This window comes from Pimephales promelas, chromosome 23 (genome assembly GCF_988280905.1).
Source record: "Pimephales promelas chromosome 23, fPimPro1.hap1.1, whole genome shotgun sequence".
Taxonomy (NCBI): domain Eukaryota; kingdom Metazoa; phylum Chordata; class Actinopteri; order Cypriniformes; family Leuciscidae; genus Pimephales; species Pimephales promelas.
The window spans coordinates 22,832,055-22,976,233 of record NC_142791.1 but is presented as its reverse complement, the minus strand read 5'-3'; the positions used below and the strand labels follow the sequence as shown (position 1 = coordinate 22,976,233).

The following is a 144,179-nucleotide window of genomic DNA, read 5'->3' as shown; positions in this document are numbered from 1 at the left end:
ATCATTTTAGAAGAAAATTTAAAATGGCACTTAGAGGCTTTTGCATCTGAACTCTTCATATAGCCAATTGCAACTTAATGCCAACTTAAGTGCGGGGCGTGTGCTTGCAAAAGATTCAGCGAGAGTGAGGGCGCGGCCTTGATATCGTGGCTTTACTACCTGCTCACGACTGCGCATGACTGGTCCCGAAAACGCAAAGTGCGCAGACTCAGGTCCCAAGATGTCAGCGTCATATCGAAACATTGGTTCAGTTCTCTCTGAAGGAAAAGAATGGGAAAAGAGCGGAGGAGCGTCGTCCATCTTTTTTTACAGTCTATGGGAAGAAAAGAGGCTGAGATTCTTTCGGGCATACGTCAGCAGGGTTCGTGCATAGAGCGTATTGAACTGCATTGTGATTCAACTGGTTGGTTTGGTTGATGGCTTAGTGCTTTAACCAAGACTTGTTTAAAATCCCTATGGGATTTTAAAATACTTCTGAAACCAGCACTGCTCATAAAAAGTGGTCTATATGAGTTAGCAGCCACATGACACTTACATTTTGGCCAGGTATTGTAGATGATATATGTATGTAATTCTACACATTTTGAAATGTAAAAAAAATGAAAAGAAAAGTGGTTTAGAATCACAAAACAGCTAAATAAATACAAACAAAGCTAACTGCAGACATTTGTCACTTTCATGCATGTCAAACATGTTGCCTTTGGTCTGAGTTCGACGAAAGTTCCCATTAAACACAAGTCAAACAATTACTTTACTGATGATTGAGGACTGCAACCTGCAGATTTCTTAAAGGTCTGATTTGTCTTCATCAAGAGTGTGAATCATGGGTGAGGGCAGCTGGTGGATTTAACGTAAGAGCGGGTGATAATCTTCTTCGGCAATCTCTGATTTGATGCATCAAACAGTAGTGCAGATGTCATTCTCAACCCTGTTGTCCTCTAACTGCATTTGACCTGCTCTCTGCTGCAATAATCTCCTGGAGATGTTTATGTTTTCTGGAAAACGGCTCTGCATGATTGAAATACAGAAGGTGTTAAAGAAGCCGTAAGAGATTTAAACCATTTTGCAATCGCAACCACATGCCCACACTCTTCAGACGTCAGCAAAACCAACTTTTTTTTGTTGTTGTTTACAGTCTACTGCAGTGCTATTTAAGTATCATTCAGATACAAGTATAGTTTTTCTTAATATTTTGAATTATTTTAGTTAAAGGCAACCCTTTTTAAGCACAATTTTTGATTTTTTTTTTGTGGCATTTTCCATGCAAAATCACAGTATTTTTAAGGCTAATAAATTGTCTAAGCACTGGCTGACTGTATATTATCCAATACACAACTTGCTCCCTTTCAACAACAATAAATTGAGACATGAATTTTTACATATGAACCAGATGCCTTGAACCTGCTACCCACACTGCTGATCTCAGCGCTTACACACATTACAAACAAACAAGCAGCAGAAAGTGAAAGCTGTTGTTCCTCTTTTGCAGCAGGAGTAATCGAGAGTACATCTTGTACACTGACGAGCGGCGGGCAGGTGTTACGTGCTCAGAGAGCATGCGGGATGGGGGGAGGAGGGTTCGACCTCACACCTGTGTGAACAACACGAAGCAGAAGAGGTTCATTTCAGGGCGAAAAAACAAACCGGCTTCAACCAGATACCCTATCTGCGAGCATCAGCTCTTTTCTCACATCACAAAGAATCTGTGTATGCTCCTCTCAAGTCATTTTTTTATATAAAAAAAAATGTTGGTTTTGATGGTATAATTTGTAACACTTAAGTCTTTTGCAATCACATGCATCATGTGTAAAACACCTGATGTTAACTCAAGTTAGTCCGTCCTGGGATGACCTTTTTGTACCAGTTACTGAGTGCCTCTGAACTGTTTGTCTAAACTCATCCAAATCAGCCTTACTTCTTCCTTAATCACACATTAATAACCCTCTGATAAGCATCCAGATGAATCCAAAACATTTTGACCTAAGTGTACAGAAGTTACTACAATAGAGTGAACATGAATTCGTATTCACAACCCCATTTGTGAACAAGTAAAAATGTAGGACTTTCTGCTATTGCCTGGATCTTTAAAAATGGGTGTCACAAACCATAGCAAAACAAATTGGGCATTTAATATGAAGAAGGTCATGTAAACATGTAGAAGGAACAGAATCAAAGTTTAAAGTCATCCTTCACCTCATCATCTTCCTGCGGAACACAAAAGAAAAGATGTTGCAAAATGTCCAGCTTTTCTGCAACTCTCGGTTTATTAAAGGGGTGATAAACTGAGAAATCAAATTATCCTTGAGCTTTTGACATCTAAGAGGTCATCATATAATAAGAATATCCTGTAAGTTTCAGAACTGAAAACGTCTTCGTTAGTCCAATAAAAGCTTTTATTGACACCAGGCTCAGCAAACGACTCGTTTTTCAAAGTGGGGAACTATGACGTCAAAGAGGATAAAACACCACCCCCGCAGAAGAAGATCAACGCCAACATGGCCGGTTTAGCCCCGCCCACCGATTCGCGCATTACACGCATAGCTAATTAACATAGATGCCTACCTCATGATGACAAACCGGATTGAGCTACCGAGCAATACAAAATATTGTGCAGTGCCTGGTTGTGGTGGAAGAAGATTATCTGGATTCCAATAGGACTGCATGGATAAACTTTATTTTTAATGACGTTCCAGCTGATGAGGTAAAACATCGTCCGTCTGTTCGCTTCATTTCACTGAGGATTGTTTTGTAAACAAGACTGAATTTGCAGACCGATTAAGAGTAAAGAACGGTGCTGTGCCGTCTATATTGGATCTGACAGGAATTGTGCAACACACGGACTCTGGGTCGAACATGTATGAGCGAATCATTCCAGTTGCCATTTTACAACATTGGACGTTTTCAAAACAATTGTGCATCGACGGGTGAGTTGAAACTCATTATAATATGCAAAACTGTTATCCACTCACAGCAGTGGGCGTTTATTTCCAAGTCTTCAGTCCCACGCTTATAAAAACCTAGCGTTTTTCAGCTAGGCTCAAAACTAGGGTACAAAATAGCAATTACTTATTCATTTTTATGTTTTTGAATGCAAAAACCAACTAAACGTCATAAGTTGACAACAATATAATAAAAGTTAAAAAGCCAGTTCATGACCCCTTTAAAACTGCATATTTAGCCTGGATTTGAATCCTGGAACATTACAAGTAATTACGTGGATTACAAAATCTGATTACTTTTTTGAAGTAACGCATTACAAGTTATGTGCACTGTGTAATCAGATTACTTTTTTGATGTAACAAGTAACACATTACAAATGTGTATTACGTAATCTGATTAATTTCTGTATGTAACGAGTAACACATAACAAGTAATGTGTGTTATGTAACCAGAATACTTTTTAGCCGTAACAAGTATGTGCATTACGTAATGAGATTACACTTTGATGTAACGACCAAAGTAACTTCATAAATTATTACTTTATTACTTTTTAAAAAGGATATACTTTTCATTTGAATTACTTTGCTCAACCTTTTTTTTAACGACTGATCTCTCTTCTCAATAACGTCGTCACACTCATTTTAAATTCACAGCGCTGAATTTTTCACCCAATTTCTCCTTCTCTGACCAGGGCCCTTAGAATCGACCTAATCTCCTTACTCTCTGTGGACCTGAATGCAGTTTTAACTTTACATCATGCATCATATCATCGCAGACAGACGATAGGTCAGCCGGCCCCAGAATAACTGGTCTGCTTTTCTTGGCTTTGGAAGAGATTGGCTGGATCCCAGGATCTCCTGTGGTGGCATGATTTGGAATTGTGTATACACAACATCTGCCTTTCCTTCTTTCTCAGCGAGAGAAAGCAAGCGAGAAGCCACATGAGCGCATGTGGTCTTTAACCTTCTGCCACAAGAAATAACATCTCCACATGATTATCACTGCAACAGCCCTGCAGAGTCACGCGTCCATCTGATGTCTAGATAAATATGGCTACTGAAGGGCTTTTATGCGACCTCACATATTAAAAATGTTTTGTGAGGGTTTTAACTTGGCTATGAGACAGCAATTACCTCATGGTGAGGCAGGTAATAGTGACGCACCATCACCTGCTGCATCACAAATTGTTTACGTCGTCCAATGAGAATGCAGAAACAATGAGGGGGCATGTCTAGAACATCACGCCACCACTAAGCTAAAGGGACTGGAATATGGGGAGGAGCTCAGGGAGTGGTAAGGACAATAAGATGTACTGTACTTACTGTAACTCATTGTTTTCCCACAATTCAATTATTCTAATGATGCTAGTAATTGATGAGATCTTTTTCACAATGTTCATGACATCTGCATCTCTTTATCACTTATAACAGTCAATATAACAAATGCAAAAATGAACAAAACATTGTCTGGAGGGAAAATGATGTTCAACTTAAGTGCTTGACACACCTATAAATTACATATTATAACAATATCATACATGTTGGAATTAAAAAACAAGCATGACCTATAATTTACAGTGGATTTATCATAAAAGTAAACTCAATTATGAGCTATATACATATATATGACAAAGTATCTTTGGTTTAAAGCATCTTCCAAATTATTACATTTTAATGTAAATATAACTATAAATAGTTTAATATAAGAACTATTGTGTGTGTGTGTGTGTGTGTGTGTCTGTCTATCTATCTATGATAACTATAAATATTCATATTGTATATGATACCTTTGGTTAAAAGCTTCTTCCGAATGATTCTATTTTTATATTAATATAATCATTATTTTATTCTCTTTGAATCCAATAACAAACATCTTTAATCTGTATATACACACTTTTATAATCTTTAAAAAGCAGTCAGAGTTTTTGACTTCCTCCATCTCAGTACTATAATTACCTCTTACAATAGTAAATGTGAAACCTCTGAAGACTGTCTTGTCTTCCCTAAATTAATCACACAGACGACAATAAAAAAAAGAAAGAAAAAAAAAAGAAGAAGCAGCCTTCAGTGTGTAAGCCAGCAGCACCCAGCTACCGGTCTGAACTAGATCTCTCCAGCCTCAACAGCATCACAGTAGTTCCTCATCTGCTTTTGTTCAACATGAGCCAGTCATAGCTACTCAAACCTCCCCCACAGATGACAAACAACATCACACTATAAAACAGGGTTAAGCTGAGTAAACCATAACAGTGAGCTTAAAATGATAGGTAATTGTGTGTTAAATTAATTTATATTCAGAAGATATTTGAAAATGATTATCTAGTTATTTTATTTAATACACTACATCACAACAGCCAAGCAAACAAAACAAAAACAAGTTCAGATGGTCCAGACATTTGAGGGTCCAATAAGACACTGCGCCCTGTCACAAGTAGGCTAATGAAATGAATGGACAGTCACGTGACCAGCTCCGTCCAATAGGCACAGACTTGCTTCATGAGATCCACAAGCTCTGTTCTTCAAAACTCATAGCCAGTGATCTGTACTATTATCACAGACTTTATGTAAGCATGTTTCTTGTATTGGTGTGCATTCAGAGATCAGCTTATATGGAAATTGTACAAAAGCAGAATGGCCAGCAACAGCACACACCTCATATGAGTAATGTGACACCTATCAAATGGCAGCATTTGCCAAGAGATAATCTTTGTTGTCACGGTAACAGACTTTTCTGGTTCTCAGTGCTGTAAATCAAGTTCAGTCAAAACATGAAAACATGCAGACAGCACAGCCATTCCATGTTAAAGGCCCACTGAAGTGCCTTGAAACGCGCAGCGTTATTCAATGCGTTGTCGTGATTTATACTGAAACAGGAAGACAGGGCAGGGCATATCGATCAGCTCCTCCCCTTTTTTTAAAATAACCAATAGCGGTTAGTTTATGTCACAGCTCGCGTTGAGCTCGGTAGAGCCGCAGTTTCTTTCTGATCTATAAAACCGTTTCATAAAATCTGTAAAAAAATCTAATCTGTAAAACCGTTTCTCCTAATCTCCTCCATATCGCTTTAAAATATAGCATTCTGTGTAGAATTAAAATGCGCCCAATGCATTTTTTGTGGTTCACGTGACACTGATGTGAAACTAGACTTCATTCACCTATTTAGACTGTCTGGATCGTTCCCTATCCCCTATTTAATGCACTATATGCCATTTACCATGTAGCAAATAGTAGTTGTGTGAACAAGTGACCACTTTTAGCAGCAGCTTCAACATCTATTTATAGTGCAGGGGGCGGGACACTTTAGATTCTAGAGAGCATTTGATTGGACAGAAAATCTGACGAGAAGCTGAAGTGCAGAGTGATGTCATTATAATAATTTTGCTTCATATTGGCTGAAGTGAGAATCTGAAAGTTTTGAATGCAAAAATCTTCTTAAGCCAAGTTCACACTGCAGGATTTTAAGCCCGATTTGCAAATCGTTGAGCTCGCCGACAAGTCAGGGTGTTATCGCGTGCAAATCGCGGGGGATTAGCAGACGATGAACGCTAGTCAATCTGTTAGTATGAAAGAGCCAACAACGCATCAAAGGCGCTAGCAGACGTGTCGCCGAGCCCAGAAAAATATCTAGCATGCTAGATATCCAGAGCTGTCGCGCGACTCAGCCTCAGTGATGTCATGAGCTCCAGCCAATCAGAGCATGGCATGGGTTGAGGTCACCGAGTAAATCTTATTTCTTCTTTTTTTGCATTTTTTTTCTCAGAGCAAATCATCGCACAAACATTTTGAAGCACTAGTCTGACGTCCATATTTGTTGTGTTCTTCTCTTCTTCACTTCGCTGTTTTGCGTCATTTCCGGTTCGTCTTATCGCGTGATTTATCGTGACAAAACGTGGTCTACAAGATAGAATCGTTGGGTGACAGAGTTGTTGCCAGCTCGTGTAGTGCGTTACCTCATGTTGTGGATCAATCACATTGTGTTGTGTGGTGCGAACAGCTCAACAACTTGAACACTCCTGATTTCACTGAGAGCAAGTCATGCAAGTCAAGTTCAGCCCAACGTTTTAAAATCATGTAGTGTGAACAAGGCATTAATCTGAATTAAGTCATTGATTTAGAGTACACTAGCTTACAGATTACAGCAAATTTAACAGTAATGTTAACATATTCACACTAAAAGCCAAAAAAATAATTCAGTTTTGATTTAATGGGGACTTTAATGATAAAATGTTGTGCTAGGTATTTATTTTTTTATTTTTTTGCACAGGCACTAATACAAGTAAACCTGGCTAAATTGGTGCATTTGTTTTTCCTGAAAAAGAAAAAAAAAAGAAAAAAGTATGTAGTCATTATGCAAGTTTACACTACTTTACCCTTATTTTTTTAACATTGATCAGCACACCAGATGCACCACACAGGATTTATCGGTTTACTTTTCTCCAGGACTGAGCCTAGGGTGTGCTTTCGTGACCTTAAGACCTTTCAAGTTTGGAACCACAACAGCCTCATGAGACCAGAGGAACATTTTGTGCTCATCAGAGGAAGTGGTTTTGGAGCCACCCTTTTAACTTCCCTGAACGTGCTGTAAAGATATTGCGACCGATCTTGATTTTACAACAAGAGAATATTATTATTCTATGATATTAAATTAACTACCAAAAACATTTTTTTTTTGCAGAGTCTTAAAAGAGTTTCTTGTATTTCCTGTTGCACTTTAGCTGAATTTAGAAATGATACATGTCAGTGTTGTCATGGTGTAGGGCGTCCTCTATTGGTGGTCGACTGCAATTACTAAATTGAGGAATAAAAACTTATTTTAATGTTAAACAAATTGTTGTTAAATGTTATCAATAATAATAATGTTTATGAACAGAAACAGAAAAAAAATGAAACAAAAGGCACTCTTATACGTCACCAGAATTTTAGTATCGGATTAAGTCACCCAAAAAGATTTACTCACCTTCAAGTTCTTCCAAACCTGTATAAATTTCGTTCTTCTGCTTTCGTTCTTCCCCTCCATACTATGAATTAACTGTTTGGTTAACCACATTCTTCAAAATATTTTCGTTTCTGTTTATCAAAAGAAAGAAATTCATACTGTACTTTGGAACAATTTGAGGATGAGTAAACTATGACAGAATTTTTGGGTGAACTATCCTTTTAAATATTTCAACAATTCATATTTATTGACATTTATACATTAATTATTTTCATAAAAATACAATAATAATATTAACAGCAACAATTATATATAATATTTCATTAAATATACTAGTTTATGAACCACGTTACTTAATTTTAATCAGTATTGCTTATATTATAACAAATGGGTTTGGCAACAACAGTACAGTTCTGTATCTAACCTATTACAATTAACTTGTATTATATTACATCATGTCAGATATATGAATACACGTTAATTAGTATAGATTCGTTAAACACAATCTAATAATCAAAATGTGTCCAATATTACTTAACTTACCACACATTTTTCATGAACGCGCCGCCGTCAGGACCGCCATCATTAAGACCGCCCATACCAGTCCCAGTCCGCCAATCAAACAGGCTCAAACGCAAATCGTTTCAGAAACAACCAATCACAAGTATCGTCATCCTGACGCTCAGACAGCAGCAGCCAATCGGAAACGTTTCCTTGTAAATCAACTAGCAACGCGCTGTGCTTGGCGTCTGTGTTCGGGATTAGCAGGATCGTTGAAGCCGAACAATAATCTTGTTGGACGGATTTGTGTTTCAATATCAGCGAATTTATTGCTAAACTGCAAAAATGAGTCTGTCTCTGAGGTAATTATGAGTTGTTTAGTCACTAGCTGTTGGTTTAGAGACCAGCTTCTAGTGTGTTGAGGATTGCTAGCCGGAGCATGCGAATCGCTGACACATTGTTTTATAGTAATAATGGTGATTCATAATAATAATAATAATAATAATAATAATAAAATGGTTATACGTATTAAACAAAAGCAACATCACACATATCCTTCATTTTATTGCAATATGAATCACATATTCATACAGACAATCAAATCCTGTTCTGGACATTATCATAACGTATGTTCAATCAATGATATCTCAAAATACTGTCTAGTGAGTTAAGGCTGTATTTGATTGAATGGTATCTAAAATAATGGAAGATCAGAATGAATTGTTTTCCATACTTGTGCTTTTAGGACTGAACTAACTGCTGATAAGAGCAAAAAGAAGAAAAGGAGAGAACTTACAGAGGAGCAGAAGGATGAGATCAAGGAGGCGTTCGAGCTCTTTGACACAGACAAGGATAAAGAAATAGATTATCATGAGTTAAAGGTAAAGATCTCGGATATGCATTATATTCGGAATTGTCATCTATTTAAAATCTTCATGTTGAGAAATACTAACTAGTCTTAACTGATCACCCTTGACAAATGGAAGTGTTCTTTTTTTAACAGTCAACAGTAATACAACACAATTTACATATAATAAAAAAAATCTATTAAAATAATGTTTTGTGAGTAACAAATATGTTAATTCTTATCAATATTTTGATTAACTCGCACATGTAAATTCTTACTTTTTTGTATGAAAACAAAGTTTCAGATCCATTACTAGATCCCACTTTTTTATAGCAATTTTACAATTATTTATATATAAACATAAGACCAATTAAAGAGGATGATACATTTTGAATAACAATTTCACTAAAACATTAATATTAATTTGCGCACATAGCACTGGTTTGTAGTGGCCCTGGTATTTTGGTAAACTGCAAGGTCTTATATTATTTTTGGTCAGCAAACACGTACAGGTGGGGAATTTGATTTTCTTTTTTGACAATTTTTTTTTCAAAATCACTTGAAATCCTACTCTTAACCCACTTACAGCCACTGAGTTAAATGAAAATTAAGCAATTTAATCATCTGTGGAACGGGCAGGACTCGAAAAACTCCAGCCAATCATTTCCATGACCACCTAGAATCATTGGACAGAAAGTGCGTCAATCAAACGTTCGTACCATACTTTTTTCCCCTCCAGTGGTTAAAAAACAAAACTGCATGTATTGCGCATTGTATTTTACATTGTTTTGGTTGTGCTTTGGCTCTGACGGTGCGGACGAATATGGTTATCATACTGCTCATAAAACATTAACTACTAGGCTTTACCTGTTTAGTGTTGAAAGGGTCTCAAGCCATAATGAAATGACCCTTCACAATACATACATATGGTGATATATCTGTTCAATAAAGTCCCTTACTTGCCTGTTGAGTAATACAAACGCAATCTCCACGTCGCTTTTACAACATTACAAATCCCTCAGTTCTCACTATCTCTGAAAAGCCAAGCCAATGTTGATTCTTGTTTTATTACGAGCTCTGTCGCACTCTGTTTTTTCCAGCAGACTCTCGTCTGTTCGGTATTTAAAAAAAAAAAAAATGGTGAGATTTAGTTGCTCCATGTCAAACTTTCTCCCTCAATGTGACAACTAACTTATGGCTCTCCCACACCATACATGTGTCGGATATTTCGAGATACACACGGACGAGTGACGTAAGGACGCACACAATTTCATGCGGAAAAACATCCTGCTCAATCTAAAATAGAAACGCTTCCAACGGCCTTATCAATGTGAATCAGGGTAAGACAAAAACACGTTTTGGAAGAAGGATTGATGTTGTATTGACTCATGTTGATTTTGAACAAAAAGTTACATAGTGTACCTTTAAACATCAACACCAGTAGCTCAAAAATTGCTGATATTTAAAATTTGTGTTCCAGGTAGCGATGAGAGCTCTGGGTTTTGAGGTGAAGAAAGTAGATGTGTTAAAGATCTTAAAAGACTATGACAGAGAAGGAACTGGGAAAATAACTTTCGAAGATTTCAAAGAAGTGGGTAAGTTCAATAGGCCTAGACTGCAAAATGCTTTGCAGGAATAATGCTGCTGAAATCTGGAGCAGATAAATGTAACATTTATGTAAATCTACTTGCTTTGTGTGAATGCTTCACTAGCAATTTATACTTCAAAGTAATGTCATTTTCTTTAAGTGACGGACATGATATTGGAGCGAGACCCAAAAGAAGAAATAATGAAGGCGTTTAAACTGTTCGATGATGATGAAACTGGAAAGATAAGCCTGAGAAACCTACGGCGAGTCGCTCGTGAACTGGGCGAAGACATGAGTGACGAAGATCTGCGAGCCATGATTGATGAATTTGACACCGATGGGGACGGAGAGAGTAAGTTGCTGGATTTTTTTATCTAGGGAGAAGGAAAAAGTGCTATTTTTATTGCCTCTGATGAATGGAAGTAATTACTGTGCTTTTCCCTGTTGGCCCAAAGTGCTTTTCTCAATTAAGACCCAGCAAATGAATGTGTTGCAGCCAACAAAAATGGGAACAGTGGAAATGGAGGCTGAGTTGAAAGCTGTTTGTGTGTCCTTTGGCGTTGTGAAGAGTTATGATATGTAATTTAATCAGCAAAATATTAATTCTCTGTGCTGTGAATAAGTAGGTTAAAAGCAAAGTGAATTTAAGTGATCACATTTGTTCTTGTACTGTCTTTCAGTTAATCAAGAGGAGTTCATCTCCATCATGACCGGAGACTCGTGAGGAGCGGGACTCAAGGAAACCGATCGCTGAAGATTTGCCTGCACGTGTTCTGCAAAGATCCAATCCATCAGACAAACTTGATCTTATGAACAGTATACCACTTTTCAAATGTATGGAACGGTAGGTCCGATTGGTGCTAAAATTTTGGACAGAAGCTTGAACTGAACTGGCCATGATGGACGAACAACATTTCAGGTCTTGAATGTGTTGGTTTGATTTCTATAGGGATACTTTGTATTTTATCATTGCAGATGTGTCTTTAATATTAATAGTTTGTATTGTAGTTGTTCATTTTGCATTTGATAACATTCCAAAGTACTATTTATTGTAAATACACAGTAAAAACATTATTTTTCGCTTGTCTTTTTGACTAAAGGGCACAATCACATTGATAATCATATTATCCTATGATAGCATATTTGAAGAGTTCAGATGCAAAAGCCTCTAAATGCCATTTGAAATTTTCTTCTAAAATGACCACTTTTATCACGCTTGTATATTTAAGTTCAGTAATTTCACTTAAATGACAATTAATAAGTAATCTTCATTGCCATTTAAGTGAACTTACTGAACTTAAATATACAAGCTTGATAAAAATGATCATTTTAGAAGAAAATTTCAAATGACACTTTGGCTTTTGCATCTGAACTCTTCATTTATTTTGCAATCCTGTCTTTACATTGTTGATCCAATTTTAAACTGATTCCAGGCAATCCAGCTCAATTTTTCTGAAACCGAATAGGTTTCCCATTCTTTTCCACCTTTTTAACTTGTTGCAAGATTATATTTAATATAATTAATATTAAATATCAATAATATAATGTAATAAAAGCATTAAATAGAAATATTTCTCATAAAACCCAAATCATATAATCATATCATCCTGATCTTTTGTATAGTTAATTTAAAATTCTGATTATGAATGTATTTAATCCATAATTGGCTGATTGTGACTTTTTTTTTTTTTGCCCTTTCGTCTCCCTATTGTTATTTTGTTGATTTAGATAGAAGGTTTAAAAGGGGATTATTCAGTCTTGGCCAATAGAGGGAGACATTATTCATAGAAAAGCGGTTTTGCTGTTTTATTTATTGGGTTTTTAAAAGGAGAGATTTTTGTTCAAAAAGACCATAATTTTTAATTATATTCCATCAGAATCCATGCAAAGTCAATGAAACCTATGAATACAACACAAAATCGAATATCAAATTGCATACTAGTTCACATCTGTGGCAGAATTTGTGTGTGAAGGAAACTCTTAGCTTCTCGGGTTCATTGGAAAAAGTTTGACATCCACAAAAGTTTTGTTCCTTGGCCAGATGTCTGCCTATGTGGGATCGATGCAGCTGTCAAAACGACGTGACGGTGGGATGACAGGAAAGCTTTAAATGGCTGAATGTGTTGAGCATCACCTCTAACAACACTATCCAAAATTAAACATGTGACCGCAGCTCTACAGAGGCTGACAGCGATGACTCCATGTGTTTTTTGTGCTGCTTTGAGGATAATTTGGCCAGTGTGTCTCGGTCTGGAAGTGTGAGGTAAGGGCAGTGCTACACACAACATCAGCACGGAAACCGTTGTCATGGAAACGGGCCAGCAGACCAAAGATGGAAATAAGCCATGTGTTGGTTTTGTCTGCTACATCTAAACAACAAATCAGGCCAAAGAAATTAGCAAGATTATTTGATGAATGCCTGTCGAAATTGTTCAACCCCTCCACCACCCCCCCCCTCCCCTAACGACAGTATTATTTATAAGTATACATTTTAATTTTTTTTTTACATTTGGTAATTGTTATTTACTTTCCCTTTTATCTGTGCTATTCTGTTTTTTATTTATTTTATATTTACTGTTATTATTATTATTTAATTTAATTATTATTGTTGTTTTTTTTTTCCTGGGAGGGGGGTTGCATTAAAGGGATAAAGGGGTGAAAAAAAAGGAACTAAAATGTCATTCTTAACACTGATGTTCACTGATGCTTTTGACTGATGTCCATGTTCAATAAACAGCGAACTAAAAAAAGAAGAAAAAAAAAGAATGAGCTTAAAATTAATAATGTGCATCCTTATTCTAGTTAAGAGACCATGGAGACACTTTAGAAATGAAAGGAGTAGTTCACTCTGAAACATGTATGACTTTCTTCTATGTAACTAGGAGCATTATAAGTCTTGAAATATTTAAGATTTAAAATTTCTTTTTTAAATTTTCAACAATCTTCACAATTATTTATGAGAAGCAAAATCGCAGTGAAAACCTGGAATATTACCAATTACACAATATGTTTGGCCAATTTTGAGATTAATAATTTTATTATCATTATATGGAATTATAATAAAATAATTAATATTATGTGTGTGTGTATAAATTGCTTTCAAATCGATTAATCGCATCTATACATACAATTTATATGATATTTGTGTGTACATACACACATTTATATTTCTATGCAGATGTAGATATACAGTGTGTACTGTATATATATATATGTGTGTGTGTGTCATGTATATATATACACACACACACACATATATATATATATATATATATATATAGACACACATATATATATATATGTATCATGTATGTATACATGTATATATTGTATTGTATTTTTTTTTTACTTTTTTCACGTTAGTCACTGCTTCTTGAAATTATACATAGGAAAAACACAGACAATTCTGAGCTTTCGAGATATTTTTAGAGAAGAGTTTATAAATAGAACTGAAAACAGCTACAATTTCATCTACTGAAATCATCTGATGGCGAAATGTGGTTAAATGTCGTAATGCGATATTCTGAAAATCACTGGCGTGCTTTAGATGAGGGAAATTGAGGTTAAAGGTCACCCTGTCATTAACATCAGGCTGTAGTGGCAGTAATGGCTTCCTTCTCAGTTGTCAAAAGAGTCTCCAGGGACAGCATCCTCCGTCAGATGAATGTTTCGCCTTAGAAACCAACCAAAAACCTTGAACGGACCGCAGACGGACATCAAAGCTCTGTTGTGTCGAAACTCCCGGTTGATCCTAGAGTAGGTGCCATCACGAACCCATCATCTGAATCACAGCACAATGCGCTCAGATGGTTGAGATCAGATGGATTAGTTTGCTTTGCTAATTATACAGAGCAGCCATTCAATAAAGAAGTCAATAGTACCGCCTGGGCGTTCGCCCTTTAATTTTGGCTTTGAGGGTCTCGTAACGACTGTAATTTGGAGCATATTTAACTTTGGTGTATCTTAAGTCTTAGCCACACGATCATGGCCTACCCGTACAAATTCCCAAACCTTCTAAGACATTTCCCTCACACACGGTAATTTAAACTTGGAGGGAACCATTTGTTAAAAAAACTGGCGTATCCATCCATTTTAAGTTTATTTTTAGTGTATACGATCCAATTACTATCGCTCAAACACAAGCTCATCCGTTTTAGAAACGCTTATATGAACTGTACCGAGCCACAAATTTCTCCAGGGGGAAAAAAAATGCATTTTTGAGGGCGACATGTTGGCCTGGTGATGTCCGTCTTCCTCATTACACGTTGTTGAAGAACAGTTTTTATGTGTTCTGCTGAGTAAGTAAATATGGACCCCGGGAGAGGTTTTCCATGACCTCCAGCATGGGATTTCTTTTGCTCGGATTGGTCCACAGAGGGTCAGCTGACTCCTGGAAGCAGCTCATCATGTCTAACTGACTGTAGGTCAGGATAAGTGATGTCTTCTGTCCCAGAGCTCTATGGGAAGTGATGCCGGGATCTGTCATCTCAGCGGTTCCCACGAACCAGGGCTTGCCCACGGGGGCTTTTTGGGGGAATTTGTGAGACTGTCACAGCTATATCTTCATATTTGTAGTTTAGTCAGCAAGAACATTTCAGTTTAGATGTTTGGTCTTTTAGTTATCAATAGTCATAATACTATAAATACTTTATACATCCTTGATGATACTACTATTAATGTGGATTTTTTTCACTTTACAGTGCTTGTTTGTATTTGGTGGCCCACTGTCTTCTATAATAAGGACATTGAATGTGTGTTTCAACTCCAGTGAACCAGAGAGCCGCCCACTTATACTTAATCTCTCTCTCTCTCTCTCTCTCTTCCCTGCCCGGCCTCGCACCCATCCACTAATGTGTCTGGTCGATTCTAAACCTGCTCAAGGTCAGATCCAATGTTGATTGTAAAACACTGCATCTGATGATTACAGGGGGATTAAACGCAGGAGAAAATAGGCAGATGACGAGCGTTGCGATTGAGACTGGTGTAAAGCGAAGCGGGTGGGCAGCGCACAAGTTATATGCCTTTGGAGCTGGCACATGCTCAGCTGTTGGAGACTGAACTGGTTTTGCAGCCAACTTGTGAGTCATTCGGTAGAGATGCACCAGAAATAAACAGCCGCCCTGTTCTTCCTGGTTACAGGCCGGTCCTGCTCCCTCAAGTGGTTTCTCTTCGGGGTGCTGGTGGTCTGAAGGGGGAAGTCTTGATGCGAAAAACAGGAGACATTTTGGGGTTTGAAAGAAGTCATATTTAGGCAGGGCAGCTGACCCATTTTAATATCATGCGTTTGGACTGGTGAATTAAAAAGTGTTTGCTGCCATTTGGAGGCCAAGAAATGTGTATTAAAGCCAAAAATAGTGCACGCCAGAGAACCCTAAAAGTCAACATGAAACTGACATTGACCTTGTTTACTGTCTTTACACACTCCTGGTCTCGTTGTATACGATTATGCATGTTTTTCCAAAGAAAAAAGTTTGTCTTCATTATCTTTCACTTGCTCCCCCTCTAAAAACGACTTTCCCTGTTGGCTGACTCCATTTTGGTACGCCCATTTTTGACAGTCCAATTAATTACCAATCCTAGCCCACACTGAATAAAGATCTGTGAAATTTACGGTAAAAAAGGCAGATGTGGTTGCCAGAACTTTATCATACTATAGAAAGTATGGTTGCAACTTTTAAGTTTTACAGATTTACCTTAAAGCTACACTGTGTGACTCTTTTAGTTTATTCTTAGCTAAAAACACTTAGTTCTTTCAAAAATGTATGTGCTCATTAATGTATATTTACTTTGTTCAAGTAATAAAGTATTCTCGTGAGTGTATACTATGCCATTGAAAATACATACGGGTAAGGGGTTCTAATGTCGGTCGCCATGTTGTCCCTCCATCTTGAAAGTACATTAGCCAAAGAGGGACATACCCGTTAATTCAAGCTTCGCCTTTCGCGTTTATGTTTGGGTTAACACTCATGGATGAAGTCGAACTGGCAGCCATGTTAATCTTGGACTACATTGGCCACCATAGGAGTTAAAACGAAATCGGAATTGAGAGGAACAGAAACTAATATTCACTGGATGGTCATATACCTTTTCACGGCTAGATGGGGGTAAAAATCACACAGTGTAGCTTTAAATTTACTGTTGAAAACTATATTAACTGAAATAATGTTAATCTACCAAATTATTCAAATTTATTACACACGAACAACCACTTTAAAACCACGGATGGTAAAGAGAAAACCCAATTTTTCCACAAGCTGAAGTAAATACTGAAATAAAGGTGGACGGTGTCATACAAACACAAAACCAGCAACACAATGAATGTTTTTTAGACATAAGATTTGTTACTTTTAGAGAGAGAATGGCCTCTGATTAACATGCTATTTGATTATATGCAAAGCTAACTAAGGCCTTGTCCACAGCTAACACAGGCACGGTTAACTGGTATATACAGGGGTTAAAGGGCACCTCAGATAAATTAATAAATTAATAGACTAATCTTAAATTAATAGACTAATCTCAATGTATCTTGCTTGTCCGGATTTGGGCTGACCGGCCAACCTCCCCGCTAAACGCGAGCGATTACAAATGCGTGAAATGCCAGACTGATCTCATGAAGTAGCGTGTGTATGACACGCCAATTCGTATTTCCATTTTTGGCGTGCTATCAAGACGCATAATTGCCTTTCAGCGTGTTTATGAACGCCGTTGACTTAAAGGAGCTAAACGCAAGTCTCTGAGTTTTTGCAGAACTACGCCCCCTCTGGCGACAAACGAAACTGCAACCAGAGCTGTGCGCGTTCATGGAGGAACACACACACACACATACGCACGTTTGCACGAGCTGTTCATAACTAAGGAGCATCAGCCGCACACTGTGCGGCACACATCTTTTGTTACAGTCATAATGAGGTAATACAGTAATAAATCTGCAAGTCATTTAAAATATATGAAAGGAAAGGCATTCGAGTAAATTACACACTTGTGTGAGAGGGGGAAACGGGGGTAGTAGAAAACTTCGGTTTTTGTTTCCATCTATCTCCCTGTGCTTACTGTATCCACTTATGATTGAATTATTATGGAAACACGTTCAGTTATCACTTTGTATAGGCTATGACCCGTTTGAGCCCTAGAGACGACCGGAGATCTCTCCGTTTGTTGAAAGCTTCCCGATGTTGACTCTCGTCTTATTCCGACGCCTGGCACTGGACAGACAGAAGTTTTATTTTCTGTCTCACGTGGAGTTTGCGTTGGGGTTTGTAATGAGCTACAAGCCGGTCTCTTTCCGCGCCATATACAGATTTAATGAAGTGCACGTCACCGAAAGCAACAGATATGAGCTGGATTTTATTAATCATCGGCTAATTTCAAAATCAGCAAAGACAGCAATAAGAGAGATCGGCAACAGAACTGGTAAGATCATTTCATTTCTTTACTTTTAATGAAGATGGTAGTGTTAAGCGTCTGCGACTTACTTTCACTAATTCACTTTGATTTGCGATAGATTGCGGCGCTTGATGAAGGGGCTCAGCTCAGCTGCTCAGGTGATGCGCGTCGTCATATATGACTAAAATATCATGACATATAGCTTGGTTTCAACAACCAGATGCATTTACACTTGTCCAGTTTCGTCTGGAATACGGCACAGACCACGTCCTCAAGTGGTTTGAGCGATCGAATTCAAATCCGTCTCGAATGCGTTTCGGAGGGCATTTACACCCTGGTCTTTTCACGATCGAATAGCTATCCGATCACAGAAGACACATGAAGTGACCAGGTGTAAACAGCCCCTTTGAATCCATCGTCTACTTTTGTGGAAAGCTGACTAGAGTTGTGTCGCTCGAGTTGTCTTCTCTGATACGGAGAACGGCGGCGAATAGCTACACGAACCTGCCAGACATAGCCAGGCGAGCGTGAACGCGCATGACGTCACGCCCAGTCTCAGATTCGAGCCCGAATCCCTCTTATATATTTCACTGTACAGGGTTATAGAGGCGATCGCAGTGATCAAAGAAGGGCTCATTCAGCCCATCAGGCGATTGTTTAAGCATGTATGGGTTAGAAAACGGCTATTTTTAACATGAAAAGTTGCGCAATGCACCTTTAACGTTATATAAATATATGACTTTACCTCAACCCCGTCCCTAAACCTAACCGTCACTGGGGTTAATGGCATTTATGACTGGAGATTTGACTGCGTGTACAGACACGCGGAATGACGCGGACGTTAATGGCGAAGACATACACGCATACACGCGGATAGCACAAAATGCGTAGAGATAACACGCCACCTGACTCGAAAGTGGCGTATATGTTTACGCAAAAGTCATGATGTCATGTTGGCGAAATGCACGCACGGTGGTTGAGCACGCTAAAGTTAGTTTTGGGCCCCGTTTACACTAGAACGATTCCGGGTGAAAACGTAGAAAAATATTTTATCGGATGTGCCTTTCGTTTACACGGCGACGGCGTTTTTGAGGCTTAAAAACGCAAAAAAGTGAAACCACCCTCCAGAGTGGAAATCTTAAAAACGCTCCACCGCCAGGTTCCCATGTAAACGGTAAAAACGCAAAGTCTGCTTGACAGTGAAGGTTGTACGCAGGGTCATGGACTTGGTGTTGTTGTAGTATGCACTCCTAGCCGCCTGGAGTGCATACTACATTGAATTTCACACACTTTTGCACGCGGATTTCCCACACAAAACGCTCGTCTAAACGCAGAATAAAAAGGGATGACGCAACGCCACTTTTGCATTTTCTCTTCAGAATCCTTTCCGTGTAAACATAGCCTCAGGTTTGATATTTCGCCTGACATTTGTTTTCCCTAACCACTGTACTATAGGTTCTTAAGATATCAATTGCAGGATTAGTTTAACATGCAACCATTGTACATCAACATTAAATATTAGTTCAAAATCATCTACCTGCATTAATGCTGCATATTTATACCTGAGAATGCTTTGACGCGTTTCCACAGCGCATGATGCCTAAGGGAACGTCTGCTAATTCCACCAACTGCGTTAAACGTATAGCCTATAATTTGTATTATTTAAAATGACTAAATTCAAATTCCAACGCTTGTAGAACTATTGGAATTAAGATAATGATTCATAAAACATATCATTATCAGTAAAGCCTATGTTTACTTCACTGACACAGAAAATGAAAAAAAACTATCAAAGTTCAGCTTTAGGAGGGGAATAAATGGGGCAGGATAAGGAGACTAAGAGAAAAATAAGATGTGGATGAGGAGAAAGCAGGTATTGACAAAATAATCTAATGCCCACTGACATGGTTTGGAAGCTATTTATAATCCCCCCTTTTTGGCATTCAAAAGTCTTAAATTGCATATATATTGGTCAGAAAAAATAAAAATGTTCTCGAGGGAGCATGCCCCCGAACCCCCTAAACACTGAACATTTTAATGCATTTAATGCATTAAATGCATTACAATGCATTAAAAAATATTTTAATGCATTTAGTGCTGTGCATTTTGTCCCAGTATTAAGCAATTTTTACATAGTGGGCCTATCGTCATCATGTCAGTGTAGATGGGGCAAAATAAAACCATTCAAATATCACGTAAATAAGTGATACTTGGTGCCACAGTGACACTCTTGTCCCAAAAAGTATTGCTGTACCACGAGATACTCAATATGTTGTCCTGCGGTGAGTCATTTTTCCCTGTTGCACCTATACAAAATTTGAGGGGTCACCCACCTGCCAAATCCCAATTTAACCAATGGAAAGAGTACTGAAAAAACATACTCAAGTAAAAGTACCATTACATTCCAAAAAATGTAGTGTGAGTACTGAGTAGAGTAAAAAGTACTTGTCCAAAAAACTACTTGAGTAAGAGTAAAAAAGTAGCTTATTTAAAAGTACTCAAGAGTAGTGAGTAGTGAGTACTGAGGTGCGGATTCTAACCCTTATAATAAACACTGTGCACTACAATTTATAAATTAAAAAAAATGCACATACTGGAATTTACATTATATTTTGTTCTTTGTAAGAAAGATTGAAGGATATCTATCATCCATCTTTTTAAAATGCATCAAATCAGTACACTCATCACCATTTAAATCATATTATTTGGGGGGAAAAGCATTTAAAATTAGGCGAAAAGCCACTGGGCCTGAGCATGCTATTGTTGCACATAAAATATCAATTATTCATAACTGTGCAAAGAATTCAAAAACCTTTAGAAACTCATATGATAGTTCAGCATCACACACACCAAGAGATGGGTTAAATGAAATAAAAAAAATACCCATTTCTCTCCAAAACGGTACCAATGTTAGTGTTTTGATAAATGAGAATCACTAATATTACCATATTACCTCAACTAATGCACTGAAAAAGGCTAAGATAGTGAGCTAACACTAATTACACACTTTTATTCCATGCTATTAAATATGTTACAATTTAAACGTAAATGCATTGTTCTAGAAGGGTGGCATCATCCCTTACATTTAACACGGCTACATTTACACACATTGTAATGCTGATAATGTAAGGAAAATTGTGCATTAAATAGGCTAGGGAAGTTATATCCAGGAAACTTTTACAAAAGAAACAAACACACTTTGTCTCTGAAGTCTCAGCGAAGCTAAACAGCAGCACACACAAAAAAAGTTCAACATGAAAAATGTTTTTGCGCAAGTGCACTTGCCAAATGAAGACGGGTCATATAATGGATCAATCAAAAAACGCTGTTTATTAACGAGCTGTGCTAATTTCTTATTAAGTAATGCAGTTCAAGTTAACGGCATGTGCACTGATTCTGAATCTGTCGGCATGGCGAGCGCGAGAAGCTGCAGTGCATAGAGGTTGACGCGCGTCTCTCTATAATGTGATTGTGAAGGAAATGGCAGCGGGAATTCACCGCATTATGAACTCGTCTCGCAATTCCCCCAACCATATGTTAGGCCATGTAGACAGGCCAGCCTTTATAAATATCATATTAAGCAGAAATGTGAAATTTACCTTAGCATATTAGAGGAAGACGCTGTCGCTGATATCTGGATTGAATTGGTGCGTGATAAATGCACTTCCACAGCAGTCACGAGTAACAACAGGAATAGGCGGTTAAAGTTTTCTATGCTTAATTTGAAATGATGACATGACAGTCACGAGACCGATTACTCGATCCAATCACGTTGATGGATAAAAATAAAATTAAAACAAGTAACGAGTAACGACCACAAACAGAAGGAAAATAGCGGAGAAAAAGTACCGATACATCACTTAAAATGTACTCAAGTAAAATTACACAATTTTAAACTTACTCAAAAAAGTACAATTTCTGAAAAAAACTACTTAATTACAGTAACGTGAGTATTTGTAATTCGTTACTTTACACCCCATAATATTCTTTATATTATCTGATCAGATTTTTGAAAAAATTGGACAAACTATAGGAGTAGCAGCAAAAAAAAAAAAAAAAATCATTTACTTCAATATGGAGTTTTTTATTTTTATTTTACATAAATAGATTGTAAAACCCGGATATAGTTTTATCATAAATATTCTTGACATGAAAATGTCCACAGAAGACCCAGGCATGGTGAAAAAATAAAAATAAAAAGTTTAATACGGCGGAAAGACATATTGATGGAAAATGACAAATGAGATGTCGTCGGAATCGGCATAAACCAAGAATCATAGTGACAGAGAAATCAACTTTTGGACAGTTTTGCTAATTGTTTTTTTTTTTTTTTAGCAAAAAACCTTTATCTGGAACACGTGGCACTGTGTTCAATCTTGTCATGGATATGCAGCACATGCTGTCAATGAACCCAACCAAATTTTGGGATGATATGTCATATTTATTTATTGCAATTTATGACAAATTTCAAAATGGTGGCAGAATGACTGGCGGTTGGTCCAATCCTGGCAAAATCGGTATATCCACAGATTCGGTTTAACCTAAGGAGGCCAAAGACACCAAGATCATAATTCTGACAAACTGTTCAAAAGATATAAGTAAAAATCTCAAAAAGGTTGGTCACCTCTACAAGTGTGCCAATTTTCATCATTTTTCTATATTCCGTTCATAGGGCTGCCCGAGACTCCCATAAGTAGGAAGAATAATAAGAAAACAACAGGGTGTAATTATTTTATTTATAACATCTAATTATAAGATGACTTGTTCTTTTTGACTTCCAAAATCTGTATATTTAACAACATTTGATTGTAAAATTACATTACAAACCAAACCAAACCAATTGACAGGTTTTTACCATAGGACCTTTAATCTTTTATAATTATTTCTAGAAATCCATTCCAATAATGTGCTCTGAACATTTCATGTTGACTTTAAGAGACTGACCATTCATGTACAAAAGATTCTCAACTTTTTCGTTTCCGTCACTTTTGAGGAACCAATTGTCCGCCTTGAAATGTCACGTTAAGAAAGAAGAAATGATTTTGTTCTAGATAATTGCTCAGGTTCACCATCCACACACCCGTGGGCGCTGTTCTCGAGCGGCACAAGCGTGGAAGCCGTCCACGAGATTGTGGCGCCACTGCGTGACTGTGGTTAGACAGCCTGACCGCTCTGATTTCTCAGAGCCAGGATAACAATATTTCATATGTATACTTACCATCGCGGTGGCACCCTTTAAAAAGCCGTATTGTCTTGAGAACAATCGCCGCCCATTATAGACTGCTGTGAGGAACCAAAGCAGCGGGCACCGTTTCACAAACTTTTCAGCTGCAGAAACGGCAGCCGTCCCGTCGGCTGAATAACAGCTCTCCCACTGGGGCTTTTAGAGGGCATTAACTCATACAAACCCTGCCATGCTATTGTCTGCCAATTTAAAATGGCCCACGTGGAATCTGTTCCACGATATCTGCGTTTTTTGATGATGGAAATTTGTCTACTCCCAAATGGGTGTTTTACAATAGGTCAGAACTATTTTGTTTTGCAATATAAGACTAGATGACCTGGTGAATTAAATGTGCACTCAGTGACCCCTAAAGTATTTAGACAAGTACACTATTGTTACAGATTTGAAAAATGTTCTCTTCTCCTCACCAAGGGTGCACTTTAGAGGAACTTATTGACCTGTTGCTCAAAAATGGTAGAAGTAAAGTTCTAGTTATACACCATTTTACAAGATGTAAACAAAACTGGTCCAGAAACACTTCCTGTTTCAGTTTGTAACTGTTTTCTTTATTTCACATGTAAAGAAAACATCTTAAAGATGTTTGTTTAACTTTTTGATTCAGTTTTATATGTTCTGTTGGTTGTATTTTATCCCAACTTTTATGTAGTGTTAAAAAACTGAAACAGGAAGTGCTTCTGGACCAGTGTTGTTTACATCTTGCAAAATGGTCTATAGAAAAGCTTTGCTTTGCAGATGGATTTGATTTGATATTTCTAAGGCAATGACATTTTATATATTTTGTGGCTTAAAGGGTTAGTTCACCCAAAAATGAAAATTAAGTCATTAATTACTCACCCCCATGCTGTACCAACCCCGTAAGACCTTCGTTCATCTTCGGAACACAAATAAAGATATTTTTGATTGAATCTGAGAGCTAGATCAGTCCTACATAGACTGCCTAAGGGACTGGCTCTTGACGGCCCATAAAGTCATTAAAGAAAAGGTTTAAATATCCCATGTGCCTACAGCGGCTCAATTATAAGTTTATCAAGCGACGAGACTACTTTTTGTGCGAAAAAAAAACATAAATGACGACTTTATTCCACTATTCCATTACTTCCTTATGGGCGCATGCGCGAGAGCTGAGACGAGGACGTTCTCATTCGTCTACTTCTTGTTACCGACTGCTCACCGCTTAGGAGTTTTACCGCCCCCTACCGTATAAGATGATGTGCTGATATAACTGGAAGCGCAAAACTTTCTATTTACAAGCAGAGGAAGATGCGCTCTGTACATACGCTTTTCAATTTGCGTATTTTCCGCACTATAAGGTGCACTTAAAAGCCTTTAATCTTCTCAAAAAACGACAGTGTTCCTTATAATCCGGAGCGCCTTATATATGGATCATCATTTTATACGGTAGGGGGCGGTAAAACTCCTAAGCGGTGAGCAGCCGGTAACAAGAAGTAGACGAATGAGAACGTCCTCGTCTCAGTTCTCGCGCATGCGCCCATAAGGAAGTAATGGAATAGTGGAATAAAGTCGTTATTTATGTTTTTTTCGCACAAAAAGTAGTCTCGTCGCTTGATAAACTTATAATTGAGCCGCTGTAGGCACATGGAATATTTAAACCTTTTCTTTAATGACTTTATGGGCCGTCAAGAGCCAGTCCCTTAGCTCTTAGATTCAATCAAAAATATTTTATTTGTGTTCCGAAGATGAACGAAGGTCTTACGGGGTTGGAACAGCATGGGGGTGAGTAATTAATGACTTAATTTTCATTTTTGGGTGAACTAACCCTTTAAGTGTCCGGATACTTCATTGGGTCTCTCTCTGTGTATATCACTCCAGTTGTGACCTTTGACCTTACATTGTTGGGTGATGTCAGTCATGTAGTCCGCTGTCTTTCAGTAGAGGTCACCCTTCATTCAGATCGTTCCTTTGCTTATGGTCATGTGACTTGCATTCACGATGTGAAGCTTTTACACATATGTGCCATACAGACCCTGGGTTGTGGTTTACGGCTAAGTAAAGATTTACAGATAAGACTAGGAATGCAAAGATCAACTCACTGACGCAACACTGGGGGGAAAAATCACCATTGCCCCAGGCTGTACATAAATTTTGCATTTGCTACACTGTTCTCACAACACTAGTCACATTCAGTTATAAACAAAGGAGTAACTAACTTGCCCCATAAAATGGGTCATAATTCTCTTCACACTCATATGGCTGAACTGGTCATCTAGGGAGCAACTAAGCATTAAGTGCTCTCTGTTTCAAACTAAATGAACTTTAAAAGGTCACAGACAGATTAAAAAGAGGCATAAAGACCCAGTAGTTGCTTAGTTGGTGTATAATCTCAATTTTATGGATTCAACGTAAGAATCACATTTGTTTAGAGTGATTACAAATAGCACTTGTGAATATGTTGTAGGCGGTTGTTATTTTTGAATTTTTATATATAATTTTGACATTTTATTGATGTGTACTTTTGGATTTATATATATATATATATATATACATACATACACAGGTTATGTGTGTGTGTGTGTGTGTGTGTACGTGTGTGTAGATATATATGTATGTATGTATATATATATATGTGTGTGTGTGTGTGTACTATATGTGCGTGTATATGTATATATATGTGTTTGTGTGTGTATACGTGTGTGTAGATACATATATATATATATATATATATATATATACACACACATGTGTATATATATATATATATAGATATATATATTAAACCTTTAATAATTTTATATATACAATTGTTTATATACAATCCATAGATTTTATGTGGTTATTTCTTTTCTAAATATGTTTTTATAATTTTATTATAATTTTATGACATTGATGTGTACTACTTTTGTGTTTTTGTGTGTATATATATATATATATATATATATATATATACTAAAAATATAGAATATGAAAAAATATTCATATGTAAAATGCATTTTATATGTACATTTTGTTGTAATTGTAATAAATTATACATTCACAGATTAAATAAAAAATATATAACTTTACACATATTGACATGTATCAATACAATCTTTTGTTTGATTACAAAAATTACAGCCATCATTCCATCTTCATCTATATGCCATTTGATATCTTAAAAGACAAATACATTAATAAATATAAAATATATAAATAAATGTAACTTCTCTCAGTTGGATGATATCCCTCATTAAATTGTGCTCTCGGAGGGAACAAGACCTCTTCCCAAATTAACCAGCGCAGTCTGGAGCTGATGGGAAAACCCATTATGCGACACAAACGGCATATAAAATGGCAAGTTTCAATGTTCTTTGTAGCTCGGTAAAAAACATTACATTCCAAGAAATAATTATGCGAAATAGCTCAATTTAGAGGATAATTACTTCTTCTTTGACTTCCAATTTTAGAGCGGAACATGCAAAACAAAAGAAAATACTGTATATCAGGCTAAATGAAAATGTTCCATCTCAAATGAAAGCCTCACTATGTCCTTCTCCCTTCGTTTACGTGTACTATTTGAATTATTCAAATCTTGCCCTTACCATGACAGAGATTTAAATAGTTGACAGTTAAATAGAAAACAAATATTACATGCTTGCTGATGACAAAAACGAATTCAGGCCAAGCTGATGACGATACAAGCTGATTATCAAATGGTCATGCTTGGATCTCGAACCAAACAAAGCTGTTCCTACAGCCGCGCATTCAAAACGTCCCTGCGTTTGCACCGAATCTCTGTCGAGCTTATCTGTATGAAGCAGTCTATTTGTTAACAATCTCAAGATGTGTCCAGGCTTTCTGTCAGAACACTTTGAGCGTCTGATGGCTGTCACTGAAGGCTTTCCCCCAAACCTTATCTATCATAAACACTCAGTAGATAAAGTCCATTGTAAGCTGTCTGCTTCAAATCTGTGCGCTAACTTTCTCACACTGTCAGATCCGTGAAGGATTTCCCACAGGTTTGTTAGCTTTTACTACAATTGAGATGATGCGTCTCAGATAACAACACTGTAAAACAACAGAAAAGCTGACCTAACTTTAAAAAAGGCGACATTTTACAGTCAATTTGTTAAGTTAACTCAACTAATGACTGAAATATTATTATCAAGGCAAATATGATTTTATATTAAACCTCAACAGCAATCTCAAACACAGTGAATCAACAAATGTAAACTCAGTAATGTGAACTTTGAAACACGAGCAATGATCATTTTTAAATAATAGTTACCACATAAATATTTCAAGCTGCAAACTTGCGGTTTAACTCTTTAAACAGTCCCATAGTGCCGTCCTGTACGTTTGTGGTTTGTACACTTTAAAAAATGATTTTCTTTGTAATTTGTAAATGTAAAATTAGCCATTTCTGAGTGAAAAGTGAGCCAAAGTAAATCCTAGACCAAACATTTTTTCAGTGTACAAGATGTTTTCTTTAGTTTGTATAATTGCAGACTTTCTAATTGTGTCATTTAAATCTGCAAGTTCTTTGGAATGAAGAAAAACCTGTTTATATTGTGGTTGAGATATCAAATGTGAACAGAGGAGTAAGTAGGCCATTGTGCAACATTAATGGCCTAATGGTATGTTTCCAGGTTTCGGGATGCGTGTTTACAGAGCGCTGGTCCGTGCTTGTGTTGTCCTGGAGGCAGGGTCACTTTAATGCCCTCGCTGAGGCCTGTCAGCCATTAGTTCAACTATGTGACCATATGTGAACACTTGGCCCTTTGACATGCCAATGGCTGTCGTCTGCTCTCCAAAGATGTCCGGAGCGGTTTCCACTCTCAAGTTCCAGATTTTAAAGAAGCCAAACCATATCTGTGGAACTGTATCAGGTGCAATTGTTTGGAAACAATGGTTTGCTAATATTTATGTCACTATTGTTATTGCTCTTACTTAGGAATTTTTCAAAACCTTTGACCCCACATATTTTATGTCGTATTATAAACCAGGCCAACAACATGGTGTTGAGCAAAGGAGACTTTTTAGTTAGAAAATGTTTTTTTTACTTATTATATAAAATGCATTACTTTAAATAAAATTAATGTTAACTAATATTAAAAATAAAAAAGTAAAAATTCGTCATTTATATTAGCTAGTTGGAATGTTTCTCATTTTCATTTAGTTTAATGAAATCATAAACCGGGTACCGGTTATAATGATCGTCCTTTAATATTTAAAAGTCCTGATGGAACATTAACTGTCAAATTTGTTATATTTCAACATGACATCATGACTTTTGCGTAAACATACACGCCACTTTCGAGTCAAGTGGTGTGTTATCTCTACGCATTTTGTGCTATCCGCGTGTATCCGCGTATGTCTACGCAATTAACGTTCGCGTCATTCCGCGTGTCTGTACACGCCGTCAAATGTCCAGTCATAAATGCCATTAACCCCAGTGACGGTTAAGTTTAGGGATGGAGTTGAGGTAAGTCATAGATTTATATAACGTTAAGTCAACGGCGTTCATAAACACGCTGAAAAGCGATTATGCGTCTTGATAGCACGCCAAAAATGGAAATACGAATTGGCGTGTCATACACACGCTACTTCATGAGATCAGTCTGTATATTTAGCTTGATGTGAGATATAAAATAAGTTCCAATCATTTACTCACCCTCATGTCGTTCCAAACCTGTACGACTGACTTCCGTCTGGACAGATATTTTGAAGATCGTTGAGGTCTAAACACTTTCATTCTGTGGACACAAAACAACAAAAAACGAACAGATATTTAAAAAATATTAATATTGAAAACTAAAATAACAATGAATAACTATACATACAATTAAAATTAAAAAGCTTTCGCTTTTAAGTAAGGTTTCATTTGATAACATTAGTACACCAACATGACATCATGACTTTTGCGTAAACATACCAGACTGATCTCATGAAGTAGCGTGTGTATGACACGCCAATTCGTATTTCCATTTTTGGCGTGCTATCAAGACGCATAATCGCTTTTCAGCGTGTTTATGAACGCCATTGACTTATCGTTATTATTGTATATATAAATATATGACTTACCTCAACCCCGTCCCTAAACCTAACCGTCACTGGGGTTAATGGCATTTATGACTGTTCCTTTACCATCCTAGGAAAAAAAAGATCGCTCCCCAGATGTAGATCTACATTTTGCTTCGTTTCGTGTGGACATTTGACGACGTGTACAGACACGCGGAATCACTCGGACGTTAATGGCGTAGACATACACGCACACACGTGGATAGCTCAAAATGCGTAGAGATAACACGCCACTTGACTCGAAAGTGGCGTGTATGTTTACGCAAAAGTCATGATGTCATGTTGAACATACACACCACTTTCAAGTCAAGTGCCGTGTTATCTATGCACATTTTGAGCTATCCACGTGTATGTGTGTATTACACCGTTAAATGTCCGAGCGAAACGAAGCAAAATGTAGATCTACATCTGGGGAGCAATATTTTTTTTCTAGGATGGTAGGGGAAGACTCTTAAATGCTATTAACCCCAGTGACGGGTAGGTTTAGGGATGGGGTTGAGGTAAGTCATATATTTATGTATACACTAATGTAACGTTAAGCCAACGGCGTTCATAAACACACTGAAAAGCGATTATGTGTATTGATAGCACGCCAAAAATGGAAATACGAATTGGCGTGTCATACACACGCTACTTCATGAGATCAGTCTGAGTATACACTGACCAGACAAAAAAAAAAAAAAAAGAAAAGAAAAATTCAATTGGATTTCAATAGGCAAATACTTAAGAGTCAATGACCGGATCATTATTTCAGTGATTAATGATTTCATGTTATATGTTTGGAAACAGTTCTTCTAACCCTAATTGATGGAGTGTGTAGCTTTTCATTTCTTAAATAACCATGTATGAGACACATCATGGCCATATTCCAGGGTGATAATGTCATCAGGCTCAGATTGTGAGGATCATGAAGAATCATTTTCACACATGAATCATCTCTCAGTCCAGTCCTTAAATTCATTGAGAGTCTTTGGGATGTGCTGGAGGAGACTTTACAGAGTGCTGGACTCTTGCATTGACAATACAAGATCTTGAGCAAACATGGATGCACCTCTTGATGGAAATACATGTCGTAATTTATTCCAATCCAATCATTGACTCTTAAGCATCTGCCTATTGAAATCCAAATTGAGGCTTTCTATTTGAAATGCATATTCTAATTTTGTTTGCTGTATCTCTTAGCATTAGTTAATGCATATGAACAAACAATGAAAAATTGCTCTGTTTACATTAACAAAGATGAATAAATGCTGCAGAATATCTGGCAGATTAACATGCTTTTTCTTTAGAAAATGTAAAAATCTGGTTTTAACTTTTCAACTTTGATCAACAGGACGAAAGTTATCGATCCAGGTCTTGAGCGTAAACATTTCTTGCGGCCACCGTGACCGGACCACCTGTTCCTGAGGTTTGTTACTTCAGTACCTGTTGTTTATGTTGACCCAGCCTTACTCTTCAAAGTCCCGCTACGCATTGCTGACATGCTAGCCTGCACTTCCAAGCATTCTTACATGAATGCATAGCGGACAGCTGAGGCCAGTATAAACTTCACAATGGATTGGGGTTGACATTAGCAAGTCTTACTGTGAATGAAGTTTGACAAATGCTAGCTAACATAATACAACGGAAAATGTCTGTCATGTGTTATTCTTTATTACATGGCACTCTGGAATGCTTGATCGTGATTGGTCAATCGCAGGATCGTTTATTCAGAAAATGTTGCATAATGACAGCTAAACTCTCATATCAATCTCCACGCTTTTTCTTCTCACATAATAAAATAATTTAAATTCAGATTTATATTTTATATCTGTTTGTATTACGTTCTTTTGAATAACGCTAAATATTAAAAATATTTTTTATGCTCTTATGCTCACCAAAAGCTGCATTTATGTTATCAATAGTACAATACAAAACAGTAATATTTAGAAATATTTTCTATTTTTATATATTTTAAAATGTAATTCATTCCTGTGTTCAAAGCTGAATTTTCAGCTGATCATTGTCACATGATCCTTCATAAATCATTCTAATATGATGATCAAGAAATATTTCTTATTATATTCAATGATGAAAACAGTTGTGCTGACTAATATTTTTGTTGAAACTTTGAGAATTTTTTTCAGTTTTCTTTTTATGAAGTTCAAAAGAACAACATATATATTAAAAAATAAAAATACTTTGTAATATTATACAATATCTTTATCGTCACTTTAAATCAATTTAATGCCTCTTTGCTGAATAAATATATATTTTTAAAAAAATGTCTGACCCCAAACTTTTAATTTACCTGTATTATTTGAATCTGATAAACATAACTAGCACAGTATGTATATTCTGCCCCACCACTATCGCATCAATATGTATCCTTAACGATATTGATTGCTATTTTTCCCATTAGGATAAATCTAGCACGGGCCCATATCTCACGAAACGTTTGTGCTGAGAACTAAACTGGCGCGCACAGAGCCGTTGAGGAAGCCATCTGTTCTCTGTAAGAGGAAATCAAGCCGTCTGATGATAAACAGTTGGAGCGTGTCGGGAGGCTTGTTCATCTATACTATCAGAGAACGAGATGGGACAAAAAACCAGCACCTGTCACTCATTCTGATAGCGTCTATCTCACTGGAGAAGTGTCTGGAGCCCTGTGTGGTCTTCCTAATGGACCCCTGCTCCTGTGTGACACTAACCAGTCTTTTCTATGGCTCCGTCTCTTTGCCATCAGTTGATCTGAACTGGAAGCAGAGGTTTGGTGGAAGCACCAAATGACAACTTTTTCTTGGATGTTCTGAGAAAGCACAACTTTCTGTGAATTGTAGATGCGTGATGTTAGTTTTAGTTTTTGTGTACTCAGTAGTGTTATTGATACTAAAATATGAATTATAATACTACATTATGAGTTAAAAGTAGGCATGCACAACATATCAGAAGCCTATAACATCGGTTGTCAGATTTTGTAATTCATATCAGTAACCTATTGGTCGATATTAGATACTTTATTGTGACTTTATTTCTGCCATTTTTATTTTTAGATTAACTTTACGTGTGTGTTAAATGGTGACAAAGGTAATCTTTCTTTACACTGTTAAATTTATTCTCAAAAAAAAAAAAAATCCATGCATTTAAACAATGTTTTTTTTTTTTTTTTTTTTAGGTATTTTAAATGTATTTAAAAAAATTGCATATGTTTTAACATTGACTATTTATCAGCTTGAAAATAATTATCAACTTATCGGTACTGGACAGAATTTTAATATCGAGACCATAGTAATCCATTATATTTCATATAATATTTTAGTATATTATATATATCTACACTCAATATATATATATATATATATATATATATATATATATATATATCTACAGTGTATATATATATATATATATATATATATATATATATATATATACAGTGTGTATATATAGCCTAGACCATTTCACAAGATGTAAACAACACTGGTCCAGAAGCACTTCCTGTTCCAGTTTTTTAACACTACATAAAAGCTGGGATAAAATACAACCAACAGAACATTTAAAACTGAATCAAAAAGTTAAACAAACATCTTTAAGATTTTTTTCTTCTTTAACTGAAACAGGAAGTGTTTCTGGACCAGTGTTGTTTACATCTTGTGAAATGGTCTATATATATATACAGTATATATATATATATATATATATATATATATATATATATATATATATATATATATATATTGATTTTATTATTTAATATTATATTTATATTATTTATATTATATTTATAGTATTTATATTATATTTATATTTTTTATTTATTTATATTACAGTATTTATATTATATATATATATATATATATATATATATATATATATATATATATATATATACCAGTAACAATAATTTTAATTATTGCAAAATAATTGTTCAAAAAGGTTTGCGGAACACTTTCCATGTTTATTTTTATATGTGTTAATATTTAATATTAATAATATAAATTAATCATCTTTTATTAAAGTGTTCTAAAACAGATGAAAATGAAAAATGTCATCATTTACTAATTTATCATTGTTTTTTTGTTTTGTTTTCTTTGTTCATACAGTGAAAGTTATCAAAATATCATCTTTTAAGTCCCACAGAAGAAAAGTCACAGGTTTGGATCAACATGAAGTGAGTACTAATTGAGTGAGGAAACTGTCCCTTTAATACACCCTATTATTTTTGATTACTGAAAGTTTGCTATCAAGACAGCACTATAGCCCTCTCTGTGGATAGTAGAATAGGAAATGTTCTGCTCAGGCTTTGTCACCATTAGATTGCGTCAGTCACACAGTAGGAAAATTCTGTCACCGTTCCCCGAGAAGTGTGAGTCGTTTTCATGTGCTCGACTGTCACATGACAGTCATGATGGGGATAAATAAGGCAAACTGTAATCTTAGAATCTGTGGGAAAGGCACTGTGCATTTGTTATATTGCGACCTGTCCAGAGCCCAGGCGTTTAAATGTGAAAGTAGGGCATATTGTGATGCAGCGGGGGCCGCTCGGAGTGGTCTGTGGTGGGAGCCCTTCATTAGAGAGTCTCAGATGCTGCAAATATCCACGTCCATGACTGTGGCTGCGTGGTTTCTGAGTTTTGGATGATTCCAGTCTCAGGTGACACAGATCAGGCACTATTAAAGGATTCTTCCGACCACAGTTTTCTTTGGCAGAGGCCCTGACGTGAAGCATGAGGCTGGACATGCGTCTTTTCCACACCGTGGCACGGCTCCATTCGTTTGTGTGCCGTTTCTTTGGATTGTGGTGGAAAAAATCCTTCCTCTTTTGAAACTGAGACTCATACACAGCCAGACTTACCTTATGTGATGTGCTCCACTATATAATGGGGGTTCTGAAGGAAATGTAGACTTTACAAAAACGTTCCATTTGTTAAAATTATATTAGTTAACATGATGAACAATACTTCTACTGCTTTTATTAATATTAATTTCAGATGAAGTTAATACATGAACAAACAATGAACAATTGTATTTCTACTTGACCACGATGTGCTAAAAACAGAAACGTTTTTCCTTTGAGTTTTTCGCGTACGGACGACAACTTTGGCAAATCGATCACAGTTTGGATGGATCTGAGAAAATGATTAAAAACGCTGTATTCTGCTGCCAGGCCAGTAGATGGCGATGTCACTTTGTAAAGAAACACTACACGTCTATACAAAGTTCCCACAGGCGAATTAATGTCATGTGACCTCCCCGGAGACGCCATCTTTGAGGGTATAAGCGGCTGTGTTTACGTACGCAAATCATGAAGAGACAAAGTGAAACAGATTATAAAGACACTCTATTAAAACAAGACAGAGAGAGGTACAATGCGAAAATTTCATTCATAAATGGTGTCGATCCGTATGCAGTAATGAAGGAAGCACCGATTATGCAGCTTTGCCTCGGCTCAGATACAGTATTTTCATGTGTAGGCCAACCTTTATCTGGTATTGGCTAGGAGTTTTTACACAAGTGAGCAATTCCGAGCCTGGAAATCACTGGAGGTGTACAATCATATTGCCGAGGGCTGGTTTGGTGACGTTTGCTCAAGTGCAATCAATGGAAAAGTAACTTAAAAATAAGCGAAGTAGCTTTGATGCTAGACTCTCTTTCTATTAAAGGGTACATATCATGCTTTTAAATCATTCATTTTTACATATAAATCATACCGTTGTGGTCCTTATAAAACATAACTGCAATGCTTGGGTCTGAATTCCTCATTATTATAGCTCCGCAGGCCCCTTTTCTGATGTGCCTCTTTGAGCGACCCGTTTCAAAGCGGGCCCTTTAAATAAAACAACGCATTCTCACCCCAAGGCGTCACCTTTGACCATGCCACGCGATCATACGGCGTCATCTAACTGACGCTAAAGGAAAGCGTCAGTTAGAGGACGCGGTTAGGTTTAGGTGTGGGGTGGGGGTAGGGTACACGCGATCCTAGGGCGTCATCTAACTGACGCTAAAGGGCGCCTAAAGCGTCAGATATTGAAGCATGTCCAAATGCTTCCCAAGGCGTCAGTTAAGTGACGCCTTGGGGGTGAGAATGGGCTGAATAAAAAGGAGATGTGTCATACCCCGCCCGCTCACCAGGTCGATGAGTTCATGGTCAGTTCAACTCCCCACGTTCGCCCATTATTGTAGTTTGATTAGAGATATACGATTATATACGATACCTTCAAAGAACATTTTTATTCACACTTTAATAAAATGTCAACAACGGAAGATTTGTCCATCAAGCCTTATATATTCGAGCCAGAGCGAGCGAGTTGATAAAGACGACGGCGAACCTGCAGAACAACCTCTTCTTCATATGGATATATTGGTATGTGAGTTAAGTGTTTTGTGTTATTAGTGAAAGTCGACTATTTCTCTTGTTAAAACAAGCACACTGACAAGATAAATGACTACGGTCTAATCTTACCACAAAAAAATCTGTATTGACTAAATGACCATTGATGAAACTCAAGAACAATAATACTGCAGACGTGTAACGTTACTTCAAAACAAAAACAAAGAAAGACAAAGGTACTGCTAAACCATGGCCACCATGTATTTTAATAAAGTAAAGTACTTTATTTTTATTAACGATATTTACATCTTATCGAAATGCTCTGTTCGTCGTCTCCGAAGATAGAAGGAATTTACCCCTCATTCAGACGAAGTCAATCGGCAAACCCTTCTTTATACTGGCGGAGGTTGTTGAAGTGGGAATCCTTGAAGTGCTTCAGGTCACTAACGTACATCCAACAACCGAACATTTTGACTTGCCCTCTCGTAACTTCTGCATCATTGAGCTCGGACTACAAAATCGGAGCGAGAAATAATAATGGCGGATTGCTCGAAGTGTTGGACCGGTAGTCAATGTCCTTATTTGGCAGTTCCGCTGCAAATACGGTGACGCACTTGCTCAAAAAACGTCATAGACAACAGAAAAATCTGAACAGGTTGAAAAATATGACCAAAACAGAATATAAAGATATAAACGAAGCACCTGGAGAGAATAATTTCATCTTTTCTGTACTTATAAACACTCCAAATATACAACAAAATGCATTTAAGGGCTAAAAAAGTGGATTTTGCATGATATGTCCCCTTTAAAGGTGCCATCTAACATCATAAATCAAATCCTACTCCATATTCCATAACAGATGGGGGCAGTATACCTCCAAAAAATGACTTGTGCTCCTACCATCAAGCATGTTATTCAAATCATTTGACATGATAGTAAAAGGTTGGAAGACCGCAGTTTCACGTGGAACATTTGGAGATTTTTAGAGATCAATGAACTAAACACTAGAGTGAACTAAACTAAACACTATGAATCTCAACACTAAATGATGAAGACCGCCTCATAGATCTCAAAAACAAGCTGGTGCATTTCGACGGTATGGGAAAATAAAAGCTTGGGCAATTATTTGAAGTTTATGGTATTCGTTTTGTTCATATTACACTTTTATTGTTAGTGAATTAATTTGACAGACAGCATTCGCTGATGTTGATCAAGCTAGCGCCGTGAATTCACCGTGAGACACACGCAATTGACACTTAGCAAGCAGGTTAGTTAAGCTCTCAGATTCTGTCAATTATATTACGCAATTCAAAGAATAACATGCTTGTACATGTTACACTACAGATCCCTAGCGCACGTGAACCGATCGTCTCTACTAGCTGGAAAAAAAAACACGAACACTGTTGAAAGATACAGTATGCTACAACTTACCAAAATGTATTCCTCATGCATAATGTCGACCAATCATTTTTTGAACTCTTCCCTGAACTGAAATGTAGTAATTGGCTGTATTTCCACACGACTGACATCAGGTTCAAGTACACACAAGCCGGCGCGAACGCGACTCACTCGTCTATTGCAGTTTGGCTGGTGCTAACGTTGCCCGTCCGCATACCGCCTCCCATGGCCGGAACTGGTATTACGATACCTGCCGGGCCGGGGCTAGTAATTTAGCATGCTAATTCAGGTTAATATCTCGGCAGCACTATAACTTGTCAGTTTTTTAATGACATCTTTGCACTTATTTCTTCTCATTCTTTTGATGCGTGTAGCTCATTTTTCGTATATTGTTACCTCAATTATTACATATGCCACCTTTAAAAAGCCATAGCCTGCTTTCTGTAATATGCATGTACTTATTTGTACATTGAAGAATAGGGGTGGAACGGTACATGAATTCGTGTTGAAACGAAACGGTGCGGGCGTCATGGTTCGATGCATGAGTATAAAAATAAATAACTTGCATGCAAATTAATTAATGTAATGCGGAACTACTATACGCGGGTTCGTAAGGGACATAATCTGAGATTGCAATGCTGGAATGTGTGTGTGTGTGTGTGAGAGAACGAGTTAGTGAGAGAGAGAGATGGGGGCGCGATTGAACAGTGGAAACAATGTTGTTTTGTATGTTTTTAATACTTCAAAGTGTTAGAAAACTGCAAAGTGTTAACTAATATTTGTGTACACTCGCAATATAACACAACATTGTGCTTTTGTTAAACAAATTCTCGCGTGATTTGAGTGAGTTTATTTCCTGTTTATCCTCGCCAGCCACAATCTCCGTTGTTGTTCTGACAATAGCTTAGTCTTTCCACATGCATGGAGTCTAATGACTGGTATACTGTAAAATCCTAATTAAACTGAACCTTCGGCACGATTTGAACATTCATTGATTCAATGACCATTTTCACTTTAAAGCACGAAACTCATTTCACTTCGTTTAACTCGTATTGCTTCTTCTAATGTTCTGCCCAATGATGCCGGCTCGGCAAATGCCCGTCTGTTGTGACTTCATGTGGGAATTTTGTATAGAGCGAACACGTGATACGCATGCACATCACGTCACTATTTTCACAAATTTGTGTTTTCGTAGTTTACATGGAGACGATAACGGTGTCGTTTTCAAAAACTAGCATTTCGAAATATTTTTTCAATAGGCCCAAAACGCTGTTGTCGTGTAAATGAACAGTCAAAATGCATTTAAACAGAGACATGCCACTTCCTCAATCCTTAATACAAATGCATAGGGAAAACCATAAAGGCTAGATGTGTTACGGCGGAGTTTTCATCGTCATCACCGGCGGCCATCTTGTCACAGACAAGCTGATGTAAGATGAGTGGTCAGCACGAACACAAATACTCTTATCTCGTTGAAATCTTGACGGATTTACAAACGGTTTGGTTTCTTACAAACGTTATTAACGTGGCTATAAAGTATAAATTTATACACTTTTTATTCATAAGTATGCAGTGTCATAACTACATCTCTGACGTTTATAACAAAACAAACCGTTTGAAAATCGGTAGAAAATTGAGCAAGTTATGGTCATTTAAATAGTACATCTACCATTAACACAATGTTACGAGTGAGCGAGCTGCCTGTGACAAGATGGCCGCCAGGTGCAGACGTCGACCTCCATTGGCCAGCAGCGTGGACGACATATCTAGCCTTCATATACATAGCTATGGGGAAAACCCGTAACACCAAAGATGGCGGTTGTATGCACATGTCCCGCCCCTCCCGCCGGACAGCCAATCGTCTGCTTTTAACAGTCAAGCCGGGAAATATTTAAGCCTATCGACTGGTTCCACCGACGCATGCGCACAGTTGAGGTTTGCGACAGCGGAAAATACATTACTGTTTTAAAAAAAAGTTGCCAAGATGGCGGCCGAGTGGCATGACTTACCTAAAAGGACTTTGATTTAAAGTTTACAATTTTTAGTTGAGAGTGGGGTCGTGTAAACGACCTTAATTAATCCAGATAGATTTGCAAAAAGCGTTTTCGTTTCAAACCTGTGTCCATCCAGCATTTTCCAAAAGTTTCTCATCCACACGTGCTTAAATCATCTTCCTGCTTTCGCATTAAATTTAACAAAAGCTTACTGAGATGATACTGACAGACCAGGCATAATTAAAATCCATACTTTTTTTCTGGCACGATCATTTTATTAGCAAAATATCTCACCAGTCACCACTCACTGGTGCGTCCAAGTCACTCTTAATAGGCATTTTAAGCTCAAAAGTGCAATAGCCCTCATGTTTTGCTAATGGACAGCAATTGAGAGTACATTTTCTGTCTTTTTTCAAGAAATTTAATATGAAGATTTTACAAAGTAACAGCGTTTTCAATTTACCTAAGGACAAAATCGCCATCTCAGTGACAAAAGACCAAAATCTAGAGGAAAAAGATGCGTTGGTTGCACTTTAGTTTACAGTATGTGCACTTGCGTGAACCTCCTGGTTAATATAAGGTAACACGGGTTAAGGTTAGGAGGGGTAGGTACAGGATTAGTAGTCATTACCCAGTTACTGTAATTACTATAACAAGTATGTATATGTGGAACAGGGCTGTAAAATAAAGTGCTACCAATGCGTTTTCAAATGTATCTGGATTAGTGTACAAGTATTAACAAATGCTTTGAAAATGAATTGCTCTTTGTTAGCGAATGCATTAACTAATGAGACCATATTGTAAAGTTACCAAATCAACAGATGTTGTGAAAACGTTGTATACATTTCAAGCTTAAACAGATCATTTGGACTGGATTTGTGGCGTTATTCTTTTTACAATGCAATTTTTGGATGTGTATTTCATCGCATATCTACGATATGTAGTAAACTTTGTTGGATAGAGGCCGAATGTTGTCTGGGAAATGCTGGCGAGCCGTGGTAAAGTCTCCAGGGCATCTTAGCGCAGCAGGTGAAGCCCCTCACACCAGATAAGGAATCTCAGAAACATGCGACGGACTCCAGGCATGCGCGGCAGCTCCACAGCAGGAGATTACTTTACACTCCATCATGCCTTTCACAGTAACTCAATCCATTGAGCAGCACAGACAAGCTCCTAAGTGCACAGATATGAGTGCCTGCCAGTTCCCATCATGCACCGTTATCACCGATTCTGTGCAGAGCTACAAGTTGGGAATTAGCACTCGTTGTAATTGTTGCTTGTGACAATCAAACAAAAGATTCTAAAAGATAAAACTAGTTTTTAACTTAAAAAAGCTGCTTGATCCGGGCGGGATCTCAGTAACCCTCCTGATACTTTTGGTTGGTGAATACATCGATATTTAAATTGATGATAAATTCTCATATGAATAAATGTATAAATGTTTAAACCTGTTAATTGGTCAATGGTCAGTTCTCTTTATATGCTGAAAAACTGCAGTAGATTTTATGGGGCGTTCAATTTGACAGTTTACTGTTAAATGTATGGCAGTGATAAAGAACAAGTCATCTTATAATTTACAGTGAGAAACTGTAAAATTGATATTCCCAGAATTTCCTGTCTGACAGCTCACATCTGATGTTTTTTCCTTTTGATTTCATTGAAATTATGTACATTAAGGTTTATACATCTTATGTTGGTTTTCTCTGTACCACTTGTGTTTTTAAGGTGGTTGTCAGTTAATTAACATAAAGTAAAAAAAAAAAAAAAACGTTTTAAAATTCGGTATACTAACATTATTTCATTGGATACCACTTTAAGTTAAGTGGCTTTAAGTACCATGTACTTGCATTGAAATTAATAGTTTGATATAAATGAATTATTGTGTACACACATGTTTTTACATTGTACTTATATTTAAAAAATACCAGCATGTAATTACAGCCGTAATTAATTTATGTAATTACATCTGTAATTACACAGCTGACCCATCCCTTACACTTAAACCTACCCTTAAACCTACCCATACCACCACACCTGTCCCTAACCTTACCCGTATCCCACCTCAATAGCACCAAAAGTGATTTACAATACAACATGAGCCAACGCATTCTCATCCTTTAACGTCATATAGAACGCTATATGCAAAAACGGCGCTATACTACGCACACGGCACCCGTTATCGTTAATATAACACGTGCTGTGAGGGCTAAGTTTAGGTGTGGGGTAGGGTGTGCGTGTCATATTCACGCTAAAGGATTTCTAACGTCTTGGGTTCGCGTGTTATATTAACGATAAAGGGCGCCATGTGCGTAGTATAGCGCCGTTTTTGCATATAGCGTTCTATATAACGTTAAAGGATGAGAACGGGCTATTTTTGAGATGTAAGTACATAGTACTTAAAGCCACTTAATATAAAGTGGGACCTTTCATTGAATATGAAATATATTTGTTTTTTTTTTTGTTTTGTTTTTACATAAATATTGCATGCATGTTTTTTTCCAGAAAAGTTCCGGTGACCACAGCTGCCTTTTTTTTTTTTTTTTAAATACTGTTTTAGATATTTCTAAAATGCGTTTTGTTGCTGCATTCATGTGAAACATCAACTAAAAATGACTTTTGTGGAAAACACAAGTACGGGGCCCCATAGGGACATGGTGGTGGAAACAAGTAAAAGTAAAAGTCCTTATTTTATGATTAATTTTCACTTTGTTAATAAACTGAATTTGCATTAGTTTGGTTAATTTGTTTGGTCAATCTGATTTATTTATTAACGTATGACTATTTATAATTTTTTTTGATTATGTTTTTTTTTAATAATGTTTCATAACTCTCTATTTTCCCAATTTTTATGATTAAATTTGTTCTTTGAATCAGATTTTTGAAGGTTTGCAAGAATAAAAACTATTTTATTTTTGTTTTAAAAGAATGCTTTTTACTGAAAATTGTTTCTTTCTTTTTTCATTGAAACAGTGAACAGTGAAGTTCTGAAGAAAATCCTGGCTGTGCATCTCTGTAAGTATGGATCATGCACTTTTAGGATACTTTTATGGTTCTTTATGACATTTCGAGTATGTTCACACTTTTGTTCAATTAAAACAACCACTGGTGAGATTGCTCTGTTAGTGTGGTTCATACACTCTAAACAATGTTGGTTACACAAAATTGGGTAAAATACTGTATGGACAAACCCAAATGTTGTCTTAAAAATGTAATATGAGATTTTAACCCAACTTCACCTTTTACTTTCAATTGTACATTTTTTAAATTAAATTTTTAAACCAACATTTGGGTTTGTCCATATTTGACCCAAATTTGGGTTGAAATAACCCAACATTTTTTAGAGTGTATGAATGATCGCTGCCACCCGAACCCTGGTGCGCTACAAACAAGATGGGTCTCGATCCGCTTCCAAACGAACTCTGGTGGGGTTTGACTGAAATACAAAAACACCACGGACCAAGACATGAAAATGACAAAAACAGGACATGATGTCACAAGATGAGACCCTAAAACTGAAACTAAATGACTGAATGCTCAAGCATAGCTAGTTTTTTCTTGTCAAAAGACGTTTTTATTTGTTTTAGGTTCGGTGTTAAAAATGACAGTGTGAATACTAAGCGAACCAGGACTATGTGTAATTTTCTATTCTGGTTCTGACTAAAAAAAACAAGCAAGGCGAACTTTTCATTTACAGCAATTTCCATGAAAATAAAGAAGTCACCACACATTTTTTTGTTCTACGGTAGAAAGTGATGACAGAATTTTTCTTTACCATGGCTCTGTTCCTTTTACGCTTTTAGTCAGCGGTTCATTTCTTCCCGTCAGATAGGCTGGAGATAAGGACTCTAATCAGAGCCACATTAGCTAGTACTTCCTGCTGTCATGTGTCCTCATGGATGGAGTCCTGCCCATCATCCAAGGGTCATCAGGGGCCACGACCCCTAGCTGGGATCCCCCAGGCCCTAAATAATGGCTCCACTGCAGGATCTCACTCCAGACATCATGTAGTGTCCCACACCCCCCCAAAATTGCTCAGTGCAACGTCAATCCACACTGATTTCCCAAATTTTCCCTGTATTATATGTTAAAAACAATCAAAAAATGTGTAAATTTGTTTGAAAGTAATTTTTTTCCTTCATTTCAAGATTTTCCACTCAAGATAAGGGTCTGTTTGTTAAAGAAAATGCCATATTTGCTTTGATTAACTGGTGGGTTCTCTCATGGACTTGCTTGAGGCCAGTTTACTCGGCGTGGAAGAAAGAATTGTGTGTGTTCCATATGATGTACACTGTCCAGATGTTTAAGATCCTGTCAAAACCACTTGGTGGAAAAGTGACGGGAAAGAGCACGTGTTTACTTTGCACTTTCTGGAGGATGCCATTAGAAAAATTTAATTCGAATCAAATTACGATCTGGCACGTATATTCTTTCAGCACGGTTGTATTTAGCATATTAGTAGAGAGCCGCTTTTATAAATGACACAGTAAATGTACCGTGAAAAACCCATGAAATCCAGGACTTGTGATGCAATCGGAATACTCACAAAGTACCCCGGGAACGCACACATCCTGTTAGTGGCGGTTCCATAATTTCAGGCTGTGCAAACACATAGAAAGGAAAGAAAAGCACAAGTTGTCTGGGCTCTAAAAAATGATGGTCCGAACTGACAGTGCATCATTTTATGCCATGAATATGAGTATTCAGCTGATGTCTCCAAATGAACTGTGAACAAAAAGCTATTGAGAACCAGGAATGAGGCTCTTCTAGGTAAATGTAGACTCTCTCAATGCGTGTGCCCTGAACTCCCCTTTATTTGTTGGAGTTTATTTGTTCACCACGTTGGTTGCATCACTTGCATGTCAGCAACAAGAAATGGATCGTTGTATGAATCGGCCGTCTTGTCCAGGTTAATACGATTTTCTCTTGAGATTTCAAGCAGAGAATGTGCTGAATTGTGAAGTTTTTAAAGCTTAATCATTACATTACACAAAAGAGTTGACAGCTTTCCTTTTGATAAAAACAATAAATAGAGGAGTCTTAACTTGAAACGTTTACTTATTGTAAAATGTATAGAACCCCCCCACCAGTTATTTAAATGTATATATAGTATATACTGTACTATATACAGTATATATTTATATATATATTGTACACACACTCTGTAAAAAGTGATCAGCTGACTTAACTAAAAAAAAAAAAAACAGTGAGAACCTGTTGCCTTAAAATTAATAAACTTCATGCATAATTGAAAAAAAAAAAAGTTATGTGGAATTTTCAAGTTCACAACTTAATTTTCAATTATGCATGAAACTGATTTACTTACAGGGGTGGCTGATTATGATTTCACTTTTCTAACTTTAGTTAGTGTGTAATGTACTGTTTGTGCATAAACAACATCTGCAAAGTTACAACGCTCAAAGTTCGAAGCAAAGGGAGATATTTTCCTTTAAAGAAACAGTTTTTTAAGGACAACAACAAATAACACAGTCTCATCCCAGGTCGTCATATAACTGACGTCTTGGGACGTCTTTTGACCATACGTCAACATCCGCCTTTTGACGATCCCGGGCCGTCATTTAACTGACACTTTACCTTTAACCTTTAGGGGTAGGTTTAGGTCTGGGGGAGGGTTAGGATCCGATAACGTCATCTAACCGACGTTTAAGGTTACCCTAAAAAGGCGGATGTTGACGTATGGTCAAAAGACGTCCCAAGACGTCAGTTATATGACGTCTTGGGATGAGACTGCGCTGTAACGGCTGGTAGGGACTACACGACATTCTTCCCAGGTTAGTGAAATCATGAATCCTAAAATTTACATAAACCCCGCCCATGGGAACATAATTTATAGATTATCAAGACAGAATATGCTAATCATTGACTAGAAGATAACTACACATCTGCTACTGTACATAAATTCAACCAACTAACCATTCATTAGCCAGTTTTAAATCGGCTCTTAAAACTTATTCTCTCTGGCCTTTAATTAGGTCTCTATTGATTGATTTTTTTTATTATCTATGATTTGGATTATAAGGTGTTATGTGTTTATATCTGTATTTGCCTTGTCTCTTTTTATGCTTTCTTTTTATTTGCTCATTGTCTTTCTGTACAGCACTTTGGCACAATTCTGTTGCTTTTAAATGTGCTTTAGAAATAACACTTGACTTGACTTGAATTGACTAACCATTCAGAAATGTTGTACATGTTGTCACGTCTTCTTGAGTCTTTCCATCTTTCTGACTCTGAACATAAAAGACTAAAAGTTTTTAGGAATTTTGAGTGGATGTGTGAGGTGAAAGGACACAAGCCCTCTTTGCCGGGAGCAACAGCTCATTTGCATTTACAGGGTCAGACACTAAACAACGCGTTTTTACCAAGGGGCAACCTCCCCATCTCTCTGTTGAAGCCAACATGGAAGTGAATTAAACTGCAATTCATTGAGGCTGGCTGCAGAAGCGAGTCAAATCTGTATCTCTCCCAAGTTAAAATGTCTAACTTCACAGCAGGAAAAAAACATGTTTAGAGCCTGGTGGCAAATAGTTGTTTTGGTCTATATCGCTAATTTTGCCCTTCATGACGACTGTGAGGGGGGTGAATATTTTTACAACTCATCTGTTTAAATTATATTTAAGCCTTAAAGTTCTGCATAATTAAGGGCGTGGCCACTTGAGTGACAGGTGCCGCTGCTTTCACTGCTAGTCGTTTGTCTGCTGTCTGTTAGCGTCACCCTCAGCTGTGTTTGTGCTTTTTCCGGGATTATTTCATACAATTTAATACATGTATTATACCTTCGCCCATGCACGCTGTTGGATTCCGTCGTGTTGAGTATGGAGAACTATATTAGTATATATAGTAAATAAACTAGTAATATATATATATATATATATATATATATATAGCAATGTTTCAAAAATTATCTAAAATGATTTTTTTTCAGCATCACAGGAATAAATTAAATTTTAAAATATTTTCAAACAGAAAGTTTTTTTAAATTGTAATATTATTTTACAACATTAGTTTTTACTGTTTTTTTTTTCTTTTTAAATGCAGCCTTGGTAAGCATAAGAGACTTTTATATTCATTTGCGACATACAATTGCCAATTGTCGCATGCCTCTGGAGTAACTAGGGGTTAAATGTCTTGCTCAGGGACACATTGGTATCTCGCAGTCGATTCAAACCCAGGTCTCACACCAAAGGCATGTGTCTTATCCACTGCGCCATCACCACCCCATATATATTTCATTTTGTACATTTTACTTAAAAAAAATAAATAAATAAATACCACCTGTTTTACAGAAATGACTCAAATGTCAAAAGCACTTTATTGACTCCAAAGAGTAGAGCAAGCAGGTGAGCTCTTGAGACTAATATTTATATTGAATGAAGTTTCTGCATTTATGTCTCATTGATCTGCCCTCAGATATCATCACTTCATCCTCTAGAGGAAGGAGCTGAGAGGTCAATCCTCAGAACCCTTCCCAAGAGCCTGACTTGACTAAGTGTCGGGAACATTAGCATTTTCAGCCGGGCCGCTGGGATATGCTTGGAAGGGCACTGTAGAGGTGCAGGGCGAAGAAAAATAAGCTATGGCACTACCAATAAGTCGCCCTTGAATAGAACCAGATGTGTGCGCAAAGATCTTCTGAAAATATTATCTTTGGAGGAAGAACTTCTCAGAACCGTTGTTTCTTCTCCCAACCCCCTACAAACCGACACTTGTTCCTGCTGTATTCTTTTTGTTTCTTACCGTTTCTCAGGGATGTTTTTTATAGTTAACACTATCTTCAATTGCATATCCATAATTTTGGAGGGCCACGGTGCTCATTGTTTCTGCTTTGCTTCGCAGCGCCTGGTCTTAAAACACACAGTGAGACCTTGTGTGGCGGAGCAGGGCCTGACGGGCTGAAGTCAGCTCACGCCACAGTGTGTTGGGGAAACGGCACGGTTGTTCTCCTACACAGAGGCACCTCTATGGAAAGCCAAAAACCTTGTAGCCACAAACCTCAGGACTTTTTGAATAAAACTAGGCAGAGTCTCATATACAACCTTTTTTTTTCTGTGGCGACCAGAGCAGAAACACACATGCAAATCTGTCAGCCAACTCGTTAGGATAATAGCTCGAACATGTGGATTTTTTTCCCCCCTTGCCGTAACAAAACAAAAAGCCTTTGAGCGATAAGTCGGCGGTGCATCAGACACACAGGGGTGAAATATTGACGGCCGACACCGCCGTTGAAGCTCGATTGCGCCGCCAACAACAAAAACAACAAAAGTTTTGTGTTGGGAACGGCTTCCCTATAAATGTGTCACAATGTTGGAGCCCCTCCTGGGTGTGCCGGACATGGTGTTCCCACAAGATCTCTCTGGCGCGGGTGCTCTGTCATTAGGCCTTGCCACCGGTGCCACACGCCACTCCTAGTGCTGAGCGGAGCACAAGGCCAACGAGACACAGGTTTTGTTGCCAGAGCGCATGACCAACCCCCACACTGCAAAAAATAAAAAAAAGATTTTCTTACTCAGTATTTTTGTCTTGTTTACATCTAAACGTACTTAAAGGAGCTTTTAAACTTTCTTTAGAGCGTAATGTTGCTGTTTGAGCATGTCTGCAAAGTATATCACTATATCAGTGCCACTGCGGCTCCATCGTAGTAGTCATGAGTTTTCTTCAGGGAACAAACACATCACAATTTCCTCATTTCCAAAAAAATAGGGGGTGAGGCCTGGTTTAGTTGGGTTAGTAGTGTAACTGTACGTTCACACCGCCGCCGACTTGAGCGTCAAAGAAGCTCTGGCCGCCCTGTCAAGGACGCTTGTCAAAAAGCACGGGGAAGCTTGTTGACGCTTTGAACGCTCTGATGTTTCAGGGAGAATAGAAGTGTCACAACATGAAATGTAATGAACAGAAAAAAAAAAAACAAGCAATACATTTAATAATGACAACATTTTTATAGCCGTTTTGGTCGCATTTGGTCGGGGAAAAAAACTGTTTTTATTATTATTACGGTCAAATCGGTGTCACCGTGAGCGAATTAAATGCATTCCGGCTTTAAAACGAGCGTTTGTAAATATTTCAAATAAAAGTTGCGCTCATGCGGTCCCTATAAGCAAACAACGTCATGTCATAAATGATACGAAACCAGTAGGAAACTTCCATTTTCTCGGAGCTAATGTTTTGGTAGGAACGAAAGTTTACATTCATGTTTCTCCGGAATCAGGCAATTTTGAAGGACGTTTATATTCCGATTGGTTACTGGCGTTTTGCCGCTTCTTGCCACTGAACTGTGTCACTTTTACCATAAAGTTGAGCTTCTTTCAACTTTCTGATTGACGCTCAAAATGCCCAAAACGCGACACCGATGGATTTGACGCTCCTTGCAACTGAGAAAAGCCGGTTTCCATTGAAAATGAATTACTTCAGGCCGCTTTGGAAGCTCAAGTCGGCGACGGTGTGAACATACAGTTAAAGGAGTAGTTCACTTTCAAAAAAAAAAAAACTTTTGCTGATAATTTACTCACCCCCATGTCATCCAAGATGTCCATATCTTTCTTTCTTCAGTTGAAAAGAAATTAAGGTTTTTGATGAAAACATTCCAGCATTTTTCTCCTCATTATGGACTTCACTGGGGTCCAAACGGTTCAAGGTCCAAATGAGAGTTTCAGTGCAGCTTCAAAGGGCTTTAAACGATTCCAGACGATGAATAAGGGTCTTATCAAGCGAAACGGTCGCTCATTTAAAAAATAAATTACAAAGTTTAAGTTTTATAAGCACAAATGCTCGCCTTGCATTGTTCTGTGATGGGCGTTCGTGACTCTCCTGTTCGAACTCGTTCATCATAATGAACGAATCTTTTTTGAAGTCATTTCGTTCTTTGAATGAAACAAATGACTCGGAAAAAGATTTGAGAAAGTCACGAACGTGCATTACAGGACAGAGCAAGGAGAGCATTTGTGTTTATAAAACTTAAACCTTTTTATTTATTTATTAAATGAGCGATCGTTTCGCTTGATAAGACCCTTATTCATCATCTGGTGTCGTTTAAAGCCCTTTGAAGCTGCACTGAAACTCTCATTTGGACCTTGAACTGTTTGGACCCCAGTGAAGTCCATAATGTGGAGAAAATTCTGGAATGTTTTCATCAAAAAACAAACAGGAAACCACGCTAGCCGGGGTTTCAACTTTGTCGGCTGAAGACCCAAGTTTGGTTTGAAGAGGAGAAATGTACCAAGCACAATGTTCTCTCACCATTCCTGATTTCTAACTCTCACACATAGTGTTCGTTTTGACTTTATGCGAGAGTGGGGGGCTTGTTTTGTCTATCAGGAATTGATTGGATCAGTGGATGGTTATGGTTTGCTATGGATCTCATGTGACTGATTAAAGATTAAAAGGGCACATTCATTTAAAAAATAATGATGTATACAGATAAATCATTTGTTGTGAATACTGCAATGTTCTGTTAAAAAAATAATTGTCAATTTTGATTTCATGGTGACTTTAAGCATAAACGTCACGGTCACACTTTAGTTTAGCATCCAGTTCTCACTATTAACTAACCATTTCCTATGGCTTTTGCCACAATAAGTTCCTACTGCTTATTAATAGTTAGTAAGGTGTTGACTTTAGGTATTGGGTAGGATTAAGGGATGTAGGATATATTGTCATGCAGAATAAGGCATTAAATGCTTTATAAGTAATGAACAGCTAATATAATATGCATAATAAGAAACTATTTAACAGTGAGAAATGGACCATAAACTAAAGTGTTACCAAATTTCAGAACTTAATTCCTTAAGTAATTAGTTTCTCAAGTTGATGTTGATTTTAAGAATGTTCAGATTTTTGTACTGGAAAAAAAAAAAGTCAAAAATACTGAGTGGAAAAATCCCTTTCAACCTCTTCAGACACATTACTGGAACTTCTGCTGTGGAGACAGATAATTGACTTTCTCTATATTCCATGCAAGTTTGTTTAAATTGTCTCTCTGTAAACACAGGTTGTGAGCAGTCCAAGTCCAATCCATCCTGAACTCACGTCTTGGACAATTGCACGGCGTTTGCTGCTTGGCGTTTTCAGATTAGGATTGGCCTATCGTCTTTGTCGAATTGGACAATTCCGGTAAATCTAAGGTAGAGTTTTATGCCACTGTCATTTCCCAAAAGCTCAGCTACAGGGTTATACGTTTTCACCCATCCATGTTAAGACAGCCACTGCGTGGGCAAATGTTTGTTATCTTTGGTTTCCACTGGAGGTTCAGTGTCTCTCTGGGACTGGTCGACATGCATACCAGGACAGACCAGCAGGGCCCTCCCATTACCACATGGTGACCAGGGATATGTTCCAGGAGAGTCATGTGACCGCTAGTGTCCTCTTTCTTAGAGTATCCCATTTCAAAAGATGCATGTGAATGCAAACTTTACATTATGACTGTTCAAAGCAATGCTACAAAAATAATGCATATGTTTTTCAGTCATTCAGCAGTACTGTTATTTCACAAAAAAAAAAAAATATATATATATACAGTATATATATATGGTAACACCTTATAATAAGGTTTCATTTAATGCATTACTAACATGAACTAACATTTGAGCAATATATTTTCATAGTATATTAATAATAAGTCTCAGTTCACAGTGCATCAATGTTACGTTGAAGTTAACATAATAAATAAATAATAATTAAATAATGTTAATTTAGTTGAAATTAATGTGGGTTAATAATAATAAATGATGTAGAAGTATTTGTCATAGTTAGTTTGTAACTTTTATAGTATATATAGTTACACTTTATTTAAAGGTGATGTATTACATTTTACATACTTAAATAAGTACTGGGTGATATTAATTACATGTACTTACTAGAGTTACAGTTAGGGTTTGTTTTAGGGTTAGTTACTTGTTATTATGCATAATTTACTGTTATTACTATAGTAAGTACATGTAACATGTATATGTGTGTGTGTGTGTGTGTGTGTGTGTGTGTGTGTGTGTGTGTGTGTGTGTGTGTGTGTGTGTGTGTGTGAGAGAAAATGTATTTATTTTTGAGTGCCAGTGAATCTTTATAAGTGATCAGTGAATTGATTGATTATAGTGAATAAAATTTTACAGTATTACTAGAATGAAAATTTTATTGACAATCAACATTGAGAACAATCTAAAGATTTAATCTAAATCTCAACCAAATCTTAAAAAAATTATTGTCATGTTAGGGTTAGTCAATAATGTCACAATTCCAGAAAAAAATATTATAATAGTTTTAAAATAGACCTAATTTTCTTTATGTGATATTTATATATATATTTATTTTAAATAAAACAATAAATAACATTTTCATTAATTGAAATAAAATAAGTATTAACTGAAATAAAATAAAATATAAAAAAACTTATTTCTAACTTATTTCATTTGAGCAAGTTGCCAAGGCAACATTTCTAAAGAACTAAACTAACTCAAACTAAATATATAAAAGGCATTATATATATATATATATATATATATATATATATATATATATATATATATATATAAACGTAAACAAACACATGATTAAATTACTAAAACTTTAAAATTGAATTGAAAAGATAAAAATACTATAGAATTAAAAATATTAACTAAAACTACGATAGTAATGATACTAAAACAATGCTGCTTTCCAAAGAACAGCATGCTCTTGTCCTGTCAAATGCAAATTGAATTTCATCTAAATGAAATTAATCTGCATGAAAAGCTGCAATATCTTCTTGAAGGGGCAATAATCCTGGGCACTTGTGCCAAGGCCAACAGAGGTCTGCATGTCAGTGATACTTTCATCTAAATATACCCCAGACTGACGGCAGCAGGTGAGAGAGGCCCTGCCAGACACTGAACCATCACGCATACATGTGCATATGTGTGTGTGAGTGTGTATGTCCTTGTTGGGTGCGGTTGGGGTGAGGATGCCATCTCCCCTTCACTGTGGATCGAGATCTGAACCAAACACAACCCAATTTTGGGTTTCTCTTCAAAGCCAGCTGGTCTGGCTTTATTACCTTTTCCTTAGCCTTTTTTTTTTGTGACAAATAAACTATCTTTTTAATTTTACTTTTCTACAAAGACTGACCCACAGCAGGTGCTGGAGGGTTGACCTTCCTGGAGAAGAACCTTATCGGACTGGTAAGTGACCAAAAAGTATCCAAATTGATAGATGTTGGCGAAAAAATGACGTGTCTGTGGTGAACACAAGTCAATAAAGTGCGTGTGCTCGTGTGACACGGTGTTTCAACACGTCTCGTTTGGGGAATGCGGACCTGAGAATAGAAATAGAAAGATACAAATTTAGAGAGGTCGGCTTTTTTTCGGGACGTGGTTTGCCTTCGTAAATAGATATGTTTGTCCAGGAGATGAATGCCACCGTTTACTAATATCGAGTCAAGCTTATTTACGGCTCCTTTTATGACAAAAAGAGCTTTGACGTCGACCGTGGCTTTCTTTGTCGGACAGTTTGAGGACTTAATCAAGCCGGTGATTTTGTTTGGTGTCAGTGTTCATAATATTGAAATAAAAAGATGAATATGTATTGGATTTAGGATTAAATAAGAGTGCACAGGTTCTGAGGATAAAGGACAATAACTGTGATAACAATAGAGAAATAAAAATCTAAATGCAAAAGGTAAAGTCCACACTACAACTTGAGGGCTTTTGCACCTTTTCATGGTTTCTTACAGAACTAATGGTGGAATTACCCACTTTTTGGTGTGTTCGCACCGCAGGAACTCGGAACGAATTTAGTTTTAGGAACGCCTTTTCAGAGTTGGGTTTAACCATAGACTTTAAAAAAAATATGGAATATGGATGTTGAGTCCGTGACGTCACCCGTAGGTTTCTGAAGAGAATTTTTGAAGCCCAAAGTGGGAGGAGCCGGCCGTCGCCATTTTGGCAGTGCGTCACTCACGGACAACCGAAAATGGGCAAAAGGCGGGATTAGCTGAGGGGGCGTAACGGCTAACAAACAGCAAACAGACGGCTAATAGTGACAGCAGCCGCAATTAACTTGTCACTCAAGTGACCACGCCCTTAATTATGCAGCACTTTATGGTTTCATATAATTTAAACGGATGAGTTATAAAAAAAGTTGAGTTGTAAAATTAGCCTATTTCCAAAAAAAGCGGAGTATCCCTTTAAACGACATTGCCGTCGGCTGTGTTAAATCACTTCCGACAGTTCTTACTGGCTATACGAATGCAACCAGGAAAATGGCCATATAGGGGAACAATATTTTTTCAGGGAACCGCCCTGATGGCTAGTTCCTAACTAAGTTCCTATACCCAGTGCGAAAGCCCCTTATAAAGATAACGGTACAGTGAATTTATATTATAGGAATCACTTTCAGAACGATTTTTTGAATTAAAATTAAAAACATTAACCAGCCAATCAGAATCCATCCTGCTACAAAAAGCTCGAGCATTTAAAGTGACAGAGCACAAAACTGCTCCGCGCGCTTAGAAGAAACGGAACGATAACGTCTGCCAACATGGCATCATGACTTTTGCGTAAACATACACGCCACTTTCAGGTCAAGTGGCGTGTTATCTAAACGCATTTTGAGCTATCCGCGTGTATGCGTATGTCAACGCCGTTAAATGTCCGCAGTGATTCCGCGTGTATGTACATGCTGTTAACTGTCCGAGCGAAACGAAGCAAAATGTACTGTAGATCTACCTCTGGGGAGTGATATTTTTTTCCTAGGATGGAAAGGGAAGGCTCATAAATGCTATTAACCCCACTGACGGTTAGGTTTAGGGACGGGGTGGGTCATATATTTATATATACAGTAATGTAAAGTTAAGTCAACGGCGTTCATAAACACGCTGAAAAGCGATTATGCGTGTTGATAGCACACCAAAAATGAAAATACGAATTGGCGTGTCATACATACGCCATTTCATGACATCAGTCTGCGTCTGCTGGTGTTGACGCTAATAAGCAATAGTTTTTTTATAGTTATCTTTATAGTTATTGTTCTTGGTATGAACTGGCCGTAAAGATAACGATAGTTTTAAAAATCGAGTCGACATCATTGGAAGCTAATTGACGTCCAATCAGAATCCATTCTGCTTTTACGTCGTCTGCTGCTTTAAATGCGCGAGCTCTTTAAAGCAGGATTGATTCTGATTGGCTGTCAATGTTTTTATCGTCCATCAGCAGGAAAAAAAAATAGTTCTGAAAGTGATTCCAACGATATTGTTTCTCTGTGCCGCTATAGTTGTGGTGTGGACTCTGCTTTTCTTTTATATTTAGATATTTAGATATCGTCCTTGGTGTGAACAGGCTCATCGTTGGTGCTTGATTCTCTCGTTTCTTTCTCTCGGCCACAGCTGTAGGGAATCCATCAAGAGTGTTTGAGATAATGAAAGGCACATCAAGGGCATTTGAGGTGCCCACAAAACCACCAATTCCTCCCCACAACCACTGCAGCCTTCTCCTCTTACGACTTCAGTTTCAAAACAAGACACCGTGATAATGCTATCCTTATGCACCGAGTGTGAGCGTTTGTGCCATTGTTTATACAGTTTGGATTCTCTGGCTGTCCCGATGGCTGATGCTCTAAAAAAGCTGAATGTGTTGGAGAAGGAAGCGCAAACTGACCCACTTTGAATGGATGTTGAATGTCACTGCAGCAAGATTTGCATGTTCAGCTGATCCATGCTCAGTTTTTGCCACATGACTTTGTATTTTGAGTATATAGTAGAGCGTTTATCCAGCTTGGTTGTTTAAAATTGTGTTCTGGTAGAAGGTGCATTTCCATAATTGTTGAAACACTTTGGATAAAAGTGTCTGCTAAATTAATAATTATAAAGATGATAATAAAAAAAATATATATATAAATGCATCATGGGTTTTTAATGGGCAAAGCATTGCAATATATTTGTGATAATGTATTTAAGGATACATTAAAGAGAAAATCCACAGAAAACTAATTATTATTTTTATTTCATTTGTTATGTTTATTGTATTATATTTAATATATAAAATATATTTTTATATATTTATAATATATTTATTATGAATATATTTATAAAATCACAAACAATATTTCATATATGTAACTTTTTCTAAATAATATGATAAACATGAAAAATGCTTTATTGCTTGCGATACTTCGAATAGTGTTTTTCTTTAATATAAATGTGATTATATTTTGGAGTAGGGTAAAGTTGTAAATTCGATTGACTAATTTTTCTTTTTTTTGTTTGATGCTGTAAGTGTACTTCTGCACATGGGTTTTCATGCAACATCATAATGTAACATTTTTGGCATAATAGAGTCCGGTAATATGAGATATATTTATGAAAAGCATACCTGTAAGCATAGGTATCAGGTTATGTAACACTCAGAGATGGCATGCCTCAAAGGCAGCTTTAGAGACATCAGTGCCTGAGAACTTGTCAGGTGAGCCACATAATGCGGGATGATTTGAAGCGAGTTTTGCACGCTAGGACTTCCCCAGTGAAACCAGAGAATGAGCCGTAACAATAGAAAGCATGTTTTCTGTAATCAGGCTTATATGTTGAGGATTACAGGTGTCCAGTTGTGAGCTCGGCCACAAATGCAAACTACTAAATAGCCCTCTGTGTGTTAGACATGAATAGCCTGCAGATTCTTAGTAACAAGTCCTGTGTATCTACAGAAACAAACAGGGATCAAGAACACAGGCAAACAGGCACAGGGAGAAGCATACTTGGGGTACATTGATGTCAATGATGTGGAAACATTTTCCTTTGTGGGTTTGTTTGCGCACACAGACTGCACAGTTATCAAAACGATCCCGTTCACACGCATCCGCGAAAACGACTAAAAACTCCCCTGAGAGCACCCATGTTCCTTTGTGAGAGTGTGTCAGCATTAGTGCCCTGCTGCCAGGAAAAGTGTTGGAAAGGTAAAGGGTTGTCAGTGTTCTGTGTCAGAATTGCGAGATATAAAGTCAGAATTGCAAGATATAAAGTCAGAATTGCGAGATATAGTCAGAATTGCGAGATATAAAGTCAGAATTATGAGAGATAAAGTCAGAATTGCGAGATATAAAGTCAGAATTGTGAGATAGTCAGAATTGCGAAATATTAAGTCAGAATTGCGAGATATAAAGTCAGAATTGCGAGATATAGTCAGAATTGCGAGATATAAAGTCAGAATTGCGAGATATAAAGTCAGAATTGCGAGATATAAAGTCAGAATTGTGAGATATAAAGTCGCAATTGCGTGTTATAAAGTCAGAATTGTGAGATATAAAGTCAGAATTGCGAGATATAAAGTCAGAATTGCGAGATATAAAGTCAGAATTGCGAGATATAAAGTCAGAATTGCGAGATATAAAGTCAGAATTGCAAGATATAAAGTCAGAATTGCGAGATATAGTCAGAATTGCGAGATATAAAGTCAGAATTATGAGAGATAAAGTCAGAATTGCGAGATATAAAGTCAGAATTGTGAGATAGTCAGAATTGCGAAATATTAAGTCAGAATTGCGAGATATAAAGTCAGAATTGCGAGATATAAAGTCAGAATTGCGAGATATAAAGTCAGAATTGTGAGATATAAAGTCGCAATTGCGTGTTATAAAGTCAGAATTGCGAGATATAAAGTCAGAATTGCGAGATATAAAGTCAGAATTGCGAGATATAAAGTCAGAATTGCGAGATATAAAGTCAGAATTGTGAGATATAAAGTCAGAATTGCGAGATATAAAGTCAGAATTGTGAGATATAAAGTCAGAATTGCGAGATATAAAGTCAGAATTGTGAGATATAAAGTCAGAATTGCGAGATATAGTCAGAATTGCGAGATATAAAGTCAGAATTGCGAGATATAGTCAGAATTGCGAGATATAAAGTCAGAATTGCGAGATATAAAGTCAGAATTGCGAGATATAAAGTCAGAATTGCGAGATATAAAGTCAGAATTGCGAGATATAAAGTCAGAATTGCGAGATATAAAGTCAGAATTGCAAGATATAAAGTCAGAATTGCGAGATATAAAGTCAGAATTGTGAGATATAAAGTCGCAATAGCGTGTTATAAAGTCAGAATTGCGAGATATAAAGTCAGAATTGCGAGATATAAAGTCAGAATTACGAGATATAAAGTCAGAATTGTGAGATATAAAGTCAGAATTGCGAGATATAAAGTCAGAATTGTGAGATATAAAGTCGCAATTGCGTGTTATAAAGTCAGAATTGCGAGATATAAAGTCAGAATTGCGAGATATAAAGTCAGAATTGTGAGATATAAAGTCAGAATTGCGAGATATAGTCAGAATTGCGAGATATAAAGTCAGAATTGCAAGATATAAAGTCAGAATTGCGAGATATAAAGTCAGAATTGTGAGATATAAAGTCAGAATTGCGAGATATAAAGTCAGAATTGCGAGATATAAAGTCAGAATTGCGAGATATAAAGTCAGAATTGCGAGATATAAAGTCAGAATTGCGAGATATAAAGTCAGAATTGCAAGATATAAAGTCAGAATTGCGAGATATAGTCAGAATTGCGAGATATAAAGTCAGAATTATGAGAGATAAAGTCAGAATTGCGAGATATAAAGTCAGAATTGTGAGATAGTCAGAATTGCGAAATATTAAGTCAGAATTGCGAGATATAAAGTCAGAATTGCGAGATATAGTCAGAATTGCGAGATATAAAGTCAGAATTGTGAGATATAAAGTCGCAATTGCGTGTTATAAAGTCAGAATTGCGAGATATAAAGTCAGAATTGCGAGATATAAAGTCAGAATTGCGAGATATAAAGTCAGAATTGCGAGATATAAAGTCAGAATTGCAAGATATAAAGTCAGAATTGCGAGATATAAAGTCAGAATTGTGAGATATAAAGTCGCAATAGCGTGTTATAAAGTCAGAATTGCGAGATATAAAGTCAGAATTGCGAGATATAAAGTCAGAATTGCGAGATATAAAGTCAGAATTGTGAGATATAAAGTCAGAATTGTGAGATTTAAAGTCGCAATTGCGTGTTATAAAGTCAGAATTGTGAGATATAAAGTCAGAATTGCGAGATATAAAGTCAGAATTGTGAGATTTAAAGTCGCAATTGCGTGTTATAAAGTCAGAATTGCGAGATATAAAGTCAGAATTGCGAGATATAAAGTCAGAATTGTGAGATATAAAGTCAGAATTGCGAGATATAGTCAGAATTGCGAGATATAAAGTCAGAATTGCGAGATATAGTCAGAATTGCGAGATATAAAGTCAGAATTGCGAGATATAAAGTCAGAATTGCGAGATATAAAGTCAGAATTGCGAGATATAAAGTCAGAATTGCGAGATATAAAGTCAGAATTGCAAGATATAAAGTCAGAATTGCGAGATATAAAGTCAGAATTGTGAGATATAAAGTCACAATAGCGTGTTATAAAGTCAGAATTGCGAGATATAAAGTCAGAATTGCGAGATATAAAGTCAGAATTGCGAGATATAAAGTCAGAATTGCGAGATATAAAGTCGCAATTGCGTGTTATAAAGTCAGAATTGCGAGATATAAAGTCAGAATTGCGAGATATAAAGTCAGAATTGCTAGATATAAAGTCAGATTTGCGAGATATAAAGTCAGAATTGCGAGATATGAAGTCAGAATTGCGAGATATAAAGTCAGAATTGCGAGATATAAAGTCAGAATTGCGAGATATAAAGTCAGAATTGCGAGATATAAAGTCAGAATTGCGAGATATAAAGTCAGAATTGTGAGATATAAAGTAAGAATTGCGAGATATAAAGTCAGAATTGTGAGATATAAAGTCAGAATTGCGAGATATGAAGTCAGAATTGTGAGATATAAAGTCGCAATTGCGTGTTATAAAGTCAGAATTGCGAGATATAAAGTCAGAATTGCGAGATATAAAGTCAGAATTGTGAGATATAAAGTCGCAATTGCGTGTTATAAAGTCAGAATTGCGAGATATAAAGTCAGAATTGCGAGATATAAAGTCAGAATTGCGTGTTATAAAGTCCGAATTGTGAGATAAAGTCAAAATTGCGAGATAAAAAGTCACAATTCTGAGAAAAAAGACAGAAGTGCGACTTTTTATCTCACAATTCTGACTTTTTTTCTCACAATTGCAAGTTTACATCTCACAATTCTGACTTTATAACACATACTTGCGAGTTTATCGCAAAAGTCGAAATTCTGACATCTTTTCTCAGAATTGTGAGATATAAACTCGCAATTACCTTTTTTATTTTTCTTTCTGTGGCGGAAACAAGCTTCCATACATATCTGAGTGAAACAGTTTCTGGAACCAGATAAAATGTAGAATGGGACTTGCTTTTATAAATTTTATCCATGGGGATTTGATTGGATGGATGTGGTTTGCTATTGGTGGATCTCTTGTGAGTGACAGGTTGCCCCGCCCTCACACCACTAAACACATCATCAGAGAAGAGATGTCGCTGCAAGTGGGAGGGGAAGATATTCTGATTTAGACTATATATGCACATGAATTAAAGAAAATGTGTTTACTGGCATGATACTGGCGAATGATTTGTAATAAACACAGTAGCCTAATATTCCATAAAAAAACAAAAACTGTCCATTTTTATTTCATGGTGGCTTTAAAATGTTGATATACAGTATATGTATCAAGCACACACCAATCAATGCACGGATCTTAGAAAAATCCTAATAATGACCACAAAAGCTTCACAGACACTTAAGATTAAGCTCAAAGTATTGCTAAACTTCACATGGAGGTTTTACCCTTATCCGCACTTGGCAGCTCTGGGGGAAATTGTTCAATGAAAAACATGGCCCCTGAGAGCACCCATGTTCCTTTGTGAGAGTGTGTCAGCATTAGTGCCCTGCTGCCAGGAAAAGTGTTGGAAAGGTAAAGGGTTGTCAGTGTTCTGTGTCTATTAAAACACGAACATAGCTTTTCTTGGACAAGAGTGGTTGAACTCTGTTTCCGCTCTCCCCCTAATGCTCAGTTATCGAGATAAACTAAGCTTTAAAAAAATCTTTAACAGACTCGGTCTCAGCTGAATGAACAAATACACAAGCCCTCTGATGATCGGTGTGTTATGGTTATTGAAGGATATGTGGTAAGTGTGTATTAAGGTGTAAATCACAAACACGCCACTAGTGAGCGGTAATGAGTCACGTGTGTTTCTGCCGCCAGACTCTAAACTTCACTGATGCGTTTTAATGTGCATTTCTGATGCTCACTGATTATCCCCCAGACTAATAACTAATTCATACAATTTGATTAATATTTCATTTTTTCTAGGTGCCAAACGAAGTGCCTGAACGCCTCAAAACCCATTTGATGGAGACACAAAAGCAGTGAAGATTCAGAGGGAGAAGATAGTGAAGTTGAAACTAAAGGTTATGAGCAAGTGATTGGTAAGAATGATATTTTTATTATTTTATTTAAACAAATTTAAGTTACTATTTTACAGTTTACAATTTCATATTCATTTTATCTTAGACAAAAATAAAATAATTAAAGAGAAAGTCACAGAGAAATTGTTCTGTAGCTAAACACTATAGTGTTCCTTCAAATAACTGGACAAAATGAAAACAGATTTCCACTTAAGTGGAATAATTGAAAACGTTTATCCGCTTTCGCAGCTCTAACCTCTGTACACTCGACGCGACGCGTGGTGATTAAAATAAGATCGTGTAGGACGCGTCGCGTCACGCGCTTGCACTGTAGACTGTTTGAATTACTGTACGCGTTAGTCCCACCCTCTTTACTGAGAGAGAGAGAGAGAGAGAGAGAGAGAGAGAGAGAGAGAGAGAGAGAGAGAGAGAGAGAGAGAGAGAGAGAGAATGTGACAAACAGGCGCTCGTGAGGATCTTGTCAGTAAACTAGAGGAGATCTCAAACATCACTGATCTATCCAGGATAACTCTGGACATCTTCAGGTTGTTTTTTCCCCTGTTATTGAAAAGACGCTTTTCCATCGCTGCATGTGTCAAAGCCAATGAGAGACGTGGAGTTCTGTGATCATTCTCACATTGACGCGCACATGAAGCGCTTTGACGCGGTTCTGGATTTGGAGAGCGCGTGAGGAGTTCTGGATCGGTGCGTGTCTGACCATTAACACCAGCGCGCGCACGTTCTCTGGACCTGACACACTCATGCATTACAAAGTAAGTTGAACTGTCACAACTAGATGCTCGTGTTTACTATTAGTATTGTGGTTTTGTTTAATTTAGCCTATGTTTGGTTAATAAAATAGATTAGTACAATTAGTTATAGTATTGAATAGAATGGTATAGTTTATTAAGCAGTATGCCGAACTAGTGCAATATAGTATTTCAATGGTATACATCAGTATAAAATATAGTTTTACAAGTAATACTAATGAAGTACAGAATGTAATATTAAATGTTAGAATAAAAGTAATAATACACTCTTTAAAAAGAGGTTCCAAATGTTTTTTTTTTTTGCCATAGAAAACCCGTTTTGGGTTCTCCAAAGAACCTTTCAGTGAACAGTTCTAAAAAGAACCTTTTCCCCTATAATCTAAAGAAACCTTAATGCAAAGGTTCCATGGATGTTTAAAGGTTCTTCATGGAACCATAAAGAACCTTTATTTTCCCATACATTGAAATAATGAAACAAGTAATAAAACTGAAATAGACATGTCTAAGCGATTTAAATATCCCTTATAAGTTTTACATTGGATGTACTATTGATACTTTTTTTTTAAATACACTATTTAAACGGTGTCTGGAGTGGTTTAGGTAACACTAAACAAACATCTTTTTCCAAAATGGTGTAATTATGTGAATAGCATCTCTATTTATACCCCGCTGTGGTAATTGGAGAACTGTAAACAAGTTATTTTATATGGCAGCGCTTACTGAAACGAATGGCTTTACAGTTAACCCAGAATATCCAGGATGGGGTTCCCTGGGTGAAACGCAGCAGTTTAGAAGAGAGAAGTGCTTTCCACTGGTGCTTGTACAATAATAATGGCCAAAGGGCAAAATGTGATCCAGGAAAGCCTAATGCTCCTCCCTGTACTTAATAACATTCATTGTGCCCATTTTGTGAAAGTGTTTAAGCGTGTTGTTAGTACATGTGGAAAGTTCTGCAAGAATGAGCAAATGCACATGATTCTTGATGCTTTAGTGCTCTTAGAGAAGAGTTGAAACGCTTGTAGACAAACAGGAAACGTGTGCCATGCACTGAGACTCTCAAAGAATGGCACACACTTCAACTGTTTATTGCCCTCAGGAAACTATAAACCTGACGTGCGATTGCATTAGTTACCGGTGAATGATGACAACTTAACAGCAATAAATTATGACAACAGCCAGTGTGTTTTCATTAACATAAGCTGTGCGAGGAATCACTCGATGGTGAGAAGCCAATTAATACATATTGTGACGGTGATGTATTTTAAAAAGCGAACCATCCAAAAAACTTCTGGATTTAAATGTTATTAGAGGCCTGTTGGAACTTCTGAGGTTTGTCATATTAAGGAATAAGCAGCAGTTTCTTAAAGGGCTTGGCGGGATGAAGTTGTAATTGTGGTATTAACGGCTAGCAGGACATATGGGGACGAGTGCACCCAGTATATGAGTTGTGTAGGTTATCCTGCTGGGTGGTCTGGGTGCTGGTCAGACCTCCATGGCACTTTCCTTGGTTTTCTTCATTAACCACAAACGTGTATAACCATCATCATTCCTGAAAAACAGCTGGACTGATTGTAACTGCTGAATGAAGACGTTTGAACAAAATGTTCAGTGTCATTATATAAAAGACAGGGTTTTTTCTATGCCGACTCGTAAAAAAATGTCATGCTAAATGGATACAATTGATCCAAAGTGACAGACTTTTACTAAATGCTGATTTTTAGTACTGTAAATGCTATTCTTTTACAGTTTCAACTCCTAAATTATTATGTCACAGTTTCAAATCATATTAGAATGATTTCTGAAGGATCATGTGACACTGTGCTGAAAATTCAGCTTCGATCACAGGAATAAATTACATTTTAAAACACTGTAAAAATTAATGCGCTTTATCTAATCAAAAAAAATTGTCAATTAATTCAATTTAACAAAATATAATTGAGTAATAATTAATGAAAATAATTTCTTAAAAGTTAACTATTTAAAATTAGTAAAACATACAAAAAAGTCACCATTGTGGTGATCAGTTTAGGTTTGTTTTAAAATTAAGATTTTCTCCTTCAGCGATTCTGCTTGTTAACATCTGGTGTCTTGTTGTCAATATGTCAATGTTGGCAATATAAAATAAAGATAATATAAAATAATTAATCTTTGACGCCTGTCTGTTATTCAGATATTTTTGTTTATTTATTTATTTTTTTGTACACTTTACTCATTTTAAATGGTTAACTTTTAAGGAATCATTTGATGAATTATTACTCAATTCTAAATTGTTCAATTTAATTAATAATATTGCTTGTAATCTCTTGCCACAATTTTATTGATTAGATAAAGCGTATTAATTTTTACAGTGCAGTTATATTTAATTGCAACACTATTTTTATAATATTGCTGTTTTTACTGTATTTTTATCAAACAAATGCAGCCTTGGTGTTTGGACTTCTTTTAAAAAGATTACAATTCTTTCGACTAAATTATTTGATTGTAGTGTTGTAGTATGTATATGTATGTATATATATATATATATTTAATGGATTCATGAAGGTACATGAAGGATAAATGATGAATGTTCATTAATGTGTACAATGCTCAACCTATAGTTTCACCACTATAGAAAAATGTAAAATATATAAGTGAGACCTAAGCTCTCCTGGTCTGTGGTTTTGCTGATCTTGCTCTCAAAGCAATTTTTTGGCACAACTTGATTTTGCCACCCAAAAAAACCCTACATTTTCCCCCCTGTCACGTAATCTATCTTTGTCACTGGTGTAAAATGCTCAATTCACTGTTACATCCTCCAGTGAGTAGGTATCGCACAGAGAACTCTTTGTACGATGGGCCGTATATAGCGTTAATCAGCGAGCCGCCACTCGACGCGTGCGTTGGGGGATATTTTTAGTGGATCATGTGTTCATAGTTTAGAGTGAGGTTAGTTAAAGTATTTAAAATGTGACTTGTTGGCTCTTGAGGTAACAGATACTGCGTCCACTGTAACACGCCACTGGAATCCTGTCCAGTTATTCCCATTAACGGGATAGTCAGCAGGTTTCTTGAGCTCCTGCTTCAGTCTGTTCAGCTTTCGTACTTGACATCTGTACACTGACAGTGTCTCCAGCAAGAATCCCAAGCCAGGTGTCTTCCAAATGACAAATGGACATTCTTGACCTCCTGAGGTCTTACAGAAGCCCAGCTGATCAAGGACAGTTACCGACAAGTCTTGACAGCAGAAGTTTAAACCATGTTTTGTAGGTCTATAAACTGCATAGTTTCATTTCGGGAGGCCGATTGGTCTATACAAGTCATGTTAAAATACAATATTGCGCCAAATGAAGTATACCAGCTATTACAGCTTCCAAGTATTAACCTTAGTTTATAAGGTTAGGGACTAGATTGTCCAGCAGAAAAGTGCTAATCACTAAATTGGCTTAATAAAATATTAATTTATAGTAACTGTTAAAAAACAATGGACACTCCAAACTTTATTCCGTGGAACACAACATACAATGAAAGTCAATGGGGTCAAATGTTGTTTGGAAGTCATTGTGTTCCTCAGAAGAATAAGTCCAACATGAGGGTGAGCAAATGCTGACAGAATGCAGATTTGTTGGGGAAGTATCCCTTTAAGACACTCAAGGCTGTGTTATATGGTGAATGTCTCATGTTATCTTGCTTAAATATAGCATAGAGTGTACCCAAAGTTTCTCCATCGTCAACACTACAGACGTGACAAACTGGGCCTGACCATGTTGCTAGACTGATGTCAGTTTGTTCTTTGAGTAGGTTATGTGTCAGATTTTTTCTTTGGCCAACTCCCACAATGAGGTTTACTTTCAAAATGAGCGTCTACAGATGAGATGACTAGCGTCTCTATTGTGCATTTGAAGTCACACAACCACTGTAAAGTAAATCAAATATTGTTCTTTCTGAAGTTGCAAATCCCACAACACCCCAGATTTGTCTCTCGTAATGTAAACAACGTTTGATTCAGTTGTGATGAGTTATCAAGCTTTGTTTGAGGTAAAAAGTTCACAATTTTATTTTTGGTTCTGCTCCATTTACACGTGCAGTATATTTGGAAGAGGAAGTCTGTGAGGGGGAGTTTGAGGGGGCTGCCGTCATCCTGGTTTGGTTTACAATGCTCCCGAGCTTCCACGTCACTTCCTCCCCGTGAGATGGTTCCCATGCGGCTGTAAACACCCACACCCAGACCCCCAGCCCGCCACTGCCAGATCAAATACAGTTCTTATGACGCAGACACTGTGTGAGATAAACACATGAAGCACATTTAGCTTTCTCAAGAATTCAACCTTTAGAACGTTATTAAGAAATGTTTTGGGGAGTACAAAATATCCTTAACTTTATTCATTAGAAAGTTATAAGACGATAAATAGCCGTTACTAAGAATTTTGTTCTTAAAGGCCCACTGAAGTGCCTTGGACCCATAGACAGTAAAAGAAATGGACACAACGAGCCCATTGATTTCAACGGAGAAAATTGAATCCTGTTAAAAGCTGATAGCCAGGCGTACTGCGCATGGTCAAACTGAGCCTGTCACATGAGCAACCTGTATGGATTCTCCCTCGACTTTAGCGGACTTTATGCCTCTACCTCCCCCCAATTGCCTGTGAGCTTCTCCTCCTCTCTATACGGTAATTTCTCTACTGTGCGACAGAGAGACGATTCGTTATGACTCAATCGTTAGCCTATTTTTACAAAAACTGCTTTTACGGGGCCATAATGTAAGCTACAAGGTAATGGAGCCTTGTATACATTGTCGTGTTTCTTTAGAAATAAATAATGGACAAATTAAGTCTTTGGACGCCTCAGATTTATTTACCTCAGAGTAAATTTATTCGCTGTCAAAGTGACTCCAAAATGAATGGGAGTCAATGGAAGCTAACAGCATAAGAACAATGCTACAATGGCGGCTCCCGTGAGGCTTCAGCTTTTGGCTGATGGATTACCCCCTTGCTTGGAAAGCACAGCTTTGACGTAATTTCTTATGAAACAGGAAGCTAAGGCGGGACATATTGAATGGCTTCTCCCCCTTTTCAAATAGCCAATAGCCAATGTTTAGTTTAGTTTACCTCACAGCAGTGTTGTAGTCGAGACCACCTCACTCGAGTCCGAGTCGACACCGAGACCAGAGAGAGTCGAGTCCGAGTCAAGACCGAGTCCATAGAGAGTCGAGTCCGAGTCAAGACCAAGTCCATAGAGAGTCGAGTCCGAGTCGAGTCCGAGACCAGAGACGGTCGAGTCCGAGTCGAGACCGAGACCAGTGAGAGTTGATTACCTAATTTACTTTTATTTACTTACAGAAATCCTTTTTTTTTTTTACTGAATTTACTTAGAGTTTAAAAAATATGATCAGTTTAGGGTAAAAAGGCCACATAGTAGGTGGTGTTAAAAGTAATTTTATTACAATTTGTCATGCGCAGTTGCGCACTAGAAAATCACCAAACACTGGGCGTGTCAATCAATTTAAAGAAATATTTTATTAACATACATTAATAATCATGAAAAATATTTTGAATTGAACTCGAGTGGACTCGGGAATAATTCCGAGTCCTAAAAAAAAAAATGTTCGAGTACGAGTCAATTCCAAGTCCAAATGCACACGAGTCCATGACAAGACCAAGACCATTAAAATATGGTCTCGAGACCGAGTCCGAGACGAGTCCGAGTCTCGAGTACTATAACACTGCCTCACAGACTGTAAGTTGTACTTGACAGCGCCATGGAAGCGAATCTGAGCGCTGATATATTAGAGGTTAGAATAAGTTCTAGCCATTTAATTCGTTTCATTCTTCAAAACGGAATAAAACTTGAGCGTTTCAGCAACTGAACCCACATCTCCAACCCATATAGAGCATCACGTTGATGCCGGAAGTAAATTTCCCATTCATTTCTCCATTGACATTTTGTAAATTCCATATCTAAAGAGTATTAGAGCATGTCTGAGGATAACCAGCTACGGCTGAACTCATAAGCATACAACATATCATTTCGAGTGAAAAAACGAAGAGAAAATAAAAAAAAAAGTCAAGGGTACAAGACTGTGTACATATTTTCATTTCCGAGCAAAGGAACTACTCATCCCATAAACCACCGCGCCTCACTAAAGTCCAAATCTGACGACGGCTATGTGAACTTTTTGAACAAACCACCAAAATCACAGATTAAACTTCAGAGTGTAGTTGAAAGTATCAGCCGCAGAAATGGCCACCTGCTTTCTTCAGGTCAGTCACCTGGTGCGTGAGAGCTCGTCCCGTACACACTGCCAGAGGCTCCGAGTGCCAAGAGTGGATAGATCCTGAGATTTACTCTGATGTCAGAGCCAACCGGCTGGCAAGATCTCTTCTGCACGTCGGGCAGCCTGACAAAAACTCTTACGGATATCGATCACACGTCCGTGTCTAAGCCATGAACTAACCGCTAACTGCAGGCCTAGAGTGCAATTACTCTTGACAAACATTGGAAAAAATCATGTTTCTTAATGTTGGAAGTGTTAGATTTTGCTGCATAAAATTTGAGGATGGTAAGATATTTTTTTTTTTAAGTCTTTGAAAGAAGTCACTCGTATTGTTAAATATTACAATTTAAAATTACTTTTTATTTTATATACACAATATATTCAAATAGAAAACAGTTATTTACTCACATTAAATTCCATGGCATTGCTCACATTTTTCATAAATCATTCTAATATGCTTATATCTTGCTCAAGAAACAGGTATATTTATTATTATTATTAATGTTAAAACAGTTGTGCTTCTTAATATTTTGTGAAAACCATGATTTTTGTTTCAACATTCTTTGATACATTTTTTGTAACATTATAAATTATTTACTGTCCCTTTTGATAAGAAGTACATCATCTGATAACATGTAAATTAGCTTTCTAGAGTACTTGATTCTGATTGGCTGGGTATGGATTTATCTGTGGACAAATATTTATGCATAATGACGTTAAACTGTATAATTGTATTCATTTCCTTTATTAATCTGTAGCAGTTTTGTGCCTCATCATTCCTCACTCTTATTATTCTTACAGAGTAAAATTATTTAAACTCAAGTTAAAATTTCATTTTTATTTATGTGACAACTAGTAAAGTCTCGTTCAAATCAAAGAAAGTATGTCATGTTATTAAATACCTGTTTCCTTACTTAATACTTGCACTTATGAAAATAAATGTATGGGTCAGGTAAATGTGATGTACATTTTCATTTTTAAAAGTATATTGCGATGTAAAAAAAAGTATAGATCATAAATTTATTTTAGCTAAGGTGTAAATTTAAGTGAGCATGTATCTGCACCACAGTCTTTAATGTCATGAATTTAGAGCATTTCAAATAATGTACCAGAAAAGAGAAGTGATATCTTAGCATGTGGCTACGAATGGCCACAGAGTTTCAGTTGGCAGTGGGTATCGGTTAGCGGTGAAGCGCAAATGCGACGCACACACACACTGAGAGAACACAGCTGTGTGACACACATCTCCACAGCAAAAGGAAGCCATGCAAATGCGCACACAACTACAGTATGAGCAAAGTGCTAAAATGCCTCTCACTGTCATAGTTTTAAGAGTTATTTGCCAGAATATGAATCAGATAGTTGCTAATAGCTTGATTTTAGCTGCTAGCTTAGCTAATTAGGTCGTTTTAAAGTCTTGCAAAAACTGGGACATAATTTGAGATTTTTTTCATTGATTTTGGTATATAAGGAAGTTGAGCGCACCAGGCTAAACTTGTTTTTAGAGAAAACATCTTGAATTAGATTATTTTACCTCATTAGAATTTTTTTCTTCCAGTTTTAAACATAAATGTAATCTAATTGTGTGAGATTTATGCTTAAAACACTTTATTTGCACATAAGTTTAATTCGCAATTTCTGTCTTTTGTGAAATTAACTTTGTTAAGGCAAGACATTGCAGGGAAAACCGCTAAAAGACACATTTTTTTTTAGTGTTTATAATGTGTACTACATTTTATCTGTTGTGTCAGTAGATTTCAATTACAGTACACTTCTTAAAAGGCAGTTTTTTAAATGCGTTGTTTCAGAAATCTCCACTTAAACAGCACAACATCACAGTTTTATTCCTGTCTACATTCGGATAATATTCAGAGAGGTTTGTTGACATATCATTATATTTAATGCTGTCAAATCGATTAATCACGATTTACTCACGTCTTCAACATAAAAGTTTGTATGTGTGTATATATGTATAACACTGTAAAAAAAATACTGTTGGTTTAACTTAAAAAAGTAAGTAACCTGGTTGCCTTAAAATTTTAAGTTCATTGAAATGGAAAAAGTGAGTTAATACAGTGAAGGAGAATGGTTTAATCATCAGAAACTCAAAAATATATGTTATCTGAACTAAACAAATTATTTAAGTTGATTTGACAAAAGAAAAAATGTTGTGATTACTAATCATAAAAAGAAATTTTTTTACAGTGTACATACATACATATGAAGAGTTCAGATGCAAAAGCCTCTAAGTGCCATTTGAAATTTTCTTCTAAAATGATCATTTTTATCAAGCTTATATATTTAAGTTCAGTAACTTCACTTAAATGGCAATGAAGATTACCTATTAATTGTCATTTAAGTTTTAATCGATTTGACGGCAATGTATTTAACATTATATATATATATATATATATATATATATATATATATATATATATTAGGGGTGTGCAAAGCAGCCGGTATTTGTATCTGTATTTGTTCAGGGGGGGAAAGTATTTGTATTTGTATTTGTATTCGAGTAAAATTCTAAATAGGCATAAAATTCTTTAATTTACTTTATAGTGTATGGATTCTTTAATTATATCCATTATAATAATTATGGATATGCAATATTGGTTGATGTTTTTCTATAAATCCAGCAATGAACATGTAACAAGAAAAGTCATTGAAAAGAAAATAACAGTCAGCCATTACCTCATGAACCATGGTTAAATCAACAACTAATGAAATACAATTGTGAACATTATGAACCCCAAAACCACGGTGGAGAACGCTGAACAGACAGAATAAGTTAGGGATAATGTATAGCGAGGAGATTGATTATGAGCCCGACGCGAAGCCCGAAGCCCAAATAAATCAATAATTTGACTCAAAATATGGATATAAAAAGGAGTTTATTGATTTAAAAAACGATTGTATCGCTTCCGCTAAAAAAGAAAAATAGTCCGTTCTGTCTCTACGTTTAGAATCCATGGCAACGCTCTGTTTTTCATAGCAACGGTGTGTTATACTTATAAGCAGCGGCCTGTTATAATAACAGACCGCATTCTACATTAGAATTCAACCAAGCCATATAAGAAAGAAACAAATAATTACCGTTACCGAGCTAACAGAACCACGTAAACAGAGCGAACATGAGAGCACCCGTCTGCAGACGTCAATAATGGAATATACTCCCGATCAAAATCCGCTTCCCGAAAGTTATAAACTGCCTCCGGAACCTAGTTAAGGTACAAACATCTATTCAACAAAAATAGTGATGCAGTTAAGTGTTTTTTCGCTCAGCCGAGCCCTCTCTGTTGCTGTGTGGAGCAGCCTGTGTCAGTAAACTCTTCCTGAACGTCACTCACTCAACTCGCGCACTGCGGTCTCGTGAGGAACGCAGCTTTTTGATATAAAGTATTTCTTGTTCCCGAATACAAATATTTTTTTAAGTATTTGTTCGGAATAAGTATTCGTAAAAAACACATTATTTGTGCCTTTCCGAATACCGTGTTCGGATTCGGCTCCACCCCTAATATATATATATATATATATATATATATATATATATCACATTTTATTCCTAAAAACATGTTGGCTGTTGGCCATATTTTCTGATTTATGTAGTGTGAAAAAATATATTCCAAATGCTCTCTCTAAAACCAGAATTGAACCCCGCTCGAATGTTCAGATTTCTGTGGAGGACGTTTATTTAAGTAGATCTTTCCTTATTTGCGTATTTAAACACAGAATTTCTGAAAACTTGCAATAGAAGACCATTGCAATGTGAGCCAAAGCTAGATCTCTCTAATCTGGCGCTAAGCGGACAGCATCATCCTGGACTCACATGGCCCACGGCTGTTCACGCACTGTGCTCCGTGAGGAACGGCGGGTTCAGGATATGGGAATGTAGCGGGGCGTCTGGGAGCTGGTCTCGTTCCGTGGTACGACTAACCTCCACAGCTCGCGTGCTCTCATTGAGAAAGACAGACGCTGTCTCCTCTTTGTCCTTGGGAAGTTTTGAGGCGAGCCGTAAGGGTGGGGTGGAGAGTGACTTGTCCCCATTCCGGCACTGATTGATACAGTCTCTTGGCGGCCACTGCTCTGAGCCACAAGTTCCCTTGATAGACACCAAAGAGATGCAGGAGTCCTTTCCATGAGATCCAGCTTGGGGGAAAGCTGGCAGAACGTATGTTCTTGAACATTTTGAGCATGTTTTGAAGGCCACCGGGGATGAGGTTGGTTGATTGGCTGTGTTTTCTTAAGCAAATATCACCGCTCATACTTGAATAAACCCCTAACCTTAAATGGTTAGTTGGTATTCTATCATTAATTACTCACGCGTGTGTCTTTTCCAAACCCTTAAGACTTATGAGAGCTTTCACCATTCATTGAAAGCTACACAACTGACTTTGGCGCTTCAAAAAGTTCATATAGAGATCATAAAACTAATCCACATGAATTGAGCGGTTTATTCCAAATTTTCTTAAGAATCTCAATTGCTTTATATGCTGAACAGATTTAATTTAGTCTTTATTCACATATTAATTGATCATGCCTAAATTCATCCTTAAATTCAAGATCTTGACCAAAAATGTGTACACCTCTTTAAGTAAATAACATGTATATGCATCAAGAGGTGCATCCATTTTTTGGTCAAGATCTTGTGTTGTCAATGCAAGAGTCCAGCACTCTGTAAAGTCTCCTCCAGCACATCCCAAAGACTCTCAATGAATCTCAATGGACTGAGAGGAGACGATTCATGTGTGAAAATGATTCTTCATGATCCTCACAATCTGAGCCTGATGACATTATCATCCTGGAATATGGCCATGATGTGTCTCATACATGGTTGTTTAAGAAATGAAGAGCTACACACTCCATCAATTAGGGTTAGAAGAACTGTTGCCAAACATACAACATGCTAGAAACATTAATCACTGAAATAATGATCCAATCATTGACTTATTTGCCTATTGTAATCCAAACAGCGACTCTGTTGTTGTTGTTGTTTTTGGCCTGGCAGTGTATCATGCTTAGGAAATGTGATGTACTGTATAAGAAGTGGTGTCTTGCTATCAAACCATGATAGTGATGGTATAACTTCAGAATGTTGATAGATATCGGTACTTCCCATTTTCATTGCATTGTGAAGCGGTTTATGGGAAGAGGCATCTTTTGTTGTTTCTACTCAGTGATGTCACTTCCTTATGAGGCAGTCTGCAAAGTTTTCCTGTCATTATGTTCATTTGTGCGAGCTGCTGGGGGTTGTTTGCGAAGAGCCTCTTCCTTCTTCGAGTCAGAGTCATCTGTCTGACACCTCTGGTCTGCCAAGAGCTCGGAGGACGTGCTTCGACGTGCTCCAACAAGTTCCTCTGCTGCCTGGCACATCTTCAGGCTTTCAGATGCCCTGAAAGATGGTGATAATGAAGTTGTACTGGCTCCAATCTCAATCGTGTTAACTGACATTAGCCAAGATACGCCAGAGGCTGCACTATAAATGCTAGTTTGAGGATTTTCTTTTGTTTATTTCTGCCTTTTAATCTCGTTATTAGTGGCGCTTGCTAAGGCAAGCTTCACTATTACTATTGCTCATACTTTTGAGATCCCCTAACAACTTTAAGTACAAAACTTTAAGCTCGTTTCACATTGCTGCACCTCAAATCATGCAACTTCATTAGAAAAGGTGTGCAATTGCAAAAGCTCTTTAAATCAAGATGGATTCGGATTGGCTGTCAGTGTTTTTAGCATTCATCAGCTGGAAAAAAAACCGTCACGATTCCAATGATTGTTCCTTCTCATTACAGTTTCCCTATTCTCATTCATAGTTATTGTTTTTGTACTTGGTGTGAACAGGCCTTAAGGGTTCTAACAAAAGTAGCTAAAACTAACAAAGAGATTAAAGTGTGCTCTAGAACACTCTAATAACCACTTAGCAACATGCTAAAAAGTCAAAACACATTAGCATTGTGAATGTGCAAGCACCATGCAGTCACTTTTTCTTCAGGAAATGTAAAAATCGTGTTGATTGGTGTTATAGTGATGGGTTTAATGTAAAATGTGATTTCAGTCTGCGCCGCGGTTTGCGATGGTGTGGTATTTTCAAAAAAACAAATATTCATTGGCTACAGTTACATGCAGGATTTGTACTCGGGTTGCCCTTTTACCACAGCTAATTTGCAAAGGGTTTGCTAGGAGGCCTTTCTGCCCTTCTCTGAAAGTTGTCCTGGGTCTAATGGCCCCTCAGGAGACTGTCTCAGTCATATCTAGGTGTTATCTCAGCGCTGTTTTATTTCGGTGGCACCATGCCGCTCTTCACAGGGCGAGGAGATATCTGTCCTCTCCTGCTACCCTCGGGAGAAGCAGAGAGCAGATTAACAAAGTGACTTAATGTTGCACATTAGTCTCTGGAGATCCCTGCTCCTGGTTTCGTGGCACTGGGCCGCCCTCCCTCCTACTCAAGTAACACAGCAGCTCCTCCTACGCCTGTTTCTCTCTCCGTCTTTATCTTTCCGTCACATGGGTAAACACACTGGCATCTCTGACCTCTAAGCCATTTTGCCTCGACATGTCCAGTTCCTGTGGGGTTTTTCCAAGTGCGTGTACTCAATTTCACAGTTTACCTGGCAATTACCTCTTTAAAAAATCTTGGCTTTCGTTTCGTCCGATATTGGAATCAGAATATGATTTTATTTATTTATTTATTTATTTTCCTTCCATTATTTCCTTTTATTTACTTTTACATTTCCTTAAAGTTTTGTTTTTCAATATTGATATCCATCTGATTAATTATTGATATTGGATGCAGATTATGTTAGAAATATTTGTTATTTTCAAATGTTTTGTGTATATGTGTGTGTGTGTATATTTTATATATATATATGTGTATATTGTATATATTTTGTGTATATATTATGCGATTAATTGCGATTAATCGTTTGACAGCCCTAATATATATATTAATCGTGATTAATCGCATCCAAAATAAAAGTTTGTGTTTACATAATATATGTGGGTGCACTGTGTATAATTATTTTATATATATATAAATACACACACGTGCATGTATATATTTAAGAAATATGTATATGTATATACTGGATACAGATTTATATAATTTATATTATATATAAATATTTTATATATTAATAATATTTTTTCTTAAATATACATGCATGTGTGTGTACTTAATGTGTGTATATATATATATATATATATATATATATATATATATATATATATATATATATATATGAAGAGTTCAGATGCAAAAGCCTCTAAGTGCCATTTGAAATTTTCTTCTAGAATGATGATTTTTATCAAGCTTGTATATTTAAGTTCAATGATTTCACTTAAATGGCAATGATAATTACCTATTAATTGTTATTTAAGTGAAATTACTGAACTTAAATATACAAGTTTGATAAAAAATCATCATTAAAAAAGAAAATTTCAAATGGCATTTAGAGGCTTTTGCATCTGAACTCTTCATATATATATATATATATATATATATATATATATATATATACTGTATATATATATATATATATATATATATATATATATATATATATGTATATATGGGTGGGATTAATCGCGATTAATGAAATTTTGGATGTGATTAATCATGATTAATCGCTTGACAGCCCTAATATATATATATATATATATATATATATATATATATATAAATAATACACTTATTTTATTCATTAGATTAAAATATTATGAATATGAATTATTAATATTTTATTATTATTAATATTTATTTTTATTTATTTTGTCAACTCCATATTTTTTATAATTGTTGAATTTTACTTGTTCACAAATCTGGTTATTGGCCATGATTTAAAAATAACTTGGATACTTGATTGAGAATTCTTCTTTGCTCAAATATGGCTGCTTAACTGCATAAAAGACTTCAAACAAGTCATGCGAGACACAATGTACCCACAGCATGTACAAGACGCTGATCTTGAAATGAAAGCGCTACGCATAAGCAGACTGATCAGTTGGAGATGAGTGAGCTAGACACCATCGGCCCAGTGGCTAAAGGGAAACCTTTGAGTCCGGGTTTAATGGATTACACGTCCTGAACAGCTTAGTTACGTAAGGTGTTGCTCACCGAGTGACCGTCCATCATGCTGTAAGCTAAATTGGATAAGGTAGATGTAGATCTCGAGTACAATGGTGTGTTTGCACAAATAACGGGATCCGTAAAAGTCGATATGAAATAGTGTTTTATTGGACTTCGAATGCAGTTTTTACCTCTGCCAAAAGACACTCAGTATTTGATCTCACTGTCTTGAATTTACTGTAAGTTTCCATTTTTGTTGGCGTACTCTCTTGTCTGAGCGGAGCTTGCCGAGGCTTTTATCGTTTGGTATGCTTTTCAAATTCAAATGAAAAGCTGTCACAACATTCCTGTAACTTCCTCTTCTGATGTATCATCTGATTTTTCCATCTCTCCTCCACAAATCCTTCACATCTCTCAGGCTTTTATCAGTCGACTTGAAGCATAATCAAAAGGTCAGATCTTGAAGCATGCATTGCCAAGTTGTTGACCATGTTTAAGTCATAAGAAGCAGATCTGCTTCTGATTTTTCAGTTTCTATGCCGGCCACGTGTCGTCCCTCTTGTTGAGTGTGAACATTTCACCTTTCCCTCCCTAAAGCTCACTGCTTTATCTCATTTGCATTGTGGGTTGCCCTTGAGTTTTATTTCCTCTTTTACAAGTCGCTCTGGTCTTTAACCAGTGCTCTCTGAGGTCAGTGGACATTGGCTCATGCCAACCTATATCAGTAATGAAAACCTATGCTATTTATAAGTAATGGTGCTTCCTAAACTACTTACTATTGCACATATAAGGGTGCATAATACTTTTATCAAGTAAACCGCCTAGAAACAACCCAGAACACCCCAGAAACCACATGGTAACACCATGGCAACTACCTACTTTCTCTGTCATTATGGCAGCGAGTTTTGCACATGCTAAAAAAATGTTCTCCAGAAAACATGAAGATGTTGAAAATGTGAAAATCCTCTACAAATTGTTTTAGCAATATTTAATAGGCAAAAAAAATCACTAAATTATGTCTAAAACAATATGAAAAACGATATGCCAATGGTATATGAACAACATGCAAGATGTATTCTCTTAAACCAAATCGTATTATTTTTAGAAAAATTAGTTCCTAAGTACATTTGCTTAAAATATAATAACTTTATATATATTTCATATTTCATTATTTAAATATGGCAGTTTTGGACACTCACATTTGCTCAATTTGGTTCTCAATTTGGTGCTCAATTTGTTGGAAAGCACAACATTATTCAATCTTTTTCTTAAAACAATATGGCAAAATTAAAACGTATTAATTAAAAATGTATTTTCTGAAGTACATTTATTTATACAGTGAAAAGTTTGAAATATTTACTATTTTTAATGTTTTTGAATGAAGTCTCGTATGCTCATCAAGCCTGCATTTATTTGATCAAAACTACAGAAAACTGTAATATTGTGAGATATTTTTACATTTTGAAATAATTGTTTTCTATTTCAATATACTTTAAAATAAAATTACTTTCTGTGATGCAAAGCTGAATTTTTACACCATAACTTCAGTCTTCGGGGTCACACGATATATACTGTACATATATATATATATATATATATATATAGACAGTATCTCACAAAATTGAGTATACCTCTCACATTTCAGTAAACATTTTAGTATATCTTCTCAAGGGACAATACTATAGAAATGAAATTTGAATATATTTTAGAGTAGTTGATGTGTTGCTTGTATAGCATTATATATTTACTGTCCTCTGAAAATAACTCACAGTTTTGACATGTTCACTTAGGGTGTACTCACTTTTGTTGCCATCTATTTTGACAATAAGTGCTGTGTGAGTTATTTTCAGAGGACAGTAAATATACACTGCTATACAAGCAGCACATCAACTAATCTAAAACGTATTTCATTTCTATAGTATTGTCCCTTGAGAAGATAAACTCAAATGTTTGCTGAAATGTGAGGGGTGTACTCACTTTCGTGAGATACTGTATCTATATATTAAAGCACTGTTTTTTTGCTGTGTGAAACATTTCTAAATCAGTCCTGATTTTGTACGCCAAAAATGCTCGGTTTCTTAACCCCCCCTGCGAACACTGAATGATTTCAACGTCAGTGATCAAATCTGGATCTCTTTCTCTGTCTTGTCTGTTCAGGAACGGATGCCGGAGTCTTTGAAATAAGAGGAACAAGCGAAGAGGAAAGACTGCGTTGAGGATCGGACAGAGACAGCGAGAGAGGAAGGAAGACAAGGAAGACAAGTACTTTTGGAATAGGAAAGGAATACCAGGCCGAAATAATGGGGAGGAAAAAGATTCAGATTGCACGGATAATGGACGAACGCAACAGACAGGTAAACGAGATGTTATCTGGAAGGAAAGAATGAAGATGTGACGCTCATTTCACAGAAATGCAATAACTCTTTAGTGCATGCACACACACACACACACACTTAAGGAAGTGCCAGCAGCTTCTGACGACAGCGTCACAAGACACTCACAAGCTGGATTCTCACTTCACTTCGGACTGCGTGGCTGCTGTAGTTTTGCCTATGTGTGTTGCGTGTTTGTGTGTGAATGTGAAATATGATCGTCCTAAATAATCATAATTGCCGTTTTTAATTCTTCTTTAATTGGCGTATTAAATGCATTGCTCTTGCATTAGATGTGTAGAGTGTGAATAATTGAGGTTTGTAATGGAGTGGAGGAAACCGTGTCTCCACCAGCGGGTGTATCATTCACCACAACGAGAGTTTCCAGCTTATTACTCACCCGGGCAATTAGACAGATCCGTAGCCACATCTGACAACACTTATGAAGCACACCAACCTCTTACCTTCCTGATTCAGCCAGTATTTCTATATTCTGATGGAATAGGGGTTTTGACTTTGGGTTCACATGCTTTATTTCGTTCAGAACTTCGGAAATAAGGATTTTAGTATTACTTTTTTTTGTATTTATCCTAACCGCATAAAAATATATTAAGCTGGGCATGTGTTGTGGATGAACTCTAGCGCAGGGCCAAACATGAGATCATGATTGGAGAGGGAACTATTCAATTTCATGGCTAGCACTGATAGCTGCAGGTCATACCAGCAGAGCGTTAGCTCTTAATGAGCTAATAACCGTCACATATCCCTCAGAAGTGAACTTGGTTCAACTCAAGTTGGCATTTGAATGGGAATGGCAGGAAGATTCAATACAGAAAATCAATACAGGTTCAAGTTCTTGAATCTATCGAAACTTTTATCCTCACAAATAAGGCGTTGTCTAGCCAGCATTCAGAGTTTGTCTTGAAGATTTGCTTTTTGAGTTAAAAATATACATTTTCTGCATCCTGTTTGCTACCTCTATTCAGACTTTAATTTAATTCAAAAGGCATTCTCAGTTTAATACAGAATAGCTATATTAGATGAAAGCTTTGAACTGATCAACTCAGATCTACACTCACTACCGTTCAAAAGCTTGGGGTTGGTAAGATTAAAAACCGATTTTGAAAGTTTGATCAAAAATAATGTTATTGTGACGCAAAAGATTTCTATATCAAATAAATGCTGTTCTTTTGAACGTTTTATTCATAAAAAATAAATTCCCCAAAAGTATTGAGCAGCACAACTGTTTTCAACATTGATAATAATAAGTTTCTTGGTCAGCAAATCAGCATATTAGAATGATTTAAAACAGTTGTGCTAATGAAAGTGTGATAAAAATAGTTTGTAGATAAAAATAAATTTAAAAAATGCTGATCTGAACACTGTAAAAAATGAATATGCTTTATCTAATCAAAAAAAATGTGGCAACAGATTACAAGCAATGTTATTAATTAAATGTAACAAATTAGAATTGAGTAATAATTAATCAAATTAATTCCTTAAAATTTAACCATTTAAAATGAGTAAAACTTACAACCAAAAAAAAAACCAACATAAATTTAAGTCACCATTGTGGTGATCAGTGTTTGTTTAAAATTACGGTTTTCTCCTTCAGTGATTCTGCTTGTTAACATCAGGTGTCTTCAATGTTGGCAATATACAATAAAGAGCTCTTAATTAATCTTTGACGTCTGTAAACTTTACTCGTTTTAAATGGTTAACTTTTAAGGAATAATTTGATTAATTATTACTCAATTCTAATTTGTTACATTTAATTAATAATATTGCTTGTAATCTTTTGCCACAATTCTATTGATTAGATTGAAGGACCTATAATGTAACGTCAAAAACTTTAGCCAACTCAGTGACTGAATACATTTTTTATTTTTCTCAGAGGTTTTATCAGTTGAGCGCTTTAATAATAATAATAAAAAAGGTTAAATATTCAGCCTGTTGCTTTACTTGTTGTCCTTTGCTTCTGAACAATGCTTTAGTGTTCGAGTGGACAACAGCTCAGGGCTCAGGATAAATGGCTGGCTGTCATCTACACCCCCCGTCTCCACCCCCTTCAGTGACCAGCATAAGGCCGGAAACCGAGGCAAAGCCATTGTGCAGGGGAAGCCATTGGACCCTTCCTGTTATGACAGGAAATGCACTCAAATGTGCTTCCTGACCCCAGTGCAGTGGCACGATTAGCCCCCCTCCTTGCCCACCCTTTCCCGTGTGGTGGAGCTCTGAGGGGATGTTCTGTGTGAGGCGTCTTACCCCGCAGCAGATCCTACGAAAGAAACCTGAATGATTCTTTACCAGGGCAAGCATGTTCATATAAGGTTAGCTGCTGCCTCAAAGTGCACAATACTGTCAGAAAGCATGTAGGAAAATGTAAAAAAAAAAACAAGTCTTTGTGACTCAGACATCTAAGGTAAATCAAGACATGGCGCTGAACGCATGCAGCACGTGAAAGGCGCGCGTATGTGTGTGTGGGGGCGTCTCAGTGAGCATGTGTAAGACATCTGTCGCTCCCGGTGCATGTGCATGTGTGTGTGAGAGAGCGTAATCTAAATCATGTGGAGGTGAGAGCATCAGCGTGCTGAGCTGTAGGAGTGAGAAGATCACCCTGCTGGAGTTTGTTTGTGACGTCCGAACTCACGCACGGGGATCGGGAACACACAAACACCACCATCACCATGTGGATTAAGGCCTTCTCTCTTTGACAGAAATTAGATTAAATGGAGAACAAATAGTCTCCTGCATCTCAGATTTGTTAGAAAAAGACCCCAGCAATCTCACATATGTCTCCTCTAGAGTTTAGATAAATGACCTGAGCTATTTAATCATTGTGGGGTTTTTTTTTAAATGTATACTTTGTCTCTATTTGGTATTTTTATTTCTCTTGAGAAATTTTAAAAGAAACATTTTAGAGGAATAGCTTTGGCTCAACCTGTATAGGATGGTGCTAACAACACCAAATTCATGGGTTTGATTCCGAGGGAATGCATGAAATGATAAAGTGTATTCCTATGAAAATTAAGTAGTAATTTTGATAAAAGGCATATGACATCTAGGGTTGATACCTAAATGAGACATCAGTGCATAATTGGGAATTCCAATGGGCCATTTGAGTTATGAAAGAGAAACCTCTGAGAAATGTATTTATTTGTGTCCTATTTTATTTTTTAGAGAAGAAAATTGATACAACGTTGAGACATAATTGAGAACCTCTTGAGATATATATATAAAAAAAGAGTTGTACACTACTGAATGCCATTGTCTAATTTGGTTCTTCATTCATTCTTCCTCAGGAGAACCTGCTACTTATATGAGACATCAATGAGAACTTCATTAAGGTTACTAAACTTTCAAAGAGCCAACTCTTAGCTATTTTATTTTGATGCCAGAATGTAATAATCCAGGGTTTGAATATTTCAGTCAGATGCCCAAGAGAGTTCTTTTGAGTTTTGTGCGGCTGTTTCTCGCTGAATTTCATTCTCATCACAGATGGAGAGTTTGTTCTGTGAGGGTTTAAATGGTGTCTTTGGGAAATTGTCCTTTCCAAATGGAATGTGTGCAACGCTGCCGGCGTGCCTAGGTGATGCTGGGTCATCATTAGCCAAAGCAATCCTATGAACCCTGCCACCCAGGGGCTGTCAATTTGTGAAGCGTGCTGGGCAGAATTTCACCTTGAACTCCCCAGTCTAAATTTAGCATGGCACGTAGAGCTCTGATATCTCTCTAACCAGAGTACCCTGTCAAAGAGTTTGGTTTTGAATGGATGGGACCCTGTACACTCAAGCAATAAGTTTCATTTTGATGGGGCCTTTTACGCAAGTCATGCAAATGTTAATGAAATGAATTGCAAGTACAAGTCAATGAAGTTCATATTTTATTCAGGGCTGTCGATTTAGCTCATTAATTGAATTAATTAGTCAAGGGGGAAAATAACGTGTTAAAACTGTTAACGCGTTTAACATATCCTCTCCTCTCCAGACATTACATATGTAGTTCATCTTACATTTCATACAGTTTATGGTGAAGAGTTGAAGCAGGGCGACTTCTATAATGAATGGCCCTAAAATTTACTACTAGTTGTGTCTCATATTTATCATGATATATTTAAGCAATATCACACAAGTGCTGTTTTTGTCCCAAATAGAAAATATTACCTATGTCTCCGACTCACAAAGGTATTTGATTTCTGAACGAATCTGCGTTTTGAGCGAATCAATCGGTTGAACTAATGATTCAATGGCACATTCATTGCTTGAACAGAAATGGTGAATCTGATGAGGAAATCTTGTGGGATAAGCTAGTTAAGAAATCTGTTAAAGGAGAACTCAGGCGCAAAATGAACCTTTGGTCTGATAAAACATCGGTACCTATCAACCGTTCTCTGAGATTTGTTTTCATGATAATCGAATGTAAAAAATTTTTTTATCTCTAAAAACTGTTTAGCATATAACGCTAGTAATGGGGGCATTAACTAAGTAAAAAGAAATCGCTAGTTTATACCACTAACAAGGCTCAAAATAGCCCCACACTTTGTAAGTGTACAGACCGTTTAAATAAGAAGATACTTTATAAAGACAGTCCACACAGCAGGAGCCATCTTTGGAAAACAGTCACAACAAGTCAAACCACGAACGTCGTACTGAGTGATCTGAACTGTACGAAGTTCAGCAAACTTCTGAACTGTATCAACGGCGTTCGGGGATCGACTTATCGAGACTATTTTCTAAGATGGCGCCGCCTGTATACACGAAGTGAACTGTCTTTATAAAGTATCTTCTTATTAAACGGTCTGTACACTTACAAAGTTCTCAATGCTTCGTTTTGCATGTAGGGACTCTCATTATGTTACTGTGTTAGTGTTTGGCTATTTTGAGCCTTGTTAGTGGTATAAACTTAGTAAATGCCCCCAGTACTAGCATTATATGCTAAACAGTTTTAGAGATAAAACTCTATACATTCGATTATCATGAAAACAAATCTCAGAGGATGATTGACTAGATACCGATGTTTTATTAGACCAAAGATTCATTTTGCGCCGGAGTTCTCCTTTAAGGACTTCACATCTCTGTTGGTTGACATCAAACTGTCTATCTATCATTGCCAAAGAGGTAGACTAATACGTTTTGGCTATGTCATTGAACGAGAGGTATCAAATCTATCCCAGTGTAACCCTCTCCTTGTTCTTTTGTTTATCAGGTTACGTTTACAAAGAGGAAGTTTGGACTAATGAAGAAGGCCTACGAGCTGAGCGTTCTGTGCGACTGTGAGATCGCCCTCATCATCTTCAACAGCACGAATAAACTGTTCCAGTACGCCAGCACCGACATGGACAAAGTTCTGCTTAAATACACTGAGTACAACGAGCCCCATGAGAGTCGGACGAATTCGGACATCGTGGAGGTGAGTTCCCCTTGGCAGTATGCACAAATTCAGACAGACTGCCAAATAAATTCAGTATTATTCAAGCATTGTTTGAATCATCAAGCATCAAGAAAGTTTGCTCTGTTTTTTTCTGGCAGTTATTTTCTGAAGAGTGAGCAAGTGATAGGATTTGACACCTGGCTCGTGTTTTGCTGGTGATTTGTTAGGGAACATGTTGTAATAGGCCTTGCAAAAAAATGTTTGGCACATGCCGTTGCATTCTGTAAGGACAGATCAGGCTGAGCCAAAGGACAGGGACAAGGACTTTACTGTATCTCGTCAGGACCGTGTTACGCAACAGATTGAGGAGGACTCGGCAGGTGCCACTGTCCAAGCCAGGTGCTCTGCGCAGAGACTTAAGGTCTTACTTGCTCATCGCCGCCACCTTTTGTGCCACGTGAGCTCCTGAAAAGGTTCACAGGGTTGTGGGATTGCTGTAGGTGAGGGTTTCCTTGTCCACCAATATAAGACTTGAGCGTCTTCTGTTGAAATCATGACGGAAAGACCAAAGAGCAACTGTGAAACTGCTCTCAGCTCTTCCAAACCACCTGTCAAGCCTGAGTTTGGGAAGAGAGAACTTGAAGGTTCCCACCCCACATGCATGAAAGGCCATGGCGCTCCCAGTGGGAGCAGTGGGAAAAATATTTCCCCTGGAAAAGTCCCCTTTCCAGTAATAACACCAGATAGAGCCCTGGTGGTGCCACACAAACAAACTCTTCTCGAACTAAGTACGGGATGAAGAAAAACCGAATAACAGTATAGATGCTGAAAGGGGCGTTTATAAGAGCTCAATTGCGGTGAAGGATCTCTTTATCTCTGTGCGTTCGAGCATGAGCCGGTTATTGTTTCACAACTCACTTCACTTGCACATAACAAGCTGCAAATTCAAACTCTATTATTACACTTTGACTGTTCAGTCTAGTGTAACACCGTTCAGCAGGCCATTTGCAACGTTGACACATGCATTACAAGCAAGGCCCTGGAGTCAGACTTAGCAGGGATTCTGCTGGCTTTTTATGCGGCTGAGAAGGGAAAACAGCATGGCTTGCCTCATGAGAGGAGAAACATCACGTCTCCACGAGGCAAATCTCATGGACACCCTGCCAAGCCTGTAAGGAGCCAGGATAATCCCATTTCCTCGATTAGTGTAATCTGAAAATGCTCCTTTTAATCCTAAAAACTGACAGCGCGCACTATAACCCCATGTCGTCCCCCGCGAAACGCGTGTTTTCCAGACCCCGCACCTTAGAGTTCGCGCTCTGCTGAGAATTGTCAATGAGACCGTTGGCGCAAGGAAGGAAAATGTTAATTATTTCCAAAGGTCGTGCTGTTAATGACTACATGGCCGGCTAATGAGATTGTGCGTATGGTAGTTGACCTCTTGTGTTTGGTCTTGTGCTAGAAGGCACTGGAGGTGACAACCTTCCCCTCCTCCTATTTCACCCACACAAACCTCTGAGAAAACATGCCTCCGGCGCTTGGCACATCAATATGACTTTAAATGTAACGAAGAAAACATAGTCAACCTACTTTTATAAGCTGGCTCCATTTCAGGCACATTTGCCTGAAACATTTTTCTACTCTCCTAATTCAGATAATTTGTCTTCATGTAGTTGCATGCCAGTGCATTCTTAAGCACTACTTTTTTTGCATGCTCGTTCTCTCCATGTGAAGAGGATCGTCTAAAGTCATTCTTTGTGTGCAATCTTTGATCAAATGATGATTAGAGTTTGCTGTAGCAATGTTCCGACTCCTCTGGTGTATTTAGGGTTGTTGGTTGCATGCACGCATGATGGCTCTTGATCTTCGGTTGAACCTTGATGACGATTGACAGATAAAATCCGTGAATCAGATTTGAAAGGCTTATACTACTCTGTATTAACACCGTCACATTGCAGTCACAACATCAAGAGGATGCCAGGAACTCGAGCTTACTGCCATTACAGACCATTTCTGATCAACAATTTGTATATGGGTTATATAATTATTGTTTTGTTTTAATTTTTATAAATATGAATAGTAATGATAGAAATGTTTATACTCCAACCCCTACCACACTCAATCCCTTTAGGAATTTTCCCAAAAGAGAGACATCTTTGTTTTGCATTCCTTCACCCCTCCTTCTTCACAAATGGTTTAACATGAGTATACTGCTTCACTTAGTAACAGCGTGTTGTATTTTGCGCTTTTGGCCTGAGACTCGTGGTTATTTATAAGAGAGAGGACTTTCACATTCTTTACCCCGCTGCCCCTTTTCCGTCCTCTGTCCTGGGCAGAAAGAGGCTAAAGTTCTCATAGTGTTGGAAATAAGGAGCAGACGCCCAACTTGTGAGCCAGACCTCCTCCCCATTCCAACCCTTTGTGTTTTTACATGGTCCTTCCCCATTAAATGCCTGAAAACCGGTAGTTTCCTAAAAATAGAAAGCAGCACAGCTAAAAATAGCTCCGGCCCGGCAGTCGTGCCAAGGAAAATGGAGAAGAATAGGAGTGGAGTGCCGGGGAGAGAGAGGACAGCCACGCTTGTTTTTTCCCCCCACTCGAGAAAAACTGACCACGGAGAGCTGCGTACTTCACTGAAGCTTAACATCAAACTTGTTAGGCTGGCATTTTCACACTTTTAAGAGAGGAAACGAAGAGTTCATTTGATTACGTGACTTACTCCTCTAGACTTCCCAGACGCTTTCTGTCGGCTCATATCTGCCATCTGTTCAGCTGTGTAAACTTGAAAACACGGTTTGAAATTCGAGCGTGCGGTGAACTCAGCCCACATTCGGGTCATTGTTCTGATCCGCTCATGCTTAGAGTTTGAAACGCAGTATTTACTGCCCTGTTTTTTTCACCCTCGATTGAACGACATCAGAGGGCGGTTTTACATTCCACGATTAATCTGAACCTTGTTGCGTGAGTCAGGTTTTCCAAGACCCAACAGCGAGCCAGCGCAGCACAAAACAGTTCGCTTTGACCAGGACTCTATTCTTTCTGAGAGTGCTAATTGTTAGCCGGCAACAATAATGTTTTTGAAGCCTATTTCCAGATTTGCTGCCCGTGATAAGGAGTTTGAAAAGACAAAAGCTGTTAACTGATGGTAAGGGTTTGTGCTTTATTTCATTCTGGAGTTGCAACCGATTGTAGATGCCGGCGTGGTAAATCGAGTCGGGCCGTCATCGTGGCATGCTACATGTCAAATACAGTTCAGTCTGGTGACTGAATGATTGGGGCCCACAAGAGCCCATTATTGGGCTACAGTATAGGGCTTTGTGTTCTAACGGGCTAATTTAACATGAATAACCATACTGTCCTCTATAGATGAGGCAATGGAAAAAAAAACTTGCTGAGTGGTCACATGACAAGGAATGTACATTAAAGTGGTGACATGCTTGAATGCGATCATTTACAGAAAAGCCGAAGAGGGAATTCTTTAAAATTCATAAATGTGGGCCTGCTTTGGCCCGGTTATCCCAGGAATGATCCTGGCGAGGAATTCTTGCCTCGCGTCAGCTGCGAAGCATGAGAAATAGGGAGGTGTCGTTTCCGAAGCCACCCAAGAACACAAGGGAGCATAGGACGTTCCCTTTTTTTTCTCGAGCCCAACTCGGTTTCGGGACACTCTTCCGCTTCCTTGCGGTTGGATTGGATATCAATTGGGCCGGTCACTGTCGTAATTATCCTCTCAAGTGCGTTTAATACCAAACACACGGCGCTCAACTCGTGGCAGTAAAAGAGAGGGCCTTTGATTCGTTATTATAGGGTAGTGAGAGCATCAAAGGAGGTAAATTACCCAGAAGTCCCCAGTGTGGCATTTTCCAAACGTTGCCCAGCTGCTGTGGTCAGAGCAGCTGGTGGAAAGAGCCCTGGAGGAGGGCCAGACAGTGCCACGCATTGGCTGTGCGACCTGCCGCAGGAACAGGGGCGTCCCTACTGGCTCACCCGTACGTCTCTAATAGGATTCCGCCTCTTTTACGGTCAGAATCAGTACGGCTTTCGTTTTTCCACACAGATCCATCTGCTTTTAATAAACCAAGCTTGATCTACCAGTGTTTCAGCAACACAAATCCAGTCTTAGTTGGATACTTGCTGTGCCTTTCGACATTTCCTTTCGCTTGAACATGCTTTTGTGTTACAATAACTGCTGCTGCACTTGTCTGTGCGAAGTGTTGTGCTGCCAGTTAGTGAGTCACTGCGTAAATCAACAACTTTCCACACAGGCATACATGACACACTCACATGCACATCTGAAGAGGTGGAATAAGTTCTTAGTCGAATATCCCTACTGTCACACGAGACAATACGACGACGTTTCCTTGAACCACGCTGCCTTTTTGTGGTCACATGCTCTCAGTTTGATTGCTTTTTTCTGGGCGTCTTGGATGTGGTCTGTGTTTATGGAGACAGGCAAAATGCAGTGCCACCTTGGTGTGTGTGCGTGTTCCTTAAAGGGAAGACGAGACACACACGATGTCTCTTCAATGTTTTTCGATTGTCTCTCCTAGACAGCAACGTGGCTAGAGATTTTCCTACTTCTCTTCTCTCGTTTAGTTTTATACTCTTTATACTCCTAAAGAAACATCTGATACTTATAATGAGACCGGACAAGTGAGAACATTAATTCTAAAAAAAAAAAAAAAAAACTTATGAAAACTTTCTCTACACAATAAAAAATTATATATGATCAATAAGTTATGTCAACATTTTTTTTTACATTGCTTTAACTCATCAAAATAAGTTTTTTAATAAGTTATACGTTTTTAAAAGTCAATGTAATTTCATTTGAAATTTTTAAACATCCAAGTTTATGTAAGGCAGTAACTTTGTTTTACAGTGTAAAATGACATTTTAGGAGAAATATCTGATTCTTAAATGAGACACTAAACTAAGAAACAATAACCTACGAGTTATACACTCTGACTTTGCCAAGAATCATTTATTTTGTAAAAAAAAAAAGTATATTTTAGATATATATTTTATATACATTATATTTTACAAATATACATTACATTTGAATATATCCTATACAAATGTATAAGAAACATCTGAGACAATGTTAATAACAAAGTACATATACTGTGTTAGATTAAAGTCGCTGCTAAATGAATAAATATAAATGTGAATTTGTTTATTTTTTATTTATCTTTAGGCATTTGAGGAGATACATCTGAGATGAAGTTAATGCTTAAATGAAACATAATTGAGAAATCCTTAGTCTCCTGAGTTATGAAAGCACAACCTCTTAACAAAACACTCTTAAGTTGTTTCATTTTTTTATATTTAAAGGGGTCATGAACTGGCTTTTTAAATTTTATTATATTGTTGTCTGAGGTCAACTTATGACGTTTGCTTGGTTTTTGCTTTCAAAAACATCAAAATGAATAAGTAATAGGCTATTTTCTACCCTAGTTTTGAGCCTAGCTGAAAAACGCTCGGTTTTTATGGGCGTCTCGCACTGAAGACTTGGAAGTAAACGCCCACTGCTGTGAGTGGATAACAGTTTTGCATAATATAATGAGTTTCAACTCACCCGTCGATGCACGTGGGGGAAATTGTTCTGAAAACGTCCAATGTTGTAAAATGGCAACCGGAATGATTCGCCCATACATAGATGGCACAGCACCGTTCTTTACTCTTAATCGGTCTGCAAATCCAGTTTTGTTTACAAAACAATCCTCTGTGAAATAAAGCGAACAGACGGAGGATGTTTTACCTCATCAGCTGGAACTTCATTAAAAATAAAGTTTATCTATGCAGTCCTATTGCAACATGACATCATGACTTTTGTGTAAACATACACGCCACTTTCGAGTCAAGTGGCGTGTTATCTCTACGCATTTTGAGCTATCCGCGTGTATCCGCGTATGTCTACGCCATTAACGTTCGCGTCATTCCGCTTGTCTGAACACGCAGTCAAATCTCCAGTCATAAATGCCATTAACCCCAGTGACAGTTAAGTTTAGGGATGGGGTTGAGGTAAGTCATATATTTATATAACGTTAAGTCAACGGCGTTCATAAACACGCTGAAAAGCGATTATGCGTCTTGATAGCACGCCAAAAATGGAAATACGAATTGCGCTACTTCATGAGATCAGTCTGCCTATTGGAATCCAGAGGAAGTTTATGCAGCGACTGTCTTCTTCCACAACCAGGCACTGCACAATATTCTGTATTACTTGGTAGCTCGATCCGGTTTGTCATCACGAGGTAGGAATCTATGTTATTTAGCTATGCGTGCAATGCGCAAATCGGTTGGTGGGGCTAAACCGGCCTTGTTGAAGTAGGCATTGATCTTCTTGGTGTTTTATCCTCTTTGACCTCATTTGACATCGTTTTCATGCCGTCCAATTTGAAAAAAAAGTCATTTGCTGAGCCTGGTGTCAATAAAAGCTTTTTATCTAACAAGGATGTTTTCAGTTCTGAAACTTACAACATCTGAGAAACATCTGAGACAATGTAAATAACATAATTAAGAACTCAACAATTGTCACATTTTATTTCTCGTGCCTTCGAGGAGAAACATCAGCAGCAAAGCTGAGAGGAAATGTGAATGAGAACTCCAAAAAGTCTCCTGAGCAATGATTGAGCAACCCATGAGTAATTGTCCTCTGGGTTGGTATGTGTGCCGTTTGACTCCCGTTTCTCAGACTTTGCCCTTGTTTAACGAGTCTCCTGACACTGTGGATTGTAATGAGCCTGGTTTGAGGTGAGGGGAGACCACCCATGTGGACCTCAGAAGAGGTTTGAAGGTGACGTGACACACTCAGTCGGTTCGTCAGCTGCTGGCCAACAAACAGCATCGGTCAGCTGTCTCCACACGTTACCACCTGCTAGTGCACGTACAACATCATTTCTCCGCTGAAGGTTACCGGATCGCACGCTATATAGGACGCCGTGTCTACGTGCGGACGGACTGGGGCTGTGGATGCCGTGTGGGAGAGGGATGCGGCGCTGGTTTAATTAGGAGCAAGTCTCCATAGAGTTGAGAGGACTAGGAGCAGAAGGAGGCACTGATGGCTGCGTCTCTCCTTTCTTCTCCTCTCGGCCCTCATGACAGCGCACTTCAACTTTAGGCATAGCTCAATTCATTTTTTATTTACTTGAAGCAAATGAATCAACAAACATTGATAAAGGCAGGGGACATCAATCTTTTCAGGAGAGGTTTTATGCAACAAAATGGCATTTACATTGACAAACAGACTAATTTCGGATCTTAGAATCAATCAAATTATAAGTCCTTGGAAAATTAAAATGGATATAAATTAGAGCTTTTTATGGCAATGAAATGCTGCTTTAATTCTGTTATGAATCTCACTTGGGACATTTCGTAACGCAACAAAATGCAAAAGTATATGGGTTTAGATGCTCACTTAAGCCATGTTTGGGTAACTTTGTCTCAGATGTTTCTCTGTTAAAGTTAAATTATGCATAAATGGCTGGCATACACTAAAAATATAGAGATATAAAATGAATCTGGATGGTATATGCCAGAAAATATGGTCTTGGGAGAAATTGAAGACAAATTTGAGTTCATATTGAGCTTCTGCAGAACACAAAACAAGATATTTTGACAAAAAACAACAAAAAACACCAGCTTATTATCATTAAAGTCCCCCTGTAGTCAATCATTTTAGCCCTTAAACTCACCTTTGATTACCAAAATGACATATTTAAATGTCTTTTCTTTGAAACAAAAAATCTTCGTGCTTTAAAATAGCTTGAATGTAACTCTACACCCTTGCCTCATTTAGTATACGTAGTTTTATGAATATGCAAATTAGCCCCACCTCCACTTACTCACGTCAGCTCAGAGATCCCCTCGTTGACGATCGCACGTTACAGGTAGTTTGTGACGTCAGAAACACCAGCGATTTCAAACTATGTTTTTGAGACGCAGTTTAATGGACAAAATACTCAGCAATGGTGTTGTTTTATGAATTTGCACATGGTTTGTCTTAAATCATGTTAAAAACACCACATGTTGACGTTACAAGGGGACTTTAACTGAAAGCTGAAATAATATAAAATATAAATATTAGATGAAAAGCTTAGATTAAATGAAATTAGACTTGGCAATTAACTGATACGTGTGTTTATCCACTAAAAAAACTTGCCGAATTACTAAATAAAAACTAAAACTGAACTGTAATATTTATATTTAATGTGTGTACATTTTCTTTTGTTGGGTGAACAACTATTTTAAGCAAACATCTTCACTTGTTCGCCATTTAATCGATAAAAAAAAGCGAGACATTAAAGTTCTGTCCCGCTCTCGTCGTCGTTGTCCTGTCTTTGGTGTGTAATGAACTAAACAGGAATGCTCGGCTGAACACGACCCTCCCCCTGTTGGTCTGGAGCGCTTCGTGCCGGTCTGAATGTTTAGTCTGCTGATGTCAGGCTTTGGGATCCAGCCGTGCTGCTAAAAGCACTGAGCTGGGTCGGACTTGTGCGCTGGAGGTGTCAGCGACCCACAGACGGCTGGTGTAGGGTTTCTGGGATGCTGCTGCTGGGTGGTACTGGGGCAAAAAATAGCCTTCTACGGCCATCCCCGGGGTTTGAGGCCGTGATTGGCTGCGGCTCCGGACCCTCCCCCTCCCCTTGAGCCGAGGAGATTTGTTGGACAGGTGCAAAGGCCCTGACAGGTGGAGATGTCTTGAATGAGTGGAATTGTTTCTGCGACCCAGCAGAAAGATACAGTAAGCCAAGCCGCTCTGTGTCACTTTAGATCAGTTTTTACCCGGAATTTAACTCACAAAAACACAGACGAAACACTCTGAGGGCGTCTTATTCTGACATGGAAAACATTTAAACAAAAATCAAACATTCTAGCTTCTGGCATGGGTAATAATGATAGAGTTGTTTTGCGTAACGAGCACCGCTAATGACAGCAAAGTGATTACTGTAAAGTTGCATTTTAAGTTTGATCAAACTACTCTCAGAGGCTTCAGATGAAAGGATCAGGCTCTTCAGATGAATCAAAGGCTGGAAAAGCGGGATTTGTTTTCAAATGTAGCCCTCGTGTGGTCAAACAGGAAAATGCCCCATATTCATAAAGTGAAATTGGGGATTGAATACATGTGGAATGGTTACGTTTATATATATATATATATATATATATATATATATATTAGGAGTGGAACGATACCCACGTCACGGTTAACAAAAAATTTACTACTGATTAAATTTGGTATTACGTTGTGTGTGTAAATGGATAAACTTGGTCTTGGTGCTGGTAACCCAATGCTAAGGACAATGGTGACACCAGAATACAAATATTCATGATTCTGAAGCTAAAAAAATACAGAATTATTTTCGATGAATATGCTTGCACTCTATAACTGACTATATACAGTATATTTAAAACAACGTAGGCCACTTTTTACTGGTAACATAAGACATTTGGCATTATCAGGACTAGCAAATATTCCCCCATTGCATTATTATAAATTATATTCAACATTATATAGCAGTAATGTACTGACACTAAAACCTGAATTTTTTTTCTCACACTGTAATTTATATTTTGGGTGAACTATACGCAATACATATTGTCCACAAAGCATATTATTGCATTTTTGTATTGTCATAATATATATATATATATATATATATATATATATATATATACAGTGTTGGGTAAGTTACTCTAAAAAAGTAATTAATTACAAGTTACTAATTACCTCTTCAACAGTGTAATTAGATTACTGTACTAATTACTCTCTCTAAAAAGTATTTAATTACTTTTAATTACTAATTACTTTCAAAATCCCATATCAATCTCAACCAGCTGAATAATTTAAGGATAGACATGAATCTGTTTTAATTCTTTCAAATAAATACTATAAAATTGCATGAATTATCTTTAAACTGACCAAGGAGAAGGTTACATTATAAAAACATACTTTTTAACATCAGACAATACATTTTGATGTTGAACCCACTATTGTTTTATGTTTGATCTCATGACATTTCACACTTTTTTTATACATATTTTACAAGACGACTAATTCATACGAATTTGTACGAGTGCGGTCGTACGATTTAGACACCTTGTAAAATGCATATGAATTGCTGTGAGATCGGATTGATCTATACACAGTATTTACCTCAATTACATCAGAAGTAACTGTAATTAAATTACAGATAAATGAAGAGTAATCCCTTACTTTACATTTTCAAGGGAAAAGTAATTAAATTACAATAATTAATTACTTAGTAATTAGTTACACCCAACACTGTATATATATATATATATATATATAGTCATTTTCTGTGCTAGTGGACAGTATGCTTAATGCTTATATCTTCACACGTTGACTGTTTTTGTGTATTTGTTTCAGACTCTGAGGAAGAAGGGTCTAAACGGCTGTGACAGTCCTGATATTGATGCTGAAGATTCAGGCCACAGTCCAGAATCTGAGGACAAATATCGCAAAATCAACGAGGACATTGACCTGATGATCAGCAGGCAGAGACTGTGTGTAAGTGCAGTAAATGTTTCAGATGTCCCACCAACCAAAAAAAAAAAAAAAAAAAAAATCTAATTTTTGATCTTTGTGAATGTAAACATTTTACAAGATTGAATGATTTCCATGCATTTGGATTTATAGGCCATCCCCCAGTCTAATTACGACATGCCCGTCTCAATCCCGGTGAGCAACCACAACAGCCTGATCTACAGCCACCCAGGAGCGTCCCTGAACCCCAACCTGCTGCCGCTGGCCCACCCCTCCCTTCAGAGGAACAGCATGTCCCCTGGAGTGACCCACCGGCCCCCGAGTGCAGGCAACACAGGTACTGACCCCGCGACCGGGCTCTCCGCTTTTCCGGGGACTCCGGACCGGACTACAGTTTCAAATAATGTTCATTTACACATCATTAGAAAGCAGCTCTGCTGAGGACCACCAACAGCTCCACTGAGGCTATGAAAACACACCTCGCATGTATTCAAACACAGCACACAGATCATTACATACGCTCAAATATTTCTTTCAGCCATACTCAGCTGTGCCGGGCCGGGCCGTTAATATAAACACTGTGTACTCAGCAGAACTCCTGAGGTTGTCCCAGAGCCCCCCCCCCCCCCCCTCCCCAAAAAGTGTATGTCTCTATGGGAGTTTTGGCTGCTTATATAAAGGAACTCCCGTTTTTCAAGGGACAAATAAAGATGACCATATTTTCCTTTTAACTCCCGTTCTGCCTTTTGAAAAGTTTGCGTTTGTGGCCTAGGTTTCATCGAGAGGAAGCTCGGTCAGTTTAGGATTTATCAAAACACATTATCCGTACTCGGAGCACATGTGTATGGGTGTTTCTTCAAATGTCGCAAGGATTGATTATTAAGAAAACATACTGATTTTAGATCTGAGATATATATTTAGATCTTTACATAAAAGATGATGATTTGTTTTACCAGACCCAGACTATTAATCTGAAAATGTGAAAAATCATAATTTTTAACCAAATTATTATTCTTTTTTTATTCAAATGTAATGAAACATTTTTGAAATGAGAAAAATATATTTTATTGGTTATATTTATATATATTTCTAATACATATTAGTGCTGTCAAATGTGTTAATCGCCAGAGGGGATTTTAATTCATGTTTCATATATTGAATTCATTCAATATATGAAGAGTTCAGATGCAAAAGCCTCTAAGTGCCATTTGAAATTTTCTTCTAAAATGATAATTTTTATCAAGCTTGTATATTAAAGTTCAGTAATTTCACTTAAGTGGCAATGAAGATTACCTATTAATTGTCATTTAAGTGAAATTACTGAACTTAAATATACAAGCTTGATAAAAATGATCATTCTAGAACAAAATTTCAAATGGCACTTAGAGGCTTTTGCATCTGAACTCTTCATATACTATATGTATATATACTTAATGTGTGTATATACATACATATATATATATCTATATATATCTATATATATATATATATATATATATATATATATATACACACATTAAGTACACACACATGCATGTATATTTAAGAAAAAATATTATTAATATATAAAATATTTATATATAATATACATACATATATATATATATATATATATATATATATATATATATATATGTATGTATTAGGGATATCAAACGATTAATCGCGATTAATCACATCCAAAATAAAAGTTTGTGTTTACATAAAATATGTGGGTGCACTATGTATAATTATTTTATATATATACACACACATACTTATACAAGAAATATTTTCATGTATATACTGTATATAGATTTATACATAATTTATATTATAAATATAAATATTTTATACATAAATAATATTTTTTTCTTAAATATACAGTATATTAATTGCGATAAATCGTTTGACAGCCCTATATATATATATATATATATATATATACTGTATACACGTGTGTGTGTGTGTGTGTGTGTGTGTATATTTATACACACACATGCTGTATATATGCATGTGATTAAAATAGATGCGATTAATCAATTTGACAGCGCTAATATATATGCATATTATATATTGTATATTTATGTAGTTTTAAATATATATTTTCAAATAATATATTTTATTTTTAACTTAAAATGAGTAAACTATAAAACTATTAAATAATAATTAAAAATATAATTTATTAAGTTAGTTAAATGATTTGAAACATTTATATGTATACAATAAAACTTTTATACAATAAAATAAAAAAATGTATTGTGAATTTTATATATATATATATGAAGAGTTCAGATGCAAAAGCCTCTAAATGCCATTTGAAATTTTCTTCTTTAATGATGATTTTTATCAAACTTGTATATTTAAGTTCAGTAATTTCACTTAAATAACAATTAATAGGTAATTATCATTGCCATTTAAGTGAAATCACTGAACTTAAATATACAAGCTTGATAAAAATTATCATTCTAGAAGAAAATTTCAAATGGCACTTAGAGGCTTTTGCATCTGAACTCTTCATATATATATATATATACACACACACACTTTCCATATATATTTGTATAAAAATCAATATAAATATTTTTTAAATAATATATTTTATGACACTTTTTATATATATAATGTGTGCCTGGTAGCACAAATATTATTTACCAGTACTTATATATATTTCCAATCATTTAATGTTGTAATGAAACAGAAGTATAACTATAATATGCTTTCGATGAAATATAAATATGAAATCTGAGTTTAATTTCTAAAGGTCCACAGTACCAAAAGAAACATCCAGATATGTGCGTTTAGAATGTATATAGAAAGACAGAGGAAGTAATGGGAAGAAAAATGAACAAAGTGGTAGAAAAAGACAGTCTGTGGTGGCATACGTGTGGGAAGTGTAATCCTTCTGTGGGCTTGTTATTATTGTCTAAAAGATCTATTTTGTGCTCTGGTCAGAGTCCTTCAGACCGCAGAGTCTGTCCTGTCATTATCCTTGGCTCTACTGGAACCAGTTGCTTCGTATTACAGGAGCAAAACTAAATATGAGTCTTGGCACGGAGCGCGACGTCTGAAACTGCGCAGACTTTTCAAAGGTTTTTCTTGGACGGTGACATCTTCTCTATAGGGCCGAACAGGGGTTTGTGGGTTCGCATAGACTTTCAGACGGGAGGTTTTTTCATTTCATGCATGTATCTTAATGAACGCTGGAATGTGTAACGGTCCGTCTGGAGGAGGCGGCAGTCAGGAGTGTTTGGAGTGTCAGTCTCGTTTAATGTCCTCTCTGTCCTATCCTCAGGTGGCCTCATGGGTCCAGACCTCGGCAGCGGAGTGGGCACCAGTGCTGGTAAGAGTGATGTACAGTATATTTACCATACGTGTATGTTTGCCGTCTCACTAGACGGACGGAGCCACTCGGTTTGATTCAAAGCTTCCTTGTGCTTGGCTAGTGCCTCCCCGGATATTTACCCAGCGCACCGCTGTAGGATGTTGCGGGCGAAGCGCCTTAAATAGTATATTTAAAGAACCGTTTCATTAAAAAAAAACCCCGTCAACACCTCCGTTTGGAAACATAACGTGTTATATTCATAGAATGTCAAGATTTGAGGCTGTGATTCCACCACAAAAGGTCTAAAAAAGCCTAAATGATGTACCGTTTGTAGTTTCAAAGTCTGTTCATTCATGAAAAAGATTACAAGCCGCTAACGTTCGAGCCAATGCATGCGTGAAAGAGTGAAGTGAAGCTCAAAGAAAACGGACTTTGCACATTGTCACGGTTAGCGGGTTTAAACTCACTGGCTGTCAACACCATCACTGCTTTGGTGCAGAAGACTCAAAACGGGAGCATGATGAAATGCAAATGTTGACAACATGGAAAGTCTAAATTGACTTTTGAAGGTGGTGAACACCTCCAAATGTTCCTGCAAATGTAGGTCTTTAAGAGAAAATAACAAAACAAAGGAGAAAATGTCAAAAAAGTACACTTTTGGAAAGATGGCTGCTCCACTTTTGACGTTTTCCATTTTTTTTCTTCGATATATTCCACTTTTCCCATAGTTCTGTGGCGTTATTGTGACAGATGGCAACAATTTAGTGACAGCATCTTCAAAAAGACCACAGAACTAATATCGTAGCTGACTTCTTAGAGAGCATGTGGAAACATAAAATATCCATGAAAAGACTTTTTTTTTTTTTTAGACCGATTTATCAAAAACTGTGACAGCCGTCAGATTCACCAATTTATTTTAAGGTTCAGCTGCCAATTTTTTCTGACCTCTTCAAACAAGTTGCTCATAAGTTTTTTTAAAGACTATTTTCAAAGATTTTTTAAATCTTTTTTTTCCAAGTAGAGAAAAGTGACTTGGAAATAGAAAGGATAATCCACAGCTAGCAAAGAATCACCAGACGAGAAGCGTTGAAGCTGTCACTGATATTTTAGTGCTAAATTTGATCGGAAGTGTTTAAATGATGTTAGATATAGTGTTCTGCTCACTTTGAATCAGACACAGAGATAAAGTAGTGCATTAAGGTTACATTTATTTGATTGAATTAGCCTATCGAGAGAGAGAGAGGGAGAGAGATGTGCGTGTGAATTACCAGCCCGTTCTCATCCCAAGGTGTCATATACTGACGCTTTTGACATTTCGTCTACATCCAACGCATATGGTAGCCTGGCTAACACCAGACCCAATTCTCCTTGAGATTTGGGTCTGGGAACCACATGTTCATTTTCCCGTATTTGAGGCGTGGTTTACGAATGCCCGCGCCGTTTATTGGGTGCTAAGAATGTCTATCAAATGCGCCTGTACGTACGTAGCTCATAGCCAATCGTTTCAATTAGAAAAACACAAGTCTTAAGTACAGTTTAACATAGATGTTGACGTTGTTATTTGCATTAGAAATTGTTTACTGAAAAAAACGCGCAAGAAAAGTCAGGTTTAAAAGTAAATGAGTTACTGTACGAGTCACTGGCCAAAGCTATGGTGGAGAGGGTTTGAAGGGGCAGGTCTCTTGCAAGGAGTTGACGTTGCTGGTCCTCCTTGGTAACTTTATAAAAATAAAAAATCAATTTAATGTACATTTGACACATCTTTTCATGTCGTGTAAGTATTCAACCACAGCTACAGTTTCACAAAATGAACGTTAAGGGGGTCGCACACCGGACGAGAAGCTGCAGCGCCGCGTCGCGCCACATCTTTAAAATTCGAAAACATTATTATCTATAAGTGTAACGTTACACATACCGGCAGCGCCATTCGGCGTCTGTCCGCGGCGTCCAGCAACAATGCCTCAGGACCGTGTTCAAAATCCTGCTGCGCCACAGAGCGCCATTTACATAGTTTTATATAAAATTTTAATTATTTTTGTCTCAAATCGTTGCTAATGGATCCTGACTTGTTATTATTAGATTTTTCAGGTGAGATTCTCAATTCATTCAGTGAACGGATGATCTGAGGTAAAGTTTTCAGAATGCAAACTCAGCAACGATTGTATTTAATTGTACAGTACAATCATAACATAGAACAGACATTATCTTCATTTCATGTCATTAAACATAACAATATTGCTGGCCATACACTGATTAGAAAGTGCGCGTCCGGTGTTCGATAACGTTACTGTGGAGTTGTCCTAAACGTGGCGCGGCGCTTCTCGTCCGGTGTGTGACCCCCTTTTACAGCCAACAGTTCACATTCCGAGAATAATTGAAAAGAACAATTGTGCTCCATTCCATAACAAATGCGCGAAACAAGCTTACGTTTGTTGCTTAATAGACGCTAACGCACAACTACAACTACCGCATTTGTCCAGGACTACACGTAGTACGAGCGGAAACCGAGGTAAGCGGATATGACGCGATTGACTCCCAGCTCACCCCTGCTCATACGCCCTGTTTCCTTGGTTAAAATCTCAATTTTCTCCCGATTTAAACATTGTTTGAAACATTTGGAATATTGTGAGTTATCATCATAACTAAATATATAACACTAGCCTTGTGATTTTGGGATATTTGAATGCAAAAATCTTAGGTATTCCACCTTTAATTTGACTAAAGTGTCAACAACAACAATTGGGTACGTGTGCACAGCTGAAAGTTATGCTACTAAAGCGGTAGCTGTGTATTGATATTGAAAAGCAACACAACTTAGTGGCACTGTGACAACCACAGTAGGTAGTCTACAGGCATAATGACATTATGATTTTAATAAATACCACTCACCATTTATAAGTTAAATGGACTTCGTCAACGACGATGCCTAGCTGGTTACTATACAACTCTTGCCACTTCGCGCTCATCCAGGCCTCGGGACTGCCGTAAAGAAGCTGGTATTGACAATTCTTTATCGCATTTTCTTTCTCGGGACACAGCTGAGCGGCAGATATTCCAAGGTTGACCGCCTCCTGTACTGGTCCTCCATTAGGGCGATTAATGGCGAGAAAACAATAACGAATGGGGTCTCGAATTTTAACGCCAAAAGCTGCTCTTTTTTCAGAATAAACTTGCATTCTAAAATACTTAAAACTAGAGCCCGACTGATAAAGGATTTTGAAGGCGATACCGATACAAATATTTTTTTTTGTTTTTAAAATCCGATATTCCGATATATCGGCCGATATTATTATTATTTTTTTTTTATTTCAGAAACGCACATGATAATGCATAACTGGTTCTCTCTGCCCGATTCTGGCTGGATCAGCAGGTTGCAGGATGTGTGGCGCGTTATACACAAGTGTTGCCAACAGGCACGGTGTAGAGTGCCCTCTGGTGGACAAACTATACAACTCTAACACTCATGACATGGTTGAAGCGTGTTTCGTCCGTTTTTATTTTATTTTTGAAATATTTATTTATCGGCCATTATAACTGCCGATACCGATATTTTAGAAAATGCCTAATATCAGCCGATAATATCGGCCTGCCGATATATCGGTCTGGCTCTACTTAGAACAATATCTAAGGCTGCATCAAAAGTCTGCTGCCATGTTGAAGATATAAACAAACTGCTTCGGTGTTTGTCGTCATCGTCTTCACACCAATCACACCCTCCCCGTTGTGTGATTGATTCCCTAAATGAGGCGAAAATCTGGCCATGGTATCCAGACTGCCTTTCAGCGTGAATAAAATCGCGCTGCGGGAAGGCAGCATGGGGAAACCCAGACTACGCTAAACCAAACAAAGCTAAATCACGCTAAAGGGTGCCATGTGTGTTGGATTTAGACAAAATTTCAAAAGCGTCACTATATGACGCCCTAGGATGAGAATGCGTTGGAATTACTTGTGTCTGTCTCTCTCTCTACTAACAGTGAAGCTGTGAGTTAAATTACTTAAAATATAGGCTACTTAAAACAGCGAAGCAGCGTTTCAGTAGCAAAGCGAGTTTATTATTAAAAGTCGCGGGCCAGCGTTGACAACAACTCTCTCCTGAATGATCTCTCTCAACTCTCTTAGATCATTTAAAGATATTGTTTCTGCCATGGAATAAAAAAAAATGTTAAAGATATTTGTGACTTTTTTTTTCGGACAATTGTGAGTTATAATATCCAAGTCAGAATTGTGAGATACATTTTTATGTTTTAATAAAGCTTCCATAAACATCACAAAAGCGGCACCTTCAAAAATAAAATTAAAATTAAGTTTTACATTTATATTGTATAATTATTTATGTAAAAGATTATTATTATTATAAAATAATCCAGAAAATTAGTAAACAATGCAGAAAAAGGTTGTAACTGTTATAATAACAATTAGTAGTAGTATAAGTATTGTTTTAATGTTATTATAAAATAAATTGATTATAAAGTATTTAGACAAAATGTGCTTTGAAATGTGATTAAATGATAAACGATGCAAATGTGGGGACACACAGTCATACTTCCTTGACATTTTAAAGCTTTGTTTAACTTGTATTTATTTTTTCTATAGTATAGACCATTTCACAAGATGTAAACAACACTGGTCCAGAAGCACTTCCTGTTTCAGTTTTTTAACACTACATAAAAGCTGGGATAAAATACAACCAACAGAACATATAAAACTGAATCAAAAAGTTAAAACAAACATCTTTAAGATGTTTTCTTTACATGTGAAATAAAGAAAACAGTTACAAACTGAAACAGGAAGTGCTTCTGGACCAGTGCTGTTTACATCTTGTGAAAGGGTCTATAATTGATGAAGAAGAAATCCAGGGCATCTCCATCATTGTTTTGATACTTCTATATTGTGTTTGTGACGTCATGTTTTGCAGTTGCTGTATTCCAGTATTGTGAAAGTGTGCTGTGTGGTCATTGTTGTTAGACTGACTCATCCTCTTTCACTGTCCCATAGGAAACGGGTATGGAAACCACCGCAACTCCCCTGGTCTGCTGGTCTCTCCGGGGAACATGAGTAAGAACATGCAGGCCAAGTCTCCTCCGTCCATGAGCATGAACATGAGCAACCGCAAGCCGGACCTGCGCGTCCTGATCCCCCCCGGATCCAAGAACACCATGCCCTCCATCGTGAGTTCACATCACCACACGCATACAAAAATATGATCACTGGCCTATAAGTTCAGTTGCAATGAGGATTCCGGCATTGCCCATATAAAACCAGTTCAGACCATCAAATATATCTGTTCCTTCAGTTTCACTAGAACTAATTGGAACTGTGTTCTTTTAACTGCTCACCAGTCGGAGGATGTTGACATGTTGCTGGTAAGCATCATTGCACACGCTTAACCGTCAAACAGAGCACAGACAAAGTTTTGTCAAATGCACACTGAAACAAACCAGTCTCATTCCTCTGTTGCCAAGGGGACTGCTTTAGCTGTTCCCATAGCAACAGGGAAACTCCGGCAGTGATGGCTGGATGTGAGATGATTGCAGGGTGATTACCTGTTATTGGTCATATCATGTATCTAGAAATATCAATATATCTATTAAGCAGTTAGACAGAGCAGATATGATGATGAGCACATTTACTGTTTGTCCTGCGCAATTGAATTCTGATGCTGTTGTTTTAAATATCATATTTCTTTCCCACAGAACCAGAGAATAAACAACTCTCAGTCCGCCCAATCGCTGAGCACACCAGTGGTGTCTGTAGCCACGCCCACTCTACCAGGACAGGGGATGGGCGGTTACCCATCAGCCCTCTCTACCTCATACGGTACAGGTGAGTGCTGCTCACATAATATAATATAAACAGCATTATATTATTGTTATTGCGAAACATTATTATATATTATTTTAGAATATATTATATTAATTGTTTTATATAATATAATATAATATGTTGATGACATTACATTACTATATTATTATATATTAATATACTATATTTTATTATGTATTATTTAATTTATCATATTATATATATATATATATATATATATATATATATATATATACTGTATTATACACTACTATTAAAAAGTTCAATACGATTTTTAAATATTTTTGAAAAAAAGTCTCTTGTGATCACCAAATGTGCGTTTATTTGAATTCTAATCAAGTAATATTATGAAATATTATTATTAACTTTTGTTAGCCTTTTTTTGAAATAGAAATCTTTTGTAACTCTATAAATGTCACTTTTGATCAATGTAAGTCATCCTTGATGAATAAAATGAATTTCTTTAAAATAAAATGAAAAACGATAGTATACTGTATATACAAATTGTTTCAAATGTTTGAAGAGGTTCACCACCAGGTGGCGCCATTGACTCAATATTCTTTCAGCGTCTTCCTGTTGCAGTAAGCAGGAGATTCAGTACAGTCTATTCACGGTGTGTTGAACAGAGATCTTTCTCTTCCCTTCTAGAATATTCTCTCAGCAGTGCAGACCTGTCCTCTCTGACTGGTTTTAACAGCTCGACTTCTCTTCATCTGGGTTCCATGACCGGCTGGCAGCAAAACATGCAGCATTCTGGTCTAGGACATCTAGGGTGAGCATCTTCACCCCTGACTTGTGCACCCAAAACACACTGTAACACTCACTATAACCACAGACACATCACTGTGGGCATGTGCAGTGTTATAAGGGCTAGAAATACAGTGGGATCCAAAAAAATTCAATTTTATTCTTATTTAAAATTCAACATTTTAAGTTACAAATGTGAATATAATATAATATAATATAACATAATATAACATAATATAATATAATATAATATAATATAATATAATAATATACATTGTCGAATTCATGGTATTTTTTTCGTTTTAACTTTTCATTGAAATTGTTTTGCTGGTGATCTGCGATTTTAAATGTAATTAAAAATGTCAAACTAATAATATAATGTAGTATGATATGATTTAAAATACTTTAAATTGTATACTAATATACTTTTACTTCAATTGTTTTCCTAGGAATCTGAATTTTATTGGAATTATAATATAATACATTTTTAAATTCATGTTTTTTTAACCTAAATTATTTTGCTGGGAATCTGGAATTTGATATTTAATATAATATTTATATTTAATATAATATTTAAAATAATATCAACTTTTTACGTTTTCAGTTTAAATTTTGTACCTAACCGTTTTCCTAGGAATCTGTATTTTTTAATTTTTGGAATTCAAATTTTTAAATTAAAATACCAAAATATAACACTAAAATATAATATCAGAAATGTTTTTTTTTTCACTTAAATTTCACTGGGAATCTGGGATTCTATATTTAATATAATAAATAAATGAATTAATATAGTATAATAAAATATACTATATGTCATAAAAATGTAATCTCAGATTTTTAGACTCGATTTTTGACGCATTAAAACATCAGCCTCGAAAAGTGACAGTCTGCATTAATCTCTAAAATGTTTGGAAAATTCATTTATATCCTCAAACGGTCAAAACCTGTATTGTGACTACATCTATTTTTTATTCCCTCGGCGTGTCTCTCTGTCCCCACAGGAACTGCGGCAGCACACAGTTATGTCAGAGCTCCACCCTCTCGCTGCCGTCCAATCAGAGCCTGCACATCAAGTCGGAACCCGTGTCTCCTCCCCGGGACCGCGCGGGAGGCACCCCGGGGGGCTACGCCCAGCCCCTGCCCCCTCCCCTGCCCCAGCAGCAGGGTCACCTGCGTCAGGACTCGGGACGCTCCCCGGTGGACAGCCTGAGCAGCTGCGGCAGCTCGTACGAGGGCAGCGACCGCGAGGAACACCGCTCCGACTTCCACTCGCCCCTGGGACTGCTGAGACCCTCTCAGGACGAGCGGCAGAGCCCCTCCGTCAAGCGCATGCGTCTGTCCGAGGGCTGGGCCTCGTGATCCCGCTTCTCCGTCCGGAGAGTTCGCTTTAGTATTATTATATTTGTTTCTGCGGAGTGTGAGTGCTACATCAAGTATTAAAATTGATATATATATAAGATAAACGGGGGGAGGGAGGGCGTGTTTGTGATTTGGGGTTGGGGGCAAGGGACATGCATCGCTTGTGCCACGTGTGGGGAAAACGACAAAAAAATAAATAAAAAATCTATACATGTAATTTTACATACGTGTGTATGTATGTATACAAGCATACAGGATTAAAAAGAGAAGTCTGGTACTCTTGTTTGGTAAAGCTACTTTTTAGTTTCAGTAATATATTATGCATAATTAAACTATTAAAGGAGGCATTGACGTGTCTCAGGGCTTGTACAAGTAATTTTCGGGGCCTTCACGCTCACGTCAATGCACACTAACTTGCAAATGTATGTTATCACAGACGTTGTTGTGTTGCAGGTTCAACGTATTTATGTAAATAGAGAACGATGAGGCTTTTGGGTAAACGGACCTGCCAGGATTTGCAGGTTTATTCGCGATTGTCGGAGTGATCGAGAAAGCCATCACGCACCATTTTAAGACTACACGGGCCCAGGGCTGAGGAACGGGATCGGGAAGTGTTCCAAACACACAAATTCTCTTGTAAATGTTGTTAATATTTCAGAGCCGTGTTAACAACGTTCAAGTTCTCTGGGCCATGTATTGCCTGTCCCCGGTGGAAGAGATGCACAATACATTTTGCTTATATTTTCATAAAAATGCAGAGCATTTGTTGCTACCTGTTGACCACATGAGTCAGAATGTGATTTCAAGCTTTGCCGATGTTGAACAGAGAGGTAAAGCTGTGTGAGCTCCAAAAATAAAGCCATATAAACTATTTCAATTATTATTATTTTTTTGCTTGCTTGTTTCTTTAATTCATCAGGTTGTTTTGATCAGTACAGACCATTTGTCTAATGTTTTTGCAGATTATGATGCAAAACTAGAGTTTTGATGAAAGACCACCCAGAATTTGTATATTTTTTGGCTGTGTACATTTAAAAATCTTAAAAACTGATGCATTACTCATTACATAAAACACTGCTGTATGACATTTTACAGACACATTTCTAACTGTAAAAAAAGTTACTGCCTTAAATTAAGTACAATCAACTTGGATGTTTAAGTTCATTTAAAAATAGTTGAATCTTGTATAACTTAAAAAAAATGTGCTTAACTTATTTTGTTGAGTTAAAGCAATGTAAAAATATGTCATAATTTATTACTCAAATATTTTTTTATATTGTTGGTTTAACTTAAAAAGTGTCATCTGGTTGCCTTAAAAAATCTAGTTCATTGAAATAATAATAATAATAAAAAAATAGTTACAATGAAGGATTGGTGTAATCAACAGCAACTGAAGAAGTTGACTTGACAAAGAACTAAAAGCCATAAACTGTGATTTAAACCATCGTGGCTCAAATCCTCAGACCACTGTGAGTTCATTCTCATTCCACAGCCTAAACTGAGATCTTCAACTTCATATTTAAAACATAAGTCTACAGTAAACTGCTTATGAAATATTTACAGAAAACACACTTTGGAAATTACAGGCTCGCATGGTTGAAATGAGTGTAAGGTAAGCTGGTATGTGATCTTTTAGGGGTTGTTTGATGGAGAAATTCATGCCTTTATTCATAGCAAAATATAGGCTACCTTAAAATCATTTTGCAAAGTCATTTATGCTCACGTCTTAGACTAGACTGATGATCATCTTTAGTTGTAAGGCTGGAAATGACATCCAACACTTTTAACGATTTAATCGTGTCGTGATAAGCAATTCATATAAGAGCAGAAAATAAGAAAAAAGCAGGGCAGAAGTTACGCTTAAATCTATTAGAATTCTTTCAAGAATGTTTGATTCTAAATACATTTGCGACTTGTCACGTGAAAATATGTTTTTTGCATTTGAAGCAGTAAAATATCGTGTTTGTTTGCATTATATAACAACAGCGGAATCATATTCTTTCCTCATAATGTTCCACATTTCAGTCGCGTTTAGAAATAGACTATATCGACATCTCAGTTTATAAGAGCAGAATACACCCAAATCTTCCGTGAAATTAAAGTCGACGAAATTAGTTATCACACTGTAGCCTACGCGTGAGCTGAAATGTTGAAAACCATATCGACAGGACGAGGATATTATTTTTATGAAGCTATCAGTATTAATTAAACGGATATACGTTCGTGACTTTGAATGTATTTATTCCATTACAATTGAAAAACAACAAACCAAACTACAATTCCTTAAACACGCAGTAAAACATGCTCAAATTTACAGTCAATAATGGCTTCTATAATCTTTATTTTGAGAATATCAGATAGATAGCCTACATAGCTACATAAATATGCAGTATACCATAAATTAGATTTAAAGCGTTAAACAGCATTAGATAGATAGATAGATAGATAGATAGATAGATAGATAGATAGATAGATAGATAGATAGATAGATAGATAGATAGATAGATAGATAGATAGATAGATAGATAGATAGATAGATAGATAGATAGATAATTTGTTGTTCAGCTGGTGCAACATCTTCAGTTTATGTCTAAAGAACCGAAGCTTCAGATAGGCCTATTCAGCTGCACTTTAATTTACGGTGAAAAATAAGCTTCTACCTGTCTGAAAACTGCGCTAAATGAAAGAACTGCATCATTGTAGACTATAGGAACGATCATATAGACGCAATATGATTCTGGTTGATGAATCCCCCGATGAGGAGCTGCTGTCGGACTGTCGCCAGGTGTCACTGTAGTGCAATAACACACGCGTTCACGGAGAACTGACAGAACTGTCGAAACACATAGCCTAAGCTCAAGTCTGGGATAATGTAGGCTATAATAACCTACAGTAAAATGCAAGAACTAGTAATAAATACATTTAAAAATATAGGCTACTGTAGACTATTTTAAATAAATAAAAGCACTCTGAGATTTCACATCCGCAATTATTACCACTATGATCAATGAGATTTATTCGAGTTTATAAAAGACTACAAAGATATTCATTGGAAATAAGATATAATCACAGTCTACGTTTTAAAGAGGACATTTTATCTGTAATTGTTGGTTTTAATATGAACAAAGCCACTGTGAGTGTGTGTAGGCTGCGACTCTCTCTCTCTCTGTGTGTGTGTGTGTGTGTGGGAGAGAGAGAGTGTGTGTTATCCTGCTATTTCCTTCCCCTTTATCTCCATGAACGTACTAAAAAAAAGGTCAATAATGACATAATTTTGCAGTGTTTCTTTGTTTTAGGAAAATATGGGCCAAATAGGAGATGTTTGCGATTTTCTCTCGTCTTCCCGTGACAAACTGAGACGTACTGTATATGCGAACTGAACATAACAATCCGCATGAACTCAAGACATCAGATGGAAACATATGACGCCTGAAGCTGCTGGATCATGTCCATTCGAATCAATAGCTTTAAAAATAAAATGTAAGTTTGGGATTTTTGTTATTTAGGCTATAGTTATCTTGTGCGTTTAAACCAGTTGAGTCCTAAAAGTCTTAATTTATAAATCTACAAACAAATAATTTGGTTGCAATGAACGTCAGCATCTAAAATGCACAAAACTCAGCTGTTCTCCTAAAAAATAAATAATAATCCAAACAAAAATTCTCTTTAATTTGAATTGACTTAAAAAAAATATTGTAGCCTATATATATTAAACAGCTAATAAAAAAAAAACTCACCTGCTGAAGAAAGAAAGAAAAAACAACAACTTTGAGGTGCTTTGAAATTCTCAAAGAAAACGAGCTTCTGTAGAGCAAACACAAAGACTCATCGAGCAGCTGATTATTATTACAGGCGATCATTTCTCACGTGCTCCCATTTATTCCTCCAGCGACATTAACATCCAGAATATCTGCTTGCTTAAGAAATCAACTCGTAGATCAAGATCCCTCCAAGAAAATTACGATTTTATTTAAGCACGAGACATTGTTTCGCCTCTATGGTGTAGCCTAGTCATTATGGCTTGATTTGCATATTGAGCATCACTAATTTCCTCGGTGTATCCAAATATGGCTGCGCGTAACAAACAAGACGACGTCATTGAACGTGCCCCCCTCCAGTCATCAAATGACTGTCAAAATAATACAAATATTTAATAGTAATAGGAAAAATAATAAGACCTAAATAATATTTAGAAGAAAATGGCACTCTTAAAGAAAGGGAAATTATCCCAAATGTAGAATGTATCAATGGGTACGCATTAAAAACAACATTTTAGGATGAAGAAATGTTGGGAAACGAAATACCGTCCTTTCCACCCGTGAGGATTCAGGTAAGTCACACCTGGTCACGTCACTTTGACATTTTCTACCTCGTGCGAAATAAACCCATACAGCGAAATCTGAGCAAATTTGGGCAATTGAATAAAATATTAATTTCATCGCACGTATAATGCAGAGGTAGAAGGGGTGGGTCATAAATTGCCCCCCACCCACCCCTTTCAAGCCCACCCAAAGTTGCAGGGCTCGCGCTGCACTTTCCATTCGCTCTCGCGCGCAGGAAGCCATGTGATGAAGTTCTGCTCTTCCCTCACACCTTCTCATCCTGAGGATGGACTAAGATCGTGACAGACGACGGCGCCTCGTGCTTCTCTATAGCAAACTGCTCGTAGAAGGATTTCGAGGATGTGATTTCTAATCGAGGATGTTCGTTTATCCGCATTTCACATCCAGATGACCGCTTTTTTTCCTTTTTTTTTTTTTTTTTGGTGCCATGGGGAGTTCAAGGAGAATGTAAGTAGCCTACTTTATGCTTTAAAACAGGCCACGTGAAATCTGTAGCTTTAATAGCTATTGTGTAGAATTATTGCATTATTCATAAAAGAAAAAACTAGGCCTAATAGGTTTTCTTGTCCTTTAAAAAATGCAAAATTGTTGATAAATTGAAAAATGCTAAATGTTCGATTATTTTATAATATAATGAAATTTTGTTTGGCAACTATTTTCTTATGAATTATATGCGTACTATATATATGTGCAATTAGGTCTCAGTTGTTAACATTAATGTAAAAATAACAATTTAATCTAAATGTCAGTTAATAAAAATCCAGCTGTTCATTGTTTGTTCATGTTAGTTCACAGTGCATGAACTAATGTTAACAAATGCAACTTTTGATTTCAATAATGTAGTAAATGTTGGATTGAACATGAACTAACATTGATAAATGCTGTACAATATTGCTCATCCTTAGTTCATGTTCACCAAATTAGTTAACTAACCAAAGAAACCTTATTGTAAAGTGTCGTAAAGTCGTCACACACACTTTGACCTGCACGTCACTGTCTGTTGAGCAGATGAACAGATTAATAAGTGTTAATTGTCCTCGCAGTGTGACGTCACGCTGGACACTCGAAGTGGTTAATTGTTTCAGGGTGGTTAAATTAAGAGCTCATGTTAAATATGAGATAACATTACATTATATTTGCATAATATTTCATTGGTTTTAAGAATTTACCATCTGATTATTTGAGTAATTTTGAAGCCTTTAAAATCAAGCAAACCTTGTTCTATTGAGAGAGAATAGATGCTTTCAAGGCTTTATTTTCTCTCATTTAGATGTCTGAGGTAATCTTTACAAATGCATCTGTGCTTTCTATTAGGTTCTCAGAGGGGGGGGGGGGGGGGAATCAAAACGCGTGTTTGTATGCTCGCACTGAAATGAATAGGCTAAATAAATGTGTACCGGTTAAAAATGTATTTCTAAATATTTACACGCGTCAGTTAGTGGTGGAATAACGGTTAGATAATTTTGTGCATCCTTCCAGTGATGATATTTTTGTTAGCCTAAATATTACATGTACGATGGGATCATTTTAATCTCCTGCTGCTGCAGAAACGAATTGAGGAGCGAATATTTCCTTGAAAAGAATTCATGAGGATATTTGTACAATGTTGATCTGTTTACAGGCCTGTTTAAGCAGATCTAAAATGTAAAAGACACGTATTCCGCTCACAATTATTAATTAAAATTCATAATTGCAGTGCATGCCTTAAAAAAGATGTCGCGCGAGCAGTTTCTGATGCAAACTGTCTATAGGAGTTTCATAACTAAAACTAAACCACTGACATCTTGCACAACGGAAAAGATGAGGGTCTACAAACAGTAGGCTACCAGGCGTTTTACTTTTATGCATGCAAATATTTATTTACTAATAAAAGAATATGTCCTAGAAATATATAAGATGTTAGAAAATCTGAGGAATTAGGCACCTTGTGGCCTTTTTTGCCCTAAGCCATGATTAATTTCTATATGAATAACTGCACACTGCAAAAATGGTGCGCGCCGCCGCGTGCGTCTCCAACTGGACATTTAAATTCGCCGTGACCTCGAGACCTCTGACCTCACGAGCTTTGTGCGCATTTTGGGCTCTAGAGATGAGTGCGTCAGTCCTGTCATCCGTGAGCACGTCATCCGTGTGCCATAAGCACGTCATGATGTTACCCTGAGCAAGAGGAGCGAAAATGCCTCCGGATCAAACCTGCGCGCGTTTTGCGCATGTTACGAGAGTGATATTTGAAGCCCAAACCCAAGTACGCATGTGTTTTACTCTACAGCTCTCGCTCTGTGCCCGATGCTGCCTTTATGCCTTGCGTTTTTTGCTGCGTGCCCGTTTATTCTCTTGCATGGATACGCAGGATTTCATGCGTACCGCACTGTAAATCCAGCCAAGCCGAGCGCCGCTTGGAATAAAAGCGTCCTCGCTGCTATGGATGGACGTATAGCAGGCTCGCGTCTTGTAGATTTACCTTCATCGTTCGAGTCAAGAATTAAGAAGTTCTACAATTACGCGCGGGAGCCAAGTTGGATTGGATCGACCTCATTTAGAAGGACAGCAGGCAGGCAGGCTGCGAGGAACTTTCTCGGGATTTTTTTTCCTTCTTTTTTGCATGAAACTAATCACTCGCATCGAGTGACTTGCGAGTAATTGTGGCAAATGGGTCTTTTTGCACTTGTGGTGCGACGCATCATACGTTGGAGGCGTGTTGTTATCTTTGGTTATCTAGCTGTATGAGTGTGCTGGTCGTCATAAAGCTAGATAACCGAAAGTAAGGACCGCTTCTATGAGCATCTCAGCGTGGAGCATTAAATATAGATCGCTTACTTTAGCTGTGTGCAATGACGAAATATAGGCGTTCCGTGTGTTTTTGCTCGTGCAGACGCTTCAGGGTGATTCGTTGATCGTGCACATCATATAGGAATATTTATAAAGCTTTTGGATACAAGGATGAATGCAAAGCACATAGGAGACAAGCAAGACAAAGGCGTAAGTTTGTTGTGGTTGTCAGCTCAATGGAACCCACGTGCGTCCCAGTATCGTTGACTCTGGACTTATTCAAGCTCCTCAAATGAAATAATTGGGACATAATGGGATGGAGGAAGGAATGGGGATGGATTGGCATAGAAACTCATCCTTAATTGATGCGGTCGAGCGCACGTGGGGGAGATGATGTGAACGCCCGTGGACCCCCATTCCCACGCTCGAGGGCAAGTGGGCAATGTCTTGTCTGGGGCAGAATATGACAGACAGCCCTGTGAGGGGGGAGTGGGGGGTCCAAGTGCACCCTGCTCATCTGCATCTCTGTGGAGGGTGGAACAGCAGAGCTGGGGTGAATGGAGGATGCTGGAGAGCCTGTGTGTGACGGGAATGTGTAACGGGATGCTGTACTTAGACATACACACACCAATCAACTCGTAAAGTATCCACGATAGGCCAATGTAGAGGCCCCAAGAGCTGACAACTGATTTAGAGTCAGACACACACACATTAAGCAGCTGGCCACATATTAAAGTATCTTGTACAAAAAAATATTACCATGATTTTCTTCACTTTAGATTGACTTCTTTTGTTTTTATAAGCAAAATATATTTTCTGTATTCAAAACCTAAACTTCACCTTATAAAAACTTGCATTTTTATATTTATTCAATATCTTTAATTTAATATTGTTTTTTATCTTTATTGGCGTATACTGTAGAAATGGTTAGTAATTTTGATCTTAAACGTAATCAAAAATGTATAACACTGTAAAAAATATTGTTGGTTTAACCTAAAAAATGAAGTAACCTGTTTGACTTAAAATTTTAAGTTCATTGAACTGGAAAAATTGAGTTAATACAATGAAGGAGATTGATTTAAGCATCAGAAACTCAAAATATTATGTTATCTGAACTACATAAATTATTTAAGTTGATTTGACAAAAGAAAAAATGCTGTGATTACAAATCATGAAAATATTTTTACAGTGGTAAAAAATGTTGGTTTAACTAATCATCAGAAACTCAAAATATTATGTTATATGAACAACATAAATGATTGAAGTTAATTTGACAAAAGACAAAAATGCTGTGATAACAAATCATAAAAATATTTTTTTACAGTTTATAAACATAAAACTAAAATAAGACAAAATATGCTATTTTTTATTAAAAAGTATGAATTACTTACCAAAGCTAAAATATAAAATGGTCTTTTTCAGTACAATTACTGAAGTAGCATTTACAGAATTTCCTGTGTAAACCATCACTTTTTTGGGGGGATTTTAATTAAAAAGTTACTTTTTAATATTTGTCTTATCTGAGTGTTTTGTGCTAGTTTTTTAGTATTTGTTTACTGCATAATAAAATTAGTAAGGGAGCGATATTAATTAGAAACGTTATTTTATTAGACAAATGCCATCGTCCCCCTTCTCTCACACAGCCCTTGGTGTTTACAGGTGCAAGTGTTTTATACCAGATATGTTACTGTATTGTGTATTTTGGCACATGGAATCAGTTTTGATGGTCAGAATGAACTTGAATTTGACCCAAAAGCACATGCTGACCCTTGAACTCTGAAACTTCAGGTCAGACAGGTCAGCGCTGGGGTCAGACTGAACACTGGAGCTCAGAAAGAAGATGTCAATGTATTTTACACCAGTAAAAACATTTGTCTGGACAAAGTATAAAATTTAAAAGAGATGATTTAAAAAAAAAAATGCATTTTGAAAGTAAATAAAATTGATCCCATATTTTAGGTAATTAGTATTATTTATAATTTTGGGGTGGGAAGGATATAAAATGACTTTTGTTAAATAATATCCAAATGAAATAAGGTCAAATGTCACTGAAATATTGATTTACCAAAGAGAGAAAAAAAAAAAAATCACAAGAATATCTGCTAATCAACCTTCAGTTATAAAGTGTGCCCACCCACTTTTGTCAGATCTGTCATGTGTGATGAGCTCTTGAGCTGATTGGAGTTTCCATGGAGATGATGAGGTGCTAGTGTGTCTAGCTGCAATAACTATAATGAGAATCACCTTGTGTTGTTCATTACACTGATATTTCTATCTTAGATCTTCCGAGAGCAATTTATAATAAGAATATAATCTGTCATCAAGACTAAAGGATATTAATACCATATCAGTTATTAAATAAACATAAGCTGAAACGATGATCAGGCAAGCTAAAACAAGCTGATTATGTGGAATAAAAGAATGGGCTACACAAATACTAGAACTAAATTTCCTATACCGGTGTTTCCATCCCCTGATATTTTTCGACAACACCTGCAAATGACTTTGTACTTCATAAATGCTGAGCCGGCTCATTAATGTAACGCAAATGCTAATTTGCTGTGAGGCTTTGATGGAGCCGCATGCATGCATTGATAGCAAGACAAAATAAAACAGAGTCGACTTTTTGACTGCAAACGGACTGTCCTTTAAAAAAAGACAATATTTCTGTATTATGCTAAAACAAAGATTGACCAGGGAATCTAATATAATTGCTTCTGCACTGATTTACATGATGTTGAATGAATTCTGAGACAATATATGACATACAACCCTTCTGATTAACCGTCAGCGGTTCATGGGCATCTCTAAACGTCATTGTCCACCGTGGAAGCGATGCCTCCTGTTTGCCACCATCTTATGACTTTGGCAGTGGAGACTGAGAGGGCAATCCCAAAATGTCTGCTGGCACACACACACACATGCACACGTACACACACGTCGCGTGCTTTGCATATGTCACATCACAATTGCTGCCCGTTACCATGAATACCAATTTTCTAATTAGCACCATTTTCATTGGTTTAGCACCCTGAGCTCCAGCGTATGATTGGTGGTAATCACACCGCATGGAGATCCTCAGGAGAATCGCTTCCGATCAACGCTTGGCATCTTGTGTTTTGTTTCGACGTTGCATGTATCAACTACTTCAAAAGACCATATGGATGAAGATGTGCAGTGATAACAAATATGACCAATATTTAAGTGCATGCAAATCATAATTAATTCTCCGTGCACACATTTCAAACATGTTCAATGTTTCATAGGGCAACAATACCAAAGAGAGGAATTTTGATCACTTTTAGGGAGTCATATCCATGTAAGCAGAAGAAGAATAGATAGATGGCAGACACGCTGTTAATTATTCATTCACATTTAAGACATTCATGCAACATAGATACTCATACACTTGTGGATTGCGTGAACACATTTTGCTAGTGGGCTTTATCCTTTCTTTTTGACTTCATCCAAATACTACTGTCCATTAAAAGTTAATGCATAAAATAAAAAGTGTTCTGCTTTACTATTGGCATTGATGGTTCCATGAAGAACCTTTAAAATCCATGGAAGCCTTCCAGGTTCTTTATAGTGGAAAAAAAGTTTGCAGCGAAAAGAAAACTTCATTTTTGAGAGTGTATGGTGCAAATGTATAGCTCAAACTATAGTATGTGTCACTAACAACGTGGAGGTGGTTCGATTCCCACTCCTAGGCAATGTGTGAACAATACATTTAGGTTGCTTTGGCTAGAAATGTTGGCAAATGTAGATTTAAAAAAATACAAATAAAAAATTTCGGATGCACTTCACTTTCCAATCTATTGACTTCTATTATGCGAACTCTGGAAAGCGGAAACACAGTTTTGAATTTTTGAACTTTTCAGAAATTCGCCGCATTCTAAAGTTTAGTGAACTCTGACCGGCGAATTCATATCACATGAACATGTGTGAGCAATAGAAGATCAATATGTCACAGCATGACCTCTTGGCTGGATGAACGCACATAAGGAAAGAATGCAGTAAAGTGGAATAGATAGTGTATTATAGATAGTGTACTGTCAAACGATTAATCGCGATTAATCGCATCCAAAATAAAAGTTTGTGTTTATATAATATATGTGGGTGCACTGTGTATAATTATTTTGTATATATATATATATATATATATATATATATATATATATATATATATAAAAATACACACATGCATGTATATTTAAGAAAAAAAATATCATTTATATTTAAAATATTTATAAATAATATAAATTATATATACATCTATATACAGTATATATACAAGCATGTGTGTGTATTTATATATATAAAATAATTATACACAGTGCACCCACATATATTATGTAAACACAAACTTTTATTTTGGATGCAATTAATCGGTTGACAGCCCTACTTATTATTTGTTATATGTTGAATTTAGGTTTATAAAAAAAGATGGTCTAGTCTAACCAAAATGGTTCTTTTAATAACTGATCCCTGAGAGACTCTCTGGGGAGCCAAAATTGGTGCGAAAAACCCCTTTGTATGCTGTAAATGTTGCTCAAACAATAGAACGTGCCACTAACAGAGCGAAGATCATGGGTTCGATTCCCAGGGAATGTGTAAACTAATAAAATGTGTGTCTTGAATAAATGTAGGTTGCTTTGGATGGAATTATAGTAGTGCTGGGCAACGATTAATCGCGATTAATCGCATCCAAAATAAAAGTTTCGGTTTACATAATAGATGTGTGTGTACTGCGTATAATTATTTTGAATATATAAATAAACACACATGCATGTATATATTTAAGAAATATATTTATATTATATATAAATATTAACATTTTTATATATAAATAACACATATTTCTTAAATATATACATGCATGTGTATGTATTTATATATACAAAATAATTATACGCAGTACACTATTATGTTAACACAAACGTTTCTTTTGGATGCGATTAATCGTTGCCCAGCACTAAATTATACCTCTAAATACGAGACATTCCATATAGTAAAGCTGGACACGATGATGTGTCTTTATGTAACGTGAAATCTGTGTCTCTCTGTGTGTGTTAGAGGCAGCTGGAGCTCGGAGTCGCCTGCAGGAGGAAGTGTGAGGCTGATGCAACATGAGGTGAGTGAGAGCCAGAGGCCAGAAGAAGGGATGTGAACATCCTCTGCGGACCCTTCAGAGACACATGCACATGTGTGGGTTTGCTCGTGTAGCATGTTTGAGATTTGTTTTCCCATTGCACACAAATCCAAAAGAACAAAGATATGCATGCAAATGACCTATAGCTACAGGAGAAAGACAGACAAAAAAAAAAATAATATTGGTGGATGCTGGGAGACACAACCTTACTGGCTGTAAATATTATTTTAAAGATATGTTGCTGTGTTCATCGCAAAATCACGACTTTGTTGCATTATACAAGAATTATGCAGCTTACAGGGAAAGTTATGAACCAACCTTCTTCTAGTATCGTGGAATGTTTGTTGGAAAGTTATCTGCTCTTCAATTATGGTCTCGAAATGTTTTTTTTAGAATTTTCAGTTTAGTTCGTAACTTTTTATTAAATGTTACTACTTGTTCAAGAACATTCAGAGAACATTCAAAAGTAACGTTCCCGTAATGTTGGCGAAATGATCAAATAGAATGTTCTTAAAGGGATAGTGTACCCAAAAATGAAAATTCTGTCATTATTTACTCACCCTCAAGTTGTTCCAAACCTGTATGAATTTAGTTCCTTTGCTGAACACAAAAGAAGATATTTTGAAGAATATAATATTTTGGACCCCATTGACTTCCATTGTATGGGGAAATATACTATGGAAGGCAATGGGGTGACATTCTTAATTTGTGTTCAGCAGAAGAAAGAAATTCATACAGGTATAATTAAATCATGACAGAATTTTTATTTTTGAGTGAACTATCCCTTTACATTATTATTATTCTTTTTTTTAAACTGTATGTTTTAAGCATTCAGATATAATGTTTATGGGCACATTAGCAAAACGTTCTCACACTATATTTTTGTTAGCTGAGTATTTTGAGCCAGAAGACTCAATCACGGTGTGTGTGGTTTGGAAAACCAGGCCGAAGGCGACATTAAACCCCTGACCTATTTCTTCAAATCAGGTCGGTCGTATTGGGCCGTTACATTAGACTCCCATTGAAGTTCTCTGTGATAGCAGACGCTAATGATGTGATATTTCGATTGTAATTATGAAGCGCCGAGTCTGTGTGCGTCTGCACAGAAATAAGGCTAATAAACAGCATGCAAATATCAATAAGTAACAACAAAAACAGTTTCATACTAAATATATTCATATTTTTTTCTGCGGTTAATTTGTTGACTGTTGCTAAACAAGCACCGCTGTGCAAATATGAACAGCTCAGCTTTCATCAAAATCTTCATGTTGTCCAAACGTAAATGTGGATTTTTGTGTGCGAGGTGGATTTGCACGGGCTCCATCGCTCTTTTTTTTTTTCATGGTTCCCACCCAGGGAACAAAAGGCATGTGCATAATAAAATCATGCAAATGCATGCAAATTTCAAAGCCAAAATAGGGGTACGGACTTGGTGCTTTCCTTTGTGATGCAATCATCCCCCTCACTGTGTGCTTAAAGTGCTGGGTTAAGCAGGAGACAAAATGCTTTGAATGGAGGAGAAAAGAGAACAAAAAAAAAACCCAAAACAGGTGTCTTTTCCTGTGCGCTAATGTTTTTATGTAAAATATACATAAAAAAGCATTGCTAATTATTGCTATTTAAAAAAAACTAAAATTCACACACCCACGTTAAACAAGAACATGTATATATGTGTATATTTACTCTTAAAAAATCAAGTTGAAGTCGAGATTTTTTCATTGAACAGTTCTTGAAAGAATGATTCTTTCTTTTGTGTGTTGGAAAGGTTCTATGAATGTTAAAGGTCCAATGATATCAATAAAGAACATTTATATTCATATTAATAAGTCACAATTTTCAAATAAATATTACATTCTCAGAGCAGATTTATGTTTGACTTTTTAAAAAAAATAGAAGCTCAAAATACTTTTAGGCCACATTGATGTGGCGCATTAAGCTGTGTATAAACACAAAGTGGGTCTTCTTTCTTCGGACGAGAGGGGCTTCCCTCTCAGACACAATATGGCGAGATGTGCACAGGCCCAGCGTGCAGACAGACGCCTCGCAAGCTTCTTATAATGCGTGTCGACATTAACATTCTTGCATGTCTAATGCCGGGCTCGCAGCAGACACACAGTGTCCGGAGAGCGTGTGAATGGGGCCGTTTTAGACAGCGCGGCCTTAATGATTTATTAATCTGCGCGGGCCTCATCTGCATATCGGAGCCTGGATGCTGAGCATCTCTGCTGGGCAGATGGGCTGACGTTCAGTGTGTGTGTGTGTATGTTGCAGTGCTGACGGCCATGCATGACCACAGGAACACACACACTGCTAAGCTGCACGCTATTTCAAAAGGCAAAGACTGAATTCAGTCAATTTGACCAGTTTGCTAATCAATTGACACATTCACAAATTGTAGTGTCATTTTGAGTAAATTAATAAACTGATATTATTAGAATATAGAGCGATATGCATATGGGATCCAAAAAAATGCATTTTAGAAGATCCATTGAGTTTTAGGTCATGTTTTCTTTCCCTCTGTGATATTCCAGTGTGTGAAATACATTTAAACCCATTTTACCCAGGGATTTCATCTGAAATGTCTTAATAAAACATGGCTGCATGAATTATATGTACCAGTGTTAGTGAACGGAAACCATTTTGTGTGTGTTCTGTACAGTTAGCTACTGTACATGCATGCAGCCGTTAGATTTGAATGACACATTTATTTGAATTGCTGTAATATATGCTGTGGGATATTCTACAGTTCAAAAGTTGGATCAGTTAAAAAAAAAGAAAAGAAATTGTCACATTAAAATGATCAAAAGTAACGTTAAAGACATTCATAATGTTACAAAAGATTTCTATTTCCGTTCATCAAAATATCCTGATAATATCTATTGAAGCTTCCACAAAAATACGTACGAATCATCATTTATAATCAGAATATTCAAATGATTTCTGAAGGATCATGTGACACTGAAGACTGGAGTAATGATGCTGAAAATTCAGCTTTGCATCACAGGAATAAATTACATTTTAAAATATATTTGGTAGATAACACTGTAATATTTTTCACATTATTTTCACTGTATTTTTGATAATATACATATACTGTATAGATAGCCTTGGTGAGCCTAACAGTCTTTTTTCCCCCAATAACATCTTACGGACCCCAAACTTTGAATGATTTATAAAACAGTGCAACATATCTTTTGCATTTGGAAAAATCACAGTCCTACAAGGCTAAATGTGAATTATAATCTATATTTAAATTGATGGAAAATGTACTTCCTTTTACGCTGCTCATATTAGCAAGAACATTGATGACAATGGAGAATACTAATGCATATTTATCATTGTGTTGGCATGTATACGTGTAAAAATTGACAAAAAAGTAATACGACGTGCAAACACACACAAATCTAAATGTGACGGGAAAAGCCATTTCCAGCTTTTAAACACTCTGCTAAACTTATATTAGATTACTAAAAAGCATTTTCACTTGATATTCTCAGCAAACCTTTTACACTCGACAAATAAATATGTAGAGGATGTTTTCAAAAACAACGTTTTGAAGCACAAATTATTTTAGTCGCAATATTAAGGCTTAAATCAATTTTTACAATACTAAAGTTGGAGTCTTTTTCCAGACTTCTATTAACGTCTTTCCGTTGAAGTGTGTGGCGATTAAGCAGCGCTATTTCAGCCCTATGAGAGACGCTGCTCTCTCTCGGGTCCCATGATGGAGTTCTCTGTTGAGAGTGGCGATGGAGAGAAAAAGTAAAGGAGGGGAGGACAAATTGGAGGGGGCTTACGGTGGCCCAGTCAAAGGATCCATTGTGCTGGGGCGAGGAGCAGAGTTAATCAGGAGACCCAACAGTAATCAACGGTAGAGTTTGGGTCGGACAACTGCTTGGGTAAACATCCATTGTTCTTGGGCTGAGGTACCAAACAATGCCAGCATTGTCCCCAGGTCTCTCATTAGGGTGTGCTGGGGGTTACGAGCTCTCGGCTCGGGCTGTTAAGAGCTTCGGAAGCGGATGGGAACCAGAGGGGTAAAGCCGAGTGGAGGGGGAGAGGAACAGGCCTCTCACAATCCCTGCGCCACAAAACCTTTTGGCCATGGGCCGCACAAGCCGCAGGAAAGAGAGAAAGGCCAAGCTTGTCATGACATCTTCACGTCAAAATCTCACGGGAGGTTCTCGTTCGAGAGGGGGGTGGGGTGGGGTGGAAGTTCACAACAGGAGAGGATGACATGAAAATCAATTAGAGAAAGGAACCGATATTGATAAAATACAGACAGTCTTCACTAAATATATCCCATTTTCAATTTGTTGGTGTTGAAAATATGTTAATTAAAGCAGTACACCTTGTGAGGCTCTTTTAACTTTTTTAACTAAAAAAAGCCATACTATTAGTCAATATTTAATCAATTATCAAATGTAACCTATTTTCAAGTTCATTGTACTGAAATGTGTGATGGCAGTGTCTGTACACAACCATCATATAATGATAAAAAACAATCCAAATTTTTTCCTCGCCTCAAATTGAGCGTTCGTTTTTGTGACGTCAATAAAACAGACGCCCCTCCCGCGGTTGTTGATTGACAGCAGTGTTTCAACACAGACTCGCCCTGAGCGCGCTGTCATCATAGACTATAGTCCGCCATTGTTGATACGCTGGAGCAGAATGGCGTCTAAGCGATTGTGTTGTTCTGTTCTTGGGTGTAATAACGAACACAGTTATTTTGATGTTCCTAAATCCAAACCAGTTTTGTTTACGAAGGGAATATTCCCCACGATCAACGTCAATGCGTTCATGTTTGCGCGAATCATTTCTCACCAGACTTCTTTATAAACAAAGTTCAGTATAAAGCTGGTTTTGCTAAGAAGCTGCTCCCGAAAAAAGAATCGGTACCAACTATTCATGTCCATGCTGCACCTCCAGAAGAAGTGAGTTTAAAATTTTATTAACCTTTATATTAATATTTGCAAATCGCGAAAAAAAAAAAATCATGACGATTAGTTGTAACGTCAATCTGTCAATGAACTAACGTATACATCAGTAAACACACAGCGTTCGTATCTCATTACTCTACCCTGCCAGTGCATACAAACATAGATCAAAGTGACATTACATTAACCAACCATACAGAAACGTCCTGTTCGAGCCTTAATTGTCGAACTTCTTTGCGGCCGCCATTTTGTTTCGGGTGCGACTCCGGGTTCAAACTGATACGATTGTGCACAGATGTGTCCTCAGAAACTCCCGCTGCCATTCTTACTCCAAAATATACCCTCTACTGTTGTCAAGGCAACACTCCACGTGCTTTGTGTCTAAACGCCCGCAGAACAGAGGGGCGGAGTCAACAAAGCTCATTATTATTTAAAGGCATATGCACTTAAACGGCGTGCTAAAAACAGCTGTTTTTGACCAGGTAAAAATTTTTTTTTAAATACTAATGAGAATTATTAATAAAAGTATATTACAAAGTTTTCATTTAGACTCTAAACATTTATATTAACTTAACAAAAATGGCATTATATGACCCCTTTAATAATAAAAAACTCAATAAACTGCCAAGTAGGCCTTAAACTGTCAAGGCCTGTTCACACCGAGCACAATAACTATAAAGATAACTATAAAGATATAATTCTAAAAATCGTTCTCCATATTGAAGAATAACAGAGTTCACACCACAACTATAACGATAAAGATATGAGGAACGATATCGTTGGGATCACTTTCCGAACGATTTTTTTCCCAGCTGTCCAACGATAAAACACTGACAAACAATCAGAATCCATTCTAAATTAAAGGTCTCACGCATTTAAAATAGCAGATGACATTGCAGAGAAGTTAATCATTGAGGTACAAAAAATCCTCCACAGTTTGACAAGTCAAACCTCCTTTTCAAGGATATGTTAAAAAAGATGGATATATGGAATCGGTCATATCCTGGGAATAAACAGTGAGAAATATTAACGATGAGATATTATGCAGTTTAGCATAGTGTAACACAATTACCTCAGGTAGGCTATCCAGCGCTAGTTGACAACATTGCTGAAGTTTCAGTGAAAAAGGTGTTTCATATATAAAGGTGTTGACTAGGCGATGTTTTTATCCCATCATTGACTTTATCAGCTAAATTCACTGTTAGATATTACACTAAACTTGCTAGATTTACTGTTTACATGTGCTCCGAACTCCTCTCCTCTTTTAAGGATATTGTGTGCCCTAAAGCACCTGTTTTTCTTTTAATGTTTGTTAGTAACGTAAAGCAGCAGCAGTAGGTCTTCGATTTTCGCTACTTTAAAACCACAGCGCGGGCGATATAAAAAGACGGTTATCGGTCGTTGGTGTGGATGCATATATATTTACCTTTATCGTTACCTTTATAGTTATCGTGCTTGATGTGAAGGGGCCTTTAAAGCTTCCCTGTTTGTTTGTTTTTTGTCTAATGTCCAACTAATGTCCTTAAATAAAGAGTATCTTATTTTAATATTAAGATTTTTAGAGATGTCTGGGTGAATTTGGCAGGAATTTGCATATTCACCATTTGTCATTTGCGTCATCATGTCCGCCTTGTCATGTAAATAAAGACAAAATATCCGGTTACAGCGAATGTGGTCGAGGATTTGGTGGATTTTAATCGCACACATACAGTAATTACCAAAACAATTTTCCTTCACATGTAACTTGCAGTTGTATGGTTCAACCACTAGAGGAGTGTTACAGGTAACGTTACATACATTTGCATTAACATAATGTTGTGTCGGCATCTACATATAGCGTAAAAGTTGTTTTACATCGACTTCGAACATGTTTTTTAAATTTCTGTTTATTTAAGGTGATGCAAAAGTAAAACTGTAAAAGCAGAGAATCCGGACTTGAGTAGAAGTTGAAGTGCTCTTTAAGCACCACACTTAAGTAGAAGTACTAAAGTATTCAACATTTTTTGTACTTAAGTATTGCAAGTAGTTTATTTTAAAATTCACTAAGTACTAAAAGTACAAGTATTGTGTCATGTAATTATTAAAGAAAGCAGTCAAAAGTTTGAACTAGCAATCAAATAAGGCGCTTTGGCGGGATACAAATTTGCTTTGGCGGCCGCCAAAAAAAAAGTCATTGCAGAAAACCCCATTAGTTGTCAATGTGTGTGTCAATCAATACCTTTACACTATAAAACTGGCGTGTGATTTAGGCAGCATGAAAGCCAACTTGCAACGAATAATTTGTAAAAAATTTTATAATTGTAACGAGTAACTATCGCAGAACGTGAAAAAAATATCAAAGTAAAAGTATTAAATTCATTGAAAATATCTACTGAAGTAAAAGTGGAAGTATGAGAAAAAAAACAATACTCTAGTAGAGTACAGCTACAGCATTTTAGTACTCAAGTAGTACTTAAGTAGTTCTACTTCGTTACTATACATCTCTGCGTAAAAGTACAGCAGGGAAATCATGGTCAGTGAAATCTGGAAAGGTAAAGCAAATTGTGTGCCTAAGATAGCAGTGCTGCAATCTTGAATTAGCTGTATTTTATGTTTTCCAACAAACGGCCAAAACCGTATGTTTTTACTGTTTTTTTTACTTTTCACTTTAGCATTTTGAGAGCACATGTTTCATAACTCGAGACACTTCATAATTTTCATATTTCTAACGAAGGTCCCTTGAAGGGCTACAGAGGGATGACTAACAAAACCATTAATGCTTAAATTGTGTGGAAACATCCCATAGCATAAATCCAGTTGTAGGTATATTCACCATCCAAAGCATGTGACAGCATCCTATAATTTAATTCTCTTAATTTGTTTTTTACTTGCACATGAGTTTTATTAATAGTGTTTCCTGTGCGTGTGTGTGTGTCTGTGTTTCACCACCTGATTTATGGACATTCTGAATTATGGATTCATCCTTTTGAATGGACGAATCCGGGTGCCAGCTGCACACTTTTGGCATACATTTACAGTAGATCTCATTCTAACCTCTCGGCAGACTAAGAGAGAGAGAGAGAGAGGGGGGGGGGGGGGGGGGTGGGGGGTGGGGGGGGGGGGGGTGTTCATGTAACACTGTTCCATGCAGAAAGCATGTTACTATAATTAGACATGGGCGTGTTTGGTGCAATTTTGCACCCCCCCCACCCCACCCCACCCCTTTCATCTTTTAGTTCTCTCCCCTACCTAATTTTACATAATAGTAAGACATGGTAGGCATAAAATCTCTCCTCAAGTCGTGACATGGCCTCTATATGTGTGCTTAATGAGTATGTATGTGCTGAAAATGGGGGTCTTTTGTTCGTTTTAGAAATTTCTGAGCACTGCGAACCATTTATCTATTATTTTGTGTGTGAGAAAATGGACGCACTTTCGTTCCATTGCTTCAGCCTGTGGTATCTCTGTTATCTCAGAAAGCACATTGGGTCGAAAACTCATCGTTCTTGTGGGGATAAAATTTCGACTAGTGTGTGAAATGGGAAAAAGGAACTAGAGTCCGCCACCCCGAGCCATTCAACCAGGACAGTGCTCAGAGGAAGGGAACTCGATGCTCTGGTTTGCGATTAGCTGCTTTTTTGGAGATATTTTGAGGTTCGTTGGTCTCAGATAATGTTTCCTAATGAGTTCACACAAGCTTAGCTGAACCTTGTGGAGGTCTCACCAAATCCTGCATAATACATTGTAAATGACTACATAAGGCCCAGTAAGTGTCATCATACCGAAGACATTCTTACTATTTTCAAAGCTGTCGTATTTGACTGGACTGTGAAAAGTTCTTGTGATATTACAGTTTTTCTCAATTCTCGAATGCACAATAAGTTCAGATCGCTGAACAATTAGCTTCTTGTTCACATCAGATTTGAATTTCTTATTTATTTAAGCTTGCGTTTTGGCACATGTGTACAAAATAAAAGGTATACCGTCGTCTACAATTTGCATACTAACTAAATGCATATGGTTTGTTGATCAAAACAGATGGGTTGATTCTCATTGAAATTGTCAAGCTTTGCACAACTTCTAAACATTCTTTAATAGTGTGAGCCATCACATGCTAAATGATCCAGTTATCAAAATCGGTCAGACGTGCATGTATATTCCATAAATATCTGACATGCAATGTTTGTAATATCAGCTAAACTGGCAAATGACCTGCTATTGTAATGAATCACAATCTTATCAATCAACCAATCAATTTTGGAAGCATATGGAGTTTGCCCATCAGCACAATCACTATTTTTGAACATGGAGGAACGTCACAACCTTAAACATCAGCCGCTAAAGCAGTAGTATTATAGCAATGTGATACATAAAACTGATAATTCATAGTTGCTTGTCGAGGAAGAGCTATAGGAAGATAAAGTATGTAAGTACTTTATGTAAGAGTGAGAGAGTGTAAAAATAAACAAGCGATTGAGAAAAACTGTATGGGTTTGTCCATCTTGGATAAATCAGCAAGAAAGGTGTCAGAACAAATATTTAAGTTTGATGAAAAACTATGAAATTTTGAATAATGTGCACTGATGAATCACTTAGTTTTAAAATCAGTTTATTTAGTCTTCTTTGTTTTAATTAAAAATACTAATTTTAAAACTAAGTGATTCGTCATGAGCGCTTTAGAATAATCACTATTTTTCCCCATCTTTTGAATAATTAACTGATAAAATATACATTTCAAAATTATGAACTACAAAAAAATGATATAAAATGTATAATTATTTAGATAATCTTATAATATCAATAAATATTGAAACATTACCTAAATACCTATTATTTTACATATATCATTTTCATATCATACACTGTAAAAATGTTTTTGTTGATTTAACTTAAAAAAGTAAGTAAACTGGTTGCCTTAAAATTTTTAGTTTAACTGGAAAAAGAGAGTTCATACAATGAAGGAAATTAATTTAATCATCAGAAACTCAAAATAATAAGTTATCACAACTAAATAAATTCTTTAAGTTGATTTGACAAAAGAAAAAATGTTGTGATAACAAATCTTGAAATATTTTTTTACAGTGTACACACATATATATATAAATAAGTACAATGTACTTATTTTGTTCAGATTGTATTGTAAAACACTTTTGTTGCTATTGAGGTGTGATACGGGTAAGGTTAGGGTTAGGTGTGGTTGTATAGGTCGGTTTAAGGGTGGGTTAAGGTGTAAGGGAAGGGTCAACTGTGTAATTACAAATGTAATTACATTTATTAATTACAGCTGTAATTACATGCAGGTATTTTCAAAATATAAGTACAATGTAAAAACATGTATGTACACAATAAGTCCATTGTATCAAATTATTAATTTCAGTGTAAGTACATAGTACTTAAAGCCACTTAATATAAAGTGGGACCTATATATATATATATATATATATATATATATATACATATCAGGGCTGTCAAATGATTAATCATGATTAATCATCCAAAATAAAAGTTTTTGTTTACATAATATATGTGGGTGCACTGTGTATAATTATTTTATATATATAAATACACACAGAGACTTGTATATATATAAGAAATATTTTTATGTATATACTGTAGATTTATATATTATTTATATTATATATATAAACATAAATATTTTATATATAAATAATATTTTTTCTTAAATATACATGCATGTGCGTGTATTTATATATATACAAAATAATTATACACAGTGCACCCACATGTATTATGTAAACACAAACTTTTATTTTGGATGTGATTAATCACGATTAATCATTTGACAGCCCTAATATATACATATATATATGTATATATATATATGTATATATTAGGGCTGTCAAATGATTAATGATTAATGAATATATATATATATATATATATATATATATATATATATATTACAAACCTCTCATTTCCCAGGAAGACATTAGAAGCCATTAAATATTACAAAAAAAAAAGATAACATATATAATTACATCTTTCTGTGAAAAGAGTTTTGTGGAAACACTTCCTGTTGGACATGATAAACAAATTATGACATCAGTTTCTCAAGCTGGCTCTATTTTGACTGCTGTGTGTGTGTGTGTGTGTGTGTCGTCGGAGGGGGTGGTGGTCTTACACTACACCCGTGTTGTATGCGTTATGCAGGATTAGAGTGGACAAAAGTATGCAAATATTGTTGCTCAGTTCTTCCAGGCTTTGTGAGACAGTCTGACAGAGAGTAAAAGGGGACGAGATGCATGTGAGGTTTTGTTGCCATCTGTGACGCTAACCTTGGGAAACTGTACCCTGATTAGCATAAGAATAATTGATACATAAATCACAAAGGCTATTAATTTTAAAACAACACGAGAATAAAAGAAACACACTGTAAAAAAAAATATTTTCATCATTTGTAATCACAACATTTTTTCTTTTGTAAAAATCAACTTAAATAATTTATGTAGTTCAGATAACATAATATTTTGAGTTTCTGATGATTAATTCAATCTCCTTCATGGTATTAACTCAATTTTTTTCATTTCAATGAACTTAAAATTTTAAGGCAACCAGGTTACTTAATTTCTTTTTAAGTTAAACCAACAATATTACCAACTAAAAATAAACTAAATGTTTTTTTATGTAAAAAAAGAGACAACACTAAGGCCTGGTTTCACAGACAGGGCTTAGATTAAAGCCAGGACTAGGCATTAGTTCAGTTAGATAGAATTGAATATTGTAGAAGATTTATCTCTAAAAAGATAACATAAATGCCACTTTTTCTTGGTACAATTATGCATCAGACAAGTATGTGATGTGAGAATAATCAAGAGACCATTAGCACTTCATATTCATAATGTTTGAGATATTTGTGACTTTACTGCATCAAGTAGACACACACACACCTCGCTCAGTGAAAGGATGGCGGTGGTTAGGTGTGAAATCACAATGTGCTAACAAGACTGACTCCTTCAGTGAGCAGCACACACAATCTCAGATTCATAACCCTTAAAATAGCATTTGTACCTGTAAAAGCTTCTCATGTTGGCTTCAGTTAAGCAATTCTGTATATTTCTCTGTCGCAATCCAGAGGCCTTTCATTCACCTGACACAACACAGCGTCTGTTGAAATGAAAAAGCATGCAAAATTAAGTATTTTGATATATTTATATCTCGTCATGATCAATGAAGGTCTAATTTCACTCAGAGATGAATGTTTCCGCATCTCATTCCCACGTCTAATGTAATGGCTGAACATGGCAAGTTCACCATAGCCAAAGGCCAAATGGACACAATTTTTCAGCATAGAAATAATTGTAAAATAAGGCAAATGTCAAGGGATAGTACTAGAAAATGAGTTTCTGCTGATCTGTCAAGCTCATATTTGTCTTCTGTGGAAGTGGATAGCAGTACATCAGGAATTCAGTTTCCTCTTTCAAACTTCCTCCTGATTTAATCACAGTGTGTTCATCAATTATATATGGAGCTGGATATGAACAGTTTTTAACTACAGCCACCACATGATGTTTCACAGAACAAGACAGAGAGTGGGATCCAATTGCAAAAGTGTATTAAGAAAAAAAACAAAGATAAATCCAGGTAAAGGGAGATGTAGACAAAAAGTACAGGAAAAGCAGAACTGACAACAACAAATATAGGAAAATCCAAAACAGGCAATATCAGACACTGAAGCACTATAGGGAGAAAATACAGCAGATGAGGAGAGGCTAATGAGGAACAGGTGAGGTTAATCAATCAATAAAGCAACAAACAGATAGAAACAAAGTAAAACAGGAACTAAACACAGGACGTGAACAATGGGAAAAATAGGAATAGCAAATACACTTCAAAAAACAAGAAAATCAAATCAGGGAGCTTGTAGAAAAAAATGTCATTGCAAATAATCAGGTAGTATGCATATTTGACTCTGAAACTGTTGCATTTATAGCACATTCTTTTTTGTCTTTCTAGGGTTGGCAGATAAATGAAGGATGATAAAGGAATCATGGGAAGGATCTAATCGGATACTTTCGTATCACTTTAGTGATGGTCAGTCAAAACTCACAGATCATCTTATGAAGATGCTTCAATCACAAGGGGTAAAATATATCATATAAATAAAAAGTCTACATATAATGTGTATTTGATATTTATACTGTATGTCTGTAAAAATATTTGCAAATGTATTAAATAAAAACTGATATTTGATCAAAATATGTTCATGTTTCCTTTTTTATGCCATTATTCATGTGTGTGCGTGATGGCCCAAATATCACAGATCATAAGAGCATGTCAGTTTTCATGAATGAATGATATAATGTAGCCTTTGTACTCATAATATGTTACAAAGTGGAATGAAACTGAATGAATCAAAAGCTTTTAGTTTGCGTTATAAAAAATGTGTACTTTTCATTGCTCATCATAGGCAGGTGATTTAGGGGGAGATATTGATTAATATCAATATAAGATTAATATTAATAATAACATAAGAGACAAATTCTACATGCATATATCAGCTAAATGTATTTGGGGCTCTTTAAAGGGATAGTTCACTTTGAAATACATTTTTGATATGTTTTTGCTTACCTCAAGGGCATCCAAGATGTAGGTGTCTTTGTTTCCACAGTAGTTTCAATTTTGATATTTTTAGGTCAAACCATTCTTGTCTGTTCTTGTCTGTCACTCACATAATGGAGGTTTATGGTCACCACCTCAAAGAGCATGAACAGTTCAAATTAAACCTGATTTAATGACTCGTAAATGTAAGTACACATTGATGTCCTAAGACACGAAACGAACTGTAGTTATATCGTTTTTACCTCTTGAAACCACAGCCATGTCCAAGTACTCTGAGGACGAGGGCGCTTCGGTCTGCGCAAGCGCAACGGAAAGCCCCGGAAGTGATCTCTCGCGCATGTACGTCACTCATTGTTTACACAGAGATTTTAGAAGTGTTACCCTTCACTGTGAAGATCTAAACATATTTAGGAAGGCGATTTCAATATATCAACAGACGACGTTGATTTTTTTTTTCGCAACCGCGCAAGAGATCACTTCCGGCACTTTCCGGAAAACAAAGCGCCCGTGCCTTCAGATCACGTGGCTGTGGTTACAAGAGGTAAAAACGATATAAATACTGTTCGTTTCCTCACACAAACCGCTCGTTTCGTGTCTTACGCCATCAATCTGTACTTACATTTACGAGTCATTAAATCATGTTTAATTTGGACTTCTCTGTGCATGCTCTTTGAGGTGGTGACCATAGACCTGCATTATATGATAGACAAGAACGGTTTGACCTAAAAACATCAAAATTGAAAATAAAGCGGAAACAAAGACACCTACATCTTGGATGCCCTTGAGGTAAGCTAAAACATCAAAAATTAATTTCAAAGTGAACTGTCCCTTTTAGCTTTAAAAAATATTTTGTTCAGCAAAAAAAAAAAGAAAGTAAACAAAAGAATCTACATTCTGTTTCTGACTAAAATATGTTGGAAAACCAGTGAAAGCTATTAAAAATACTGGCATTAAAAACTAAAAGACAAAAATAGGCCCTATATAATTAACATAAGATATGAATTATTAAGCAATGCATCATTGAGTTGAGGGGTGCTCACGCACGCTCTAGTATCTGGTCAGTGAGTGGACACTGGTCCTCATGTTAACAGCCTCCTCTCATCCTCTCAGGAGACTCTTGTTAGACGAGGTGCCACTGAAATTAATTAGCGTGATTCACAATCTACTCCACAGCCTGAGGTGAGGAGGACCGGCATGTCTCTTTGTAAAGACTGTGCCTGTCCATTGGAGCTTTTATTTATTCTCATTAAACACTAAACAAGCCCAATAGTTGTTTTTAAATAACCAGCAGATGTTAACCATGCACTTCCAGTAATTAGTTTATAACTCTTAAAACTGGTGAAGCCAGCAGTGGGCAGCACATGAGCTGTCTCAGGACAATTCTGCGCATGTCTTGTCTTTCTGCACTATTGCAATATTTATGTTTTTGAACATGTTTATCTGGTTAAAGTGCCCCTATTGTGCTTTTTCAAACATTACCTTTCATGCAGTGTGTAACATAGCTGTGTGTGAATGTAAAATGTCTGCAAAGTTTCAAAGATGAAAGTGTATGATAAAAGTCTTATTTTCTCTCAAAAGAAACAGATTATGAACAGCCTGAAACGAGTACTCAGCGATTCCACTCTTACTTGCTGCACTAACCTACAAAAGGTTTGTAACAAATTTACATAATGCCGGCCTGGGATCTTCAGCTCTGCCCGTACACAATGTCTAATTTGACCCTCAAACACTGTTGTAGCTCAGGCTGTAACTTGTCGACACTGTTTTCAGTGCTGGGAAAGTAGATCCACTACATGTAATTCCAGGGGATGAGGACTCAGTAAAACTGACGCCATTGTTACTGTTTGTATCACTGTGTATCAAGCGGTCAGGAAGATCCGGAGCTGAAATTCAAATATGGTAATGACCATTTCTTTCTGATGTGCTTTACAGTAAGTGGTAGACCCATCACAACAGACTGAGTCATCTGACAAATCAGAGCAGGTTAGACCAATCACAACAGACTGGGTCATCTGACCAATCAGAGCAGAATAGACCAAGCACAACAGACTGGGTCATCTGACCAATCAGAGCAGGGTAGACCAATCACAACAGACTGGGCCATCTGACCAATCAGAGCAGAGTAGACCAATCACAACAGACTGGGCCATCTGACCAATCAGAGCAGAGAAGATCAATCACAACAGACTGGATCATCTGACCAATCAGAGCAGAGTAGACCAATCACAACAGACTGGGCCATCTGACCAATCAGAGCAGAGTAGACCAACCACAACAGCCTGGGTCATCTGGCCAATCAGAGCAGAGTAGACCAATCACAACAGACTGGGCCATCTGACCAATCAGAGCAGAGTAGACCAACCACAACAGCCTGGGTCATCTGGCCAATCAGAGCAGAGTAGACAAATCACAACAGACTGGGCCATCTGTCCAATCAGAGCAGAGTATCAATCACAACAGACTGAGCCATCTGACCAATCAGAACAGAGTAGATCAATCACAACAGACTGGGCCATCTGACCAATCAGAGCAGAATAGACCAATTACAACAGACTGGATCATCTGACCAATCAGAGCAGAGTAGACCAATCACAACAGACTGGGTCATCTGACCAATCAGAGCAGAGTAGACCAATCACAACAGACTGGGCCATCTGACCAATCAGAGCAGAATAGACCAATCACAACAGACTGGGTCATCTGACCAATCAGAGCAGGGTAGACCAATCACAACAGACTGGGCCATCTGACCAATCAGAGCAGAATAGACCAATCACAACAGACTGGGTCATCTGACCAATCAGAGCAGAGTAGACCAATCACAACAAACTGAGCCATCTGACCAATCAGAGCAGAGTAGACAAATCACAACAGACTGAATCATCTGACCAATCAGAACAGAGTAGACCAATCACAACAGACGGGGACAGCTGACCAATCAGAGTCGAGCAGACTCTGTGAAAGGCGGGGTTTAGAGAGACCAGATTCTTTTTTAAACCCTTTCAGACTTAGAAAAGAGCTGATGCTGCAGTGTATATAATGAGAAAAGTAGGACCCTTTTAATTAGGAACCTTTAAAATAGCATAATAGGGGGACATTAAAAATTCTAAAAGTTTTTGTGTGTGAGGCAAAGTTATTTATATATAGGCCTAAACGTTCTCCACACATGACCCTTATATGTACTGTATATGTTATGGGTCATGAAACCCTTCTATGTTGACACTGAACATTCACACTTTCAGTTTAAAAAGGTTTAAAAAAAATATTGTCACAGGACAAAATAGACTGATAATTTTTATACTGTAAGCATGCCCACCCAGCATGCAAAGTATGTGAAACAAGTTTGGGGGAGAGTTTTTTTAAGTGTCCTGGGAATTTGAATGTGTGTAATGTGTTTTCATGTTTTATGGTGACTTTTCATAGACATAATGATTTTTATACTGTACACACAGTATCTTATATTCCCCTTAACCCTACGACTAAACCAACCGGTACATAACAGGAAACTTACTGCATTTTTACATTTTCTAAAAACATCACATGATTTATAAACAGTTTTCCATGTGGGGACCAAAAAATGTCCCAACAAGGACACAGGAGGACATTGCGTCCCCATAATTTAGGGTTTACCTGAACCACACACACACACAGTAACCTTACCATATATCGTAAAATTGTATATTTTATAAGTTCCACTTTTAGAATTTCTTGGACAAAATGTATTTTTAATAACATGATACATGTATTAAGATACAAAGGCACTAAAACTAGGGTGATTGCAACAGATTTAAATAAACATTCATTCACTATTTAAAATAAACAAAAAATGGCTTTTTTTTAGACATGAATGTGTGTATTAGCTATAATTGGATTAAAAATGCACCTGATCCGTTAAATTGGCCAGTGTATATTTTATCAAAGCAAAAACTACAGAACCTGTCATATTTTCCCATGCGCTGCGAGGAAGCTAAACTATGGCTTAACATATCCAGAGAACTTTAAAGTTGGACATCTCAATGGACCGAGGGTGGGACGGGCTGTCTGGTTGTGTGCAAAAGACTCCGTCACGGTCTCAAAACCCCACTAGAGAGTCTCTCCCCCGTTCTCAGAGTCAGACAAGGCTAAGAGGTTTCCACATTCACATCCACCTCATCTCACTCCCCACTTCACCGCAGTAATGCATGATACCGGCTCACTTCAGCCCGGGGAGGAGGCCAGACTGCAGCTGCCCGTCTGGGGCCGCATGAAAGAACGGGCTGTTTTTCGGTTGGGGCGGAGAGGGAAGCTGTGAATGCCCTCCCAAAGAGAGATGAGGCATATTGAAAACTATATTAAATTACCCTGATTAACAATTTAGCCACGAACAGGGGAGGCAGGGAGGGATTCCATTGGCAGAGCCAAAGCCTATTCACCGGCAGAGCTGCGGGGTTGAAAGGTCCCCCAAGTTCACAGGCTCTGCGGCTTTGTTATGCTAACACACAATCTCAAATCAGCAGCCAAGTGGAGTGTGAAATAGAAATGATTCCTTGAGAACTTTCAGCGAGTTTGTCGTCCACACCAGCACCCCCTCCCCCAGTGCCACAGGGCCGTCTGCTCCGACGCCTGTTAAAGACTGCGTCCATCCATGGGACAGAAAACAACTGCAAAATGTCAGAAGTAGCAATTTGATGATTAGTTTGTTCAATATTTTTTGTCTCAAATGATATTTGCATGCTGAATTCACGGCGAACAATTGTAAAAGGGTGTTTGACTTCAGAAACTGGTTTCTATTAGATATATTATGGTCACATTAAAACTGTCTTGGAAACTTTTTTTTACCATGTTTTCATTTCACTCTTTTAAAGTGATTTAAAGTGATTAAATTTAACATTTAATTCAATTTTTAATCATCTAAACAAAATTGGTTCACACATCATAAACCATTTCAAAAATTTGGTGTCTGTCTGAAAATTGAAACACAAATTATGGTTGGCTCTCAGTTGTGACAATTTCAATCACTGTCAGCAATTGTACTGCTAATAAAGTTTTTTCAAGCGTTCGAAAGTGATCATCGAGTAAACAACGGTGTCGGTGCAGAGCAGGCTTGAAAAACGATTAAAAAAACGTAAAATATCGCTAATATTTGAATCAAGCTGCAAATTCTGACAAAACCGAAAACATTTTTGTTCTAATTTGGATAAATTAAATGCTAGCCTCAAAATTAGCTTTAACAAGAAAAAGTTGTCAGTTATTTTATCTAAAAAAATTTTAGACTGTCATTTCCAGCACAAAATGTTGGGTGTGAGATGTGGGAAATGTTAATGACAAAATTGACATAGGCCTATATATATATAGCTAACTCGGCCTACACACACACACATATACACTTGGACATTATTAGGAGACAAAATACAACTAAAAATGTGTTTGAAAGGAGTTTTCTTTCTATGTTCAGGAGATGCCCACAAATTATGACTTATTTATAAATTATAATAATTTTAATAGCGCATGACAAGCTGATGAAATTTTAATGCTGAATGTTCAAGAATTCTCTGTCCACTGGGAACCATCTTTTGCTTCCTTGGGGAATCATAGAGCAGCGCCGCACTACAAGTAAACGATGGGTCAACCATTGTTTAAATCCAGGTCAACATGGCTCGCCCTCATAGGTGATAATCAATGACCCTCTATGATCTTTAGTGGATTATGTCTCTCTTGGGTCTCATTGTGAGGCATTAATTGATAGCAGAAGGTGGATGTCAGTGTCAGTTATGGACTAAGGAGATGGACATCCACTGGCAACAATCCAGTCTGGGATTTTAGTCATATTTAGAACAGAACTGCTGAATATCCAGTTTGCAAATTAATCTTTTGGATTGGCTTTTTTTTTTCTTTTTTTTTTTTGGAGAATTTTTTTTGTTTGGGTGGGGGGCTGGGGTAGCATTTGAGTGCTTGGGTTCATTGTTATGTACATTTTTGCGTTCTGATACTGCTATACTTTTATATTTAGAATGATTTTTGAACTATAATGTATATACCAATAAGTATAAAGATAATGGCAGAGAGGAACAATATCTTGGAATCGGTTTCAGAGCAATTATGTCCCAGCTGATGAACGATTAAAAAACATTGACAGCCAATCAGAATCCATCATTTAAAGTGACTGACAACATAAACTGCAGGGTGCATTTATATAATAAGTAAAACAATATTGTCAGCTGGTTTTAACACTATAGTTATCATTATAGTTTTCTTTAATCATTCTGGTTTGAACGGCCTTAAAGGATTAGATAACTCCAGAATTAGAATGTCCTGATAATTCACTCACTCACCCCCATGTCATCCAATATGTTCATGTCTTTCATTTTTCAGTCGAAAAGAAACAGGCTTTTCAGGAAAACATTTCAGGATTTTTCTCCACAGTGGACTTCAAGGGATACCAATGGGTTAAAGGTCCAACTTGCCGTTTCAAAACAGCTTCAGAAGGTCTTATCTAGCGAAATATACTTTTGAAACACAAACGCTCGTCTTGCAGTTTGCGATGCTCGTTCACGACCTACGTCACGTCGGAAAGGTCACGCGTGACGTGACGTCATCTGGAAAGATTATTTAAATCAGTAGGTCATTTTTTATGTAACTGCAAAAAGTAATTTAATAATTAAAATAAAATTGCTTAGAATGGGAGTGCCCTAGTATTGTTTTGCGTTGCTCGTTTACAGTGTAGACAAGGCGTTAGTTACCCCCCTTTTCCTTCTTACTTTCTCCTCTCTCTGTTTTTGGGATAATTGCCAGAGAAAATTGCGCAGCAATTTCAGATTTATGTAGCACTTTGAATACCTCCTCCCCCTCTCAAGTCTGATTGGTATCCAACCGCCTGTTACCATGGTAATGACAAGATCATTTTCCTGTAGCTCTTTGTGAGGTGGCCTTTCTCAGATGACAGGTTAAGCAGACGTGCTTGACCTGTGGGGGCAGATCTATTGCCACCCTTACATTATTTTATCTTGCCAAGGAGACGAAATAAAGAGAACAAAATTACATCAAAAGTTCAAGAATTTACTCATGCTTCAGATTAAATGAAATATGCAGAGACAGTTCCTCTTACAGTAGATGTACAATAGCAATACTATGGTAGAGGAATATCGGCTGGCAATACTGTTGTATATCTCATACACACTGCTATTGTTACTCCAAGTTCAAAGAATACCATGGTACATGCCTGCAATTTTTTGTTTATAGATTTTTACATTTTCATTTTAGTAGTTTTGTGTGTTGTTGTACTGATATGGTACTGTTAAAGTGCATATCCCTTACAAAAATGTACCATGGTGACCTCATTTATTATTATTATCATATATATTGGATATGTGTCAAAAGCTTTCAGAATGTTTTGTCTTGTATGTTTGTTACTGGTGGCTAATCCCACGATACTTATAGTTCATGGTCATTTTTGTCATATAGCTTGAGGTAAATAAGCTATCATGCAACATGCATTATGATTAGTGTTGGGGGTACACATTACAAGTAACGCAAGTTACATAATCAATTACCTTTGTAACTTGTAAAGTAATGCATTACTTTTAAATTTACAACAAAATACTTACAAAATAGTAACTTTTTCAAATAAGTAACGCAAGTTACTCTCCCGTCCCCTTGTCGAGAGAAATCGAGAGCAAGTGCTTATTATAGGTCTGACTACATCTGAGCATTTACTCAACTCACTAGCAAAAAAACCCAAACAGATTCAGTATTCCTCAATATTAATATAAACAGTGAAATGCAAATTCAGAATATTACGCAATAATACTAATAACACAAATATGCTTTATGTATTTAATCTCACTTATAACCAATGTCTTTGCTGCTGACCGTTGATGATCCAATTCAACTTCTAATAAGCAAAAATGTCTTTAGATAAACATAACATTTGTGTTTTATTTTGTTGTTTTTATTGCTGAAGTAAGAGTGTTGGGCTGTGTCTGAAATCGCCCCCTATACCCTTAATTATTAGGGCACTATTTGAGGGAACAGCCATTTGTAGTGCACTGTAAAAAAATATTTTCATGATTTGTAATCACAACATTTTTTCTTTTGTCAAATCACCTTAGATCATTTATGTAGTTCAGATAACATAATATTTGGAGTTTCTGATGATTAAATCAATCTCCTTCATTGTATTCTATTTCAATGAACTTAAAATTTTATGGCAACCAGGTTACTTTTTTTTAAGTTAAACCAACAACATTTTTTTTACAGTGTGGTGTCCGAAACCATAGTGGACATTATCGAGTGTACAACCAATGTACACTCAACAGCTAGGGGATACCCATAATGCACTGTGAAGGTTGACCTGAATGAATTCCAGCGCCTCGCCAGAAGATGACGCCTTAACTGAATCATCCATCCTTCTAGTTCCCAAACCGCTTGTCCAATGTGGCCACAGCGTAATATCATACAGGTATTAAATGCTTTTTGAAATTATTTAATTAAGGTTTATGCTAGTTTCCATGACAGAGTTCAAGATAGATGTTTTCATTACTACTGGAGCTGCCATATTAAACCGCAAACACAATCTATGCGGAAGCAGCAACCCTTCCTGCGACTCAGTGTCCGAATCACTCACTCGTTTTCATTCACTCCTTCAATTAGTGGAAAACAAACAAGCACGCCCAGCCCAGGTGAGAAAAACTAACATTACTTTACAAAAAAAGTAACTAATTAATGCATTAGTTACTTTTTGGGAGTAACACAATATTGTAATGCATTACTTTTAAAAGTATCCCCCAACACTCATAATGCTGTCTTTATGCAACTCAATCTTTAGTTTATGTAAACGTAAATGTTTTTTTTTTCTTCGTGTTATATAACACATCAGGTAACCATGGTTACTATGCTAAAAGTCAATTACCATGAGTAAACAACATCATAAATAAAGTTGATCTATGGTCGGTTTAGCCACGCATGAGGGAAGTCACGGCAAGTCACCATACATGCTTTACAATCTCCGTAGCAACAACTGGATCTCTTACTGTTTAAAAGGGGCCCTTGGGCCCCCGCTGACAAAAACCCAAGCCTGGGGCCAATATAATGAGCCAGTGATCAGCTCGTCAAACAAGAGCTCCATGCCCCATGAGCTCAAGAACACTGCAGTGAATCTACAGCCGCTACACAATTAGAGCACATGCACCAGACTTTTTCTAGTGGTTTAGCTGAAGCCAAAGCAGTTGGTGACACATTAAAGAAAGAAAATGCAGCCTATTTGTACTTGTGTTCGATGCGATTTCTGAGAAGAATAACCCTCATGGATGTTCGTTGCATCCCAGCCAACCAGAATGGTTTGGAACAAAGCAATCGCTAACTGTGAGCAGTGTCACATGAGCACTAATATCAGCACTCTTGGGATGTCTCTGGCCTGTCAAGGACAGATCTACATGATATGTTGTCGCGCAGGTCAGACGAGCGCTTGAAGAGGTGAGAGGTGACGTGTCTAAGAAATTTGCAGCCTTCAATTAGCCATGAGTAGAGTCAAGTCGCTTAACTCCCCTAATGTATCGAGATGTTGCCATCTCCTCGGGGATCTAGATCGCAACTAATGGACACTCGAGCATCTGAGGGTGCTTGACGCGAGGCGGAAATGACATGCGAGATGACGGGCTATTTTTGGCGTCAGGAGAATTTGAAGACAAGAACAGAGGTTGTGGTGGTGTAATCTGAGACTTTTAAAGAAATGTTCAAAGGAATAATTTGATCAAAAACACATTTAAGATTCTAATGCGGTGTGCGACTTATGCAATGTCTTTCTGAGGGTTCGGCTTTTTATGAAGGAATTTGGCACAGTTAGCTAACTTAAAGCTAATACCTTTTCACTGATATTTTGTAGATCTATAAAGTATATTTGAATAAAATGGTAAACGATAACATTAAGTTTCCGTGATCATTTATTGATGATCCTTATACAATTCTTGAACGCTTATGGCACTTTAGGGGAAAGTCAACATCACTGAAATATTTGATTTTTGTCAATATAGGCCTGGTTTCACAGACAAGGGCTTAGATTAAACCAGGATTAAGCCTTAGGTCAATTAGGACATTTAAGTAGCTTTTATAAATATACCTTAGAAAAACACATTACTGGTGTGCATTTTGAGACAAAACAACGGCACTCATTTTATGATATATCAGTGCAAGTTGCTCTCAGTTAAAGCAGCTAAAACATGCATTTTAGTCTGGGATAGGCTTAAGCTTTTCGTATTATCTATGAAATCAGGGGCTGATGTTTTTATAATATGTTTTTGCTCTGAAGTCAAATGATAGGTTGGTGTGAGGAAGAGTAGTCTCGCTTAGCCAAACCTTCAGACTAAATAGCAGCTTTCATTGGCAAAGGAGTCAGGACCTCCCAAGAGGACGTCTGACTGACATGTAAAGCAACCAATCATAGTTCGTTTTGTTCCACGTCATGTTTAGGGGCGTGATAAAATCGTTGTCCCTAAGAACGTCTAATAAATTATTAATTTAAGAACGTTGTGCGCTGCAAACTTTACATGTTTTTGAAAATCCAGCATTTTGTTGATCCTACTAAGCGTTCATTGTCATAGTTGTAAACACGACGGCTTTCTTCCATGAGGGAGTTTGGCGTGACAATACATTATGTCTCGTTAGCAGCTGTTTCTATGGGCCTTAATAAGTAATTCGTCCACCATATTGGAATGGAAGAAGCCGATCCGTGAACATTTGAGAGCAAGTTGATGAGCATCTGAATCCACAATTAGACACATGTATGAATATCTACACTAACCTAAAGGATAATTAGGAACACCATACTAAAACTGTGTTTCTTTAGCCTTCAGAACTGCCTTAATTCTACGTGGCATTGATTCAACAAGGTGCTGAAAGCATTCTTTAGAAATGTTGGCCCATATTGATAGGACAGCATCTTGCAGTTGATGGAGATTTGTGGGATGCACATCCAGGGCACGAAGCTCCTGTTCCACCACATCCCAAAGATGCTCTATTGGGTTGAGATCTGGTGACTGTGGGGGCCATTTTAATACAGTCAACTCATATTCATGTTCAAGAAACCAATTTGAAATGATTCAGCTTTGTGACATGGTGCATTATCCTGCTGGAAGTAGCCATCAGAGGATGGGTACATGGTGGCCATAAAGGGATGGACATGATCAGAAACAATGCTCAGGTATGTCGTGGCATTTAAACAATGCCCAATTGGCACTAAGGGGCCTAAAGTGTGCCAAGAAAACATCACCCACATCATTACACCACCACCAGCCTGCACAGTGGTAACAAGGCATGATGGATCCATGTTCTCATTCTGTTTACGCCAAATTCTGACTCTACCATCTGAATGTCTCAACAGAAATCGAGACTCATCAGACCAGGCAACATTTTTCCAGTCTTCATCTGTCCAATTTTGGTGAGCTCTTGCAAACTGTAGCCTCTTTTTCCTATTTGTAGTGGAGATGAGTGGTACCCGGTGGGGTCTTCTGCTGTTGTAGCCCATCCGCCTCAAGGTTGTGCGTGTTGTGGCTTCACAAATGCTTTGCTGCATACCTCGGTTGTAACGAGTGGTTATTTCAGTCAAATTTGTTCTTCTATCAGCTTGAATCAGTCGGCCCATTCTCCTCTGACCTCTAGTATCATCAAGGCATTTTCGCCCACAGGACTTTTTTGTCCACAGAACACAGGACATACTGGATGTTTTTCCCTTTTCACACCATTCTTTGTAAACCCTAGAAATGGTTGTGCGTGAAAATCCCTGACGAAAATACTCAGACCAACAACCATGCCACGCTCAAAATTGCTTAAATCACCTTTCTTTCCCATTCTGACATTCAGTTTGGAGTTCAGGAGATTGTCTTGACCAGGACCACACCCCTAAATGCATTGGAGCAACTGCCATGTGATTGGTTGATTAGATAATTGCATAATAATCCTTTAGGTGAGTGTATGTCTGCAATAGACGACATCACGCCACGTGTCTGGAGTGGTCAATTTTGGCATCTACGAATACATAAATGGTCACAGCGGCTTTGTTTCCAGGCAGACCGTTTTAGAACGCAACACACACGTCTCCCAGAAATCCTGTAGAATTCAACCTATCAAGTGACGACTTCGAAACTCCTGAAGTGTGTCCGATTTTGCCATATGCATCCGATCTTCACCCAATGGTCAGTGGGCGCTCAAATCTCATTCACATAATTCAAATTTGGTCTGTCTCGAACCTTTTAGCAAATAATGACTTGGCTAATACTAGTAATGTGTGATAAAAAGACTTCAAAGTAATTTAAAGTTTAATGGACTAGTTTTATATGAAAATCCAACAGGCTTTATACAACAATGATTTTAAGCTAAATCGTGCTAAATTTGCTAAAAGCTAAATTTACTAAATAGTGCTAAACAGTTCTGTATTTGACCAATGGACAAACGCATCAATGCACTGTTTAAGAGATTATTTCTTTTGCAATCATTGATTTGAGGTTGAGACTCCACAAATCTGTGTGCCACCGGTGTTACTGATCTCCCCGCGGGGGGTAACAGCTAGATCTGGAGGGCGGTTCCTGACAGCTTGTGCACATTCACTCAAAGTGCTGCTTCACAAAAGACCCCGGCAGCAGCTCCACAGACCTGATTGTTAAGAGCAGCCAGTCCTGAGAGCCGAGCCAAGTAATTATCACTGTCCAGTCTTTCTGCAGCAAAACCAGCGCTGCTTCTCAGCTCCTTTGGCTTTTCGGACATCAAGTGGTCACCCAACACGCCACTGAAATGTTTTTGTCGTATAAAAGTGAACAAGTGATATTCAAGTCAAACATTGTTTTTTATTAATATTACTTTGAACTCTTCAGACCCAAGTATGCGAAATTACTGAATTTTTAGTTTCTAAATGTCTCTTGATTAATTGCTTCATGGTCAATGGTCCTCAACAGTCGATTCATTCACTGCACAAAACCCAATGTGGTCAGAAAGTTAATCTGTGTTTAACTCTAGCCCCTTTCACACAGCGTGTTGACCCCGGGAAATTGCCGGGAAATTGCCAGAACGCCTTCTGTGTGAACAACACTATCTCACGACCAATTCGTACGAATTCGACGCATGATTAAAAAGTGGCTAATTCGTACTAATTCGTACGACCTCACTCGTACTAATTCGTACGATTTGTCTAAACCCACGTGATGGTTATGTTTAGGGGCGGGGTAAGGGGTAGGTCATTCGTACGAATTCATACGAATTGGCCAATTCGTAAAATATGTACAATTTAGCAAAATCGTATTAATTCGTATGAGTGAGGTCGTATGAATTGTTACGAATTAGCCACTTTTTAATCATTCGTCGAATTCGTA

General features: G+C 37.0%; 2 protein-coding genes and 2 long non-coding RNA genes across 7 annotated transcripts; 3 read left to right on the top strand and 1 right to left on the bottom strand.

The window, feature by feature from the left end:
- The first annotated feature begins 8,584 nt into the window (after positions 1-8,584).
- cetn3 (centrin 3) lies at positions 8,585-11,898 on the top strand. Its single transcript, XM_039678067.2, has 5 exons — positions 8,585-8,738; positions 9,122-9,257; positions 10,704-10,818; positions 10,972-11,163; positions 11,492-11,898. Exons 1-5 carry the CDS (start codon positions 8,722-8,724, stop codon positions 11,533-11,535), a joined length of 504 nt encoding a protein of 167 aa, XP_039534001.1. The 5' UTR covers positions 8,585-8,721; the 3' UTR covers positions 11,536-11,898.
- A 34,615-nt stretch (positions 11,899-46,513) lies between these two features.
- Positions 46,514-137,523, bottom strand: LOC148969464 (uncharacterized). The gene is made up of 3 exons (XR_016149528.1): positions 137,157-137,523; positions 129,295-129,390; positions 46,514-47,647 (listed from the first exon to the last, which is right to left on the bottom strand). It is a non-coding gene; the product is annotated as an uncharacterized LOC148969464 (long non-coding RNA).
- Positions 52,096-105,973, top strand: mef2ca (myocyte enhancer factor 2ca). 4 transcript variants are annotated; one of them, XM_039676737.2, is made up of 12 exons: positions 52,096-52,313; positions 60,430-60,545; positions 77,764-77,960; positions 83,184-83,387; positions 93,736-93,876; positions 94,006-94,189; positions 97,127-97,174; positions 102,152-102,324; positions 102,496-102,519; positions 102,850-102,979; positions 103,628-103,751; positions 104,728-105,973. In XM_039676737.2, the coding sequence occupies exons 3-12, from the start codon at positions 77,907-77,909 to the stop codon at positions 105,083-105,085; spliced, it is 1,440 nt and encodes a 479-aa protein (XP_039532671.2). In that variant the 5' UTR covers positions 52,096-52,313; positions 60,430-60,545; positions 77,764-77,906; the 3' UTR covers positions 105,086-105,973. The 4 variants fall into 4 exon arrangements, with proteins under 4 accessions (XP_039532671.2, XP_039532670.2, XP_039532672.2 ...); XM_039676736.2 differs by lacking the exons at positions 52,096-52,313; positions 60,430-60,545 and adding an exon at positions 60,977-61,297; XM_039676738.2 differs by lacking the exons at positions 52,096-52,313; positions 60,430-60,545; positions 102,496-102,519 and adding an exon at positions 60,977-61,297.
- On the top strand, positions 109,615-130,484 carry LOC120482419 (uncharacterized). The gene is made up of 3 exons (XR_005623460.2): positions 109,615-109,875; positions 117,274-117,331; positions 130,240-130,484. It is a non-coding gene; the product is annotated as an uncharacterized LOC120482419 (long non-coding RNA).
- Positions 137,524-144,179: the final 6,656 nt, after the last annotated feature.

Bases quoted from the DNA above. Each gene is read 5' to 3' on its own strand.
- cetn3 (XM_039678067.2), top strand. The intron at 9,258-10,703 runs GTAAAGATCTCG...TTTGTGTTCCAG, and splicing joins TAGATTATCATGAGTTAAAG to GTAGCGATGAGAGCTCTGGG. The intron at 11,164-11,491 runs GTAAGTTGCTGG...ACTGTCTTTCAG, and splicing joins CACCGATGGGGACGGAGAGA to TTAATCAAGAGGAGTTCATC.
- mef2ca (XM_039676737.2), top strand. From the start codon at position 77,907: ATGGGGAGGAAAAAGATTCAGATTGCACGGATAATGGACGAACGCAAC. The intron at 93,877-94,005 runs GTAAGTGCAGTA...TTGGATTTATAG, and splicing joins TCAGCAGGCAGAGACTGTGT to GCCATCCCCCAGTCTAATTA. The intron at 103,752-104,727 runs GTGAGCATCTTC...CTGTCCCCACAG, and splicing joins TCTGGTCTAGGACATCTAGG to GAACTGCGGCAGCACACAGT.